The 144,179-nt window shown below is 37.7% G+C and overlaps 3 protein-coding genes across 5 annotated transcripts; all 3 read right to left on the reverse strand.

The window, feature by feature from the left end:
* Positions 1 to 8,446: 8,446 nt before the first annotated feature.
* Positions 8,447 to 90,766, reverse strand: LOC134853855 (FK506-binding protein 5-like). The gene is made up of 16 exons (XM_063869798.1): positions 90,743 to 90,766; positions 39,925 to 40,289; positions 38,380 to 38,502; positions 38,130 to 38,237; positions 34,120 to 34,257; positions 33,575 to 33,786; positions 32,393 to 32,711; positions 17,975 to 18,103; positions 17,099 to 17,322; positions 16,411 to 16,802; positions 15,878 to 16,023; positions 14,153 to 14,230; positions 13,617 to 13,749; positions 11,151 to 11,332; positions 10,613 to 10,839; positions 8,447 to 8,840 (listed from the first exon to the last, which is right to left on the reverse strand). Exons 2-16 carry the CDS (start codon positions 40,279 to 40,281, stop codon positions 8,582 to 8,584), a joined length of 3,027 nt encoding a protein of 1,008 aa, XP_063725868.1. The 5' UTR covers positions 40,282 to 40,289; positions 90,743 to 90,766; the 3' UTR covers positions 8,447 to 8,581.
* Positions 44,424 to 87,169, reverse strand: LOC134853856 (solute carrier family 41 member 3-like). 3 transcript variants are annotated; one of them, XM_063869800.1, is made up of 9 exons: positions 87,023 to 87,169; positions 86,498 to 86,689; positions 57,127 to 57,491; positions 52,811 to 53,176; positions 52,623 to 52,694; positions 48,780 to 48,927; positions 46,301 to 46,447; positions 45,313 to 45,890; positions 44,424 to 44,714 (listed from the first exon to the last, which is right to left on the reverse strand). In XM_063869800.1, the coding sequence occupies exons 2-9, from the start codon at positions 86,643 to 86,645 to the stop codon at positions 44,547 to 44,549; spliced, it is 1,992 nt and encodes a 663-aa protein (XP_063725870.1). In that variant the 5' UTR covers positions 86,646 to 86,689; positions 87,023 to 87,169; the 3' UTR covers positions 44,424 to 44,546. The 3 variants fall into 3 exon arrangements, with proteins under 3 accessions (XP_063725870.1, XP_063725871.1, XP_063725869.1); XM_063869801.1 differs by lacking the exon at positions 87,023 to 87,169 and adding an exon at positions 86,892 to 86,996 and having other exon boundaries at positions 57,127 to 57,479; XM_063869799.1 differs by lacking the exon at positions 87,023 to 87,169 and adding an exon at positions 86,892 to 86,996.
* LOC134853860 (solute carrier family 49 member A3-like) lies at positions 67,962 to 86,272 on the reverse strand. The gene is made up of 12 exons (XM_063869804.1): positions 84,381 to 86,272; positions 81,729 to 81,804; positions 73,413 to 73,520; positions 72,710 to 72,868; positions 72,102 to 72,318; positions 71,546 to 71,625; positions 71,281 to 71,418; positions 70,677 to 70,793; positions 70,012 to 70,164; positions 69,328 to 69,485; positions 68,901 to 69,016; positions 67,962 to 68,188 (listed from the first exon to the last, which is right to left on the reverse strand). Exons 1-12 carry the CDS (start codon positions 84,482 to 84,484, stop codon positions 68,061 to 68,063), a joined length of 1,554 nt encoding a protein of 517 aa, XP_063725874.1. The 5' UTR covers positions 84,485 to 86,272; the 3' UTR covers positions 67,962 to 68,060.
* Positions 90,767 to 144,179: the final 53,413 nt, after the last annotated feature.

Below are 144,179 nucleotides of genomic sequence, written 5' to 3' on the forward strand. Positions count from 1 at the left end.
TGAAGCTAAAACACAATATATTACCAGTAACAATGTTTCTGGACTATAAAATATTATGTCCCGTTTGGAAAATACAACATCAATTATTGCCAGCCTATTATAACATTGAGTATGATAACCACCAAATAGATATTATTACAAGAAACAAAAAATTATATTTCGGCGACAGATACCATGGGCAATACATAGAAAATTCCTTCTTTAAAAAGTCCGTCATAATCTGGAACAAAATAACAGATGATAAAGTCAACTTTAAAGACATAGTAACATACAGAAAAGCAAAGATAAAATTCAAAAATTATTATTTATTATTATTTAAAGAAGACCCCTCTGTGGCAACTCATGGTAAAGTTTCATGGAAAAGCTTCAAGTTTATATAATAACATTTATTTACCAACCATCTTGAAGCTCTCAGGTGAAAAGTAATCATCGATAATTGTAATCGAGTTTGTTTTGTTTATTGTTATTGTAACTATGTGTATCTAATGGTGTTATAATATTTTTATGAACTGATAAAAAAAAAACAGAAAACATTTGACATACACTTGTGTTTTGAAATTAATTTCGATGTGCAATTAAAGTGTTTTTTTTTTTTTAATAAACTTGTAAAACAAATTTCAAGAAGTTTTTTTGTTTTCTATTTTTCCTTGTTTATTTTTTGTAAAAAAACTATTGTTAAATGAACCGTTTTTATTTTATCCATCAAATTTTTAGATTTTTGTGTATTTTCTCTCGTCACACCAAACCAACTACAAAAAACTACTAGTTTAAGTTTTTTTTTAGAATATGGTCGGAATATTCTGTGCTATTTGCATAGCAACTGGCTAAGCTCGTATTTTTTTTCGCTTTCGTCTACTTTTGCTTTCATCTAAATTCACTGCAACATGCAAAAGTCAGCTGGAAAAAATTTCTGAGTCTTTCTTTTTTTGGTTGATAAATACGGATTAAATCGCTGCTTACTTTTTTGTCTGAAATTAGCCGAGTTGCCGATTTTCAAACTTCATTACTTTAGAAACAAGATTGCTCTGCTTTCAGGGCAAAAATTTGAATGTTCCGACAGCCTCTTAAATGGTATCGAATTGTCGTTATCAATGAAAACAATAAAGACCAGAAAATTAGGAAAATATCAAAAACTCAGCGTGAAAATTTGAGTAGTACAAGCATGGCTAAATTGGCAATTTTTTCGAAAGGCAAGAAATCTTCTCATATTCGATCTCATGGAGGCAAAATATTTTGTTGGTGAAAAACTATTTAGAATGTTCTTTTTCCAAAAAAACTATGATTCAATGTGGGAAAACATTTAACAATTCTGAAAAAGGAACTTGAATGCTAGTATAAACTGACTTAAAAACCAAATAAGTCAGCTTCAGACCGCCCCTTTTGAAAGTTAGTAATTGTGTGCTCATTTTAATTTGTTTCAGGCGCCATTGATATGACGTTGATTTTTTTTTATTTCATAGCAATTTATATGAGGGGGTATTCGCATGAACGAAACACCAAACATTGTTTAATCAATTAACCTCCTTTAATTTGTCTATATTCTGAATTTCAAGCGTCCGCCTTTCAAAAATTCGAATAGCAATTTCTGCTTGGCTAGCGTAGTTTTCTTGCAGTCAGTTTTTCGGGCATGAAAAATACTATGAACCATAGAGTGCTGATTTAAATTAACTGGACAAAACGCGTTAAACCTGAAATTTAAAACGCATTTTCCTCAAATTGGGTTAAGTTTAGGAGAAAATGAACACGACACTTGCTTAAAATTTTACCAGAATTAAAATTGTGCAATTTGTTTTGCGAAATTTGGGCCCAAAATTTTACCCCAAAAATGGGTCATTTTGGATTTTCTTTATTAATCAAAAATTACGCTGAAAATACCCAGTTGATTACAAACATAATTATATCGAAGTGAGCCCCTTACCTAGCCCAACAAACTTTAGGAAAGGTATATTCTCCAAAACATTGTATAAATTAATTTATTTTTGTTTGATAAAATACCAACTTTTTATTTAAAAACAATTTTTAAAGGTTGCAAATTTTTTTTTTGGAGAAAAAACCCTTCTTAAAATTTGTTGGGCTACGTAGGGGCTCACTGTGTTAATTATGTCTGCGATCGACAGGGTAGTTTTGGCGTAATTTTTGATTAACTAAGAAAAACCAACATGACCCATTTTTAGGATGAACTTTGGCCCGAATTTTGCAAAACAAATTACACCATATTAATTCTACTAAAATTTTAAGCAAGTTTTGTCACCATAAGTTTTCACCAAAGCTCAACCCAATTTGTGAAAAACAAATTTTAAATTTAAACTTTTGCTCGCTTTTTCCGGTTAACTTAAATCAGCACTGTATTATTGGCACAAGCCATTTTGTCCTCGTGCAAAACAATCTGAGTGAAAAAAGAAGGATGCCGAATAATCAATGGTGAATAAAAATAATAAAACTGTTAATGAAAAAAGAGGGATTCCAATTTATCTAGTTAGTCCCAAGTGACCAAAAAATCAAATAAAATGGGTAAACGTACTTTGTTACTGTGAAAACTCGTTCATTTAGACCTAAGATTTTCCAAAGGAAGGAAATAGTGACGGATTTGAAAAAAAAAAAAATCGAAAATATTGTTGGCGTTTCTGCAGGTCGAGCAAATTATTTGACCGAAATTTTCTGTAATAATAAAAGAAATTATGAAAAAATCAAAATAGCGTTTTGGGCACTTTTTGGAAAGTGTTGACCAACAATTGCAATTTTTTGACAGTCGCTCCCAACTCAAACTAAGTTTATACTGGGGTCAAATGAGGCTGTAGAAAAGTTTAAAGTCGGTTGACAGAAAAAATAACAAAAGTTGGGTATATTTTGGTTACTTCCGAAATAATGCAAAAAATAAAATAAGGATATCCTGTTACTGTGCAAGTAGCACAGAATGTTGTGACCACAGTCTTAGAAAAATGCGAAAAACATTTTTTTTTTGAAATTAGTGTCGATTTGTTTCCGCATGGTGTGATAAAAATGTCAGAACGAAAAAGAACTTAGGCATAGTAAAAAAGCCATTTGAAAAACAGTTTATGAAAAAAATTGACTAGTAAAACGAAAAAAAAAAATTAAAAAATTAAAAAAAATTTTTTTCCCTCAATGAATTTTTTTTGCTCAGGGTAGATATTGTTCAGCCAACATTAATTTTTTGACGGGTTTTTTTTCCTAATGAACTTTCAAAAATAAGTTTTTGAATTACTTTTGCGATCAATTATAGTATAATTCTCGGCCTGAAAATTTTCCAATTTGGCGTAAATGGTGGTTTAGTTTCTCAGCAGTTCTAACAATTCGTCTGTGGTTCGTGACGCAGAAGCGCAAATTTTATAAGCGAGGCGCAATCTTCTACCCTCAAAATCACTCCGAACAGATATTTAGAAAAAAATCTGAACTATCTGAGTCTGGGCAAAAAATTCAGCCCTCAAAATCACGCCGAACGGAATTTAGAAAAAAAAACTGAAGTATCTTTACTATGTTGTTTAAATGAATTACTAAAAAAGTGCACAGAAAAAAATTGGCACTGATTTTGTTTTGCTGGTACTAATTAATCACTGACAGATCACTCTGTGAACTCAATACTGAATTCGCACTGACCGTACTTATACTGTGGCCACTCTGTATTTAATTGACACGCGGCTTAGAGGTAGGCTGGTCGGATCAATGACAGATTAGCATATCAATGACTTGAATTTTCGTTCACACATCTCTTAAGTTCTTTCAAACCAAAAATTGGCTGTGCAGTATAAGCAAATTATATTGTTCCATTTATGTAAACATTTTTTTAACCGCTGAGGCAATGCAAATTTTTGCATCGATTTAGATACAAAAATAAATTCCAGTGGTGTTCAGCCGTATTGATTTGTAAAATTTGACTGTACAAAGTTGCAACCGTTTTTCAAGAGAAGGCAACAAATTTGGTCATTCTCTGACCATAAATTGATTCATATAAAATATAATCCGACTTTTTTTAGAAAATATTTTGCAATCAGACTAATTCATGATTTCAAATAATCTAATAAGGGCAAGTATTCCATTCTGTGTTTATTAGATGACTAAGAACAAAAAAGTACTGTGAACAGAAATTGCCGTAAACTAAAATATTATCCAAAAACATCAGCAAAACTCGTAAACTCAATTATTTACACTATCACAGGACAAAAATCAAACGAGTTTTAAATTATAGTGCAAATTGACTAAATCGCGTGAAAACACTGCTGAGGGAAATGAGTCGACAAAAAATTATAAGGTTTTTAGTTTCAGAGCCGCGGATCTGCTCAAAATGCCATTTTTGGCTTTAGTTTCAGAGCCGCGGCTTTAGTTTTGGCTTTAAGTTTCAGAGCCGCGGATCTGCTCGAAAACCATGTTTTTCCAAAATACGTCTGACCGTAGTTGCTGAGATAGTTTTCGTACTGAAACATTTATAATCCGACTGTAGTAACTTGATAGACCGTTTCCTGTCTCCTTTCTTTACATTTTTGACCAGAGTTTTTCTTCTTCTCTATTTTTTTTAATTTTCTTCCACACCTAGAAAGCCCCATGGGTCCTTAGGATAAGCTTTTTAATCACTGTACGCAGTTTGTTGGTTTACTTTCAGCGTATTGGCTATTTTTTCGATGGCACAACCTTGTTGTTGTAAGTCAACAATTTTAAAATTCATTTCTAAACTCAACGTGTTGCGTTTAGCCATATTTCTGAACTAACTGAATAAATCCCCCAAAACGCACAAAAACGTGAAAACATTTCACGTCAAAATTTACGGGCCTCCTTCTTTTGTTCAATTTCTAAATAAAATTGATATATTTTAAAAAACGGTTTTTCAACAGACACTATATGAAAAAATGACTGTACAAGTCTTTTTGGCGAGATAGTGTTTTTGTGAGTACTCATTTTATTAGAATGAATAAGCTTACTTTATTTATATATCTAATAAGACACATACCTAGGATTTTTCACAAGAAGAGGATAATGATGAATTTTAAGAAGCATTCCAATATTTTGTTGACATTTTTGCAAGTCGATAAAATTGATTGACCGAAGTTTCCGAAAAATACTATTAAGAATTGTAAACAAAGCCAAAAATGGTGTTTTGGGCACTTTTTGGAAAGTGTTGGCTGTCAAATTGCATTTTTTTGCGGTTGCCCTAAATTCAAAATGAGCATATATTGGCGTCAAATGAGGCTGTAGAAAAAATTTGAAAGTCGATCGACGGAAAAAATACCAAACAGCCCAGATATTGAATATCAGTTCGAAACCCTCCTCGGTGCTCGTTGCTTTTAAGAGAGAAACATTTTGCAGCCGGTGAAAAAATAAGCTAAGTTACAGGTAAGTTGGTCTTTTTTCAAATCGATCTATGGTTTTTACGGAAAAAAACGCAGATAATAACTGCCTAAAAAGTAAAAAATAATTGTTTTCAGGTTTGTTAGTTTTATCATTATTTCATTTCCACCCAAAATCAGTTACCACAAACAATCATCAGAATAGATCGAGTGATATATCATATTGAAGCCTTTTCAGATGTGATTCGGATTCGAAAGAAATTTAAAATCTTTCAAAAATTTGTTTTGAGCTTTTGAGTTTTAGTCTGAATTCGCGCAAGTAAAGCGATCGAGCAACCTTCGTGATACAAAAACTGGCCGTTTAGGCTTAGGAAAACTTTTATGTTTCAAAGAAAAATTTGTTTGGAAAGCTTCATTTAGCGCCTTATTGGCAATTTACGTTTTCTAAAAAAACGTTAATTTATTGTGCAAAATTTGTTTATAACATTTTTTTTCAATTTTTTGTTTTTATCTATTTTATATAAAAAATTGTGACCATATTTAAGTCACCAAATTTTTATCTGTTTAGTTTTTCATTGCAACATATGAAAAAAAAGGAAAAACTTTTCTTGTAGTTATATATGAATGTGGTCTTAACAGAAACCAGCAATCTTTGTTTAATGTGGCTTTGCTTAAAAGAGTTATAAGTGACTTGTCTAAAAACACATAAGAGAACCAAAAAATATTAAATGCTTCTTATTTTTTGAATGAGCTCCCATAGCAAAAGTTCAATTTAAAATGCAGTAAATTTGATAGTTTTTTTCATCTCTTAGATTACTTAGAGCGTCAAATTTAATTCAATTTGTAGGGAGTTTCAGCCGTATTAACTCATCGAGTCAATCATGTACGTAACTCATGAAGCCAAAACAAGTTTACTCGCATCGTAACGAAAAAATAATGTTTCTAACTGGAATTTAAACTGAGGATAAAAAAATCTTTGATTGAAAAATAGACAAATCAGTCAAAAATCTTAAAAAAAAACTGAGAATATTTTTTCGTTTTTTCTTCCCTATAACAGTATTTAGGTACATTTAGATACATTTTTGTTAGTTTTATATTTTTTTTACGACTAAATTGTCCCCCTCAATGGTTTTGGAGAAATTTTTTTGCCGCTTACGCTCTAATAGGATAAAATCTATCTCGTTATAATTATCCCAAGTTTCAAACGCTCGGTAATTTACAAAAAATGGTTAAATTGGAAAAGAAGTTGAAAATCAGTAAATAGAATTGAAGTTCTGAACTTGCGAGTTGGTTGATATAAGGATTCAGAAATCAAAATTAGCGCAGATAGCTATTCATTATAAGGCTTAATTGATAACTGAATGAACAGTCATTCAACGCAATGCTCATTATGGTCGGTTTTTGTTGAGTTCTTCGGAATGGGTAAAAAACGAATTGAATGAATTTTGAATGCAACGTTCATTAAAGTGAAAGCTTTTGTTGAGTCTCGTTTCTGTAACAACTATGGTTTCAGCTCCTCCTTGTCAATGATCAATTATTTTTTACAAAAGTTGATTAATTAAAAAGGTGTTTTCTATGGACATTTTTTCAATTCAAGTTCCGCCCAACTTGCTTACAAGTTACTTAGTGTATCAGACCTATCAGGCATAGTTTTCAACCCAATCAAACTTTTCTTTTAGTTAGCTTTCCTTTTTTTCTTTCATAGAAAAAAGTGAAAGAATTTTTCTGCTCAGGATAGCTTTTGTTCAGCCAACATTAGTTTTTTGACGGAAATTTTTTTTTCTAATGAACTTTTTAAAATTAATTATATCCTTTATGATATAGTTGTCGGTGCTGAGAAATTGCCAATCTGGCTGAATTGGTGGACTAGTTTACGAACAGTTATAAAAATCCATCTATGGTTCGGAACGCGGAAGCGCGAATTTGTTAAGCGAGGCGAAATATTCTGCCCTCAAAATTACTCCAAACAGAATTTTTAAATTGAAAAAAAAACTGACTTTGAGAAGAAATAGTTCGGAACTATCTGAGTATAGGCGAAAGAATCAGCCTTCAAATTACTGAACGACCTTCTTTTTTATTGAATAAATATTTAGTAAACAAGTGCACTGAAAAAAAAAATTGGCACTGATTTTAATTTGCTGGTACTAATTAATCACTGACCGATCACTCTGTGAACTGAATGGGCACTGGCCGTACTAATGCTGGGGCCACACTTTAGTTACTTGACACTAAGTTTAGAGACAGTCTGGTCGGAACACTGACAGATTAGCATATCAATGAATTAAGATTTTGTTTCAGAAAACATTTTGCAATCAGCCTAAAGCATGATGTTAAATACCCTATTTATGGCAAGTGTTCCATTCGGTATTTACTTAGGTGAACAGTAGAAAAAAGAAAAATTAGTCGCGGCGGTCAAAAAATTATGTGGTCAATTGCTACGGACTCTCCTCGCTACGGAGTTCCGATGCTAGGTTGGAACTTGATCCTCTAAATATTTCCAGTTTGTTTGAGAAATCGCAATGTTTCTCGAAATTTAAAAAAATCAACATAGAAAAACTATGTAGCTTAGGAGCAAATGCTATAATACTATCCTCAGCCTTCCAATTCTAAACTGGAACTTCATCCTCCTATTTATTCTAGTTTTTGGGAGAATGAATTTTTTAAAAATTGTTATGATAATTTTTTACTGATTTCTTGTCTAGTGCAGTGACCACTTATTCAGTATTATATACCTCCATCTATTTAGCTATTCGAAATTGGAGTTTTAAGTACTTACTTGACTTTTTCGTTTCGAAAAAGTTGTATTTTTTTTGTTCTGTTTACTAAATTGATTATGTTTGATTATGTTATTTAAGCCGGATATACTCTCAGTGGGTACTCAAGGTGCCTTTTGTCTATCTACTCCAATTTATTTAATTTGATGATATTCTGTATTGCTTCTAAAAATATAACCAAAACTCTGTGGAGAAATCAATTCTTTCTTTCTTATTATAACTACAAAAAAATGTATGCCCGCTGCTTAAAAGAAAACTCAAGCTATAGTAACTGGGCCGAAATTAATATTTGCTGATTAAGTTGCATTTTACTTCTATCTTCAAGTCGGACTAGTTTTCAAATCGTTGGCAAAAAGAATGCAAATAAAACTCAAAAATAATAATTAAAACCAGTAGGTCATCAACATACGCATTCTAAAACAATCTTCACAAAACAACTCCAAAATAGTTCTAGCAAATAAAATATTGCATCGGATGTGTTCGTTATTGCATCGAAAACAAAAACCATCATCAGTGGTTTGCGATTTTGGCTCTCTTGCTCGGAGGTTCGGTAATGTCGAAAGTTTTGATACCAGGTGTGGTACTTTTATCTTCCTCCTTCTGGTTCTCTTTTCCAGTGGTAGAGTTGCAACTGGGGTTAGGCACCGGCAATTTCGATAGTCTGTACTGTCTTAGCACTTCTTTGCTGACGTACCAACAGACTTTCACGAATTCTTTTTCCCTCTTCTCTCGATCGGCCATCGACAGAATCTTGATCTCCAGCTTCTTCCTACAAAATAAATTCAAAGATTACTCAGAGCGATGAGTTTGCAACACCCTAGAAAAATTTTAGGGTCCGTCACCACAAATGGATATCTCAAAATAGTACAAAGAGGTGACCCTTTAGGTCGGCAGGGGGCCGAATTCCTGAGCCCCCCCCCCCCCTCCCCGCTAAATACACTGGCGCAAATACATCAATCTATACCACAAAAAAAAACAATTAATTACAATAAAAAATGACGGCGGTTAACGAAAATAACTACGTTCAAACGTTGTTTGAACTATGTTCAAACAACAATTTTAAAAAAAACAAGTCGAATTCTGCGAAAAAATTGATCTAGAAACACCCACATTTTGTCGACAAAACAGTCCAGTCAAATTTACTAGGAATTTGTAAAATTTTTTTGATAAATTAAAAAAACACGATGTTACAGCGAAACTTGAATTGAGTTAAAATGAAATTTATCAAACATAATTGTGGACAGGATTTTCCATTTTTTTTAAAATAAATGTTTAGACTTTTTTTCGAGCATTCTTATCTTTCTGAGCTCTTCAAAAACACCATAACCGCCCTTTTTGACAGCACTTTCTCCGCCGCAGACAAATATTTGAACACACATGTCAAAAATGCCATTTTAGTGAGCTTTTTGAAAGGCATTGACTTAAAAATCGATGTTTCGGCAAACTTTACCCTTCAAATTTATTAGATGATGGGGCCAAAGGCTCCTTTAGGAAAATTCTGAATCCGTCCATCATTATGACGCTAAATTGCTTATAATTAATAACACAAACTTTCACATCAAAAAATCAAATCAGAAACCATGCATCGATAAAACTGAAAATATGAGGCAAAAAAAATTCCAATAGATAATCTTCTAAATTGTTTTCTTTTCTAGCAGAAAAAAATTATCGTGTATAGAAATATAAGAATGAAATAAGTATTTTTAGCTCTTCGAAATGAACTGAGTGATTGTTATAAAAATTATTTGAAAGGTTACCGAAAAAAAAACACGGCAAAAAAGCCGGTAAAATTGGGACAAAATCCATGAATCTGACGAATCCATTGGGACAAAATCCATGAAAAAAAATTAAATTAAAATTTAGAAAAAACCTTCCAACTGTAGACCCAGTATCACCTCAGTAGCTCTAGAAACAGGACTACAGCTGTTCAAAGTGCAACTTGGCTTCGAACTGGAGATCCCAAAAACTGGAGATCCCATGAACAAAGCTTTTTACGGAAAAAAGTTATTATACGATTGCAATACCCTTGATAAGCTGAAAATAACTTGCAATTTTTATCTTATAACGGGCGAGAATTGATTGGCAAAGAGTGCAAAAAACGATTTTTTTAAAATAAAATAAATGAGCTATTTAAAATAAACGATTGTAGACATGTGCTGAACAGATAAGTAGTAAGGCCTGTGCCTTTATTACCACAGTTTGGAGGTTGGAGGCCTACCATGATGCTTGAAAAAATACAAGCAGAACAGTGATGATCATCTCAGTCGTTGTCAACTTCGGTTTTGCAAAAGAGATGAACAACACCTATTCTGGGTAATTGTCTAGCGAATAAGTTGATTTAACCGTGTGTGCAGAAACCGAAAGCTTAGGTCATTTGCCCTTCAATTTGCATCATTTTTCATCTGTGATATGCCAGTGTTATACAAAAATTGCATAACTTTCTCGGCATATTATACTGATACCCAAATATTTGGAATAGTCTACACTAAATCTGATCTAATTCTGAAGAACAACGTTTGAGGTGAGAACATAAAAAGAGACCTGGATAGATTGTCTCCCTGTGGGTTTTCCAGGGTCTCAGTCTCCTTGGCCCAGAATGCCCTGAACTCCTCCACCAGCAGTTTGAGTCCCTTCGTGTTCCCGTGCACCAACCGGATGAGGCTGGGCATGGCTGCCTTCGGAATCACTGTCACCACATTCTCTCCCTCCCCATTCTTCTTCTTCTGCCCTAACTTGTCCTTGTTAGCACGACACTGCTCGTCGTCAGTCTAAACCCAGCACACGGAGGGTCAGTGGTTCGATGCCCATCATGATCCGTGATAAATCGGCGAGGCTCATTTTAAATGTTTTGAAACAAAAAACATAGTTTCCCTATTTTTCGAGATAGAACATACACTCACATATTCGATATTTTAACTATTTATTGCTTAACAATCTACCAATCGTGCAAGTAAAATTGAGTTTTTGCATATATCTATGAGGGCAATTTGATCGTTTCATTAACTTTATCGATTCCCCTTTTTTCCCCTCACATTTTTCCGAGAGCAGCCTATCATATGTACAAACATGAATCACTCACCGAGAACACTTGAATGGGTTGTGAGGTGTCGCATAGGAACACGGCGGACAACTGGATCAACTCAACTGGTTTGCTGGGGTCCATGTCTGCCGAGAGGTAGTAGGGTCCGACCATCCTAGGCACCATCTTAACACACTTCTTCTTGAACCTCGCCTCCCACTCCTTCGTCTGCTTCTTCAGGTCTGAACATAAGCACATGTGGAGGATTTTATAAAAACCTCAAAGCGATTGCCGATTTTACAAAAAACCTCAATATTTCGAAATTCATCTACCTTCGGGTTAAAATTTAAAAAATGTTGAACATGCAAAAAATACGTTAAAAAAGCTTAAACATGGCGAGATAGTGAAGCCCGCATTTAAATATATAATAGATTTCAAATTGGCAATTTTTTGATAAAAAATTAACTCAATTCAAGAAAACTGGATTATTAGGTAAAGCTTTTATTCCGCTGGTGAATCTGGAAAATGATTTCCACTTCTTAAACTAGAAGTCAATAACGTTTTTCGTGACATTTACACTTTTGTAGTTCGATAATGAAGTTTGACTTCATTTTAACAAAAAAATAAACTAAACTATAAAGAAATCAAAGTCAAACCGCCAAAAAAACCAAATTGAGCGCGAACAGATTTTACGAGTTTTCCTGAAAAGTAACTATCCCGCCCTATAAAAGTATCTTGACTACGTTCATCGACTCTATAAGACAATCCCAACTTCAATCTAAATTGATAGCTTTATGATTTTTTGTGTTTTCATCCAATTTTCACACAGAGGCAAAGCGGAGTTTCCCATCACTTCGATACAAAAATGCATAACTATGATTACCAGCAAATGAAAAGACAAACAAAAACAAATACCTTCAAAAAATCGTTTGTTTTTGTCAAAAAAAAGTTATAAAAATTAAAAATTGCAAAAAAGGACGAAAAATACCTGAAACCAAAATTACCTTGAATGGGAGCATTCAAAAGGCCGAAAAATAACCCAAATGATTCTGCGGCAACTAAGCCGACAAAAACAGACAAACAGAAATGCGATAAATATTTTTTGACGCGCGGACAATTTTTCCGCTTAAAAAACAGAAAGTACCCGTATTCGAACCTTTGACTTTATAGGCATTAACGCACTACATGCGCGAATTAACAACTGACTTTTGACTTCATATGAAGCAAAGAAAAGTAAAATGATTCAAAAGATTCTGTTAAACTAGTTGTTAACCCGCAAAAAGTCTATATTCCGGTTTGATAACGCTTGCAAACCGCAAGAGTAAAATTTTTCCTTTTTTTCTCACAAGTGCGTCAGTAGGACTTTTGCGAGACGGACAAAAACTCGCATGAAAACTCCTTTTCCTCGGCACTGCCTATTTTTTTTAGATCAATTCAATTAGTTTTTGAGATTCAAAACACTCAAAGAACCATATTTTAAAAAGTAAATTATTCAACACAGGCAAAAAACGTGTCGAAAGTTTCTTTTTGGACATTTTTCAAAAATCCTTAACAAAAAACTGCTAAAACGAACTCAATACTACACAAAAAAAATAACAAACGCATACGAACTACAGTTCGGAGATAAGACTTGCTCTTCAAAAGCGCAATCGCGCTCGAAGCTCAATTAGGACAAGCAGCCAGTCGAATTATAACTTCGATTCTTCAAAACTAATTTTAAATCGAAAGTGTTGAATTAAGATTTCAATTACGAAAACCTCGATTAAGCAACAACCTTATCTACACGATTCCCGATTACCCTGCCAAGACGGCAGTGCGAGCGGTGGCAATGCATATGAAGATCAACAGAGAAGAAAGAAGAAAAAAGATGTCGCAAATCTGGGACTCTGTTAGCGTTTGGAGAAAAGTTAGGATGTAGGAAACATATTTCATAAAGACTCAATTGATATTCATAACTCCCCATTTGACGCTAAAATGAAAGGTTGTCGGAGATTTTCTTTATTGGACTAAAATTTTAAGCTGAAGACAGTGAGTTGAAAGCGCTTCATTCTTTGTCAAGACCTAAAAACCTGACGATTGTAGAAAGCCTTCAGTTATAGTAAATTTTATGTTCTTTCGAAAAAAAAAACAGATAACGCTGTAAACCAGTTGAACTAGAAAAAAACATGAGTTCAAGAAAAACTCTCAGCCCTAAATATCTTTTAGAAAAATTGGTTTATCGCAAAGGGTTGCCTTTACTAAAAAAACTGTATACATGATTGTTTCAAACTTTGTACAACCAATTTGAAAATAAATTTATTTATTATCAATGAAAAACTAATTTCATCAGCACTCAGTGAGATTATTTAACTTTGTCAATTTCTTATGTAAAAATGACACCTATCAAAAATTATCTGTGGAATTGAAAAGCTGCTTCATGAAAAAAAAACAGTCGGCCACCGAAATAACAAATCACGATGCAATTCAGTCAGTTTAAACTATATTAAATGAATTTATCAGGTTTTCAACTATAGCGAGGTGACTTACTCTCTGTGTCGGCCTGTTCGCCCTCTCCTCCTTCCTCCTCCGAGAGGTATCCGTGGGGCACCAGGAAGCCCTCGTCCTCGTAGTCGTACTCGTTCTCATCCTCCGCGCCACTCCCTCCAGCTGCTACTTCGTCCTAACACAACAAAAAAGTAGTAACTTTAATTAACCTTAATATCACTCAGTTAATTGTTTTCGATAATTGTGTAACAGCAGTTTAAGGTCTTTTACTACTACTGCAATTCAAAACCATATCACCATCTCTCCAAACATCATTTAATCACTAAAACTTTATTCCCGTTTCAAAATGTGTGCTTTCATACTTGAATAAGTACTTTATTACATGATTCAAAATGCAAACTCATATTGCCATTAGAAACCGCCCCAGAACTTCTCCAGAAGAAGTGATAAGTCTTGCCGAATCATATAATTTTGGGTGACAAGTGGAACACCGAATGCCCCTTGTTTTTTTAAATTATTTAGGCATAACAGTTACTTTACTATTAATGGATTTCTTTACTTGATTTCTCATTACTCACCCCTGATTCGTCCACACTCTCTCCCGCCTCCTCCACGTCAGAGTAGAAGTCATCCTCCTCGTTGTAGTCAAAGAACTTCTGAACAACAACAACACACACACATTTAGAAAGAGAAAAACACAACCAACAAACAGTTAGAAAAGAGTCAATGAGCGCCAGTAAACAGAAAGCAAATACAGATCCTTGTTTTTCGAACCTCAAAGAAAAAACGGATGCCCTTAAAGCTCTTTGTTTGAATTTCTAGAGTAATTGTTGATTGGCAAATTTTGACACAATTAACCAATTTGAGAACACTGATTCAATAAGTAAAATGTTTATTTAGCTGTGAAATCTGATAATAAATTCCACTTTCGAAACAAGAAGTCGATCCCTTTTTCGTGAAATTTACTTTTTTGCTGTTCGATAACGGAGTCTGCTTTCCTTTTAACAATGGAAATGTACTGAACTCAAAAAGAAATCAAAAGTCAAACCGCGAAAAATTAAATTTGAGCCTGAACAAACACAGAACTCATTTTTCGAACCTCAAAGAAAAAACGGATACCCTTAAAGCTCTTTGAATTTCCAGAATACTTGTTGATTGGCAAATTTTGACACAATTAACCTAATTTGAGAAAACTGATTCAATAAGTAAAATTTCTATTTCGCTGTGAAATCTGATAATAAATTCCACTTTCGAAACTAGAAGTCGATCCCTTTTTCGTGTCATTTACTTTTTTGCTGTTTGATAACGGAGTCTGCCTTCCTTTCAACAATGGAAATGTACTGAACTCAAAAAGAAATCAAAAGTCAAACCGTGAAAAATTAAATTTGAGCCTGAACGAAAAAAAATCATCGCGACCCGTATAAGAGTCTGATCTACGTTCATCGACTCTTAAACAATGTTCGTATATGAGTTTAATCGAACGAATGATCATCAGAACGCTTCTGATTTGGAACTGTATTGTAGGAAGTGTTTAAGTAGTAAACTACACATCTTTGATTTCATCTATGATTCACACTGACATAATGCAATGAAACTTGACAAGATGATAAAAGTAACAATTGAGAACAGATTTTGAGTTTAAGTAGTCCGATGTGGCTTTCTCATAGAGTAATTTCGGATAAGGTACACCATCTGTTCATCACGCTAACTTATTTTCGGCCGGATAGGTTCGTCCAACTTCTTAGTCTAATACCAATCATAATCTTACTCTTATATCTCCTACTCTCAATAGATCTAGTGTATACTGGTATTGTTGCGAGGTTTCGAATCAAGAACTGAATTTAGGAAGAGCAACAGTTTGCTCAGTTAAATTTATTGCTCTCTGACTGAAACTATAAATAGTTTCCGCCTTACAAATAATGGTAAGTTTTAGTCATGTATCATGATTGGTTAGTTCTAAGTATTTTACAAGGATAATTATCAAGAATATAATAAGATAAAATAAATACTTGTTTTGAACTGGTTCCGATTTGTTCTTCATGCCTTACATCATAACATTACGCGTTAAGCCATAATTTCATGTAGACCCATTATAAAAAAAAAGAAAATTTGAAAGGCGGGGGGGGGGAAGGGAGTGGAAAGAGCCTAATGTCCATGTGGATATCTGTCATGAAAATCAAAAACTGCTTGTACGTATAAACTAGCGGTAAAACGGCAGTTTTCAGTTGAGGGCTAAAATCTAGTATGTATATCACTCCCTTTGTATTAATTAGCCTTAACTGAACATAACTCAAGTGCCCCACCTCTAGCTTCATGACGGGTCTCCTGTATAAGGGGCAGTCGGGGAGGGGCAGTTTGCGCCAGCTGCCGAAATAGTCTAGCCACGACTTGTCTTCGCCATAGTGTCGGATCCGAATGTACTTGCCACGCATCAAAAACTTACGAGAACCTAAATCATAAAACATCACAATTCTTTTACTATGTTTTCTCAAAGATACCTATTTTTGTTTAAAAAAAAAGTAAAAAAAAACTGCTGTCTTGCAAGTATATGCATGAAGATCAAAATATATTTGAAGTTGGGTAATTAATGTTGATGGAAACGTTCATTGCTACTGATCATGAACAACAAATTTTGATAATAGAAACAATTGCATTAGCGATTTGACATTTTCTTACAACAGAAAAAAAAGTACAACTGTTTTTAGAACTCGATCAATTACATCGTGTTTGGACGCTGCGAAAAGCAAAAACTCGATCATTGAAGACGAGTTGTAAATAATACGGTACAAATTATGTTTTGATTTACTGATTTGAGACCTAAAAAAATTATACGTACCAGAGTTTGTGGGCTGCAGAAGGAACAAATCTAACTCTTTGATATCCTTGAAATTCAGTTTCTGCAATTCATATTTTTCTTCAACTGCATCTTGTGTTTCAGTTTCATTTTCGGAAGGTCCATCCAATACAACAATTGAATCTTCTGCTAAATTGATGACATCCGTTTTGTCTGATTTTAAACCTGCATCTTGAGTCTCGATAACTTCCGATGATGGTTGAACCACTTTCAATTCATCCTCATCGACATCAGATGAAGGTTCAGGAACAACATTGGATTCTTTCATTTCTGAAGACTTGACTTTGTCCGCACTATTTTTCAGATCATCGCTTGGATGTTTCTTCGAATCATTTGAATCGTCAGAAGATTCGCCAGAGTCAACAATTAATTCTCTGAAACAGAAGACAGTTTTGTCAATGCGTCCACACTATCAATACAACTTTCCAAAACTTCATCTTAGTTATCTCACGGCAAATTTTGAATAATTCAAAAAATCATTGGAATTGCACCAGAAAATGAACATGTTGCAACATAACTTAGCAACCGTCTTGATTTTCTCTCAATTTTCATAAACTGCAAAAAACTTCGCAAAACATAAAACCACATCTGTTTTAAAGCCTATAAAAATTAGATAGTTTTTTTTCCACTTTTTTCGGTTTTTTTGAAAATCGGTATAGCTCAGCAATACCTCAAATATCCGACAAAACTAGAATCTCTCTTCATTTTGACAGTGAGTCCAACTGTTTGTTTGGATTTGGAGGCATGCCTCTGTTTCAGATACGCAATCGGAACTCCTTCCGTCTCATTTTGACCATCTGTCAGTGTGAAGTCTTTCATAAGCGCGTGAAGGTTCCGCTTGGTCACAACTTTGCGCTCTTCATTGAAGACAGTGCTTATGGATACTTCTTGGTCCTGAAAAAAAATGTATTTATCATCTATCATCGTAACTCTAAATAGTCTTTTATAATGCAATGATTATATCGCTCCCTTTTCAACCTTTTTAACAATGCAAACCTTTTTAAATTTCCATATTTGACGCATCATTTTTTAGATCTCAGATGATTCGCATCCTTAAACCGTAAAAATACCACCAAACTTCAAAAAAATCGGTTGTGTTCAATTAAAATGACCAATTGCGTTCAGTGTTCATTGCTAAACAATACATTCTTTTCACTTAGATGAGATTCTTTTCATCAGTTTTTAATTTTTGGGCTTAAATTCGGTTATTCAAAATTTCGAAAACCGTTTTAAAACACGTAACAACCAACTTTGAGAGTGCTTCATTTTCACCTCAGCAGAAAATAAGACAATTTGAGATAAAAAATAAACAACCCTTAAAAAACGAAAAAAAAAAATGATGAAAAATCTGATGCGTAAATTTTTCGGCTTCAGCTCCACCCAAAGATAGTTTTTTCAAACCCTATAATCAACTTAAACCATACTACAATAAAATTTTTGCTCAAACAAATTGATGGGAAATTTACAAGAAACAAAACACTGAGCTCTAATCCGAAGATAAAAAGTTTGAACTCCAATCGAAGATTTTTTAAAAAAGATATCCGACCTGTTGGAGACACGCAGCGTCGAATGCCTCTGTGTCAAGCTTCGGTCTCCTCCTATGAGGCATCAGTTGCATGCCCGGGAGAGGCTCGAACGCCACAAACGGCCCAATGTATCTTCGACTATTCTTACTCTAAGAAAAAAACACATTGAAATTACCATTTACTCAAGCATTTTTTATTAAGAAACATCATTTAAATCAACGTAATTTGGAGGCGATGTACTAAATGCATGTTTTTGTAGTAGATTCAATATGTGCATATTGAATCTACTACAAAAAAGTTCAAATGTTGAAACTGGGCCTCCCCGAATTCCATCGATGGCAAAAACCACCCAAAAATTACGTAGTTTAGATTAAATGCTGCAAAATAGCTCAATTGTTACATAAATTTTGTTGGTTTCTTGTTTATATGGTTGCTTGCTTTTATGGCTGCTTGTTTATATGGTTGTATAAGATTGCTGGCTTATACTCTGGCGTGTTTATACACTATCGGACAGCAATTCTGGTGATTATACTTGACTCTGTTACTGAAGTAGTTTACGCTCAATTACATGTAATTTGAGATGTTTAGGACCATTTGTCTAGGGAAAGGACCAACATATGGGCTGTTCAGTTCTCAACTGACAACCAGTTAAGCCCCTAGTTGATAAAACAAGTATTTTTTGGCTATTTAAATGAACTGACAAATTTTGCCACATACTCAGTCAAAATCGACATGAACTCAAGTTTTACGAGGCAAAGCGTAACCTGCTGTTGTTGTTTTTAGCACCAATGAGGCGCGTCCGACATAATCAAACCGAGCCACAGAAACGTCACAAATTCGCTCGGACGAAGCCACAAGTATATTAGGTTTTAAAAACAGTGGTGTTCTGGGAACAGCTAAAAATATGGAGAGTGGTGTGAGAGGAAGAAATAAAAGGGGCATTTTGGGCAAATGTCGGGGCTCTTTTTCCCTTTTTCCTCACTGCTCCCTAATTATGCCACCGCAAAAATATCTTCTCTTCATAACTAAAATTGTACAACTACTCGTTATTCCATAAAAATGATGCTCGAGTGAGGTGGAAAAAATGAAAAAGAGCCGACGTCGAGGTCAATACAACGCAGGTACGTGCTGATGCCGGGGCTCTTCCCGGATCTAAACTGGAATATGTTTCTCTTAGTGAAAGAAGGGAGAAACTTGACAGGGAGATATCAGGTGGTCTGAGGGGGGGACTTCAAGAGGCGGCGCGTCTGATATGTCCCGTCTAGCTCTCTATGATGAATTTGCTTCTGAAGCTATTTACAGATAAAAGAACTTCGTTCATGAAAATAGTTGAAAAGAGTATGGGTATTAATTTCGGATATGATAGTCTCTATTTCGGCGGAAATTTAACTCCCTATTATCAAGCGGCGACCAGCATTTATTAATGTTTGCAGTTCGTTTAATGATGTTCCACTGGCATTATGTCACCAGTAAAATTTTATTGGACTGTTCTCAAAAAAATCAGGATAAAGCCTTCAGGACCAATAGTCTGCGCATGGCTTTTGCGGATGCTCGTTTGCAATGTTCAGCGAAATTTAGCGACGGGTCGAATATGACATCAAGTGTTTTCGGCTCAAAAATTGTGTCAGTATAGACGCAAAGGAAAATGAATATATCAAAAACCTCCACTATATTCCAGAATTTTCAACATTTTTTAAGTACTGTACAAATATCATTTGAAAAAAAAACATGCGAAGACCAAATTCCGAGAAAAAAAACGGATTCTTTTTGTATCCGTTTTTGTTACGCAGACGCGAAGCGGAGCTTCGCATTAATTGCAATACAATCATGAAAAAAAAAACAAATCGGAACTGCTGAAACAACTAGTTGCAACAAAATATATTGAGCCCGTTTTTACAAAAAAAAAGATGCCACGACAAAAAGTGAAATGAGCATCGGAAGAAAACTTACAAAGCGCGAAAAAAGCCAAAAGCATTTGAACAGTAACCGTTTCAGCCGAAACAAACTTTAAAACTAAAAAACGTTCAATTCCCCCTCCCCTTCAAATTATTTACACCAGCACACGAAAAAAATTTTCGGTCATCAAACGACGCAATATAAGGACACTACGCTAAAAAAAACAGGACGGAATCATTTAGGATAAAACATTTTTAAGCCAAAATACCAATAAAAAAACCAAATTAAGGTTTGTAAAATTAGAACAGCAGTAATAATCACAACACTTGAAGTAACTTTAATGTAAAATGCGTACAGAAAAAAAATAAACAATTCTATACGATGTGTCAACTAAGCCGTCAAAACATAAATAGACAAATAAGCGGACAATTTTTTTTTGAAAAGGAATAATTGAACCCAGGACCTTTGCCTTCCCAGGCGTATTGGTTACCTCCAGATAAGGTGTGTCAGTGACCCAAAAAAAATTGACTTCATTATGAGCTTAACCGAAGTTAACCGTTACTAATTTTGACCATTCTGTGAAAAGTTATAAACGGGAACAAAAGTCTTTTACCCGGTTGCAATACACTTGCTAAGATAGTTGAAAAAAAGTAAGATATCTGAATTACCTTAAAATATAGTAAGATTACTTGGACTACAAGAAAATTTATCCTATGATGACTAAGCCGGCAAAAATTAAGCAGACAGGCACTAGCTCTTTTTCAGAAGCATTAGTTTCCTATTTGCAAAACGCAGGTACGTGCTAAGGCCGGGGCTCTTCCCGGATCTAAACTGGAATACGTTTCTCTTAGTGGAAGAAGGGAGAAACTTGACAGGGAGATATCAGGTGGTCTGAGGGGGGGACCTCAAGAGGCGGCGCGTCTGATATGTCCCGTCTAGCTCTCTATGATGAATTTGCTTCTGAAGCTATTTACAGATAAAAGAACTTCGTTCATGAAAATAATTGAAAAGAGTATGGGTATTAATTTCGGATATGATAGTCTCTATCTCGGCGGAAATTTAACTCCCTATTATCAAGCGGCGACCAGCATTTATTAATGTTTGCAAATTGTTTAATGATGTTCCACTGGCAGCATGTCACCAGTAAAATTTTATTGGACTGTTCTCAAAAAAATCAGGATAAAGCCTTCAGGACCAATAGTCTGCGCGTGGCTTTTGCGGATGCTCGCTTGCAATGTTCAGCGAAATTTAGCGACGGGTCGAATATGACATCAAGTGTTTTCGGCTCAAAAATTGTGTCAGTATAGTCGCAAAGGAAAATGAATATATTAAAAACCTCCACTATATTCCAGAATTTTCAATATTTTTTAAGTACTGTACAAATATCATTTGAAGAAAAAAACATGCGAAGACCAAATTCCGAGAAAAAAAACGGATTCTTTTTGTATCCGTTTTTGTTACGCAGACGCGAAGCGGAGCTTCGCATTAATTGCAATACAATCATGAAAAAAAAAAACAAATCGGAACTGCTGAAACAACTAGTTGCAACAAAATATATTGAGCCCAATTTACAAAAAAAAGATGCCACGACAAAAAGTGAAATGAGCATCGGAAGAAAACTTACAAAGCGCGAAAAAAGCCAAAAGCATTTGAACAGTAACCGTTTCAGCCGAAACAAACTTTAAAACTAAAAAACGTTCAATTCCCCCTCCCCTTCAAATTATTTACACCAGCACACGAAAAAAATTTCGGTCATCAAACGACGCAATATAAGGACACTACGCTAAAAAAAACAGGACGGAATCATTTAGGATAAAACATTTTTAAGCCAAAATACCAATAAAAAAACCAAATTAAGGTTTGTAAAATTAGAACAGCAGTAATAATCACAACACTTGAAGTAACTTTAATGTAAAATGCGTACAGAAAAAAATAAACAATTCTATACGATGTGTCAACTAAGCCGTCAAAACATAAATAGACAAATAAGCGGACAATTTTTTTTTGAAAAGGAATAATTGAACCCAGGACCTTTGCCTTCCCAGGCGTATTGCTTACCGCCAGATAAGGTGTGTCAGTGACCCAAAAAAAATTGACTTCATTATGAGCTTAACCTAAGTTAACCATTACTAATTTTGACCATTCTGTGAAAAGTTATAAACGGGAACAAAAGTCTTTTACCCGGTTGCAATACACTTGCTAAGATAGTTGAAAAAAAGTAAGATATCTGAATTACCTTAAAATATAGTAAGATTACTTGGACTACAAGAAAATTTATCCTATGATGACTAAGCCGGCAAAAATTAAGCAGACAGGCACTAGCTCTTTTTCAGAAGCATTAGTTTCCTATTTGCAAAACGCAGGTACGTGCTAAGGCCGGGGCTCTTCCCGGATCTAAACTGGAATACGTTTCTCTTAGTGGAAGAAGGGAGAAACTTGACAGGGAGATATCAGGTGGTCTGAGGGGGGGACCTCAAGAGGCGGCGCGTCTGATATGTCCCGTCTAGCTTTCTATGATGAATTTGCTTCTGAAGCTATTTACAGATAAAAGAACTTCGTTCATGAAAATAATTGAAAAGAGTATGGGTATTAATTTCGGATATGATAGTCTCTATTTCGGCGGAAATTTAACTCCCTATTATCAAGCGGCGACCAGCATTTATTAATGTTTGCAAATTGTTTAATGATGTTCCACTGGCAGCATGTCACCAGTAAAATTTTATTGGACTGTTCTCAAAAAAATCAGGATAAAGCCTTCAGGACCAATAGTCTGCGCGTGGCTTTTGCGGATGCTCGCTTGCAATGTTCAGCGAAATTTAGCGACGGGTCGAATATGACATCAAGTGTTTTCGGCTCAAAAATTGTGTCAGTATAGTCGCAAAGGAAAATGAATATATTAAAAACCTCCACTATATTCCAGAATTTTCAATATTTTTGAAGTACTGTACAAATATCATTTGAAAAAAAAACATGCGAAGACCAAATTCCGAGAAAAAAAACGGATTCTTTTTGTATTCGTTTTTGTTACGCAGACGCGAAGCGGAGCTTCGCATTAATTGCAATACAATCATGAAAAAAAAACAAATCGGAACTGCTGAAACAACCAGTTGCAACAAAATATATTGAGCCCGTTTTTACAAAAAAAGAGATGCCACGACAAAAAGTGAAATGAGCATCGGAAGAAAACTTACAAAGCGCGAAAAAAGCCAAAAGCATTTGAACAGTAACCGTTTCAGCCGAAACAAACTTTAAAACTAAAAAACGTTCAATTCCCCCTCCCCTTCAAATTATTTACACCAGCACAAGAAAAAAATTTTCGGTCATCAAACGACGCAATATAAGGACACTACGCTTAAAAAAAAAACAGGACGGAATCATTTAGGATAAAACATTTTTAAGCCAAAAACCAATAAAAAAACCAAATTAAGGTTTGTAAAATTAGAACAGCAGTAATAATCACAACACTTGAAGTAACTTTAATGTAAAATGCGTACAGAAAAAAATGAACAATTCTATACGATGTGTCAACTAAGCCGTCAAAACATAAATAGACAAATAAGCGGACAATTTTTTTTTGAAAAGGAATAATTGAACCCAGGACCTTTGCCTTCCCAGGCGTATTGGTTACCTCCAGATAAGGTGTGTCAGTGACCCAAAAAAAATTGACTTCATTATGAGCTTAACCTATGTTAACCGTTACTAATTTTGACCATTCTGTGAAAAGTTATAAACGGGAACAAAAGTCTTTTACCCGGTTGCAATACACTTGCTAAGATAGTTGAAAAAAAGTAAGATATCTGAATTACCTTAAAATATAGTAAGATTACTTGGACTACAAGAAAATTTATCCTATGATGACTAAGCCGGCAAAAATTAAGCAGACAGGCACTAGCTCTTTTTCAGAAGCATTAGTTTCCTATTTGCAAAACGCAGGTACGTGCTAAGGCCGGGGCTCTTCCCGGATCTAAACTGGAATACGTTTCTCTTAGTGGAAGAAGGGAGAAACTTGACAGGGAGATATCAGGTGGTCTGAGGGGGGGACCTCAAGAGGCGGCGCGTCTGATATGTCCCGTCTAGCTTTCTATGATGAATTTGCTTCTGAAGCTATTTACAGATAAAAGAACTTCGTTCATGAAAATAATTGAAAAGAGTATGGGTATTAATTTCGGATAGATAGTCTCTATTTCGGCGGAAATTTAACTCCCTATTATCAAGCGGCGACCAGCATTTATTAATGTTTGCAAATTGTTTAATGATGTTCCACTGGCAGCATGTCACCAGTAAAATTTTATTGGACTGTTCTCAAAAAAATCAGGATAAAGCCTTCAGGACCAATAGTCTGCGCGTGGCTTTTGCGGATGCTCGCTTGCAATGTTCAGCGAAATTTAGCGACGGGTCGAATATGACATCAAGTGTTTTCGGCTCAAAAATTGTGTCAGTATAGTCGCAAAGGAAAATGAATATATTAAAAACCTCCACTATATTCCAGAATTTTCAATATTTTTTAAGTACTGTACAAATATCATTTGAAAAAAAAACATGCGAAGACCAAATTCCGAGAAAAAAAACGGATTCTTTTTGTATCCGTTTTTGTTACGCAGACGCGAAGCGGAGCTTCGCATTAATTGCAATACAATCATGAAAAAAAACAAATCGGAACTGCTGAAACAACTAGTTGCAACAAAATATATTGAGCCCGTTTTTACAAAAAATAGATGCCACGACAAAAAGTGAAATGAGCATCGGAAGAAAACTTACAAAGCGCGAAAAAAGCCAAAAGCATTTGAACAGTAACCGTTTCAGCCGAAACAAACTTTAAAACTAAAAAACGTTCAATTCCCCCTCCCCTTCAAATTATTTACACTAGCACACGAAAAAAATTTTCGGTCATCAAACGACGCAATATAAGGACACTACGCTAAAAAAACAGGACGGAATCATTTAGGATAAAACATTTTTAAGCCAAAAACCAATAAAAAAACCAAATTAAGGTTTGTAAAATTAGAACAGCAGTAATAATCACAACACTTGAAGTAACTTTAATGTAAAATGCGTACAGAAAAAAAAACAATTCTATACGATGTGTCAACTAAGCCGTCAAAACATAAATAGACAAATAAGCGGACAATTTTTTTTTGAAAAGGAATAATTGAACCCAGGACCTTTGCCTTCCCAGGCGTATTGGTTACCTCCAGATAAGGTGTGTCAGTGACCCAAAAAAAATTGACTTCATTATGAGCTTAACCTAACTTAACCGTTACTAATTTTGACCATTCTGTGAAAAGTTATAAACGGGAACAAAAGTCTTTTACCCGGTTGCAATACACTTGCTAAGATAGTTGAAAAAAAGTAAGATATCTGAATTACCTTAAAATATAGTAAGATTACTTGGACTACAAGAAAATTTATCCTATGATGACTAAGCCGGCAAAAATTAAGCAGACAGGCACTAGCTCTTTTTCAGAAGCATTAGTTTCCTATTTGCAAAACGCAGGTACGTGCTAAGGCCGGGGCTCTTCCCGGATCTAAACTGGAATACGTTTCTCTTAGTGAAAGAAGGGAGAAACTTGACAGGGAGATATCAGGTGGTCTGAGGGGGGGACCTCAAGAGGCGGCGCGTCTGATATGTCCCGTCTAGCTTTCTATGATGAATTTGCTTCTGAAGCTATTTACAGATAAAAGAACTTCGTTCATGAAAATAATTGAAAAGAGTATGGGTATTAATTTCGGATATGATAGTCTCTATTTCGGCGGAAATTTAACTCCCTATTATCAAGCGGCGACCAGCATTTATTAATGTTTGCAAATTATTTAATGATGTTCCACTGGCAGCATGTCACCAGTAAAATTTTATTGGACTGTTCAAAAAAATCAGGATAACGCCTTCAGGACCAATAGTCTGCGCGTGGCTTTGCGGATGCTCGCTTGCAATGTTCAGCGAAATTTAGCGACGGGTCGAATATGACATCAAGTGTTTTCGGCTCAAAAATTGTGTCAGTATAGTCGCAAAGGAAAATGAATATATTAAAAACCTCCACTATATTCCAGAATTTTCAATATTTTTTAAGTACTGTACAAATATCATTTGAAAAAAAAAAACATGCGAAGACCAAATTCCGAGAAAAAAAAACGGATTCTTTTTGTATTCGTTTTTGTTACGCAGACGCGAAGCGGAGCTTCGCATTAATTGCAATACAATCATGAAAAAAAAACAAATCGGAACTGCTGAAACAACCAGTTGCAACAAAATATATTGAGCCCGTTTTTACAAAAAAAAGATGCCACGACAAAAAGTGAAATGAGCATCGGAAGAAAACTTACAAAGCGCGAAAAAAGCCAAAAGCATTTGAACAGTAACCGTTTCAGCCGAAACAAACTTTAAAACTAAAAAACGTTCAATTCCCCCTCCCCTTCAAATTATTTACACCAGCACACGAAAAAAATTTTCGGTCATCAAACGACGCAATATAAGGACACTACGCTAAAAAAAAACAGGACGGAATCATTTAGGATAAAACATTTTTAAGCCAAAAAACCAATAAAAAAACCAAATTAAGGTTTGTAAAATTAGAACAGCAGTAATAATCACAACACTTGAAGTAACTTTAATGTAAAATGCGTACAGAAAAAATAAACAATTCTATACGATGTGTCAACTAAGCCGTCAAAACATAAATAGACAAATAAGCGGACAATTTTTTTTTGAAAAGGAATAATTGAACCCAGGACCTTTGCCTTCCCAGGCGTATTGGTTACCTCCAGATAAGGTGTGTCAGTGACCCAAAAAAAATTGACTTCATTATGAGCTTAACCTAAGTTAACCGTTACTAATTTTGACCATTCTGTGAAAAGTTATAAGCGGGAACAAAAGTCTTTTACCCGGTTGCAATACACTTGCTAAGATAGTTGAAAAAAAGTAAGATATCTGAATTACCTTAAAATATAGTAAGATTACTTGGACTACAAGAAAATTTATCCTATGATGACTAAGCCGGCAAAAATTAAGCAGACAGTCACTAGCTCTTTTTCAGAAGCATTAGTTTCCTATTTGCAAAACGCAGGTACGTGCTAAGGCCGGGGCTCTTCCCGGATCTAAACTGGAATACGTTTCTCTTAGTGGAAGAAGGGAGAAACTTGACAGGGAGATATCAGGTGGTCTGAGGGGGGACCTCAAGAGGCGGCGCGTCTGATATGTCCCATCTAGCTCTCTATGATGAATTTGCTTCTGAAGCTATTTACAGATAAAAGAACTTCGTTCATGAAAATAATTGAAAAGAGTATGGGTATTAATTTCGGATACGATAGTCTCTATTTCGGCGGAAATTTAACTCCCTATTATCAAGCGGCGACCAGCATTTATTAATGTTTGCAAATTGTTTAATGATGTTCCACTGGCAGCATGTCACCAGTAAAATTTTATTGGACTGTTCTCAAAAAAATCAGGATAAAGCCTTCAGGACCAATAGTCTGCGCGTGGCTTTTGCGGATGCTCGCTTGCAATGTTCAGCGAAATTTAGCGACGGGTCGAATATGACATCAAGTGTTTTCGGCTCAAAAATTGTGTCAGTATAGTCGCAAAGGAAAATGAATATATTAAAAACCTCCACTATATTCCAGAATTTTCAATATTTTTAAGTACTGTACAAATATCATTTGAAAAAAAAAAACATGCGAAGACCAAATTCCGAGAAAAAAAACGGATTCTTTTTGTATCCGTTTTTGTTACGCAGACGCGAAGCGGAGCTTCGCATTAATTGCAATACAATCATGAAAAAAAAACAAATCGGAACTGCTGAAACAACTAGTTGCAACAAAATTATTGAGCCCGTTTTTACAAAAAAAAGATGCCACGACAAAAAGTGAAATGAGCATCGGAAGAAAACTTACAAAGCGCGAAAAAAGCCAAAAGCATTTGAACAGTAACAGTTTCAGCCGAAACAAACTTTAAAACTAAAAAACGTTCAATTCCCCCTCCCCTTCAAATTATTTACACCAGCACAAGAAAAAATTTTTCGGTCATCAAACGACGCAATATAAGGACACTACGCTAAAAAAACAGGACGGAATCATTTAGGATAAAACATTTTTAAGCCAAAAAACCAATAAAAAAACCAAATTAAGGTTTGTAAAATTAGAACAGCAGTAATAATCACAACACTTGAAGTAACTTTAATGTAAAATGCGTACAGAAAAAAATAAACAATTCTATACGATGTGTCAACTAAGCCGTCAAAACATAAATAGACAAATAAGCGGACAATTTTTTTTGAAAAGGAATAATTGAACCCAAGACCTTTGCCTTCCCAGGCGTATTGGTTACCTCCAGATAAGGTGTGTCAGTGACCCAAAAAAATTGACTTCATTATGAGCTTAACCTAAGTTAACCGTTACTAATTTTGACCATTCTGTGAAAAGTTATAAGCGGGAACAAAAGTCTTTTACCCGGTTGCAATACACTTGCTAAGATAGTTGAAAAAAAGTAAGATATCTGAATTACCTTAAAATATAGTAAGATTACTTGGACTAAAAGAAAATTTATCCTATGATGACTAAGCCGGCAAAAATTAAGCACACGGGCACTAGCTCTTTTTCAGAAGCATTAGTTTCCTATTTGCAAAACGCAGGTACGTGCTAAGGCCGGGGCTCTTCCCGGATCTAAACTGGAATACGTTTCTCTTAGTGGAAGAAGGGAGAAACTTGACAGGGAGATATCAGGTGGTCTGAGGGGGGGACCTCAAGAGGCGGCGCGTCTGATATGTCCCGTCTAGCTTTCTATGATGAATTTGCTTCTGAAGCTATTTACAGATAAAAGAACTTCGTTCATGAAAATAATTGAAAAGAGTATGGGTATTAATTTCGGATATGATAGTCTCTATTTCGGCGGAAATTTAACTCCCTATTATCAAGCGGCGACCAGCATTTATTAATGTTTGCAAATTGTTTAATGATGTTCCACTGGCAGCATGTCACCAGTAAAATTTTATTGGACTGTTCTCAAAAAAATCAGGATAAAGCCTTCAGGACCAATAGTCTGCGCGTGGCTTTTGCGGATGCTCGCTTGCAATGTTCAGCGAAATTTAGCGACGGGTCGAATATGACATCAAGTGTTTTCGGCTCAAAAATTGTGTCAGTATAGTCGCAAAGGAAAATGAATATATTAAAAACCTCCACTATATTCCAGAATTTTCAATATTTTTTAAGTACTGTACAAATATCATTTGAAAAAAAAACATGCGAAGACCAAATTCCGAGAAAAAAAACGGATTCTTTTTGTATTCGTTTTTGTTACGCAGACGCGAAGCGGAGCTTCGCATTAATTGCAATACAATCATGAAAAAAAAAAACAAATCGGAACTGCTGAAACAACCAGTTGCAACAAAATATATTGAGCCCGTTTTTACAAAAAAAAAGATGCCACGACAAAAAGTGAAATGAGCATCGGAAGAAAACTTACAAAGCGCGAAAAAAGCCAAAAGCATTTGAACAGTAACCGTTTCAGCCGAAACAAACTTTAAAACTAAAAAACGTTCAATTCCCCCTCCCCTTCAAATTATTTACACCAGCACACGAAAAAAATTTTCGGTCATCAAACGACGCAATATAAGGACACTACGCTAAAAAAAACAGGACGGAATCATTAAGGATAAAACATTTTTAAGCCAAAAAACCAATAAAAAACCAAATTAAGGTTTGTAAAATTAGAACCGCAGTAATAATCACAACACTTGAAGTAACTTTAATGTAAAATGCGTACAGAAAAAAATAAACAATTCTATACGATGTGTCAACTAAGCCGTCAAAACATAAATAGACAAATAAGCGGACAATTTTTTTTTGAAAAGGAATAATTGAACCCAGGACCTTTGCCTTCCCAGTCGTATTGGTTACCTCCAGATAAGGTGTGTCAGTGACCCAAAAAAAAATTGACTTCATTATGAGCTTAACCTAAGTTAACCGTTACTAATTTTGACCATTCTGTGAAAAGTTATAAGCGGGAACAAAAGTCTTTTACCCGGTTGCAATACACTTGCTAAGATAGTTGAAAAAAAGTAAGATATCTGAATTACCTTAAAATATAGTAAGATAACTTGGACTACAAGAAAATTTATCCTATGATGACTAAGCCGGCAAAAATTAAGCAGACAGGCACTAGCTCTTTTTCAAAAGCATTAGTTTCCCATTTGCAAAACGCAGGTACGTGCTAAGGCCGGGGCTCTTCCCGGATCTAAACTGGAATACGTTTCTCTTAGTGGAAGAAGGGAGAAACTTGACAGGGAGATATCAGGTGGTCTGAGGGGGGACCTCAAGAGGCGGCGCGTCTGATATGTCCCGTCTAGCTCTCTATGATGAATTTGCTTCTGAAGCTATTTACAGATAAAAGAACTTCGTTCATAAAAATAATTGAAAAGAGTATGGGTATTAATTTCGGATATGATAGTCTCTATTTCGGCGGAAATTTAACTCCCTATTATCAAGCGGCGACCAGCATTTATTAATGTTTGCAAATTGTTTAATGATGTTCCACTGGCAGCATGTCACCAGTAAAATTTTATTGGACTGTTCTCAAAAAAATCAGGATAAAGCCTTCAGGACCAATAGTCTGCGCGTGGCTTTTGCGGATGCTCGCTTGCAATGTTCAGCGAAATTTAGCGACGGGTCGAATATGACATCAAGTGTTTTCGCCTCAAAAATTGTGTCAGTATAGTCGCAAAGGAAAATGAATATATTAAAAACCTCCACTATATTCCAGAATTTTCAATATTTTTTAAGTACTGTACAAATATCATTTGAAAAAAAAAACATGCGAAGACCAAATTCAGAGAAAAAAAACGGATTCTTTTTCTGAATTACCTTAAAATATAGTAAGATTACTTGGACTACAAGAAAATTTATCCTATGATGACTAAGCCGGCAAAAATTAAGCAGACAGGCACTAGCTCTTTCTCAGAAGCATTAGTTTCCTATTTGCAAAAAGTACAGATTCTGCCGGACTTGAAGCACTGATTTTCAATCGCCCAACTCATGGAAATTGCCGCTTGAACACACGGGGAAATAGAAGAGAAACGATAAAAAACTGTATATATTAGAAACCCAGCTATCAAATAATTAACTGCTTCTGTTAGACAGACTGTTAACCTGGAAAAAAGTTCAGGCTTCGATTTGATTACGCTTTGCCTAATCGCAAGATTTACTGATGGACAAACTACTGTCGTTAGACAAATTTTTAACCTGGAAAAAATTTAATGCTCCGATTTGATCACGCTTGCTTAATCGCAAAACTAACACAGGGCGAGAATAAAGGCTGGGTGTCGCAATCACTGGCAAGAACAACAAAAAACGGCTTTATAAAGTCAAAAAAGAAAAAATAGAAATAAGCCTCGAATTAGTAAAACTTTGATACGTATCGTATTCGAATCTGCAACCTCGAGATTTGCAGTCTCACACCCTGCCCTCTCGGCCTCAAACGAATAGCAATTGAAAAACACAAGTCACGAATTAAACAGCTACATAAGCCAATGAAATGCCAACACGATGCATCAAAAGTGGAACCAAATGACACAATTTTGCATGTGTTAAATTGGAAAGCATAGAGCCACATTATGAATAAACTATGCGCTTCAAAAAATTGCGAGATATATTGAATTAGAAATTTTCTGAAATCGAGTTTTTATTAATGTTGTTCCGACCGTTTGAAAAATGTGGATGAACTTTGTATACGGGTGTTTTTTTAGTTTTTTCTTTTTGTTTTTCACTAAAAATCAAGTACCACAAACAATCATTAATATGTATAGAGTTATATATCATAATGAAGCCCGTTCATTCGCAATTCGAACCACATTGAAAAAATGATTTGAAATTTTTTGATTTTTTTTTGTCAAATTTTGAGCTAATCAGGTGAGCGTGCAGGCTTACAGTAGCTTATTTAAGCCGTAAAAATTTAGTTTTACTCGAGTTAAGTTAGTTTTTAGCGCAATTTTAGAAATCAAAAACTTCAAAAATTCAAAAAATTTCTGCAAAAAAATATATATTTTCCGTTTTCTAGTCATTTTCTACAAAACTGTTTTCCGATTAGACTATTTGACTATGCTTGTCGAAAACATTTTTTCTATTTTTTGTTTTTATCACACCGCACAGAAAAAAGGACAATTAATTGAAGAAAAAAAATGTTTTTTTTTTCAAGACAACGATAGGAACATTCTGTGCTATTTGCACATTACCAGGCTATTCTTGTCTTGTTCTGAAACAGCAAACTTTTTTTCTGTTCAGTTGATGATTCAAAAATGCATCAGCTGTGTTAACTTTTTACTAATCAAATTTCCAAAGTTATGCTATCAAAAAGCCGTAGAGGTGCCACCGAAGGTGGCGCCAATATCTGCGACTTAGGTTTGAAAAAAGAATAGTCGTACTATTATACTACGCTCACCAAAGCTTGTTATTGTAATTAACTGAATACTGATAAAAGCATACCTCGATAATATAATACATTTTCATACAGAACATTGATTCATTATCTAATACAAACCAGATTATAAAATACACACCTCGTCTATGACTGGTTTGACTTGTCCATTCGGTAACACTTCCATTATATCCGCATCTTTAATCCCATCGCCACCATCGGCAGTCAACGCATCACCCGCTGAGCTGCGGCGACTTACACCCGACGGCACGCTAGCCCCACCGGGAGAGCGGAAGAAACTACCGAAAAACTGCTTCTGCTTCTGTCGCTTAAGATTCTCCCGCTCTTCTGCCTTCTTTTTCTCCTCCTCCGCCAGTCGTCTAGTCTCTTCCTTTTCTTGTCGCTGCTTTTCCGCCTCTTTCATCTTGTGCTGTCGTTCTTGCTCTTTTTGCTGCTTTTCCCTTTAATATAAAGAAAACTTTGTCGCGTTAATCACGCACATACCGATTTAAAAATTGACAAGTAATGAAACAATCAACACACGTGTCGTACACAAGTTGGAAACGTGAACTCGCTCTCAAATTCCGAATCACTACGTTTTTATTCTGATTTCCCACTAAAAGCTATTACGCAAGACTCAAGAAAGCGCAGACATCAAAGATACCAAGGACGCTATTCTCCGCTTCTCAACTCTTAGTCAGTCATCGATTTTTTTTCACAAGATCTCAAAACTGGCCATATCGCAAAATCATAATCATAACAACTTTAAATTGAAGTCAGAAATTTCTAACCAAACAATGTATGAAATGGTACGTTCTGGGGCGGATTTCGGGGGGGGGGGGGGGGGCGGGGCGGACGCTCCCTCCTCAGGGATTCGACCCCCTGCCGACACAAAGGGTCCCCCCTTTATACTATTTTGAGATATCCATATTTGGTGACGGACCCTTTGGCGCCAATATATATTTTTAAGGGGAGAGCGCGCGCCGAAAAAACACAATTTTGGTCAAAATTTTCTAAAAAGTGCCTAAAAACGCCTTTTTTGGCCTGTTTTTCAAAATTTTGCCTGCAGCGCAGAAAATTTGACCAAAACATGGTCTTTTTAGTGCTATGGGAGAGCTCGGAAGATCATTTCGTTCGAACTAAAAAAACTTTTACCATTTAGTTCGCCTTGGGAGAATACCAATACGACATCAGCCTGTCGGGTGGGATCTCCCATGCTACCTATTATTTGCGGTCCATATCACATAATCACAATCTTTTTGGCTTGAAAACCAGCAGTAACCCATTGTGACTCTGTAAGCTAGAATCAGTACAGTCTGCTCACCTCTCCCTCTGCATACGTTCCTGTTCCTTCTGCAGCCTCTCCTGCTCCTTCTGTAGTTTCTCCTCCTCTCTCTTCACTCGCTCCTCCTCCTTCACTTTCTTCTCCTCCTCCTTCGCCTCCTCCCGCTTCCTCCTCTCCTCCTGGCGTTTCTCCTCAATCAGCCGTCTTGCCTCGTCTCTCTCTATCTTCTGGAAGTCAATGTGCTTCTGCTTCTACAACTCAACACGACAAAACACTAACTCAGAATACATAACACTACTTAATAACAATAATAACACTACTTAATAACTTAAGACACCCTACTAAGTTCAGAAAATCAATCCACGATAATTCAGGTTATTTAACTAATGGGAGATCACATAGCATTTTTTATTAGTTAAATCTTTTTTTAAACTACACAAAAAAGGACATTTCTGTATTTTTCTCTAAAAATTCAACTCCTGTGCTCACGTTTTGGTCTAATTAAGGAGTGTTTATAGCGGTTAAGAAAGTGTCAGGCAATCAATCAAGTCGACCTGAAAATTGATTGGTGAAACGTGACTCACATTGAGTTTGTCCTCTTCTTTCTTCAGTTTGTCTCTCTCCTCTGCCTTGAGTCTCTTCTCCTCCAGTTTCTTCTCGTTCGCTATTTTCTTTGCCTCCTCCTTCTCCTTTTTAGTCCGTTCCGCCTCTTCCTGCTTCTCCTACAAGTTTAATTTTAAAAATTACTTTACGGATTTTCTACATTAATCTACTTTGATGTTTTCTAAACTTTCAAAAATCAGTATGTAGGCAATCGAGCCCTTTGAAACGGGTACCATCCAAACATCCAATATGTCCAGCATCCAAAAAAAAACAGGAAGAATGCAAGCATCCGAAAAACAAACTCATCAAGCAAACAACCGACATTTGTTCAAAAGTAGAGCGAAGATCCGAGTTCTACCGTTCGCCTAAAAGATGCTGTATTGTCCGAATTAATAGTGATCAGCGCAGTCGCGCCACTTGTTGCGAGCTTGCCAACAGAGATTAAGACTCTATGTGAGAGTCGGCTGAATTGAAATCTGCTTATTTAACTATATCTTGTTTTTGAAATTTGTCTCGGGCAAACATCCGCTGTCAAACATCCGAACTTTTATAATGATTGTGAAAACATTTGACGTTAGAATTTCAAAAGTAAGGCGTAGTTCAGTTATCCGATTCCAACAAATCTGACACACGGTTTAAGGTCGCCACGCTATACGCGCGTCACCGTTGGCTACACTCTGTTGGCAAGATCGCAACACATTGGCGCGACCGCGGCAATCCGCCTTCATTTGACCACTATACCATCTGTTTAAAGAACGGTAGAAATCTGATCTTTACCCTACTTTTTGAAAAACTTCAGATCTTCTCCAAAGTAAAGCGGGCTTCGAATGTTAGCCACAAAAGGTTAGCAATTTTTGGTTTTTGGTTGTTTGACATATCGGATGTTTACACGGTACCCCTAACGTCATAATATTAGTTAATTATTAATCAAGTTCGGAAGTTTGACACAGCGGATGTTTGCCATAGACCCCTTCGAAACCTTTTTTAGACCAAAAATGACAGACAATTGAAAAAATACGTAGCGAACACCGCATCAACAGACTCGTAGGCTAATAAAACCTTCGAGAATAGATATCTAGCTGAAAAAAAATTTCAACAAAATTTTTCTCTATTTATCCATTTTTGATAAAACGCGCTGTTGCGATGACCAATTCCAGCAATAAAAACAGAGGCGAAGTTGCACTTCGCATACACAACCAAAAATATGACCGTAAATGATACTGGTAAAAAATGAATGAGCAAAAGTTTGAGTGTACAAAATTTCTTAAATGATGCACGCCAATTATGAGTCAATACAATTGCTAAGTGACGCAATACAATTATGACACATTAGCAGTTCCAGTTAAATTGAGAAAAGAAGAAATTTACCAGCTAACATGCCTCAAATTATAGAGCTGACGCATTTATTAAAAACATCCGACCCTGCCCAGGTTCGAACCCTCTTATTTTGTTGCGGTTCTCCTTCCCTACCTCTACGCTACAGATCCATGATACCTTGAAGCTGAACGGCTATTTGTAATATAAAAGCCTGTGTTAATATCCTTAGCATTGGCTGTACTTTATAGCTGGTTACTGATCAAAATAAACACTTTCAAAATAAACACATTTTGACGCAACAATATTTGCAAATTAGATTGAAAAAAAGAGAGATAATACTATCACACAAGCTTTGCTTGCTTAAGAAAACACATAAGCAGATCCTAACTTTGAGGAAAGCTATAGAGCACGAAAAAATATGACAAATATTTTAGTAATGGAAACTTTATTGGGTAAATGTTCGGTAAAAACTTTTTCTTGTTACTGTTTTTGACCTTTACTTCATGCAACATACAAAGAGGGGTGTTAAGTAGATATACTTTGAGGAGAGGTGTTCATACAGAGGTATTTTTGCCTCTCAACAAAGATATACTTTGAGGAGAGGCAAATATACAACAATATCATTTGAAAGAAAACCAACCTTGAAAAACAAAGCTTCTGTTTACAGCGGGTATCGAACCAACGGCCGGGTTGATCTCCATATGCCAAAAATGCTTATCATACAATTCCATAAAATAAATCTTTGAAAAAATACTTCATACAAATTTCATAAATTTTTCAGAAATAGTGTCATCGAATTTTTAAAGAGTTTTTTTTATTTAGTTTTTTTATTTTGGCATAAAATTCGGTGTATCGACATAAATAAATCAGATAACCTTTTTGTTTAAAAAATGCTTAAGATACAATTTCCATATAAAAATGAAAACAAATTTGTCATTTGTATATGGAAATTTTTTAAATTCAAAATTCACCCAAAAAATTTTTTTTTCAACAGCAAAACGAACTTCGCACTCAAACATTTCCCAGAATAATTTTTTTCATGCAAAATTTAATCTTTTTATGTGCTTAGCTTAGTCCTGGATTTTGCCCGTTTCGCGAAATAACTTTTTCAAAAACTCTTAAAACGCCTGTTTTTTTTGTATGGCATATGCCTTGATCAATGCCTGATTTAATTAAATTTCAAATTTCAAAAATTTTCACCTTTGAATATTTTATTCAAAGTTGATAGTTTGATACTTTTATTAAATCATTTGTGTAAGGCAAAATTAAGACAATTGAGGTCGTTTCCAATGCATTGTTTCTAATTTCGAGTTAGCAAGGTTTCTGTCACTTGTGTTCGGTTACGAATTGGGAGAAATTAAATTTTGAAAATCATTTTTTTTTGGTTTCTGAAAAATTTCTAGTCATACATTTTCCATATATGAAAAATCACAACTCATAGACCTTTCATGCAATTTTTAATGGAATTGCATGAAAAGTATAATAAGCATTTCTCCATATATAAAAAATGTATGATTCGCCTTTTTGGTCAACCCGGGCAGTCTAGAGATTCGTCTGCACGCAATTATAATCTAGACCACAGTCAAGTATTCACTAAAACGTGAGACCCTTCTTTTTTGCGACTTAAGATAACGGTGAGTAACTTCGTTTTCGGGTGTATTTTATTGTTTTTCTTAATAATTTTTTGCTATAAAAAATCATCAAAATTTGAATAACTTGCTTTTTTGTCATATTTAGTCATCTTATACAGTGAATCTACTTTAGATAAGCGACTAAAGCTCATGATATTGTATTAAGCAGAAAAAAATTGTCACAAAATTCAAAATGATGTGCAAACTTGTTTGAAATAAAATGTACTCATACATATTGCTACACAATTTTGAGTAAATAACAAGCAATGCGAAAATTTTTCTATTGTTAACTGCTGAAAAGTTATATGCCTTGAAGTAACAGCAATGAAGTTTGCAAGAATTCGATACAAGCTATGAACAAAACTGCAGAGCCGACCAAAACATTCTGAAATCACAACATTGATATCTGCAAAACGATGGATCTCTTCAACTATCCCCCTTTTGCCAAATGAGGAGATTAGTTACTAGGTACAAAATTAATATATGCTTAGCCATTGATATATTTCTTTATAAGGGTGACAATTCGTTAATAGGTACTCTAGTGGGAAAATAGTTAAAGAGAGTCAAAAAGATTGACTATTTCACACCAAACACCGGTTTTGCCGCAAGAGACTCCGGGGAACTGCAGCGATCGATTGACAAGACGAATACCGATTATAATAGAAAATTCTCCAGTTCTCTCTATCTATTAAACATAATCAATCTCTACACTTCAACCAGAAGTTCGAAGCAGAGACCGATGTAGCTACAACAACACCAAACAAAAACCGTTAAAAAACGCAGCAACACAACAGAGGCAATGAGCCTCAAGTAATTTTCGCTGAAAACTTCTCATAAAAAAAACAAACAAAAACTGACTGCTGAAAGTCAGTTGGGCAAAATTGATTGATATTAAATGAATGGCAAATCAAAAGACGTAAGTCAACAAATATCTTTTAAGTGGTGAATCATCTCAAAGACGATTCACTGCTCAAACGGTGGTCTTACTTCGACGATGATTTTGTATTCATTACCATCCCGCTACATCCCCTGACTGAATTTACCTGATCACGTCGCTTTTTCTCCTCTTCCCTCGCGCGCTTCTCCTCAGCTCGCTTTTCTTCCGCCTGTTTCCGCAATTCAATCGCTCTCTTCTTCCGCTCTTCTGTTTCCTACATCCACAGGAAAAAACTGTAGAAATTTCGAAACCATTTGGAGTCATCAGTTTAAGCTCGTATACAACTTGTAAAAAAATACTGTACTTGACATAAAAATTGAAAGGAGCCTTGAAAATTTTGGCCAAAATTAGCTTACAGCAGCTGTGAGTTGTTCCTCCCCTGTGGTGGCGAATAGATCTTCAAGTGGCTTCGCGCCCAATTTGGATGCTTCCAATTTCAGCTTCTCCTTCTTGGCCGACTTAGCCAGCACTGCCAGAGTCTGAAACACTCTACATTTGGACATCTATTAGACAACTACTCCCTGTGGTACATAGGAATCAATACCTACCCCTACTAATTTGTCAGGCTCTTTTCAGTAACATACCCGCATCTGAATTTGCTAGTTTAGAGATACTTTACATTTACTTACAGCCTTGCTACTGTCGAGTACAGCGGAGTAGTCACGCAATTAAGTACTTTCTCAGAAAGACGAAATCTGAGCTGCTTCAAAAATTTCGAAGCAAAAAAAATCAGAAAAAAAAATAATATGGGAGGCAGTGGAGTGCGGAGAATTTTTTCTAGGGGAAAATTTTTTCAACTTCATTTTTAGGTCGACCAATGGGGTTTTATGCACTAAATGGCCCAAAATCAGTAATTCATACATGGTCCGGCTTTTAAATTTAAATTCGAAGCAGTAAATTGATTAGCCGAAATAATCAAAAGTATAGAACTTTTGTTCTGGTGAAAGCATTTTACTGAAATTTTCGTGGCTGGGCGAAGTTTCATAAGTGACTTGAAATTAGTTAAATTATTTGACCAATTTCAGCTAATAACATTCCCGCATCTATTGGAATTGTTGATTGAAATGCTTGACCGCGTTGCTAGGCTGAAATTAGCCAATCAGGTTCGACCGCATAAAATTCAGCTCAAGATATAGAAAAAATGATTTTGGGCCGTTTAGTGCATAAGACCTGACCAATTTGATTTTCCTAGCTCTCCGAAAAAACTATGAGAACCCTATTTTGCAAAAAAAAATTCTGCGCCGCAAGCCACTTTTGAAATAAAAAAACTGCTCAAAACGTCATTTTCTGCCTGTTTTTTCTGTTTCAAAATTTGCTTTTTAAAAAGTTGACCAAATATCCCGCACGCCGTTTCCCCCAAAAAAAATTGACCAAAAATTTCCCGCACGCGCTTCCCCTCAATTTTAGTTATAGTGGCGCCAAAGGCGACTTGTAGAAAACTTCTGAGGTTGGCCCTCCCTTTCTCCCCTTGGCAAGCTACTGAGGTGAGGGTACAAAGGAAAAATACCATTTGTTATGCAATTTAAGACTTTATTTATATGCGTTTATGATTTTTTTCCTCGCCAAAATTTTCAAATTTTTTATTCAATGAATTACCTCGTTTACCAGTAATTCAGTAACAGTTCGATGACCTCAGTAACTAGAGTCAAAGAGTATATTTAAAGAAATACGGCTCTGTTCCACGGAAAACGAAGCAGAAACTCTTGGACTAGAAATGTGAGCTTTTGACCTTTTTTCGAACTTTAGAAAGTGGAACGAGTGGCTCTAGAAAGTGTAACGAGTTGGCTTTCCCGGCTTTCGTAAAACCTAGAGCATGGCCTTATTTAAATTCTCAAAATATTCTCGAAATGTATTACTGCAATCTAATTTTTTTCAGCCAAATTAAATCCAATTATACTGACACAATCATTGTCGCTATCTGAGTCGTCTTCAACCGTGACTGGTTCCTGATTCTTATTATCGGTTTCTTCTGGTTGTTTACTCTTCTCATCTGTAATATCCACAACCTCTGGCTTCTCAGAACTTTTGATGCCAGTGACCTCAGCTACTTCAGTAGCTTCTGCTTTTGTATCACCCTTGTTAACAATTTCAATAACATCATCCTTCGCCTCTTCGTTCGTTGCATCTGTTTCCATTGCCTCAGTTTCCACTTCTACTTTACCTGATTCATTTTGGTCCGATTCATTTTTGACCTTCTTTGCAGAAGAAGTCTTCTTCTCTGTCTCAACCTCAATCACTTCAATGTCGCAATCAGCCATTTGATGATCTGAAGACAACAAAAAATTCTGTTCAACGGGGCAACTCAAAAAAGCATTTGCAAGGAAAATGTTTTAAAAAAACGTATTACAAAACTCTGAAATATACTGAAAAAGCGCTGAAAAACTACTTAGCATTCAGGGGTTGACACTAGTCTTACGAGCAGTACCTCATTCGCAGTACCTCAACATGTGCATGAACGTATACGTTAGTCTAAAATACCAATTTTCCGCCCAGAACTGAGAAAAATGACACAGACATATAAAAACTTCTATAGAAACTAGAGTGATGTCAAATTATGTTAGATTTTGCAGAATCAATCACAGAAACAAGTAATTTTAAATGATTTTGTTCCCTTTAAATGCGCATATTTTTTTAGCAATGCTCGTCTTTATCGCAAAATAACAAGCGAAAAAACTCAAAATGCCTTCTTCAGATACCCAAAATCTATATTCAAAGCCTGAATTCTACAGAAATGAATTTATTTGTTTTACAAAAATCAGCACATTCTCCTCGCGCAAAAAAAGCGTTAGGAAAAAAAAATTAGACAAATGGTAAAAAAATACGCTTACAAAAGAATTTAGATTAAACAGCAAGTTATTGCTTTAAAGGGGAATTGAATTTAAATTGTTAAGAGACTAAGCATGTCAGCTCTTTCTGATAAAAATGATTCAGTAAGCTAGACAAGTTGATTTCATCACAAAAACCTGAAATAGCCAGCGCAATCAAAATTCAAAAAGAAACTGCTCACAAATTGAACCAATCTACTGAACAATGTTTCTATAAATAAAACATAGCCAATCGAATAGTAGAAAAGAGTAATCAACGCAAGTAAACATTAAAAAAAACACTGACTTTGTTGAAAAATCGCACTTTTCGAATTTCAAAGAAAAAAATAGATGCCGTTTTAGCTCTTTGAATTTCTATAACGCTTTACGATTGGCAATTTTTTTGATAACATTCACCAACTTGAGAAAACTCGATCAACAGGTAAATTTTCTTATCCGCTAGAAATCTAAAAATTATATTCCACTTACGAAACGAGAAATCGTTCACGTTTTTTTTGCGCCATTTACACGTTCGTATTTGGAGTGTTATTTACGTCACTTTCAGCAGATGAATTTCAGTTGAACCCAAAAAGTGCATATATACCTAAGTGCATGCATAAAAGCAAAATATGTATGAATGCACATATGTAGTTATTAGAGCATTTTAAGACTTTTTCCTGAAAAAAAAACAGCAAGACCTATATAAGTGTCTTCACTACAAGCAGTACTCTTAATTTAGATTTTGCGCGACCAATTAAGCAGCAACAGTTCCTAATAAATTGCCTCAGGTTGAAAATATACCAACTTACCAAAAAAAGCAATTGAATGAGCACTTTTATTTTCGATGGAGGTTGAAAACAAATTACCTCGTAGTAATACGCTACGCTGCACTTGGAAATAGTAAATTATTCGATAAACAAATTAAGCGATCATAAAGTAACTGAATTTTAACAATAATTTGCGGGCAAATTGTTTGAACATTGTTTACAAATCAGGTTTTTTATGAGACTGTTAGGACATTAAATTAATTATCTGGTTGAGTTAACCGGGTTGTTAATTTATGCCTTTCAAAATGTACTACACTTTTTCGATTTTATGTTTTTAAAATTAATTTACAAAAATAACTTACTTCTGTGATAATATACTCTTTTTATTTTTATGTAACTTCATTCTAAACCAAAAATGTTGCTGGCCCAGTTCTTTTACAAAGATATACAAAGAGTTATCGTCTAAGTTCAGTTAATTTACAGTCGTCTAATTTTCTTGTCGCCTTATTTCCTGGGCCGCGCTCCGCTCGTGTACATAATTTGGGCAAACTATGAAGCCTACTTTAACAACATTCTATCGATAGTTCTTTCTCTTTGTTCGAAAAAATATTAACGTAAAAATTTTAAGAACTGAAATTAAGACGAGATAACTCCGACAAAACCAGAAAGCCGAAAGATTTAAGAAACAAGCCAACAGACAAAAAGAGAAATGTCACTGAACTCAAGAAAACCGAAACGGTTCAAAAAAAACTCACTACGTTCATTGACACTAAGAAACCACGGCTGCCAAAACCAAGCAAATAGGAAAAGCAAACAAAACAAAATTAGCTGACAATTAATTAACTGAAAAAAACTACAAAAAAAATATCATCAAAAAAGCATCTATTTAAAACACGGGCAAGATGAACCTTGAAAAATTTGCCGGCAATCTTCAATACAAAAACTTACCCTGAAATAATCTGCTCGAGGACCTTAAGAAAAGATTACAGACCCTAGTTTCAATACATACTTTAAAGAACAGACTAAATAATCAGCGATTAATAGTTTTCATTAAATCTCAAATCTTCTTTACTATATAGTTACAGTTTGACTTAAAAGAGCAGCTAATTTTCATTCAATCTCCTTGAAATACTTAAATTAATTGAACAGTTGAAAAAAAAATTGAAGCAAGGATAGCCGGTTGCAGTGAAAGCAGCACAGAACGCTCGGACCATATTCAAAAAAAAACTTGAAAAAAGTTTTTTTTTCAGAATTACGAGAACAACATATCACTCCACTCCTTCATTCATTCCCATAATTAAATTTTGTATCCAATTTTCCCTAAAAAACAAAAAATAAGCTAAAACACCCGAAAACAAAATTGCTCCCCAGTTTTGATGGTCAGAACAACTAATAACAAAATCGAGCAAAAAATTATTAGTTGGAAAGAACTAGAGCATATAGCAAAAATATGAACGTTGCAAAAAGCAACAAAGCAAATGCAGAAAACAGTCAGAGAAAAGGTGAGAGCCGAAAATAATTTTAAGTCGAAAAATAACCGTATGATTAATATTTTTGAAATCTCGCAAACATTAAAGATTTGAATATTTCCATTTGCAGGTGGCACATCTCTGGGGCAATATGTAAAAACAATCCGTGAAATTGTTAAATCAGTTGATAAAAATTTGGTTAAAAACAAATAATTACCCTAAAAGCGATATGAAAATTGAAGTATAGCCAACAGAGTTTGAAAAGAGTTAATGAACGCTAGTAAACCGTAACAAAAATACTACTGATATGATTGTTTAAAAAAAAACTACTTTTAAATTAAATAGAAAGATGGCCTTAAAGCTCTTTAAATTCTTGGAACAATCTATGATTGACCTTTTTCGATTAAAAAAATAACCCAATTTGAGAAAACCGGATCAAAAGATAAATTTTTTTTATTCCGTTGGGATAGTTGAAAATTAAATTCTACTTTCGAAACTAAAAATGGATCACGGTTTTCATGACCACTAAACTTATGCTGTTCGATAGTATAATTCCTTGTAACAAAGGAAAGGAATTGAACTTGAAAGAAATCAAAAACCAAAAAATCAAATTTGGCAGGAGCAATTTTTTTTCCTAAAAAAAAACATCACGACCTATATGAGAGTCTGAACTACGTTCACCAACTCTCAATAAAAGAAAAGCAAACTTCAACGCCAACTTCATTTTCTTCACCATTTGCCTTTTCGTTATTTGAAATTATAAATTACCTTTTTACTGTTAGAAAACGAATTTGAATTGAACTGAAACAACAATCAAAGCCAAAAGCAAAAAATCTCAAGTTCGTTCAATGACCCCTAAAAAAGATTTTCTCCAAGTTTTGTTATCTAACGATTCGCCATCAGGCTAGAGAATAACCAATACACTAATTGAGATTAATTTTTGAACAACAGCAAGCTTGCTGTTGTTCAAAAATAACCGTTGAAAATTCAACCGATTACCATACAGAAAACCCATTTTTACAAAAATTATGATTGCTACATTTTTAGCACGTTTATATAACTCAGAACTTTTATTATATACCACTACCCTGTGTATAGAATGAATATTTGAAAAAAAAAACTTGAAATGAGACGAAAACCCAACAGTTTAACTAACAATCTAGCAATCAGCTTAACTAAAATCCGCCTCTTGAATAAACAAAAATTTCAGTAAGCTCGAAAGCTTGTGAAACTGACCGTTCTATTTGAGAAAACTAACTTCCAGCCATCCTATATTCAAGATTGAGCTTCCCCAAATTGAAATGCTTGGCGCACTTTTGACACTTCTGACCGTTCGATTGAAAAACTTGCTGGTTCTAAGAGTATAATTACTTTGTTACTGACTTAAAAAGGTAAGTGAGACCAAATATAAACTCTGATTAAATCTACAAAAAACTAAAACTTAAGTCCAATTATTTAAATCTGCATAAGATTAAAGAAATATTTAAATAGCATAATTTGTGCTCAGAGTCAAATAGCCAACTACCAATAGAGATGTCCCTAATAAGTCACTGAAGGCGGTCAAGTAAGGAATACTGCAATTGTCTGGATCGTATCCCAACTTCCAGATCACGTGAACTAGCCAATCTGCACACATCAGCAGCACAAACACCTAAACATTGTTCATAATTCATAACGGGAAAAGTTTTTGTACATTTTCCGCAAATTTTGAGAAATTTGATGTCAACAAAAACTATTATTATCTCCATTCATTGAAGATGAGAAAAAAAAACACTTATTGGACGTGATTTTTTGAAAATTTTGTTTTAATAAGTGTTGGTGTTTGTGTAATTTATGATTAACGTAAAAAATTTATATTTTCGACAAACTAAAGTCCTAGTTTCTGCAAAAAAAAAGTAAAACTACGAAAGAAAAAAGCATCGAAAACTTTACACGTTTGTCAACAAAAAATGGAAAAACCAACCTAAAAAACATCGTTTACTCGGATGAAACTCGTAATTTCCCCAAAACACGCTGCTCGCGATATATTTTTAATCGAATTTCGACAAAAACAGTCATGTTTGGGGGCGAGACAACATTACCCAGCCCACAAAAACAGCCTAAAAATTACATGTAGATTCTAACCAGGGGCACAACTGCGGTTTTCCGCGAAGAGTTGAACAGCTCATATGTTCGCCCTTTACCTGGTGGATAAATCTTCTTAATCTCTCAATTTTTTTTCAAGAGTTTGCATTCAAAAATCAACTGACCTGGATAAAAGAAGCCAAACAGAACACAGGGTAGAACAGCAAAGGCAAGTCGAGAGAAGAAGCTGAAGTCTGAAGCAGTACAAATAGAACATCGCCGGGAATGACCAAACCAAGTAGCACAACTGCACTTTTCGAATGCGGGTTCGATCCACAGCTGAACGTCGATAAAAACCGACTGTTAACCGCACACCAAGAATCTTTAAATTTCTCGTCCAAATTCTCGTTACATTTTGGTACCAAGTCGTCATTTTCTTCTTGTAACGTCTGATAGCTCATTGTTGGTTTTCTTGGCGAGTTTGCGTGCAGGTGTGTGCATATTCTTGAAGCCTGAATCGCGACTAGATTTCCACCTGTTCCGCATATGACGGGACTAAAAGCTGCAAACGTCCTGAATCCCTTTTGTGCTTTGTCTAGAATAAGCCCTCCTAATGAGCTGATCATCATAGCTGATATAATTGGAGTCCAACTTTGCTTGATGACGTCACGAACAGAGGGGTTCTGGTTACAGACGTATGACCAAAATGGGATGACCATAATTATGATGAGAAGAAAAGCTATTTGGATTCCGACCAGATCGTCTATTAGCAGGCATTTTTCTATTATACCCCGCATGTTTTTTTCTTATTCTTTTATATTTGTATCGAATAATGCAGCGACAACTGAGCGAACAAAAAAATGTTTCCAACACAGAAACAACCGGTTATATTTCTCATAATGAAACCGCGCAACCTCGAAAACACAATTTTGCTATCTCTATACAGGTTATTATTTTATCATCATTTTAATTCTATTTCCCATAAATTTCTGAATACTCTGAATTTTATGCAAATATATCTGTCGCGTTGAATGCAAGAAGTTCAGAACACGATAGACATATTTGCATAATCTTATGCACTCCTTTTTGATAAAACGTGATATTTAAAACAAAAAAGAGAAGGCATTACACATGATGCGACTGTATAACTAATGAGGTACACCAGAAAAGTGCCTATGGTTTCGTAGAAGAAGGAGCTGACGCAGGCAAGAATGGAGATCGTGATGAGGTCTCCGAGACTTGCGGCAACAGGAGTTGCGATGTTGTCGGGGTTTAGATTCAACTTGCGCGACAGACACACGACCAGAATCATCAACACGCCTAGCAACACACTACACAGTTCACAAGAAGTTTTCAAAATTTATACACTATATGGTATATAGATAAAATAAATTGTCAATCGCTTCAAACGGATCCTATTCTAAGCTCAAGTTAATAAAAAATGACTTATAACATATATCTTAAATTTGGTATCATTGACACGTTGAACATAAAAAGATAAAAAGATTAAGCAAAACGGGCATTCTTAAAAAAAATTTCGCAGATATTTTTTGAAGTTTTGAACTTTTTATTGCAAAAATTGAGTTAAAAAAATTTGAAAACATATTTTCACTGTAGTTAGGTTTCATGGCTTATTCTTCTATAATAAGCCTGCTTACTAGCTTTACTCGCTCGAAATTAGGCTAAAAGTTTCAATTTTTCGGAATTCTTTATGTCGTTCGAATCACGACTGAAAGGGCTTTTATTTTGCGTAGGAAAAAACGAAAACACCCAAATACAAAGTTCCTCCCCATTTTCAATGGCCAGAACAATAAGAAGTTCTAAAAATTCGAAAAAAAACAAAGAACTCGACATCGGTAAGTGAAAATTCAAGTCCTTTGAGAGCATTGAAAACTGTTTCTACACAGCCTACATATTTTAATGGATACTTTTTTCTGAAGTTGCCCTTTAAAACATCGATTGCGCTTTTTGATGCTTTTTCGAGTGATTGCTTACTGAAAGTTTAAAAGGTTTTTTGCCCGATGAAATCGATTTGACTAAATTACAACCTTCTCAATTTCAAATTAAGAATAATAACATTTTTCGAATATAACATCAATCTTTTTAATTTTTTGTTGTTGTTTGTTCTTTTTTTGTTTGTTCATTGGTTATTGCATCGCATAGTATTATCGGTAAACATCTAAAATTTATCCACTATTAACGCTAAACATCCAAACATCATCCAAAATTATTGCTAAACATCCAAAAAATACTACTGCTCAAAACTACTTGCATCTGGTGTATTTTTTAGTTCCGACCATTGGAAATGGGCAGAAACTTTGAATTCGGGTGTGTTTTAGTTTTTCTTTTTCTTGTTTTCCGCGCAAAATCAGGTACCACAAATAATCATCGGGAAAGGTCGAGTGATATACAAAACTAAAGCCCTATCACTCGTGAATCGAACGAAACTGTAAAATATCCGAGTGTTGAGAAAAAACTCGTTCAAAATGTTTGATTTGTTGTTCAATTTCGAGCGAGTAACATTAGTTATTTGGAAATTTACTAATTTTAAAATAATTTTAGTCTGACAAAAAATGAATTTAGTATCAAAATAACTTGATTTGTTTGTTTAATTTAGCGCTTATTTAGCAATAAAAATTTTCAAAATTTCAAAATTTTCCTTTTTGTTTGTTATTCATGTTTTGCAGAAATGGTTAGTCGATCTTGCCTAATTCGCTAAACTATCACACATTTGTATAGTACTCGAATCACACTGCTCACTAAAACGACACTAATTTGAAGAAAACAAAAGAAGAAACCTTTTTCGAGTTTTTTTTTCATGAAAATGGTCGGAAGATACTGTGCTACTTGCACAGCAACCGGCTATCCTTGTTATCTAATTTAAATTTAATTGAAGTTATTTCAATAGCGAGTTGACTTTCAGTAGGCGCATTTCTTTTATCCTCTCCAATTTTATGTAAATGAATGTATTGATATCATTTGTTTGTAATTAGTTGACACAACAGAGGCAAAGTTGTAATTCGCATACACAAGCAAAAATAAGAACAATAAAGCTAATGGGGAAACTAAATGAGTAACTTTGAGTCTACAAAATTTCTTACGTGAACCACGCCAATTATGAGTCTATATAATTGCTAAGTGACGCACGCCAATTATGACGCATTAGAAGTACCAGATAATTTGAAGAAAAAAAAACAAACTAACATGCCTCAATTTATAAAGCGGACGCATTTTAACTAGTATATGAAAAAAAAACATCAAAAACATCCCCACCCTGCCCAGGTTCGAACCCTTATTTTGCTGCGGGTTTACTTCCCTACCTCTACGCTACAGATCCATGATACCTTGAAGATAAAGTATTATATGTAATATAATAGTCTGTGTTAATATTCTTAGCATTGGCTGTACTTAATAGCTGGTGATTCATCAGAATTAACTTTCAAAATGAACACTAATATTTGCGACTTAGGTTGGAAAAAAAAGAGTTATAGTTTGTTTCAACATCACTTAGGATAAATAAATAAAAAAATTTATCTTTCTTTCTTTCTTTATTTCTTTCTTGAAAAACTCGAACTCTTTCAAGTTGTTCCGATTTGATTAACAGTTTCAAATTGAAGCCTGTAAGGATAGTGAAAAAAAAAATGATTCTCACTTAGTACAATGTTGACCAGGATTGAGGTGATAACTGAGGCGGAGCAGAGCACCACTGCGTTACTCAACTGGAGCAGATGCCAGCTTTGAACTGCAGCTAGAGCATACGCAATCAGGGCTGCCAGGAGACCCACGACTGTTGACTGCAGCTGAAACATGCTAATCTGCTTCAACTAGGATAAAAACATTTCAGCCATTTTTTCGAGACAACTCAATCAAGATGCTTAGATCAAAAATGGCATTGGCAAGTAAAAGCTCTTGGTCCACTTCCCTTACATTCGAAACACGATATGAGATACATTCATGAATCAGCGTTTGCTGGTAATAAAACTTTTCTCAGAAGGTCTCTAAATATAATAAGCTGTTTTAGATTTTTCTTATATCGTCCTTGACTGAGTTGTCTCGCTTCTTTTATGGCAATTGTCCTGATTTAAATTTAGCCGAGTTGTTTAAATCTGAGTTGAATGCAGGCTACTGCGGCACACACACACACAAACACAAAAAACACGAACATTCTGACTCACAAAAAACTTAAAAAAAGTTAAAAGTTAAAAAAATTTCAAGACTAATTAGGAGTTATTAAGTCTCCCTCACCCTCAAAACACATAACAAAAAATAAGGATAGCCGGGGGCTGTGCAAATAGCACTGAATATTCCGACCATAATCTTAAAAAAACACATAAGAAGCTTTTTCATTTTTTTTTCTTCAAATTAGTGATGTTTTTGCGAGTCGCGTGATAAAAGGACGTAACAACAACCAAAAATTTGGGCATAATCAATAATCATTAACAAATAGAACAGGCAAATCGAGCAACGGTTTTAGCCTTAAAAAGGCAAAAAAAAATTCATTTTTTTTTGCAGAAATTCGTTCGAAATTTGGAAGTTTTTACTGCAAAGATGGCGCTAAAAAACTTCGGTAAATAATTTTACTGGAGTTCAACTAAAATTTCATGGCTTACTCTTCTATATTAAGTCTGCGCGTTTGTTTACTCACTCGAAATTAGACCAAAAATCAAAAATTTCAAATTGATTTCTCTGGATACTGGGAGTTATTTTTTTGAAATTTTTAAGTCGTTCGAATTACGACTGAAAGAGCTTTTATTTTTTATATCACTCAACCTATTCTGGCGAGTATTTGTGGTACCTAATTTTGCGCGGAAAACAAAAAAAAAAGAAAAACTAAAACAGACCCGAATACGAAGTTCCTCCCCATTTTCAATGGTCGGAACAAAAATTCGCATGTCGAACGGTATAATGCAATATGAGGCCACAAAATGATATAACAGGGGCCGATACGTATCAAGCCAAACAAAGAAGAAAAAAAAACAAAAAAAAAAGAAATTTTACACAGAGGCAAAATTGCACTTCGCATACACAAGCAAAAAAAATGACCGATAATGCTAGTGGGAAAAACTGAAGAGAAAAAAACTTTGAGTCTACAAAATTTTTTAAGTGACGCACGCTAATTATGATTCTAAATTATTGCTAAATGATGCAAGCCAATTATGACGCATTAGCAGTACCATTTAATTCGAAAAAAAAATTACCAACTAACATGCCTCAATTTATAGAGCGGACGCATTTTACTAGTATACAAAAAAGTTCATTAAAAACATCCCACCCTGTCCCTCTCATTTTTTTGCGGGTCTCCTTCCCTACCTCTACACTAGAGACCCATGATACCTTGAAGCTGAAAAGCTTTTTTTAATAAGAAGCTTTTTCATTTTTTTTTCTTCAAATTAGTGTTGTTTTTGCGAGTCGCGTGATAAAAGGACGTAACAACAACCAAAAATTTGGGCATAATCAATAATCATTAACAAATAGAACAGGCAAATCGAGCAACGGTTTTAGCCTTAAAAAGGCAAAAAAAAATCATTTTTTTTTGCAGAAATTCGTTCGAAATTTGGAAGTTTTTACTGCAAAGATGGCGCTAAAAAACTTCGGTAAATAATTTTACTGGAGTTCAACTAAAATTTCATGGCTTACTCTTCTATATTAAGTCTGCGCGTTTGTTAACTAACTCGAAATTAGACCAAAAATCAAAAATTTCAAATTGATTTCTCTGGATACTGGGAGTTATTTTTTTGAAATTTTTAAGTCGTTCGAATTACGACTGAAAGAGCTTTTATTTTTATATCACTCAACCTATTCTGGCGAGTATTTGTGGTACCTAATTTTGCGCGGAAAACAAAAAAAAGAAAAACTAAAACAGACCCGAATACGAAGTTCCTCCCCATTTTCAATGGTCGGAACAAAAATTCGCATGTCGAACGGTATAATGCAATATGAGGCCACAAAATGATATAACAGGGGCCGATACGTATCAAGCCAAACAAAGAAGAAAAAAAAACAAAAAAAAAAGAAATTTTACACAGAGGCAAAATTGCACTTCGCATACACAAGCAAAAAAATGACCGATAATGCTAGTGGGAAAAACTGAAGAGAAAAAAACTTTGAGTCTACAAAATTTTTTAAGTGACGCACGCCAATTATGATTCTAAATTATTGCTAAATGATGCAAGCCAATTATGACGCATTAGCAGTACCATTTAATTCGAAAAAAAATTACCAACTAACATGCCTCAATTTATAGAGCGGACGCATTTTACTAGTATACAAAAAAGTTCATTAAAAACATCCCACCCTGTCCCTCTCATTTTTTTTGCGGGTCTCCTTCCCTACCTCTACTTTAGAGACCCATGATACCTTGAAGCTGAAAAGCTTTTTTTAATATAATAGTCTGTGTTAATATCCTTAGCATTGGCTGCACTTAATAGCTGGTTATTTATCAAAATGAACACTTTCAAAATGAACACATTTTGCCGCAACAATATTTGCGTCGCAACAATATTTCCAACTTAGGTTGGAAAAAAGAGAGTTCATACTATAACACAAGCTTTGCTTGTGTAAACATATCGAGTAAAATTACAACCAACATAAAAAGATAATTTCTAATTTAAGAGTTAATTTCGAATAGGACACAAAATTTATCTGTGCCGTTAAATTTGTTGCTAACAAGCTTCCAGGAAATGAGACCAGATGAAGAGAGTCCTGTGAATAAAGTTATTTATGGGAAAAAGTCTAGTACCCAATTGCAATACCCTTGCTTATCGCAAGGGTAACAAAGAAAAAATAAGAATGGAAAAACTTATCAATCGATGCTATGTTAATAGTTTGTGCAAAATCCCCAGGATTAATCAGCAGCTTCAAAGCCTGTTTATATAGAGTCAGTTCCATAAGATTTCCCCGCTTTTTAAACTATTTTATTGATGAGCCAAGCTTTTCTTGCGTCTAAAGGTTTTTTTGTGTCTAGAACTCAAATGATTGCATGAAGTGACGTGTTTAAACATAGCCAAATGACAGTTGGAAAAGAGTAATGAACGCAAGGAAACTGAAAAAAAAACCGAATTGTTTTTTTTTTGAAAAATCTTCAACTTTTGAATTTCGAATAAAAAATTAGATGGCCTTAAAGTTCTTTGAATTTGTAGAACATTTTATGATGGATATTTTTTTGTTAAAATTAAGCCAATTTGAGAAAACTGGATCAATAAGTAAAACTTTTATTTTGCTGGGAAATCTGATAATTAATTTCCATTTTCAAAATTAGAAGTCGATCACGTTTTTCGTGATCTTTACACTTTTGTTGTTCTTTTAATAATAGAAGGGAGCTGAACTTAAAAAGAAATCACAAGTCAAACCGCGAAAAAACAAAAATGAGCGTGAACAAATTTTAAGACTTTTCCTGAGAAAAAACCAAAAAAAAAACATTAGCAAGACCTATATAAGAGTCTTCACTACGTTCATTACTCTTAATTACTCTCGCTCTCCCCTCATTTTATCCTACCTGAGTGATCAGCATGTTGTCCACTACTATGGCCCACAGTCCACTACCAGTGTCCATCATGCCCAGATTGGCCTAAGCAGAATGAAAACAAATGATAATGGAAATCAAAAGCTACGACAAACTTTCAAAAGTCGGTGAGTTCAATTGTTCATAAGTTAAATAGTTAATTCACCAAAACAATCACTAACCGCAGTTGACAACCTCGATGCCAGCGTCATTTCCAGATTTCCTTTCAGCCCAGCAAGCGCCGGCACCAGAATAAACAGCTCCGTTACCGATCGAAACACCGGCCAATACTGGACTTTATCTAGCAACGCTCCCGCAGCTACAGTTCCCAATCCAGCTACTAGGAAAGGCACCATAATTTGCACCAGAATTTTAGACATCGACTCCTGAGGACCTACACAATCCGAGGAGTGCTGATTCCAACCAGGTCCACTCTTGGAACCCACCTGCATCTGCTCTGGTCTCGAGACCCGGTGGTCTCCGATTAGAGCTGGTTTCGAACCATTATCACACCACTGCTTATTAGTGTCCGTATTGTCGAAGATAATCTGGAGAGACGACAATGTTCTAACTTAAGTAAATTTTTGTTTTGATCTTTTTAATATTAGTGTAAGCAAATGTTTATTGAAATACTATCTTAACGAGTCGCTCTTTCGATTCAATGAATGATAACATTTTGTTCAGATAAAGTTAAGTGTTTTTACATAAAAAGTATTGCATAAGCATTGCATAAAAGAAAACAAACGCGGATTTAGTTCATCGAACCATACCAAGTCATATGAAGCTTGGATGATTTGGATTGTGAACTGCAAACTAGAATAGCCGGTTAATGTGCATGTTGCACACGAAGTTCCCACCAAAGTTATATTAGCAAAAAAAAACAGAAAAATGTTTGTTAATATTAGTTAGCCATTTTTTTTGGACTGCAAGCAAAAATTATCTTCCAATTATTTTAAAAACATGACAATGACACTTAAATTCAAATGATATTGAACTTCTATCTCTCTTATGAGATAAAACTTCAGACCGTTTTTTCTTTTGACACCGAAGAGCATGTTCAGAAACTTCTATAACTATCTAAATTACTATTTCACAGGATCGTCTTTCTAAATAGTTCATAAGTCGCGTTGCACCAATTCGCTAAAAAAAAAAGTAAAACAAAAATATCACCGATAAAAAGTTGCAGTGTTTATGCGCTAAATGAACAAAAGGGCGAAAAAACTACTCCCGAAAAAAAACTACACCAATGATATGGTGATAGCTTTAATTTTTTAAACTCAAGAAAAACCTTTTAATGAGGACAATGAGAACGGCCAATACATCAGCGAGCTAGCTGAAGTCATTATTTCAAAACAAGAATTAGATGTGTTTATTTCGTCAGGTTTCACCAACAAATAATTTAGAAACCTCAAGATTTTTTTCTTTAAAACCTCTTTCAAGGGAACTAACTTAATGAAAAATTTCAGGGAAAGAACAAAAAGAGGTCAGATATGAGAACCCGCATACGAGGTACAAAAATAGTTCTAATAAATAGTATTGCCAAAGTGGTTTACAAGCCACTGAAACCAATAAAAAATCAATGGGAAGAACTTCAAAGAAAAAATATATGGCCTTAAAGCTCTTATGAATGACAACTTTTTGATAATATTAAACCAATGTGAGAAAAATGGATCAATCGGTAATCTTAGTATTCAACTGAGAAATCTGAAAAAATCCACTTTCGAAACTAATGTCGATCACGTTTTTAGTGACCTTTACACTTTTGCTGTTTGAAAGTGGAGTTTGTCTTTCTTTTGACACCGAACATGATCTTTATCTACACCGAGAAAACTATTTTTACTGAAACAAAAACTATCACGACAAAACTGAGGAACCTCATAAAAACTCCATTTATCGTGCAATGGTACTTTCAGGTTAAACCGGTCAGTCAGTGTCACTACAAAGAAAACTTCCTTATCTATTTCTTACGGTACACTCAAAAAAGCTGCCGTATAAACAAGAACAAAAATATTATGTTTTAAAGTGGTTACTTTAAGCTGACGGAGGATTCAATAGATCGAGAGGATTCAACACCAGTAATTATTCAATAAAAAAAACTGTTTAACAAAAAAGATAAGTAAGGAATATCAAATGTACTATTAAAACTGGACCACAAGATCTAGTCACTCAATAGTCTGATGAAGCTGAACAAAAAACATTATCTAGATATGCATAAAAACAAATAAGTCAATGTTACCCAGAAAAAAACGCAGTTGAACCCTTGCTGATTGTAAAATTACAGCATAAATGTCACATTAAAAGTACAATAAAAGCAGGTCCCAAATAGAAACAAAAATAGATTAGATCACGAATCTATTACCAAAAAAAAATATTGAACACATGTTAAATCTTCATTCAAATGAAATGAATGACAAAACGAGTTAAGAAGGCGATGTAGAAATATAAAACTGTGAAAAAAAAAAACAAAGCAAAAGCCTCAAAGTTAGCCGGGTATCAAAGATGAAGAATTCCTTGAACTTCAAAGAAATAAAAGTCGAAATCAAAGCCACTATTCTATGATACAACCAACCATCAATTTCACGACAAGACGCGCATAAGCACCTGGACGCTTTGGATCGGACGGCGCAAAACAGCAATTTGACAAACTAAAACGAATGCGTAAGTCGATGAATTGAAGTCATCGACAAAAATGACCGGAAATAGACTGCATCTTTGCTACACAATGTTCCTAAAACATTGCAAAACAGGAGCTTTCTGCAAAAAATCATGCAAATTGATCATAATTATGCGCGTTTTATCAGATACGGAGGACTGGGCATCAGTTAACAAAGCAAATTGAGCAACTTTTTATTGAAAAGTTTGAAAAATTTAAACAAGAAAATTTTGAAAAACTCAATAAAATCAAATTGAGGATAAAAACTAGGAATATTTTAAAATTGGTGTGTACATAACGCAACTAAAACTGACCTCTACAAACAATACTATCAAGAAACAATCAAGTCCTCAAACACTACAGTACAAAAATCGTTGGAGCTACTCCAATAAGAAGGTACACAATGTCGTTGGCTTCTAATCTCTCTCAAAAGCTCGACATGTACTTAATGAAGAATAAACTCAACGACGCCCATCACTCACGATATGATGGAAAACTGAGCGACATCTCAGCAGTGTGTGAATGCGGCGAAGTGAATTCTGTTGAACATGTAATGATTTGCTAGCTTAACAAAGTGACCATTTTATCACAAAACGTGATACGAGACATTAGTGCACAAAGGCTACAGATGACGGGCAAAGATGTGTCCAATGAACCTGCTCTAAGTACAAAATATACGCAAAATATCACGTCAGAAAAAAAACGCAACTTTTTTTTGCGACAACAAACAAATCCACAGGAACAGATTAACATTTAAGAGCGCATAAAAATGCAAAGCGAAATCATTACGGAGAAAAAAGTTTAAATATAGAGCCTGCTTTGTTCACCCCTCCTTCTCTCCTCTTCGTGCTATGGGTAAGTAAGGAGGTATAACAACATGTTCCAAGCTACTGAGCCTTCAAATTGAATCCAAAAGATCGACAAATATTTGGAGAGCTGTTGGTCAAAATGAAAACTATTACTACAGATAATTCAAAACTGGGAAAAAATTATGCAGCTTCGAACGATAAATTCCCTGCTATGCGTGTTTTTAGAAGCCATTTAAATATTTTCAAATTTTTGGCTATAGGTTTTCGGATACCCCTCATGCACAGAATTTTAAATTTTGAGCATTTTTCATTTACTAGAAACTGCAAGAGAGTTTGAACACAGAGGCGAAGCTGCGCTTCGCAAACACTTGCCAGAACACGACCAAAAAGCAGCTCTATCAAATGACATCAGAAACAGTAGAAATAAGGCTCAGTAAAAACTCGAATTAGCAAAAATCTTCGACCTAGCAAATTTGAGTCTCACGCACTACCCATTCAGCCACGAATGCTTAAAGTTATTCGAGTATTTCAAGACTTTTGCCTGAAAAAAAAACAATCGAAAAAACCATCAAGGCTTATATAAATGAAAATCACTTCGTTATTTTACACTAAACAAGAAAAAGAATAGTTGTGAAACATATATTAAATGGAAGTCAAAACTGGAAAAAAAATCACAAATAATTTGAACATAACAAAACAACGCAATTCCTAGCAGTGTGGATTTAGAGGATGGTCGGGCGGAAGCCTCCTCTCCTCTGTCCTGCCGCCCCCCTTTGATACAATTTAACAACATCCATTTTTGACTGACCGACCCCAAGACTGAAGGAGATTCTTAAATGTCAAAAGTAGTTCATAAATATAAATTTGAAAATACTCAATAAAAAAACCGCCAAGCCTAAATAATGATTAATCGGGTATTAAAAACGCAGGTATTAAAATCGGGTATTAAAAACGCGGGTATTAAAATGCGCGGATGTACATTTAATCAACCGTGCGAGGGGATTTTTCGAAATTCAAGCATACAGGCTACTTCTACCTTCTCAACTGATGGCGGCGCACAAGATTCATGCAAAAATTGATCACGTCTTCGATCCCGCTCGGCACTTGAGCTGTCTCGGTCAAATCCTGCTCCAATTCCGCTCGGCTCAGAGTGAACCTCAGTAGTTGCCGACGGATATTCACTCGATGTTTCGGTCCCGCTCATTTTTCGCCTTCTCAACTTCGAGTCGGACTGAACGCGTTGTTCTTCCGAGTAGAAATACGAAGTCAAATTGTTGAAATTTGTAGGAGATCCGAACGTATCTGTTTGTGTCTTGTCGTTCGCATCCGAAACCGATTCCCGGGAATTCAAACCATCTACCTCGAGATTGACATTTTCCTCGGGTAATTCTGCAGTATAGACTAGGAACATATAACTAGGTCAAGCTCCTTTAATGTTTAAATTTAAAATAAACTTGAGCTGCATATAAGCAGATATCAGCAAAGTGGAAAAATACAAGTAAACAACCATTATATTTATTTACATATACGTTTATGGATGTACTGAGACTATAAAAATCAAGTTGCCGCAAATGGTACTTGTATAAATACACTTCTGCAAACAAATTTAACAGATCCGGATCGGAAGAAAAATTAATTTGATATCCAAATTACCAGCGAAATCGAAAATGAAAAATCTTTTGAAAGCTGAAAGGTATTTGAGACGTCTTAAGTAAACTTTGAACCCGATCTTTGATTTGGTAATTACCTCATGCTTCGTTTAGCGTGACTCAGTATTTTTTCATATTTCAGACAAAAAATTTTCTTCGATGACCAGGAAAAAGATTTTACTCACCAGCAAATAGGATTCTGTCTTTTCCACATTGACTACGAACATAAAATAGTACCAATGAAAGCAATTGAAGCACAAATTGAATACAACAAAACTATATAACTGTGCCGCGTTCTAAAATTTGGAAGGTGTTTAAATGATATTCCCCTGCCCGTAACATCCAAAAACTATGATAATTAGGGCACATTAGCATATAAATCAAAATAATTCCCCTTGCGAGGGCAGATAAGCCCAAAAACAGGAGCGGGGATGCGAAAAAGAAGAGATTTATTGTTGCCCACTTAATCCTCAGCGGTCTTAGCCCATTAAAGCAACAATATCCGCTCGTCATATCCTGGTCTTAACAGTGATGTCCGTTGAGTAATAACCATTTGCTTAGCTATCGATTGAACAAATTGTGTTTGAAAACTTGTCAGTGAAAGTGATTTAATCAATAACGTAATGGTTTCATCAATTTTGCTTCAATGCTTGAATTGGTTGCAGTTTAAAATGGAAAAACTTCTCTTAAATTGCAACCAATTATTTCAAATTGAAAACAACTACTCTTAAAAAAGGGGTTAGAGGCATAAGTCTGAGCCCATTCAAAGAGTAGGGAAGCAACGAGGAATTTTGATCCAATTGCACATATTGTATTTCATGAGGTCAGAGATGCAAAAAACAACCGTTTCAAAGAAGTATTAGTTTTCTTCCATCAGTAAGATTCGAAAGCATGGTTTGGACATGGGTTCCAAAAACTAAGAAAATAATCTTATCAAACTACTTGGATTAAACAAAAATTTGGTTCGCCGATATTATTACCTAAGTTTCAATAATGGAAAAATGGAATATTGAGTAGCTACAATAAAAATTTGTATTTTCTATCTATTTTCTCTCTTTTAAACAGAGTTTTTTTCTGGTATGCTTATTTCTCTAATATTAATAGAAATGAATGAGGATGTCAGTTACCTTGATGGTAACTAATTGGTACGAATCAATTGGAACTTGAAAAAAAAATTTCAGCAAGACATCATTAGAAAAAAGCGGTTTTGCGGCTGCGCTTACTTGAAGAAAACCATTCAAGTAGCTATTACCCTAATTTTCACCTCACCGAACAACAAATGATAACTTTTAATTTTGATTTCCATTAAAGAAAAAATAGCTTCGGTTTCTGTCGAATATTAGGAGGTCCTTTGAAGCTCATTTTACTCAGCTAAATTGCCCAAAATCTAAGCCTATATTGAAGTATCACAAAATTGTCAAACTGGATTTTCTTACAGACTTGTTTTCAAACTTATTGTATTCAAATCAACTACCAAATGTAGAGACCGTTTTGTTCCGACTTTCGATACAAAAGTGACGGAATATTTGTGCTCGGGGTGCGTTTTTTTTCTTCAGACATATTTCGATTTTTTAACTAGCCATTTTTGACGGAATTTTTCTATATCATTCGAAAGGTATTGTTGTCCTAAGCTCAAATTTGAAAAGATATTACACCTCTGATCAATTTTCGTAAAGTTATGGGGGTTTAAAGATTGTCATTTTGCCCAATTTGGGACAATTAACGCGCGATACATTTCGCGCTATTAACGCGTAAGCGGAGATATAATCCGTCTTATAAATCGTTCCAAATTGGTTGAAGGAAGCTTACTTGCCATAATTCATTTGTTACAAGGAACGAAATCTATCCCTTTGTACTTTATATGGTGTGTGGGGGGATGATTTTCATTTAAAAAAATTTCAAATTTTAGAAAAAAAAATTTTTTTTCTTTTAATTTTATTTCATTAAATTTTTTAATGTTATTACTGCTCCACAAACCTTAAAAGGCAGTCGGAACATTCAGGGCTTCGCCCTGATACGAACATTCTTGTTAGTGTTTTAAATAGGGGATATTTGGCTTAAATAGTTTCAGACTCCCATATATTGATCCGATCGTTTTTTAACGCGTTAGTTGGAACTAAAATTGTACATCTTTTTGCGTTTTCCAAGACTGGTGGGCGTATGAACTTCGGTTTTTAAATCTTCATAGTCGATAGTGTTTCATACAACAATTTTGTTTTCAGCTCAATTGGCGTCTATCACAGTATTATCGGCTTAGTTATCGCAAAATATTTCTGAACGTTGGTTTAATACTAACTTTTGTGTTTCTCGAAATTTTTGTTTGTCTTTAGTCAGGCATTTTTCAATATCTTTGTAATTCACTCTTTATCGACGTTAAAGCTTCCTTTTTACTTGCAGTCCGCTAGTTTACAATGTTTTGTTTGTGTAGTACCGCAAGTTGTATGAAGCTCCGCTTTGCCTCTGCCTAATGGATTTTTTTAAAACAAATAATCGTCTTTGACTCTTCTGAACGCATTTTTTGGCAATATAGTAGCCTCACGAGTTCGGCGCTGTGTATATGTTTTATTTAGGGATTCTTTAGTGCACAAAATGTAGTTGATTAACGATGCTAGTGCTTCGCTCCGAGCGCGCTACTTTGATCGATGTTTCGACTTTAGTTCGAATTGGCCAATGTTTTGACCAAGATCGATTCACCCAAAAGATCGACCAAACTCATACGTCCCATTAATAGTTCGGCAATTTATAACGTGTTTTTTTAAAGTTTACTATGAAAACAATAAACAAAAAATTGTCATTTGTAAAAAACGCTGAAACGTTTAACGATTGTCTGCCGCCTAAGCCTTTAGATCTAGAAACTTTACGGTAACCTTTGGATTTCATGCGTTATTGTACAAAACTCTCCTAGAGAGACTGTTGGTAAACCCATAACTCTGATAGAATATTTCTTTTTCCAAGATTTTATAATAAAAATTTAACCGATTCATGGCTTTGATATAGTTCGACTTTATCTTTCGACCCAGTTCGACTGCATGCGTTGATTCAGTTCGTTTTTATGTTTTCACTTTCATTTCGTTTATAGACCCTGCGCGACAGTGAATTTCTGGTCAAGCTAAGATATCTGGCTCGACCTATTCGACGGAAATATAAGGTCAAAATATCGACCCTGGTAGCGCGAGGCCTTAAAACAGGCTATGAGATAAACTTTGGGCTGGTGTCTAGATTTAACTGTTCCGACTTTCGATACGAAAGTAACGGAATATTTGTGCTCGGGGTGGGTTTTTTTTTCTTCAGACAAATTTCGACTTTTTAACTAGCCATTTTTGACGGAGTTTTTTTAAATCATTCGAAAAGTATTGTTGTCTTGTGCTCAAATTTGAAAAAATATTTTACCTGTGATCATTTTTCGTAAAGTTACGGGTGTTTAAAGATTGCCATTTTGGCCAATTCGGGACAATTAACGCGCGATATATTTCGCGCTATTAACGCGTAAGCGGAGATTTAATCAGTCTTGTAAATCGTTCCAAATTGGTTGAAAGAAGCTTACTTGCCATAATTCATTTGTTACAAGGAACGAAATCTATCCCTTTGTACTTTATATGGTGTGTGGGGGGATGATTTTCATTAAAAAAAATTTCAAATTTTAGAAAAAAAAAATTTTTTTCTTTTAATTTTATTTCATTAAATTTTTTAATGTTATTACTGCTCCACAAACCTTAAAAGGCAGTCGGAACATTCAGGGCTTCGCCTGATACCAGCAGTCTTGTTTCATTTTAAAATCTGAAGTGCCAATTAATTGATGCTCATTCGGAGTTCGATCCTTCGTCATATAAAAGTGTCGACCTTCAGGGCCACGGAAAAATTTTGATTGATCATCGTTATCAAACAAATTTCTCAATCAAGCAGAAAAACTTAATCGTCAGTAAGTATACAAATACTACATGAACCAATCAGAATCGAGATTAGAAAGCAAACTTACGAAATATATAATTATTAAATAGTTTTTCCGTACTTTTTCAATCTGATCTCGATTCTGATTGGCTAATATACTATTTTTCTACATATTGATGAGTATGAATACGCGGTTGTCTAGTTTCTGCCACGTAACCGGAGATTATTTGACTAGCAAGCTTCACAGTTGATATAGTTTTGACACTTTGCCCTCATTAAAATCTTAAATTTGATCAAGAATAAAATTTTGAATTCAAAGCAGCTTGCATCTGTGCCGAAACGTTTCAGAACAAGCGACAACTGGTAGCAAAAGACTGATGGGAACAACTGAAAAAAAAGCACACGCTTACATTCGGCACTAAGGATAAATTGCGCGTGAATTAGAGCTGCACGCATGAATAACTTCTTGACACACTCCAATTAAAAGTGGCTCAAAAGCTCGTCAGTCGCTTGTCCCCAGTTAATGCTCGTTCCCACATGGCGCTAGCTCCAGGTTGACCCGACACGATTAACAAACAACTTCTACTCATAGTTTTCAATTCTCAACCTTTTATGAGCAAGTCATACACACAGAGACGAAGTTTGGAAGCACTTGAGACACACAAAAAAAATATCAACACAGAAGCGAAGCCGAATTTCGCACCACTTGCGAAACAACAATGAATGACTTAAAGTTAAACCAAATAAACTATCAAAAATTGAAAAAATAACCTAAAAAATTGTAAAAACTGCAAAAAGCACAAAATATCCAGAAGAAAAATCCCTGTACCATTAAAACCTGTACAAGCAGCTTTCAGAATGATGGAAAGAAGCCGAAAGTCCTTTCTGCGGGAACTAAGTCGACAGAAATCAGACGGACGATAGTCCGAACAAGAACAAAAACTAAGAGTTTGAAAACAACAGGTCCAGATTCGAAAGAGAAACCTTTGCCGTCTCAAGCATGTGTGTTACCTCTACACCCTAGAATTGATTCAATTTGAATTTATGATAAAGCAAGTAAAGTACATGTAAGATTTTCACGTGCGAAATTTACCGACAAAGTTGTTTACTTGCGATGCAAAAAACACATTGGGCTACAAAATAGTGAATGAAAAAAAAAAGAAGTAAAAAAAATTAAGTCAAAAATATTTGTATAAAATGAAGTTCACAAACAGCCTTAAAAAATGGAAATCATTTATAGAGCGGCAAACAAAGACGACAAACTTTCGGTCGAAACCTTTTGAGCCCAAAAACAAAATTGTTGTCATAAAAAAGTTCAAGTTTATACGAACCATCCAAACTGAAACTTATAATACCAAATGGATATATTTTGCCCTCAAAACTACGCAATATAATTTAAGTAAGTTGATATAAAATAAATTGAAACAGTTTGAATTTAAAAAAAAAAACGAAAAACAACTCAATATCAGACATGATTTTTTTTATCAATATATGATTTTTTTATCTAGCAGCCATCAACGTTTTTGAAGGCTTCCAACTCGACCAGATACAAAAATAAGGATCTCATTGCAGAATTAGACAACTTCTCGAGGCAAAAAAAAACATTTCGGGCATTATTATACCGGAATGGGTCATGAACGATAATTTGATTTCAAACATGTTACATGGCTGAAAACTGCGTTTTAAATTAAACAGAAAAAATTTCAAAATTCAAGTGAAATTAAGATTAAAAAAATTATAATGCACATTGAAATTGGCAACTTTTTCTGGGCTTTGAAATTGATTACACTTTCAATCCTCCCAAATTAAAAAGAAAAAATTTTTCAAAAAGATAAGATTGCGAACGAAAGATTGGAACAAGCTGGGCAAAGCTTTGTGCTACTGTTTTCAGTAACAAAAAAAAAACAAGTAGTTCTTTTCAAATCGGAAGGCGTTAGACAAAAAATATAAGCCTCTCTTACGTATCACTTAGACACTAAGAAACTAGTGTATTGACGTATAATGAAAAAATCGTTTAACTTATATTCGTATAACCCGGTCAGCGTATAAAGTATAATCGTAAATTTTGGCTTTCGTATAAGAAAAGGTATAATCGTACAGCCTGACATCAAAATCCCCACTCAATTACACTAACCGCTCAAGGCTCATTAGATTGTTTTTGCTGCTCGAATAAATTTTTGCCGAAAAATCTGCGGTTGCTTTCAAAAAATTTTTATGTTGGATTTCAGCCGCCTCTAATGTCAATCAATCTTGCAGTACTGAATGAAAAAATTGTCGTGCTAATTATCGGTTTCTTATAATCGTATAATTTATCCTATAAGTCTGATCTTTCGTATAATCTTATAACGTATAATTTGACGTACATCGTTTAACGTGAACAATAATACAGTAACAGAAGAAAACACAATCACCTCATCTACCTATATTTGGGCAATTAATGCCTGAGTCAAAGTACGTTGCCTGAGCCAAATCTATGAAACTTGGTACACTAAATAAAGCTAAAAAAAAGAAACAAAAATCAAGTAAAAAAATTAAACATTGTAGTTAAAAATGTTCAAGTCGAATATCTCAACACTAAAAAGCAGTTTTCTCATATAATAGCTTTGAGTTTTGACAACCAAAACAAGCTAGGTCAAAAAATCGAATAAGATGTAATAAAGAAAACTAGTGTGCAACGCACCTCCGATGCTTCGTATTTTAAACAACTCATAAAAAACCGCATATATTGGAAATAAGATCTGCAGCCTTTGAAAGTACTCTGACAGCACCCAAATAAAGGCTTGGGATTTTCAAACTTTGTAATTTTTTTTCAAGATTTTTCAATTCAAATTTTTTATATTTAAAATCTTCAAAAAATTATAAAATGAATTAAGAAATTTCACATCTGGGAAACAAATGCAAATGAGGAGTCGTTGGGAATTTCAAACTTTGAAAAACTTGAAACTTAAGTTTTCTACAATTTTTTTGAAAAAGCATAAAGAAGTCATATCTCGAAAACTACCCAAAATTGAGTAATCAAAATCGCAGGCAAGATTTGGAACCCCTGAGAGTACTCTGACAGCCCCCAACAACAGAGTTAGGATTTTCAAATTTTGAAAAAAAAAGTTATTTAAATTTTCTGAATTTTTTTTTTGAAAAATCAGAAAAAACGTCATATCTCGAAACTACAAGGACTTGAGCTGTCGTATTTGGAGGCAAAAATTGCATCTCCTGAGAGTAACCTGGCAAAGCTTCACTACAGAGATGGGAACTTCCAATTTTTTGAAATTTTCTATATCTAAATTCTATTAACAATTAAAAAAAAAGACATCAGAACCCTAACATCTTGGAAAATAAGGGCATTTGAGCAGTGCATTTGGACGCACCATTTGCAATTTGGATCTCTTGAGAGTACCCTCAAAGTACCCAACTGAAAAGTTCGGAAATTCAATTTCGATTTTTTAAAATCTAAGTTTTCTGAAAAAAAAACATGTCTTATCTTGAAAAGTACAAGGATTTGAGCAGTCATAATGGTAGATTCGCAATCCTTGAGAGTACTCTGACAGCACCCAACTACAGGGTTGGAACCTACAAGTTTTTGTTAACTATTTTGTAATTTGAGTTTTGAAAAGAACCTTGACAATATGCCACTATTGAGCTGCTTATTTGAAACTCGTTGAAATAAACTCTGAATTCAAACTGGAAAATCGAGAAAAAAATTTTTAGCCATTGCAAAATACGATATAGCTTGAACCTGAAAAATTCTTTCGTTAAACATGCAAAAAATATATGTTGAAAAAGCTTAAACACGGCGAGATAGTAAAGACCGCATTTAAATATATAATAGATTAACTGGAAGATTTATCCTATAATTGAAAAAAAGAATGATTAGCAAACAAAGAATCAGCCAAAAAAATTAATATAAAAATGTTTTCTAGAGATCTGACAACACGCGTTGAACGATTATAAAACTTAAAATAAATTATTTCGAAAATTAAATAACTATGCTATTTAGTTTTCAACAAGTAATTGTAACTAAAATTAGATTGAGTGTCATCGAGTCGATGTCAATATCACGCCTATTTAAACAACCGAAAGAAACCCTGTTTTTTTAGTACACTTATTTTTCTCAACTATGATACCAACCATTAGTGACAGGTGAATTATCAGCTAGAGTTTTTCTTTATTGACTACATTTTTGCCAACATTTTGTTGATTACAATTTTACTTGACTACATTCTTGACTACGCTTTTGACTGAATTCTTGACTACGTTTTTGCCTACAAAACTCCACTTCATAAAAATTTGGCGGAAACAGCATCCAAAATTTTGTTTCAAATGTCTTCAAAATTAATTGTCTAGTATTTAATAATATACTTATTCCATGTTTAGAGAGCTTTCATTAATCCAGTCAATTTTGGTATAGAAAGTAGGAGAAAAACGTATTAATGACAAGGAGACAGGTCTGATCTAGACAAGGAATTTAATAAAGAGCACAACAAGCAAAATGGAAGCAATTTGGCGAGTAATTGAACGAATTAGGCGCTTAACGAAATTTTGTTTCAGAAATTGCTTGCACTCAAATCGACAGAGGCAAAGCTGCGCTTCGCAAACACTAGCGAAACACGGCAAAAAAGCAGCTTAATCAAGTGAAATAAGAAAAAATAGAAACAAGCCTCGAAGTAGAAGAACTTTGCTACGCATCAGATTCCAACCGGTGACCTCGAGATTTGGAGTCTCACGCCCTGCCCACTCGGCCACGAACGCTTAACAACCGACAAAGACTAGTCTAGTCGCGAATAAAGCAGCTATATATGCTAATAAATTACCAATGCGATGCAACAAAAGTGTAACCAAATACAAATAGACACAATTTGGCATGTAATAATTTGGAATATAACAAAGTGAAAGCATCCCTGCTAACCTTGCATGTAATAAAATCGAAAGATTAAAGCTAAATTATTCATAAGTTGGGCATTTCAAAAATATTGCGAGGTTTATTGAGTTGGAAAATTTCTGAACTAGAAATTTTAATATTCTGATATTTGGGGCAAATAGCTTTTTCGGTTCATTTGAGCAATGAGAAATGCATCAACTGTGTTAACTTAGTGTTAACTAATTGAATGTCGAAGCATATGTATCATAAAGCTGTAAAGGTGCCCCAAACAAAGCACCAATATTTGCGACTTAGTTTAGGAAAACGAATAGTCGTAATATTACACTACGTAGCCAACTAACAGCTGGAAAAGATAACTGAACGTGGAGAAACAGAAAAAACTGACTTGAAACAGAAAAAACTGGCTTTCAACTTCTTTGATTTTCTAAATTAATTTATTTTTGACAATTTTTTAATGAAAGGAACCCAGTTTGAGAAAACTGGATCAAAACGTAGAGATTTTATTGCGCTGGGAAATCTGATAATTAAAGACCACATTCGAAACTAAAAGTCGATCGCGTTTTTCGTGACCTTTACACTTCTAAGTCCACCTTTAGGCAAACTCCACTGCTGTTCGATAGTGGAGTTTGCCTTCCTTTTAATAATGGAAATGCACTGGACTTAGAAAGAAATCCCAAGTCAAACCGCGAAAAATCAAAACTAAGCGTGAACAAATTTTCCTGAAAAAAAAATCACCAAAACCTATATAATAGTCTTCACTACGTTCATTACTCTTAAGCATAGAAAAAAGTGGCGAATAATCTCTGCAATATAAAGAAGTAATCGATTACATTATTAAAACCTCTTCTGCTTGATTGGGCCAACTGATCTAGAAGCAATCTAGACTTACCACATTTAATAACAAATATCATGCTCTCTTAAAAAAGCGGACAAAACAAGATATCAAATCCTCTAGCAATGAAATTGAGCGCCAAAATTGAGTACATATTTCAGTAGTAGTTAGGTTCAAAAAGGTTATCTCGTATTATAGTTAATGCCAAATTGTTGGCAATATCGGTGACCTTGAACAATTTAATCGGTCAAAAATTACAGCTTATAGGTTAATTAGTTTTTTGGAAATCGTTTTTGAAGTAAAATCAGTGAGAAGCTAAAACCCGACATCGAAATGAGCCGTTTTAGGTTAATTTACTTCGATCAGATTCGTTGACCGAAAAGGATATTTCCAACAATTTGGAATTAACTATACAACGCAAGCGTTTGCTTGTCTCAACAATTCGGAAAAAAACGCAAATCGGCCAATTTCAAACTTAGACAACTCAACCAAAAATGCCCAAGCTAATCGGCCACAGACAATTCAGCCAAACTTTCATTTTAAAACACTAGATTTTTTTTTGCTGCTATGCGGAATAATGAGTGCGATTCAATTTTCATACCAGTCCTCTGAAACTGTTCAAAATATTGATTCTAAGGTTTGAATTTAAAACACGAAACTGATAGAGAAAAATCTAAGAATGATTTGCTAAGGTGATAAAATCAAAATAATAAACTAAATTCATTTCAACAGTTATGGGCGGAGTTTGATATGACAGCAGCCTCTGTTTTGATTCGTTTATCGGGCGACTTGAAAAACACCACAGTTACCACTCCTATCAGACATATGTAGGCGGCTAGTACCAGCATCGAGACTAAAACATTCAGCTGATGTCTCACTGCAAAACATCCAACTGATCCCAAACGTCCGAAGGAAGTTAGACTATTTAAAATCTTATAACCGTTTTAAATATTTAAAAATATATATAAACACAGACAAAAACGACAACCCGACTGTCAAACTCTGAATTGAATATTCTGTTTACGGTTCACTGTATGGTTTTTCTGTCCAATCAAAGACATTTAAGAACGTGGCGCTCGTCACTTTTCATTCGAGCCAAAACACTCATTCAAAAAAACTTCAAGATTTTTTTGGAAAAGATTACCAAATGGTTAAGATGAACTGCGTATAATTGGTATTATTTAGTGATTTGACTAGAAATTTGTGTTAATTTGTTTCAGGACAAAATATACCATGCCACAAGACGATTATGTCAGGAGATATCTTTCGGGAGAGGTATTCTGGAATGGAATCTTCAGGTAAGGGATTTTAAGTCATGTAAGCAACTTTTTGCTATTTTATTCAATTGGTTTATGTACTAAACACTCCATAGATTGCTACCGAGCTATTACGGGTATTTTTATATAAAGGATCTTAATTAATCGACCAAGACTTCCTGGGATCTCAGTGGAAGGAATCTTACGTCATTCAAACACTGTTTAGTTTTATTCTTGCTTTGTTCTTATGTGTTATGTAATAATTACTCCATAGGTCGCTCTTGTTCTAATGTGTTATGTAATAATTACTCCATAAGTCGCTCTTGCCCACTCCCTCTGCACACACTTGTATATGTTCCTGCTTCTCCGTCAAGTCCTGTCCCAACAGAGGAAGGCCCACCAACATCACGATCCCAATCAGCTGACTACATCACGCAATGTTCACAATAATATCGACAACATCAATCAACCACGACATGTAATAACGTTACAAAATACACTAATGGTTACTGAAATACAAGATTCGAAACGCGAATGGCGAAGTTAACCTAGAACGGCATGAACAGCCTGTGAGTTGAAATGTCAATTTATTTGAGCTAAGTCAAAAATTTACCTTTTAGAGTATAAAAATAAATCCTATTTTACGCGATCACATCGATTGATTCAATCATGCTTATCTCGGGTCCAGTATTTTCTTTCAGCTACACGGCTGTTTTAATTTGTGTTTGTTATTTACCCGGCTAAAATGACGATTCCTGAGCTGGCCGATTCGGACACGGGGTACGTGCACTCGACTGACAACTCTAGTGCGATGGGGAAGAGGACAAGCCCGAAGAATCCGAACCAGCCCACTCCCAGCAGAATGAACACTGAGTTGTCACTCTTAGTCGCCGCCTGCAACGGCCAAAAAGTAGCACGTGTCACAGATATTGACACTTTTTGCGTATTTGACCTCGAAAACTATGTCCAGACAATTCCACTCTAAGACTAGTCAAGTTAAAAATCTGTAACTTGGTTTACATAAGAATTTTACTTGGCCATTTTTCGTGGCTGGTTAATGTTGTTTTTTCACCCGCAAGCAAGGATGACGTATTTTAGTTGACAGCAGTTCACGAATATTTCAAACGATACTCAGAGCTCACGATATCAAAGCAACATGTCAGTGGACTCTTAGAAGTCAAATCCTTTCAAACATCTAAGTCAAACTACCGCGCACAACCTTCCATGATTGGATTTTTGGAAAAATTTAAAAAAAAACTTAACAAATTACCCCTTCTTGTAAACCAATTTATTATATTCGCTTGAGCTACAGCTCTTATTTCACTCCATAATGGTGCTGTTCTTTTCAAATTAGCTGTACAGTCTAAAAATGAACTGCCTGGAAAAGGAGCAGTATAGGTCAAAATATTGTAATTATTACCCAGGCAAAGAGAATGACTCCAAAACACGCTAAGAGGTAGCAAGTTTTATAGATGAAGTCGAATTTTTTCGTGCAGTCTGCTATAGTTCCGAAGATCGCAGCGCCAACACAGCCACACCCTATCGAAACTGTTGACGCAATTCCAGAAAAGGTCTAAAAGGCGAGAAGTTTAAAAGACCCGACAAAACGAGTCACGTGGAATTCGAACTTGGTTACGGGAAAAACATGGTTACCTCTAAATTTGATCTTAAAAATTTTGAGAAAAATTGAAGTTGCTTTAAAATATTTTTGAAAGCGTGAAAAAGCTTAAGTTTAATAATTGGGTCATTAAAATATATGAAGGTCTAAAAAAGCTCTCAAAATAGGTGTAGTTGAGGTTTATAAGATAGGAAGATCTCTAAAAGCTAAAATGATTGCGTAAAAAATCGAGTGACCGACAAAATTTCATATTTGTTTTTTTTTAATGGCCCAATTTTCATACTAGTGACAATAAATACAATATCATTAGGACGCTTTGCTTGAGTGATTAGGCTAAAGCTACTATCAAAGAATATTAAACCATATTCCGTACACTTTGATACTTTCTTCTATAGTAGCAAATCACACAAGCGAAGTGGAGTAAAACTGTAAGCTGTAAACTTAAAGACGACCAAAGAGAGACGTACATCAGTGTATCCGTTGACACAGAGCACTTGTTCTAATAGGGCCACAAGGGTACTGAAGGCTGCCAGGCCAGTGCCAAACGACAACATCAGGAACCAGAACTGCTTGCTCCGAAGACACTTAAATGACGTAACACACTCAAATCTCAAGCACAGTTCAAGGAAAGAGCAACACCCTTTAAAAAATCTAAAACTGACTGATTTTCACGCTTATTTCTTTCGTATTATACTGAATTGTGATTGGCTAGCATTATTGTCGGGCATTCGGCCTTCTGGCATGACAGATTCCGCCACTGAATGACGACAAGATGAAACCAGGTCCATGTCCAAGTTTAGTTTTGATGATATTGGACAAAGGGATGGAGGGGGGGGGGGGGACATTTCAGACAACAATGACTAAATCTAAGCGCAACCACTAACGTTCACAATCATCGCAGTCTCAATTTATTATGTGGCTGTATAACGAGAAAGTGATAGCTTGACCATATAATTGAGACTCCGATACCGAACGTTATCCAAATCAAGTTCCAGAATGAACAGCATTGCTCTAGGCTTTTTCTTATCTGCATGTGAATTCACTTTTCTGCTCATTAAGAAGTCCACCTACTTGGGACATGCTGTCTTGGAAGCCCATTGAGGCTACCGCTCCGCTGGCCGAAGGCGCAATTGGAGGATAGCTTCCGGTATTGACAAATACAACACACAGTATTGCTGGAATAACACTTGGTAGGCTCCAGATTACAACCTGAAGACGAAAAAACAAATAACCAACAAAAACAACGCCGTAGACAATGATTATCATGATCATGTTGAAATATGAAAGGAACGGTGGAATACATGAAAGGAAAAAACAAAATGAACTCAAAACTGACCATATTTGTGACATTTTGAGCAACTCCATTGACAATGAAAGGCGTGGCCAAGAAAGCTATCATCAGGCCGACCTCATTGGCTGAAACAATGAACCAGTCAAAGCTGTCAACAGTAAAGTCATCCTTCTCAAATCAGCAGATTGAGCCGATATACAAACGAGCCGAAATGAGCCTCTAGCACCAACCAGTCAAACATCACGTCAGCTGTGCATCGCACTTAAGTCAAGTTTAAAATTTATGCCAATTATCTCACCTATTTATAGTTCATGCCAAATTGTTCACAATACCGATGACTTTGCGCTTCTTGATCCGCCAGAAAAGTGTAGACTTTGGATACTTTTCGGGTGGTAAAACGGATTAAAAACTGGATCAGGCGTCATATGAAAAATTTGTGTTATTCGACACTTCAGAATTGTTGACAGCTCTGTGGCTTCAATTATACAAATCTCACACAACGATTACGTAACTGTTTGTTTTTGTTTTTTTGGTTGGTTCCAGTTATCATGTTACAACTTGTTTGTATAGCGGTTGCTTTGAATTATTTATTTCTCCCTACCAATTGTTCCTGCCGCATTTGCGATTGTCCTTTCGTTGGGGGCGAACCAGTAGGCCGCTAACTTAGTCGGCTGAATGAGAATGAATGATTGGGCCACTGCTGTTATAGTCTGACCCACGAAAAGAACTACAAACTGGGTGGCGGGGTCTTCGAATAAGTAGACACCCGCTATTCTGAGACCCCCGCCTAGCAAGTTTATTAAAGCGGAAGATATCATCTAAAAACACAATACATTGCCAAGCCTCACAGAAACCAAAATTCGAATGTTTGATTCTCTATTACCCAAAAACCTTGTTGAATCTAATGGCTTGAATGCATCATAAACAAAGAGCAACAAGCGTTCGATTTCGATACCCTTGCTAGTGAATAGATTTGAACTTTCGTACATAGGATGTTTTTTTTTTCATTTCTAAGCAGTTTTGGTGTCATCTAAAATGCCTCAACTAGATTCAATTACTCTTCAATTCTAGCATTACATAGACAATGTTCTCTAGAAAGTAACTTATTCGCTCCTGGACGAAAGGATTTAGAAAAAAATTGTTTTTCCTCTTAGGTGAAATTTATTCGGCGCCATCTTTTCTTATCTACTGTTCTGTTTTTGTCCTTACGAGTGGTTTGAGGCCCCATTTCTCTGCCATGTAAGAGCCGACGAAGTTGAAAGGGATGAATACGACGAAGTAGACTACAGTGAGCATGTTGACCCATGTCAAGGACACTTCAAAGTAGGAAGCGGTGGTGTCTGCCACGGGAGCGAAACAGATCCACATCTAGAGAACAGTTTCGGTTCACATTCAGTTCACACTCCATTGCCATAATTTAGTTCACACTTTACGGCCATAATTAAGTTCACACTTGACTGCCATAATTAATTCACACTTATCTCTTTGTCATATTTAAGTTCACATTTTTCAGTCATATTTAAGTTCACACTTAACGGCCATATTTAATTTCACACTTTACGGTCAAGTTCACTCTTTCTGCTCATAATTAAAACTAAGTGTGGGAGGCGAAATTAGCAAACAGTTCGGTTGCGTTGCTTCCATTTGTCTGTTTCAATATACATTTTTTAGTCCCGATGTGTTTATTGGTTTGTAGCATACCAAGCTATCAATCAAACTAGTACGGAAGCATTTTGCAATAACGAACCGCAAAGACTTAAATACAATCTGATAATTAGCTTTTTTCTATTGGTCTTAACTTCATAGGATCACTCAACCTATAAAAACGAAATAGTCGCGGCATGCGTAAAGCTTTCATTTTATCCTCAATGGTATTTGTAATCTCATTCACAGAAGACTAACTCAATCATACCGTTGCGTTTGTGTAATTGAGGAAAAACACGATTGACAGTAAAATCCATCTTCGCCTGTAGAGCTCAAACTCGCCTCCCCTCGAAACAGCTGAGGCTGTGAGCAGGTCCTGAAATGTTACGAGGAGATTGTCCACCAATTTTCTAATAACTAACAAAAGATCCCGAAAAATTTTGACATCCAAAGGCATATTATTCCTACCACGACACGGAGTCACAATAAGGAACTATGGCATGGGGTTTTTCTCTGGCTGAATTTGAAGAAAAAAAAACTCGTAAGGGTATTATCAGCATCGGCACAGGGAATCAAGTGTTCATTATATAAATCAATTATTTAAGGTATATAATTCTTTTTTTTTTGCAAAGTCAGTGTTTTGAAGGTTATACGATATACAGTGCTGATGTAAATTAACCGGACAAAATATACAAAACTCGAATGTTCAAACGCATTTTTCTCAAATTGGGTTTAAATTAGACAAAAAATGAACAGAACTAAAGTTGCTTAGAATTTCACCAAAATTAATATGATGCAATTTTTTCTCCAAAATTCTCAACCAAAACTTTACCCCAAAAATGGGTCATTTTCGCTTTTTTCAATTAATCAAAAATTACGCTGAAACTACTTTAGTAACTGATGAGAAATATATATCAAAAGAAGCCTCTTACACAGCCCAACAAAGTTCTAGAAGGGTTAAATCTCCAGAAAACCTGTATTAGAGAAAAAAAATTTGCGTGATAGTCAAGAAACGTGATTTTTACTAAATAAAACCCAAAATTTTTGCTCAAAAACATATTTTAAACAATTTACTACTCAAAATTTTGGAGATTCACCCTTTCTAGGACTTACTTGGGCTATGATACATATTTATCATCAGTTACTAAAGTAGTTTCAGCGTAATTTTTGAATAATTGAAAAAGCCAAAATGACCCATTTTTGGGGTAAAATTTTGGTTGAGAATTTTGGAGAAAAAATTTCAGCATATTAATTCTGGTGAAACTCTAAGCAACTTTAGTTCTCTTGGCTTTTTGTCTAATCTTAACCCAATTTAAGAAAAACGCGTTTAAAATTTCGAGATCTATTCGTTTTGTCCGATTAATTGAAATCAGCACTGTACAACAAATTATCCGAAAAAAACCCTTAATGAAATAAATATATACGATTATACCAGAGATCAGATTCATACGATAAAATCATATACGAAACGGATAATGGCACGATTCTTTTCTGGTATGATTTTTTCATTGAGTACTGCAAGATTGATTGATATTAGGGGCGGCTCAACTCCAACGTCAAAATTTTTTAGAGTGATCAGAGATATCTATTAATGATTAAAGCAGCTACATATGCTAATAAAAAGCCAATGCCATTCAGCAAAAGTGGCACTAAATACTAATAGACTCAATTTGCAAGTAATAAATTGTAATATAACAAACTGAAGGCATCCACACAAATTTTGCATGTAGCAAATTGCAAAAAACAAAGCCACATTATGTATGCATTTCCAAAAAAATGCGAGATATACTGATGCGAGCGGGGCTTGGCAGCACTTGGGTTACAAGGCAAGCATAGCAATGCAAACTGGCGAACAGAAAACGATACTGGAATAATTAAGTTTAAAAAAAACATTCCTTAGTGTACCATCATCTGAGCTTGTGAGGCGCATTTATGGAACCAAATACAGATCAGAAAGTCCCCGTCTTCTCTGTTTCAACTGCGAGCGTTACACGTGTGTTTCCCATCGTGACTACACAACTACACCCCAGTTTCATTACGCGTGGCCTTCAGTCAATTGGCACTGGCTAAGTACCAGCGAAAACGAAGCTGAGAAAATATGGAACATATTACCCTGGCGCCTCCGGTATAGTTGGTTTCATTACGCCGCCTAACAGAAGTTGTTGTTTCTTTTTGAAAAACAAAAACAAAAACTCAGTTTCAGAAAACAGTCGATAAATACAAGTAATATAAAAAAATAAGCTTCTAGTAGTTACTGAGAGACTATTACGCCAATAAAAACGTAGATGAAAACTCATCGAGCCAAAACAATACTAAATGAGCCAAAAACGATCAGAAATTGTTGTCATAAAAAAGTTAAGAGCGATTAATTTTTGAAACAATAAAATTTTGAGAAACAGTAATATAAAGACAACCGAATTAAAAAGATTTTGAACAAAAATCAAACGACACAAAATAACTTCAAACAAATCAAAATATTTTAACTAAGACAATAAAACAAAACCGGAAACCAGTTATGCCAAAAATAGCTTTCATGCGAAGTAAAACAAACAAAATCAGGCTGAATAAATTTAAAAATTACAACAGTAAAATAAAAGCACATGCTATTACAAAAAAGCTTTCATCTGAAGAAAACGTTCGTGATGTGACAGCCCAGTCAAAAACAAATAAATAGACACACGAACGTCCAAAAATTCAATTTTTCCCGAACATACTGGAATAAAACAAGGTCTGACCGGGACTCGAACCTCAGACCATAGAGCACAAAGACAACTAGGTTACCTCTACACCAAATGCGAAGGAGATTGGAAAAATAATAAGTTTCAATAATAAAGCAAAAACTATTTTTTGCAGATTTGTAAAAGTTATTTACGAGGAAAAAGTCTAGCTCCCAATTATAAGACACTTGCTCTCGCAAACTTTCAAAACAGCAATTTCGTGAGAAAAAACGCGTTTGAAATTTCTAGATCTATTCGTTTTGTCCGATTAATTGAAATCAGCACTGTACAACAAATTATCCGAAAAAAACCCTTAGTAATATAAAATTATAAGATTATACGAGCAATCAGATTCATACGATTAATTCATATACGAAACGGATAATGGCACTTTTCTTTTTTGGGATGATTTTTTCATTGAGTACTGCAAGATTGATTGATATTAGGGGTGGCTCAACTCCAAGGTCAAAATTTTTTAGAGTGATCAGAGATATCTATTAATGATTAAAGCAGCTACATATGCTAAGAAATAGCCAATGCCATTCAGCAAAAGTGGCACCAAATACTTAATGGACTCAATTTTGCAAATGATAAACTGTAATATATTAAACTGAAAGCATCCACACAAACTTTGCATGTAGCAAATTGCAAAAAATAAAGCCACATTATGTATAAATTATGCATTTCCAAAAAAATGCGAGTTATATTGATGCGAGCGGGGCTTGGCATCACTTGGGCAACAAGGCAAGCATAGCAATGCAAACTAGCGAACAGAAAATGATTCTGGAATAATTAAGTTTAAAAAAACATTCCTTAGTGTACCATCCACTGAGCTTGTGAGGCGCATTTTTGGAACTAAATACAGCTCAGAAAGTCCCCGTCTTCTCTGTTTCAACTGCGAGCCTTACACATGTGTTTCCCATCGTGACTACACCCCAGTTTCATTACGCGTGGCGTTCAGTCAATTGGCACTGGCTAAAAACCAGCGAAAACGAAGCTGAGAAAACATGGAACATTTTACCCTGGCGCCTCCGGTATAGTTGGTTTCATTACGCCGCCTACCAGAAGTTGTTTTTCCTTTTTGAAAAAAAACTCAGTTTCAGGAAACAGTCAATAAATACAAGTAATATAAAAAATAAGCTTCTAGTAGTTACTGAGAGACTATTACGCCAATAAAAACGTAGATGAAAACTCATCGAGCCAAAACAATACTAAATGAGCCAAAAACGATCAGAAATTGTTGTCATAAAAAAGTTAAGAGCGATTAATTTTTGAAACAATAAAATTTTGAGAAACAGAAATATAAAGACAACCGAATTAAAAAGATTTTGAACAAAAATCAAACGACACAAAATAACTTCAAACAAATCAAAATATTTTAACTAAGACAATAAAACAAAACCGGAAACCAGTTATGCCAAAAATAGCTTTCATGCGAAGTAAAACAAACAAAATCAGGCTGAATAAATTTAAAAATTACAACAGTAAAATAAAAGCACATGCTATTACAAAAAAGCTTTCATCTGAAGAAAACGTTCGTGATGTGACAGCCCAGTCAAAAACAAATAAATAGACACACGAACGTCCGAAAATTCAATTTTTCCCGAACATACTGGAATAAAACAAGGTCTGACCGGGACTCGAACCTCAGACCATAGAGCACAAAGACAACTAGGTTACCTCTACACCAAATGCGAAGGAGATTGGAAAAATAATAAGTTTCAATAATAAAGCAAAAACTATTTTTTGCAGATTTGTAAAAGTTATTTATGAGGAAAAAGTCTAGCTCCCAATTATAAGACACTTGCTCTCGCAAACTTTCAAAACAGCAATTTCGTGAGAAAAAACGCGTTTGAAATTTCTAGATCTATTCGTTTTGTCCGATTAATTGAAATCAGCACTGTACAACAAATTATCCGAAAAAAACCCTTAGTAATATAAAATTATAAGATTATACGAGCGATCAGATTCATAGGATTAATTCATATACGAAACGGATAATGGCACTTTTCTTTTTTGGGATGATTTTTTCATTGAGTACTGCAAGATTGATTGATATTAGGGGTGGCTCAACTCCAAGGTCAAAATTTTTTAGAGTGATCAGAGATATCTATTAATGATTAAAGCAGCTACATATGCTAAGAAATAGCCAATGCCATTCAGCAAAAGTGGCACCAAATACTTAATGGACTCAATTTTGCAAATGATAAACTGTAATATATTAAACTGAAGGCATCCACACAAACTTTGCATGTAGCAAATTGCAAAAAATAAAGCCACATTATGTATAAATTATGCATTTCCAAAAAAAATGCGAGTTATATTGATGCGAGCGGGGCTTGGCATCACTTGGGCAACAAGGCAAGCATAGCAATGCAAACTAGCGAACAGAAAATGATTCTGGAATAATTAAGTTTAAAAAAACATTCCTTAGTGTACCATCCACTGAGCTTGTGAGGCGCATTTTTGGAACTAAATACAGCTCAGAAAGTCCCCGTCTTCTCTGTTTCAACTGCGAGCCTTACACATGTGTTTCCCATCGTGACTACACCCCAGTTTCATTACGCGTGGCGTTCAGTCAATTGGCACTGGCTAAAAACCAGCGAAAACGAAGCTGAGAAAACATGGAACATTTTACCCTGGCGCCTCCGGTATAGTTGGTTTCATTACGCCGCCTACCAGAAGTTGTTTTTCCTTTTTGAAAAAAACTCAGTTTCAGGAAACAGTCAATAAATACAAGTAATATAAAAAATAAGCTTCTAGTAGTTACTGAGAGACTATTACGCCAATAAAAACGTAGATGAAAACTCATCGAGCCAAAATAATACTAAATGAGCCAAAAACAACGATCAAAAATTGTTGTCATAAAAAAGTTAAGAGCGATTAAGTTTTGAAACAGTACAAGTTTAAGAAACAGAAATATAAAGACAACCGAATTAAAAAGATTTTGAACAAAAATCAAACGACACAAAATAACTTCAAACAAATCAAAATATTTTAACAAAGACAATAAAACAAAACCGGAAACCATTTATGCCGAAAATAGCTTTCATGCGAAGTAAAACAAACAAAATCAGGCTAAATAAATTTAAAAATTACAACAGTAAAATAAAAGCACATGCTATTACAAAAAAGCTTTCATCTGAAGAAAACGTTCGTGATGTGACAGCCCAGTCAAAAACAAATAAATAGACACACGAACGTCCGAAAACTCAATTTTTCCCGGACATACTGGAATAAAACAAGGTCTGACCGGGACTCGAACCTCAGACCATAGAGCACAAAGACAACTAGGTTACCTCTACACCAAATGCGAAGGAGATTGGAAAAATAGTAAGTTTCAATAATAAAGCAAAAACTAGTTTTTGCAGATTTGTAAAATTTATTTACGAGGAAAAAGTCTAGCTCCCAATTATAAGACACTTGCTCTCGCAAACTTTCAAAACAGCAATTTCGTGAGAAAAACGCGTTTGAAATTTCGAAATCTATTCGTTTTGTCCGATTAATTGAAATCAGCACTGTACAACAAATTATCCGAAAAAAAACCCTTAGTGATATAAAATTATACGATTATACGAGAGATCAGATTCATACGATTAATTCATATACGAAACGGATAATGGCACGATTCTTTTTTGGGATGATTTTTTCATTGAGTACTGCAAAATTGATTGATATTAGGGGTGGCTCAACTCCAAGGTCAAAATTTTTTAGAGTGATCAGAGATATCTATTAATGATTAAAGCAGCTACATATGCTAATAAATAGCCAATGCCATTCAGCAAAAGTGGCACCAAATACCTAATGGACTCAATTTTGCAAGTAATAAACTGTAATATAACAAACTGAAGGCATCCACACAAACTTTGCATGTAGCAAATTGCAAAAAATAAAGCCACATTATAAATAAATTATGCATTTCCAAAAATTGCAAGTTATATTGATGCGAGTGGGCCTTGGCATCACTTGGGCTACAAGGCAAGCATAGCAATGCAAACTAGCGAACAGAAAATGATACTGGAATAATTAAGTTAAAAAAAAACATTCCTTAGTGTACCATCCACTGAGCTTGTGAGGCGCATTTTTGGAACCAAATACAGCTCAGAAAGTCCCCGTCTTCTCTATTTCAACTGCGAGCGTTACACATGTGTTTCCCATCGTGACTACACCCCAGTTTCATTACACGTGGCGTTCAGTCAATTGGCACTGGCTAAGTACCAGCGAAAACGAAGCTGAGAAAACATGGAACATTTTACCCTGGCGCCTCCGGTATAGTTGGTTTCATTACGCCGCCTACCAGAAGTAGTTTTTTCTTTTTGAAAAAAAAAACTCAGTTTCAGAAAACAGTCGATAAATACAAGTAATATAAAAAATAAGCTTCTAGTAGTTACTGAGAGACTATTACGCCAATAAAAACGTAGATGAAAACTCATCGAGCCAAAACAATACTAAATGAGCCAAAAACAACGATCAGAAATTGTTGTCATAAAAAAGTTAAGAGCGATTAAGTTTTGAAACAATAAAATTTTAAGAAACAGAAATATAAAGACAACCGAATTAAAAAGATTTTGAACAATAATCAAACGACACAAAATAACTTCAAACAAATCAAAATATTATAACTAAGACAATAAAACACAACCGGAAACCATTTATGCCGAAAACAGCTTTCATGCGAAGTAAAACAAACAAAATCAGGCTGAATAAATTTAAAAATTACAACAGTAAAATAAAAGCACATGCTATTACAAAAAAGCTTTCATCTGAAGAAAACGTTCGTGATGTGACAGCCCAGCCAAAAACACATAAATACACACGAACGTCCGAAAATTCAATTTTTCCCGGACATGCTGGAATAATACAAGGTCTGACCGGGACTCGAACCTCAGACCATAGAGCACAAAGACAACTAGGTTACCTCTACACCAAATGCGAAGGAGATTGGAAAAATAATAAGTTTCAATAATAATGCAAAAACTATTTTTGCAGATTTGTAAAAGTTATTTACGAGGAAAAAGTCTAGCTCCCAATTATAAGACACTTGCTCTCGCAAATTTTCAAAACAGCAATTTCGTGAACGTCTTAAGAAGCAATCTGAACTGCCATTTCGAAATTGATCGCTATTCGCGTGTCTGAGCCTGTTTTAGGATAGTCAAAATATTTCGATGGGTTTCCTCTTGTCAGTTACCAAGACGAAGACAATGGTCAGAGAACAAATCCAATTGGAATAGTTTACAATGGGAAAGATTTTTGCGAGATAATTAATTTACCACCGGCGCACGAAATAATTTCTGATTGCTAGAGGAGATCTAATTTAGTAAGTGTTGCGATAAAAAAAACAAATTGATGAAAATCAAAATTTAAAAAGAAATAAATAACATTAAATTTACATGTAATAACATTTAAATAACATTAAAAAAATCCAAAAACACTTCCAAAATCTTGCAAGTGTAAACAAAGAAAACACATCAAGTACGAAGTAATTTATATTTTGTTTTCAAATCGTAATATGAAACGGAAGAAAAAAAGGCTCAATATTATTGCTTTTGTTTTAATTGGGGCAAGAAGGATTAAAAAAATTGGCGAGAAAAGAGTAACTCATGCCAAATTTTGAGATAAATGACCAAGGGATAAAGATTGTACTATTCTTTAAGATTTATCCAATCACCCCGAGGAGATAATATTACTGACACCCTTCCATATAACAATAATATGACACATAGCGTCACTCTGGTTTGTCTCTTGGGGCGACAAAAAAAATAAGTTGAAATTGAGCCAGTGCTTACAAGCTAAATATTGATTTCTTCGAAAAAGAAGAACTAAGCCAACTGAATTTCTTAAAACTACGCCTAATTTTTCTGGACAACCTCCGACTCATCATGACTGATAGCAGTGTTGTTCAGAGTTCCAAGTGAAGCTGACAAATTATTCCTGTTGGGGTCACTATAACCAGGTAAAGGATACAACAGAACTGGTACATTTGTTACCGCATCTATTGAGAACGATGCTACTCATTTGGTTAAAGCTATAAATTACAAGTCTAGATTTGAAAAAGAAAGGATCTATTTGTTGGTGCCGAATAACTAATTTATTTAGCTGTTACATATTTGAAAATTTCAGAGGCCGCACTACTGCGTTTTTTTCAAACCGCCGAAAAATTTACGGTTCAGCATCGCACAAAAATTTGGTAGTGTAGCATGTCACTAAGTACACAGAATCTAAACAAGACTGCTCGTATCAGGGCGAAGCCCTGAATGTTCCGACTGCCTTTTAAGGTTTATGGAGCAGTAATAGCATTTAAAAAAATCAATGAAATAAAACAAAATGAAAAAAAAAATGTTTCTAAAATTTTAAGTTTTTTATGAAACTCATCCCCCCACACGCCATATAAAGTACGAAAGGATAGATTTCGCTCCATGTAACAAACCAATTATGGCAAATAAGCTTCTTTTAACCAATTTGGAACAATTTCTAAGACGGATTAACTCTCCGCTTACGCGTTAATAGCGCGAAATATATCGCGCGTTAATTGTCTCGAATTGGCCAAAAGGGCAATCTTTAAACCCCCGTAACTCTACGAAAAATGATCACAGGTAAAATATCTTTTCAAATTTGTGCTCAGGACACCAATACCTTTCGAATGATATAAAAAGATTCCGTCAAAAATGGCTAGTTAAAAAGTCGAAATTTGTCTGAAGAAAAAAAAACCCACCCCGAGCACAAATATTCCGTTACTTTCGTATCGAAAGTCGGAATAAAAACTAATCTGCCAGCGTAAAACGATCTATTGAAGTAATTTGTTCTCTATTGTTTTTTGTTCTTCTTTATAATTTAAATTTTGATCTTGTTAACTATATCCCACGCCTCTATTGTTTCCGACAACCAATTCTGTATAAAACATACATTTCAAAAGTATCAACAATTAGTTAGGTTTCGATTTCCTTGCGTTCTATTTTGAATTACCCTCTATTTAACTGTGGCAATCGAAGTAGAAATTCTTAACCTTGCAATAGGTAGGTGTGGAAATAGTTAACAAGATCCAACACTTTAATTAACTGATAACAAGACTGCTCGTATCAGGGCGAAACCCTGAATAAACCCTGAATGTTCCGACTGCCTTTTAAGGTTTATTGAGCAGCAGTAATACATAAAAAAAAACAAATGAAATAAAATAAAATGAATTTTTTTTTAATTTGAAAATTTTTATGAAAATCATCCCCCCACACGCCATATAAAGTACAAAAAGATAGATTTCGTTCCTTGTAACAAATCAATTGTGGCAAATAAGCTTCGTTCAACCAATTTGGAACGATTTATAAGACGGATTAAATCTCGCTTACGCGTTAATAGCGCGAATTTTATTGCACGTTAATTGTTCCAAATTGGTCAAAATGGAAATCTTTAAACCCTCATAACTTAACGAAAAAAAATCACAGGTGAAATATCTTTTCAAATTTAAGCTCAGGACAACAATACCTTTTGAATGATATAAAAAAATTCCGTCAAAAATGGCTAGTTAAAAAGTCGAAATTTGTCTGAAGAAAAATAACCACCCCGAGCACAAATATTCCGTTACTTTCGTATCGAAAGTCGGAACAAAACCTAATCTGCCAGCGTAAAACGATCTATTGAAGTAATTTGTTCTCTATTGTTTTTTGTTCTTCTTTATAATTTAAATTTTGATCTTGTTAACTATATCCCACGCCTCTATTGTTTCCGACAACCAATTCTGTATAAAACATACATTTCAAAAGTATCAACAATTAGTTAGGTTTGGATTTCCTAGCGTTCCATTTTGAATTACTCTCTATTTAACTGTGGCAATCGAAGTGGAAATTCTTAACCTTGCAATAGGTAGGTGGAAATAGTTAACAAGATCCAACGCTTTAATTTACTGATAACAAGACTGCTCGTATCAGGGCGAAACCCTGAACGTTCCGACTGCCTTTTAAGGTTTATTGAGCAGCAGTAATGCATAAAAAAAAAACAAATGAAATAAAATAAAATGAATTTTTTCTTTAATTTGAAAATTTTTATGAAAATCATCCCCCCACACGCCATATAAAGTACAAAAAGATATATTTCGTTCCTTGTAACAAATCAATTGTGGCAAATAAGCTTCGTTCAACCAATTTGGAACGATTTATAAGACGGATTAAATCTCGCTTACGCGTTAATAGCGCGAATTTTATTGCGCGTTAAGTCCCAAATTGGTCAAAATGGAGATCTTTAAACCCTCATAACTTTACGAAAAAAGATCACAGGTGAAATATCTTTTCAAATTTAAGCTCAGGACAACAATACCTTTTGAAAGATATAAAAAAAATTCCGTCAAAAATGGCTAGTTAAAAAGTCGAAATTTGTCTGAAGAAAAAAAAACCCACCCCGAGCACAAATATTCCGTTACTTTCGTATCGAAAGTCGGAACAACAAACATCAATAGAAAAATGGGAATGATAATAATTAATTCCTCTCTGATTAAAAAGAAATGAACCACCAATTCTATTGTAACATTTGACCTGTTGTAGGATAAAAGGACAGAAGTATCGGTAGAATTGGGTCCCAGAGAAGAATCCGAGGAGTTTTGAGACCCCTTGCGACCACGAGTTGCTCCAGAAAACATTCAGCTAAGGTCGCCTGTCGTCTGTTATGTAAACACTTTTTTAACAGTAAGCACTCGGCCAAGAGCTGCCTGAAATTTCCATTTAAATGATGTAATACTAATTCGTAGAATGGTTTATGTGCAATTTTAAGGCATAAAGAAAGGTCATCGGATATATTTACACAATTGGCTCATCGTATTTTGTCTAAAACATTTATGTGAGCGCTCAAAATCTCAAACTCCTGTAGCGCTTTGCATTCAGGATAAGTTCGCAAACATAGAATATTACATCGAGTGAGTTAATAAGTTGGAGTTGTACCAGCATTTACAGAACACCGTCAATATCGAATCACAAAACATGAAATTCACTAACATATGAACCTATCACAAAACATGAACCCTTATAGTTTAACTGTTACGGCAAAACTTACATGGAGTCGCATATATTTAAGGTTTTTCTTGTTATCGTCTAAACAAAAGGTAACCCGTGGTGTTTTTCAAACAGGAATCAGTTAAAGTAAATTTACTTCATATAGATATTAAACAAAATAAATTTAAAAACTTTTGGATCAGCAAATCAGGTTTGCGGAATTTATAATCAGAGGCTGCTGCAGATATCAATCGCAAACGTACAAATAAGTTATTTAAGTTGACTTTTTTGTCATTAAGGTGAACATGAGCGTTTTACTTCAGACTATTCAGTTTCAGAGAACTTGATAAAACAAAGACATACTTAGTGCAGACCGCTCAGATTATTTAGCTGTTACACATTTGAACTAAAAATTAAGTGTAAAACCAGATCCAGCCCAGTTTTTCGAGTGGCTAGTTTTTGGAAATATGTGAATAACTTGATTTGGCGAGCATTCGAAATAATTTTTAACACAGAGGCGAAGCTGCTAGGAAACAAGCGACCAAAACGCAAAAAAACAGCTGTCAAAGGAAAAATCGAACACCACAGCTACAAGCCACCAATAAAGCGGACACACGCTATAAATTGCCAATGATGAAATGTATCACAGCAAAAGTGCCACCAAAAAAGAGGAGCGCTAATTTAAGCGAGCTGTGTAGGAAAAAAATCGACTGGTAAAATAAAACCACGCTCACAAGCTCGCTTGCCCAATGAACAACTGAATTACATGCCAAGTCATTTGCAGGATCTCAAATATAGCTTCGGATAGAAAACACGCAACAAATTAAGGCGCATCCTTCATCTGTGGTTTTCAGAAGGCTGCTCTACCCCCTTTCCCAAACACGGCCTCTTTTCTGTAATCAAGTGCCCATTTTTAACTGTAACCGTTGATATTACAAAGGATAAACATGTCTGTAATTACGTAGTGCATCGACAACTCACCGACACCGATTAAAACAGATTGATTTTTTCGAATATTCCTCAATATTCGCAATGTAAAATTCAATTTCAAAGTTGCAATGAAACTTGGTATGCTGTAGAAAATAGGCCAACTGTCGAAACTTAAAGCCTTTCAAGAAAATTCGCGAAATTGGCACTTTCGTTACTATGAGCATAAGGCGCGTAATATTGGCATGAATTTGAATCGAACTTGAAAACTCAGACAGATCGCGAAAATTAAAAAATACGTAGAGTAACTTTTACGACCGAAAAAAGACCTTTAAAATTGATAAATCACATCGTTTATTAGGACCTAATAATATTTTATTTAAGGTGGTCGCTTTCACGGTATAACCCAAGTCCATAATTCCTTCCTAAATTATCGAAAAAGAATACAAATCAATCCGGTGCTAGGTTAATAAGACAAGACATTAAGACGACAAATTATGCAAATTGAAGTGTTCGAAATTAAGCGAACTCTACGTCTCAAAAATACAATTGAAGAATTTGTGTAGCGTCGTCTTAAAGTCCTACCAAAAACAGTTGTTGTCTTAACAGCTGTCGTCTTATTTGCCTGAGACCACAAAATCCGATCTGGACTTTTTTTGTACAACACTTTCGCTCAGTTTATTGCTATTTTTCTCAAACAAAAATTCCAAGAAAAAAATCCAGGAAAAATCACTTACCTTTTGATGTCCGAAGAAACTCATCGTCGTTATTGTTAAAAATCTCTGCTGCGTCCGTAAGGCACTCAATGTCTGAAATTGTCTTCGCCGTATCTGCATTTTGATCAGAACGAGTCATATCGGTAATATTTCCTCCATTCTCCGCCATTTTAATCCAGGATTTTGGAGCTGTTATATCAGCCAGAAAAGGTGCTAAACGGAATAGGATATAATAAAGACACAGCTTCATTTTGAATTTTGCTAACGGTATTTCAACTTTATGAGATTTCAAGTTACGCTGATTCGTTTATTAGCTTGAATGAAAACCGCAAAACTAACTTTTGAGCTCATTTGTGCTTACGACTGTTTCAAATCAAATAAAAGATCTCAGAAATGCTGTCACACAATAACTTACATGAAGAGGCATAAGTATATTCCGGAAACGTTCTTTTTGACAGCGCCCATGAATTGACAACACACGATTTTACATTTTTACAAAGGACAATTTTTACATATAACTCTGAAATACACAACTACATCTCTTACCTTTAGTAGATTGATATCTATGATCGTTTCAAAGTTTCGCACCCTCAGAAAAGGGCAGATTATTTCGAATAGATAAATCTTCTGATTTTCAAACTCAAAACCATAAATGTTTGCATAAGTAAGTAACTCCAAATGAGTCCGGATGCTCCAGAGATAAACTTGTTTTAATTCACAAAAGAAACAAGCGTAGTAACAAAACCAAGGTACGGCAACATGAACCGAAATCATAAGACAAGACATTAAGACGACAAATTATGCAAATTGAAGTGTTCGAAATTAAGCGAACTCTACGTCTCAAAAATACAATTGAAGAATTTGTGTAGCGTCGTCTTAAAGTCCCACCAAAAACAGTACGGCAACATAAAAAACTCGGAGCTTTGAGCAGGTGGACAAAATTAACGCAAATGTTTTTCAGTTAAAAATGCTCGTTTTGCATGTTCTTTTTGGACAAAAATTACTTTGAATTTAAACAAAAGTTGAAATAGACTGCGTAACAGTCGCCTACTTAAGTCACATATAAGGTTAAAGAAAAATAGGCCCTATAACCATTGGCTCAACAGTCAGGGGCACTATCTCTTGTGTTTTGCTACCTCAAACAGTCGGATCCAATTCGGTTCACTTGCGACATGAGACTAAAAGCATCGTCGTAACCATCATTTAAAAACACCGGCTCAAAATCCATATTACAAGTACAAATTTATAACCACATCAAATGGAATTAACGTGGAGAAAACTCCCGGGGCCAGCGGGGCAGATGGGAAGGTATCCAATCATCGGTGGTGGATCAGTTCATTGACAAGAAGCGGGTCCGGGTCGCTTTTGAACGTCTCAATAATAGCTGCAGCATTTCCCATTTGCACTGCTACTCCCAAACGTTGTCTTAGATATTCAGTTGCTCTCTTCTCTCCTGTGGCAAGAAATATCCGTCTACCCAAATCATTAACAAAATCGAGGGTGCTAGGGCCGAGTCCACCTAATGTCTCTACTGCAACTGGCTGGAAGAAGTGTGTCTGTGCAGTGGCCGAGTATTTACTGACTTTTCGAGACTCGGCAAGTTCAGCGACACATGGATCAGGAGTAGCTGCTTGGGTGGAACATGAGGCGGCTAGGCCATGCACGCAGGTGAAATCCCACGCCATGGAGCGACCTAAGCGCCAGGGCATCAGGGTAACGCCGTCTAGCCTTTTGTTGTCGTCTCGGAACATACCTGCTGGTTCCAATTCTGCTGGAATATGAGCACTCTGCAGGGTTTTGTGGATAATCTCGTTGCCAAGTTGGTGCCTAGCATGGCGACTCCGACTGCGAAGACAGACGAACGCGAGTGACTCGTCCGCTTCAACCTTGGCGCCACACCAACAGGTGTGTGAGGAGCAAATTGGTGCACCTAGTCTGAAGCTAACGGCGAATCTCAGCTGCTCGTCTGACATATGCAAACCTAGAGATCTCGAGGGCATAGCGTTGAGCCAGTCGCTCGCTCCTTTACAAGCAGCTCCATGTAATCTGGCGGCATCGCTGGCTGTGGCTTCCTGGAGAAACTGGCTAACTTGTTTTTCCGTGATTTTGTCGTATATTTCGCGCTGTTTAAGAGATCGCGGGGGAGCTCCATCTGCTGTGAAAGCATCGAAGTTAGTAAGGGCGTCCGTTATTACGTCAGTTTGAGAAATGGCATAGACCTGCTGTGCTAGATCTTTGACTGAAAGGAAAGACGAGAGGTACGAAACGACAGCCAGTTTAGTAGGAGGTAAGATACCAAGGCCTCCAGAACGGGCTGGTAGTCAGGCTTGCTGCCACGCAGCAACATCTATCTTGATGTTTATGATGTTTTCCAGAACACTTATAACTGTGTTCTCAAGCGTGAGAAGGAGGTCAGTTCTTCGATAGACTTCTGATGTTCGAAAGAAGTACATCAGCTTAGGAATGAGAAAACAATTCTTCAGCAGGAATAGAGCACAGTGTGAGGATACGTGTTTCAGCCCTCTTTCATCAGGAGGATGGCTTTCAGCTTCTGGTTGAAAATAGTTTCAATCGAGATCGGTCCCAAGGCAGAGCCAAGAAGCTCAACTTCAGAGTCCTGAACAGTCTTGATCCTGGGGCACAGAAGCTTGAACTCGTTGGTAACCTTGGTGCGAAACTCATGATTAGAACTGAAGAAAACAATTTCTCATCGTTCAAGGACAAGCCGACTTTTTCGATCTCAGCCATGACAAGGCGAAGATCTCCAATGACAATCTTCCAGTCGTCGCCTTTAGTGATGTCGTCAATATAGGCAATTTTCAATCTGGCCTTCAATCTGACGATAAATCTGTGGATGGACAGACAGAAAAGGAAAACCGCTAGAGGGTCTCTTTGTTGGAACCCTTCCTCAGAGACAATGAACCCTTCGCCGAAAGACAAGAAGCTTCCCTGTTCGTAGCAAAGTCTGTAGAACGGAAGAAGTTCCGGCATTTCTTCTGCAAGGAGTTCAGCGACATAGTCTCTTCTAACGGTGTTGAACGCATTGCTGAAGTCCAGCTTTAGCAGAACATCGTTTTCGTTAGCGCTTTTGATGAACGCCCGAACAGCATGGACCGCAGCTTCCGCTCCTCCCCGGGTGCCGAACCCAACTTGAAGGGGAGCGAAGTAGGATTTGAACTTCGAACTGGCAATACTGGCTGCACATTTGCGAGCAACTCGGCGCAGTGTGTCTCCCACAGCAATAGGGCGCAGGCCTCCGTTGGGCTTGTTGAAAGCACTCAAATTGGCGCCAGCAATTAAAGGTTTTATTCTGTCTGGAACCTTTCCGGATAGGAGAAGGTTAACAAACTCAGTAAGCGCTGACTTCAGGTTCGAGGCGTCTTGACCAAGTTTATCACTTAGACAGTCCTTCACATGTTGAGGACGCAAACAAGTGGTACCTCCTGCAGATCCTGGCGCGAAGCTCATGACAGCCCTATAGACATCGTCTTTATTAACAATTAGAGTAGTGTTAACGTTTTGCGGATGAACTCTTCTGTCCAGTGGTGTTTCCGGATGCTTACTCTCAAGTTTCTTCAGAGTAGTTGAATCAAACGGGGCAATCGTGGCATCAGAGGAAGCAAGTCTGACAGCGCCACGAACATCACCTTCATCAAATTTTTCGGAGATTTTACGGTTGTCGGCAGGATCCGATTTCCGTTTCATTGTTTTCTCGGAAATCCGGTTGCCAGCGACGAGCAAGCGATCGTTATCCGCGTTCTCGAACTCCTGGATTTGCTGATTGAGGATAGTAGCAAGTGACTTACGTTTTCTGGTTCCGCCCCGATCTGGTTGACGAAAGCAACTAGTTACTGCTCTAAACAGTTTGACCCAGTTGAACTCGTCTTCGGGGCTAGCAACGACTTGGCACAAGCAGTCCTTCAGCAGTTTAGCAAAGTGACGCCTACTAGCTTTCGGAATAAGCTTTACCACATTTGCGCGTGTTTTCTTGAGGAGATCCAGGATGTTGTTGGGACTCCGCATGGTGTTTGTCTCACCTCGGGAGCTGCACGAAGGGCAGGAAAATACGTCGTTCGATCTGCCCAGGCGTGTTGCTTCCTTCGCATTGATACCCGCGCATGAGAAGTGATACCACATCTCGCAGTAGTCAAATTGGATTCCTCTGCTGACAACGCGTTTCCCGAATCTGCGTTCTGCTCGTCCACAAGGGGCAGGTCGACTGGGCATCTTGTCGTGATTCCGGGATCAGTCACCATTAACCGGAAACTATTTAATAAGTTTATCACAACAATTAGACTAAAACCTTTGTTACAGCTTAAAGGCCACTACCAAAATACCCCCCACTCTAGAAAAAAAGAACGTCCCCATACTTAGGTCTCAAAATACCTAAAACACGCGAACGCCGTTAAAAACAGGGTCAGAACAATCCGTAAAGCTACTTTTTATTAGACAGTGGAACTTTGATCCATTTCAGATGGATCAACCTAAAACTCTCCTTATCTCAACATAACATTATAAAACACACTCAAGAAATTTAAATTGGGTACTCACATAGCGACACGACCTCTAGAATCGAAAAACTAAACTATAGAGCAACTCTAGAATTGACGGGTAATTAAGTTTAACTCGAGAAGTTTGCAATGAATTAGTTTTAGCTCAAGAAATAAGTTTTGGGTCTGGACCATTGGGAGACTTCGATTGTCCACCTTTCCACTCTGGTCTACTTGAATTTTACTCTCCTTTCACTCGCGATAATTTTCTGTCTCCTGCCACGAATAAGACAGCTCTACCGTCGTTCGAATTATGTATCGGAAATTGCGAATAGCAGTTTCCCGCTGCTACTTTTGTCCACTTTGCCGCGATTGTATTCGAATCTTCTAATCTTATTTTTCTGATATTTTCAGTAGTCGCGAGAAAATTGAGCATGACATGCTCAACTCGAATGTTTGAAAATTTGCTTTTCACCCCAAAATCAAGACTAAAAGTTTTCTCAAGGTCAAACTTCCAAATTTGACCGACTTGCACATACTTCCCGGACTCAAGATCGATGTCCTCATGTAACAGTCGCCTACTTAAGTCACATATGGGGTTGAAGAAAAATAGGCACTATAAACATTGGCTTAAGAGTCAGGGTTACTATCTCTTGTGCTTTTCTTTATCGAACGGTGGGAGCCAATTCGGTTCACTTGAGACATGAGACTAAAACCCTCGTTACAGCTTAAAGGCCACTACCAAAATACCTCCCAATCTAGAAAATAAGAACGTCCCCATACTTAGGTCTCAAAATACCCAAAATAGGCGAACACCGTTAAAAACAGTGTCGGAACAGTCCGTACAGTTACTTTTTATTAGACAGTGGAATTTTGATCCATTTCAGATGGATCAACCTAAAACTCTCTTTACCTCAACATAACAATTATAAAACACACTCAAGAAAACTAAATTGGGTACTCAAATACCAGCACGCTCGAGAATTGGAGTAACTAATTTAACTAGCGACTCTAGCATAAATGTAATAACTTAAGAAGTTTGCTATTAATAAATTCCAACAAAGGAAATGATTTTTCACTCGAGAATTAAAGTTTTGGTTTGGACCATTGGGAGGTTTCGGTTGTCCACCTTTCCACCAAAGGTTCACTCTGGTCCACTTCGAATAAATGTATTCTTCTTTCGCAATCGTTTTGTCTCCTATTTCAGGATAGGACAGCTCTACTCTCGTGTGATTTTTATGTCTGGAAATTGCGAACAGCAATTTCCCGCTGTTTTTTTAAAAATATTTTTCCGCGATTGTAATTCGGTTGTTCTAATCTTGCATTTCTGAGATTTTCAGTCGCGAGAAAGTTGAGCATGACAGGCTCAATTCGAAATTTTGAAAAATTACATTTCACCCCAAAATTACTTCGTTCGTATTTCCCAAGGTCAAACTTCCAAATATGACCGACTGGCACATACTCCCCGGACTCAAGATCGATGTCCTCATCGCGTGTTGCCGTCTGCCAGTGAATCCCCAGAATGCTGAGTGTTGCTCAAGATACAGTGTCAGTGGTCATTTACAGAAGTTTGCAGCAGATTTTTAACTTTATCTACACCCCAAAATTCACAACCATATAAAATTGTCACACTATCGCTGAGCAGAAATCAAAATTTGCATATACCTGCACCTTTAATCTCCGTTTTTGAAGCTAATGATTAAAATTATTTTTGTCTTATCCAATCGGAAAAGCCTCATATGTGACCATCTGAAAGAGTCTCGAGATATGGCCGACTGGCACAGAGAAAGTTGATTGGAACTTTCTCTGTGCCAGTCGGTCATTTTTGGAAGTTTGACCTTGAGGAATACGAAATACGTAGTTTTGGGATGAAGTTTAATTTTTCAAAAATTCGAATTGAGCCTGTCAAGCTCAGTTTTCTCGCGACAACTGAAAACAGCAGAAATAAAATCAGAACGACCGAATCGCAATTGCGGGAAAGTGACAGAAAAAACTGCGGGAAATTCCTATTCGCAATTTCCGAGATTCTAGTAAACAACACGAGAGTAGAGCTGTCCTATCTTGATATAGGAGACAGAGTGATTACGAAAGAAAATCGAAATTCAGCTGAACCAGAGTGAAACTTCAGTGGAAAGGTAGACAACTGAAGTCTCCCAATGGTTCAGACCCAAAACTGTATTCTCAAGTTAAAACTCATTTCCTTTGATTGGAACTTATTGATAGCAAACTTCTCTAGTTATACTCAATCTTATTTATTCTAGAGTTACTAATTAGCTTAATTACTCTGATTCTCAAGTGTGCTGCTATGTAAGTACCTAATTTATTTTTCCCGAGTGTATTTTGTGATAAGTATTTTGAAATAAGGCGAGTTTTAGGTTGATCCATCTGAAATGGATCAAAGTTCCACTGTCCAATAAAAAGTAACTTAACGGATTGTTCCGATCCTGTTTTTAACGGCGTTCGTGTATTTTGGGTTTTTTGAGACCTAAGTATGGGGACGTTCTTATTTTCTAGAGTGGGGGGGGGGGTGTTTTGGTAGTGGCCTTTAAGCTGTAACGGATTCTAGTCTCATGTCGATAGTGAACCGAATTGGCTCCGACCGTTTTGAGTAGAAAAACACAAGAGATAGTGTCCCTGACTCCTGAGCCAATGGTTATAGGGCCTATTTTTCTTAAGCCTCATATGTGACCGGAGTAGGCGACTGTTACATAGTGTTTTTATGGCGCTCCTGGGTGTTTTTAACGTGGTTCACAAGGATCTAGCTGAACCGCTAGGAGACTTGACTGGAAGAGGTGACAGCTAAGTGGGAAGGTGGTGCTGGTGTCAAGTGCAGTGCACGTCAAGGGGAAAACCAGCACGGGACCGGTACAACAAGAAGAAGACGCGCAGGGGTGTTCTCAAGTTGGACAAAAGGGTAACGTTAAAATCCACATTACATTATAGGAAATGAGTGTAAAATTGGATAAGCGGAAACCCCATTGTTTTGAGGAAGTTTTTACTCAAGCAGGCCTGGAAACAGGTCTACGGTTTTCACTCGAGAGGTTTAGCACCCGGCGCTTAAGGGAATTTTCGGCTTAAGAGGGGGGCTAAAGGGGGGGATGTTAGAGGGGGGGCTGGTTAAGTTAAAGGTTGGTGGTTGTAAAGTGTAAAAAGGGGGGACACATTAGAGTAACTAATTGCTCGGCATCGTCGATTTAGTTACATTAGATTCTTACACGCGTCGGTTATAAGAAGCGGATATCCAAATTTAACATCGAAATAAGGTAGGTACCCTGGTCGGATTAGTAGGGGGGAACGGACATAGACAGTTTTTGTGATACCCCATAACATCGCTAGCAGGGGGGAGGAAAACGCGTGGCAATCGGGTACCAGACGTTTTTTTTCGGACAAAGGTTGACATCTGTCAGTTTTGAATTTTAGGTGGCCTCATCTCTCTGTTTTTAAACTGTTTCCTGTTTAAGTTTTTACGTTTTGGTGAGATTTTGTTATTGGTATTTGAACGAACAGGTGATCACAAAATACCTGCGAAGAAGTTGGGTTTCGAATTGCCTGAGACAACGAAAGGGAGATAAATACAGGGGGGTCAGTATTTGAAGCTTTTGTCCATTAAGATAGGGTTTTTGGGAATTTTTTTTACTAGAGCTGAAGTGGTGGTACACGGTACAGTGGTTCAAGAGTCCCGACAACGAAGAGGAAGAAATCCTACTGTCCAGACACTTGGTGACAAGTCTTGGGACAGTACCGAAGAAATCTTGGGACAGTGCAGTCTGGGAACGGTCTTGGAGCAGTGCAGTCTTGGGACAGTCTTGGGAGAGTGTAGTCTTGGGACAGTCTTGGGACAGTGCAGTCTCAGGACAGTCTTGGGCCAGAGCAGTCTTGGTACGGTCTTGGGAAGTACAGTCTTAGGACGGTACGGTCTTGGGACAGTGTAGTGTTGAGACGGTGCAGTCTTGGGACGGTGCGGTCTTGGGACACTGGTCTTGGGACAGTAGTCTTGGGACAGTAGTCTTGGGACAGTAGTCTTGGGACACTAGTCTTGGGACAGTAGTCTTGGGACATCAGTCTTGGGACAGTAGTCTTGGGACGGTGCAGTCTTGGGACGGTGCGGTCTTGGGACACTGGTCTTGGGACAGTGGTCTTGGGACAGTAGTCTTGGAACGGTAGTCTTGGGACAGTAGTCTTGGGACACTAGTCTTGGGACAGGAGTCTTGGGACATCAGTCTTGGGACAGTAGTCTTGGGACAGTAGTCTTGGGACAGTACTCTTGGGACACTAGTCTTGGGACAGTAGTCTTGGGACAGTAGTTTTGGGACAGTACTCTTGGGACACTAGTCTTGGGACAGTAGTCTTGGGACAGTAGTAGTGGGACACTAGTCTTGGGACAGGAGTCTTGGGACAGTAGTCTTGGGACAGTAGTCTTGGGACACTAGTCTTGGGACAGTAGTCTTGGGACAGTAGTATTGGGACACTATTCTTGGGACAGTAGTCTTGGGACAGTAGTCTTGGGATACTAGTCTTGGGACATCAGTCTTGGGACAGTAGTCTTGGGACAGTAGTCTTGGGACAGTACTCTTGGGACCCTAGTCATGGGACAGTAGTCTTGGGACAGTAGTCTTGGGACATCAGTCTTGGGACAGTAGTCTTGGGTCAGTAGTCTTGGGACAGAACTCTTGGGACACTAGTCTTGGGACAAAAGTCTTGGGACAGTAGTATTGGGACACTAGTCTTGGGACAGTAGTCTTGGGACAGTAGTCTTGGGACGGTAGTCTTGGGACACTAGTCTTGGGACAGTAGTCTTCGGACACTAACAATAAGTACTGGGACAGCACCGAATAGTCTTGGGACAGTAGAGAGAAAGCTTGGGACAGCACGAAGAAGTGGTGTGACGGTACTAAAGGATCTTAAGACAGGTCAAATTAACTGAATCAAAAGCAATAGGACTAGTCGAAACGTTAAATCGCGATAGATCGGATGCTGTTGGGATCACGAATTAGTAAAATTTCAATAAATCTTATAAGTAATAGGAAAGTAGTTTTTCTTTTTATTATCAAAAAAAAAATTTATTCTTAGAATAGGATTTTGTGAATAGCGTTATTGTAAATAGAATTAATTGTAAATAAAAATCATGAGACGGAGCAGGATACCGGTAGCTGAAAAAAGAGCTACAGAATCAAAGACAAAATATAACTCGTCGCTACGTAAAATGACATCGGTTGGCCCAAGAATAACAAAGAAGAACTTTTCAGTTAGCATGGTCAACACAAGGAGTAATACAGAGAACAAGACAAAAGAGGGCGCGGAAGGGAAACACGCGGAACCCGCCAACGAGATTGACCTAGAAACACCAGACCAGAGTGTGGACGAGGTGGAGAAGAAGACGACGGAGTCGACACCGATGCTGAATGCAGAGGAACCAAATCAAAAGTGGATGGAGTTCTCGCCGATAGACACTGTGGAGGACACAACAGGCAACACGCCAGAAACAGTAAAGGACGAGTCTCGAGTAAAAACGTCATTTACTGAAAGGTTGGCAATGATGGTCGGGATGAAATCAAGAGACATAGTGACGGAGGAACCGAAAACCGAGAAAGGTAAAACATTTGGAACAGTTTCCACGAAAACGACAGAGACCAACAAGGACGAAGAACAAGTTAAACAGGGAGCAGCAGCCAACAGCAGGGCAACAGCTGACCATGAAACAACAACTTCTCTTGAGCTGAGCGATCTGATGGCGAAGCTAGATCAGATCGACAAGAGACTAAAGCACAGCGAGGAGGATAGAGAGGTGATAAAGAAAGAATTAGGATACAACAAACACGAGTACCTGGACGACTATTTCAATCTGGCAAAAGCGCGACAGAAGTGCCACTGATGGAGCGCGAGGCAAGAACATCAAAAAAGTCATGCAAGAGATGAAGCAACGGTATGACGCAATGAACAGCCAGTTGGGGAGTCCGGAAACGAGAATGGACACAATGAGTAGGGACCAGGCTGAGAGTTCATGTGCAATACAGGCAAAACTAGACGCCATCTTGAGAAACTCTACGTCACAGGACAGGCCGGCAGCGGATTAAACGCAAGGCCAGATAGTTGACTTCGTGGAACCACAACGGAACAAACGGCAATCAAGACCGTTACCATTACCCCGGGATGCGGCGAGCACAGCACCGGGGGGGGGGCAAAGCAATTATGAAAAGTGGAACAGCAAATACGACGAGTGGTCCAGGGGATTCCACGACTCACAATAACGTGGGACCGGATGCTATGACGTGGGCAAGCACCTGGGAGATGATGAACAGGACACTAGAAGCCTTCGCCACGAGGAACACCGACTCGAGTGACAGAGGAGGTAGCAAATCCAGGAAAACTTTCAAAAAACCGAAAGAATTCAAGGATGATTCAGACGGATGCATTGATACTTGGGTAGAAGTCATGAGATTATACTTCGAACAAGACAACGAGACAAGCATGCACAGCGATACTCAGCAACTTAGAAGGCACGGCGTTGAAATGCGTGGTTGCGAAGAAGGAAGAGGAACGCAACACTGCGGATAAACTCTTCGAGATATTGTTGAATCGATTCGGGTCAGGCATGAAGGGTCATCAAGCGATGATGCGATTTGAAAAGAGAAGGCAAAGGGACGATGAATCGATTGATCGGTTCCTAGATGATCTCGAGAGCTTGAGACGAAGAAGTGATCCGGAAGAGTCAACGAACAGAAGAAACTTTAGCATCGCCTCAAAGTTCATTGATGGGGTAAAAAGTGATGACTTGAGAACAATGTTAGCAACGTACTACACATTGTCGAAAGACAATGCACCGACTTCAGATGAGACAGAAGTCAAGAGAGTACATGTTAATGAAGCCCAAGAAATACACATATTCGGATAACAGGAACATGCAAAGGGGAGCCAACCACAAAGGTCGTCATGGTACAAGCCTAGAGATGACATGGACAAACGTAGATCATGCGCGAGCTGCGGGTCAGCTGATCATGACGTGGCGGATTGCACAACATACAAGCAGGGCATCAAGAGTCTGAGATATGCACCAGATGAGGAATATATGAGTCAGATGGAGGAACACGAGTACTATAGTGGCTTAATCATCAAGATAGGTGCAAGATGCTTCTTCTGCAATCAGTAGGGGCACTTCAGGATGGACTGTCCTTTGTTTTGGGAGGCAGTCAAGAACCAAAGTCACCCCAAGCATAAATTGGCATTAGCGGCGGTGCAGAATCAGAGAAATAGACAAACTGAGTTTGAGACAAAAAACTTGGAAGCACCGAATACGGAACTGCCAACGAAGACAGTGAAGGCTATAACGCAAGTTAATAGTGCGATAGAGGCCACGGCCAGGAGTGCCCTAGAGATAAATTATGAGAAAGTGGCGTCAGGGGCGATCAACAAGGTGAAACAGGACCTAGCGACGAAGGAAATAGAGCAACGGTTGAAGCAAGAGATCGACAGAAGATCTAGTGGGGCAGGTCTATGTGGGCAAAGAAGAATTAAAGGTGAGATCGATTGGACACTGTGCCATGCTGGAGGAAGATGCAATGCACATCGGGACAGAGGCAGACGTATCAGCACATGTGCTTGACATAAGTGGCAAGGAGACTCAGTTGCGTGGGTTACTCGATACTGGAGCGGTCTTGAGTGTAATACCAATCGAAACTTGGGAACGAATGGGCTTCAACAAAGATGACTTGATAGACTCGAGAATACGGTTGTCAGCTGCTAACAAAGGGGCGCTGCTGGTGCTAGGCAGAACACCAATAATAGCCCTAAATCTGGGGGAACGCAATCTGTGGATGAGCTTTCTTGTCGTAGAAAACCTAGATGAGTCTGACCAGTTCATTTTAGTCAGAGACTTCATCAGGACTTCGACGTAACAATTGATTTAAACAATGCAATGTTCAGGATACGGAACCCGGATAGGAGGTACGCAATTAAACCGGTAAATTTAATAATAGCGAATGAAAATAAAGCACCGGTATTCTTGAGTAGGACGGTGAGGCTGAAGGCGAACGAAGCGGCAATCTTAAGCTTGCGAATGAAAAATTACAATGAACTAAGTGACAACAAGCAAGTATGCTTAGTCCCGAATCCTAATAGTCAAAGTGCTGCTGTTTTAGGAAGATCCTTCTCGATAACCAAGAGCGGTCTCTGCGTCAGTGTCTTGTTGAATACTCTTGATATACCCATCACGATACAGAGGGGGAGGAAGCTGGGATATGCTTTACCCGTTAAAACTCGATATGAAATGACTGAAAATTCAAAACAAAATGAATTTTCCGGAACGGCCCACACTAGATGAAATGCAGAGTGATAAACAGGTCCTACCGGAGATCGAACATTTAAGGGGCAAGATGACAGACGAACAGCTCGAAGCCATCAAGGACGTACTAGAGCGGAACGAGGAAGTTTTTTCGAGACATAAGGCAGACATCGGGTGTTGTAATTTTGTTGAGCTTGAAATAGAACTTGAGGAGAATGCGGTACCACACAGGGAGGGGGCGAGGCGCACGACCCCACACAAATCAGAGGCATGTAGGAAACAAATAGAGACATTACTAGAGTATGACATGATAGAACCATCCAAGTCACCGTGGGCGTGTGGAGTAGTGATGACCAAACAGAAAGGCGACCAATTGAGGTTTTGCTGTGACTTTCGGTATCTGAACTCCGTGACGGTGAAGAATGCCCTATCCCATACCTAGGATTGACGAGAGCCTCTCGAAGTTAGGTGACGCAAAATTTTTTACGACTCTTGATTTAGGTTCGGCCTTCTGGCAGGTCCCGCTGAGGAAGCAAGACAGGGACAAAACAGGGTTCGCTTGCGAGTTGGGGCTGTTTCAATGGAAACGGATGCCGTTTGGTCTTTGCAATGCCACAGCTACATTTCAACGGTTGATGGCACATGCGCTGATAGGTGTGACAACGAAGTACGGCAATCTGGTAATGTGCTATGTGGATGACGTGGTAATAGCGACGCCCACACTAGAAGACCACATCGAGCGACTGGACGAGGTGTTTGCATGTATGAAGAGGTCGCGGCTAAAGTGTAAGCCATCAAAGTGCGAGATACTCAAGGATTCGATAAAATACTTGGGCAGGATGGTGGACAGGCACGGCATCAGACCGGATGCAGTAGAAGCAGTTCTAACTTGGAAATCGCCAAAAACGGAACACCAGTTGATGAGCTTCCTGTGTTTTGCGAACTACTACAGGGAATTCATTAAGGGCTATGCGGACAAGGTATACCCGATGCAACAATTAATGAGACACAAAGGCAAAGAGTTCACATGGAACAACGCAGCAGAATAATCATTCCAAAGAATGAAGAAAGAGTTGTGCGAGGCACCGGTGTTAGGGATGCCAACGGAAAAAGGGATGTCCGTGTTGGATACGGATGCGTCGGTAGTAGAGCAACGGTTTCCTAGCGACGAAGGAAATAGAGCAACGGTTGAAGCAAGAGATCGACAGACAGAGATTGAATGAGACGTTAAGTTGCTCGGTGCCAGTGACAGAAGCTGTGGCAGGGTCAACAAAGAGTGGAAATTGCAAGACTCTGAAAATGGTGACGGGAAAGCCATTCGCTATAACGAAAATCGGAGCCAGGATAATGTCAATAATCACTGTAGGTGGCCATGAGGTGACAAGGAAAGGAACTTAAGCAAACCCAGCGACCAGACAATAATGCACATCGACGTATAAGCAGATTACTTGAGTGCGATAAACCCACAGACGACTTCTAGAGCCTTGAGGGCGCTACTCACGAGAGGTGGCAGCAAGTCGGTCCGTGTGGACAACAGATATACAGAAGTTTATGGTCCGCATGAGGTGATGTTGAATATAGATGGGATAAACATCTACACGAAAACAATGATAACGATGTGATGAAGATCTAGTGGGGCAGGCCTATGTGGGCAAAGAAGAATTAAAGGTGAGATCGATTGGACACTGTGCCATGCTGGAGGAAGATGCAATGCACATCGGGACAGAGGCAGACGTATCAGCACATGTGCTTGACATAAGTGGCAAGGAGACTCAGTTGCGTGGGTTACTCGATACTGGAGCGGTCTTGAGTGTAATACCAATCGAAACTTGGGAACGAATGGGCTTCAACAAAGATGACTTGATAGACTCGAGAATACGGTTGTCAGCTGCTAACAAAGGGGCGCTGCTGGTGCTAGGCAGAACACCAATAATAGCCCTAAATCTGGGGGAACGCAATCTGTGGATGAGCTTTCTTGTCGTAGAAAACCTAGATGAGTCTGACCAGTTCATTTTAGTCAGAGACTTCATCAGGACTTCGACGTAACAATTGATTTAAACAATGCAATGTTCAGGATACGGAACCCGGATAGGAGGTACGCAATTAAACCGGTAAATTTAATAATAGCGAATGAAAATAAAGCACCGGTATTCTTGAGTAGGACGGTGAGGCTGAAGGCGAACGAAGCGGCAATCTTAAGCTTGCGAATGAAAAATTACAATGAACTAAGTGACAACAAGCAAGTATGCTTAGTCCCGAATCCTAATAGTCAAAGTGCTGCTGTTTTAGGAAGATCCTTCTCGATAACCAAGAGCGGTCTCTGCGTCAGTGTCTTGTTGAATACTCTTGATATACCCATCACGATACAGAGGGGGAGGAAGCTGGGATATGCTTTACCCGTTAAAACTCGATATGAAATGACTGAAAATTCAAAACAAAATGAATTTTCCGGAACGGCCCACACTAGATGAAATGCAGAGTGATAAACAGGTCCTACCGGAGATCGAACATTTAAGGGGCAAGATGACAGACGAACAGCTCGAAGCCATCAAGGACGTACTAGAGCGGAACGAGGAAGTTTTTTCGAGACATAAGGCAGACATCGGGTGTTGTAATTTTGTTGAGCTTGAAATAGAACTTGAGGAGAATGCGGTACCACACAGGGAGGGGGCGAGGCGCACGACCCCACACAAATCAGAGGCATGTAGGAAACAAATAGAGACATTACTAGAGTATGACATGATAGAACCATCCAAGTCACCGTGGGCGTGTGGAGTAGTGATGACCAAAAAGAAAGGCGACCAAATTGAGGTTTTGCTGTGACTTTCGGTATCTGAACTCCGTCACGGTGAAGGATGCCCTATCCCATACCTAGGATTGACGAGAGCCTCTCGAAGTTAGGTGACGCAAAATTTTTTTACGACTCTTGATTTAGGTTCGGCCTTCTGGCAGGTCCCGCTGAGGAAGCAAGACAGGGACAAAACAGGGTTCGCTTGCGAGTTGGGGCTGTTTCAATGGAAACGGAAGCCGTTTGGTCTTTGCAATGCCACAGCTACATTCCAACGGTTGATGGCACATGCGCTGATAGGTGTGACAAAGAAGTACGGCAATCTGGTAATGTGCTATGTGGATGACGTGGTAATAGCGACGCCCACACTAGAAGACCACATCGAGCGACTGTACGAGGTGTTTGCATGTATGAAGAGGTCGCGGCTAAAGTGTAAGCCATCAAAGTGCGAGATACTCAAGGATTCGATAAAATACTTGGGCAGGATGGTGGACAGGCACGGCATCAGACCGGATGCAGTAGAAGCAGTTCTAACTTGGAATTCGCCAAAAACGGAACACCAGTTGATGAGCTTCCTGCATTTTGCGAACTACTACAGGGAATTCATTAAGGGCTATGCGGACAAGGTATACCCGATGCAACAATTAATGAGACACAAAGGCAAAAAATTCACATGGAACAACGCAGCAGAATAATCATTCAAGAGAATGAAGAAAGAGTTGTGCGAGGCACCGGTGTTAGGGATGCCAACGGAAAAAAGGATGTCCGTGTTGGATACGGATGCGTCGGTAGTCGCGATTTCTGGAATTCTCCATCAAGAACAAGAATGGAACGGGAAGTCAGTCTTAAGACCAATAGCATACGGGAGCAAAGTCTTGAGTGATACGGAAATGAAGTACGGGGCACCGAAAGCAGAGATGTTCGCGGTGGTTACTTTTGTCGACTCATAGTTGAGCCCCCCAAGCACCGAACGAGCATTGCCAGAATCAAGTTGGCAACTCCCGCGCAGTTGAGGGTGGTGGACAAACTACTGGACCCAAGAGAAATGGAACTGCCAGATGCCCCTTATGAGGGTACGAGATTGGCGGACGACCCTAGATATGGGAAACCCTGCGAGAATGCCCAATTGGCCAAGACTTCAGCAGTTTACGACAGAGCAGATCCAGCTGCCGCGAGGGTGATCATCGTGGCGGGATCGGACTTCGAGGGAACGTCTCCCAAGTTGTTCTGGCCGGAGACTTTGATATACTCGCTGCCAGGGGCTGTGTTGAACCAAATGTTAACCCTGGTGGTCGCGATTAAATCGGAGATGCCTTGCGAGCCCGAGCTACTACTGTTTGCAGGAATGAATGACCACCTGCATGCGACTGGGTTTCTTGAGCAACTCAAGGGTGACGAGCCTGCGCCAAAGAAGATCTGGGAAGCTATCCAGACGTTGTTTGCGGCGATGAATGAGGTGCAGGAGAACGTCACTTCACGATTTGGATCTAAGACGAGAGTGGTATTCACGACGTCCCCGGGGTACGCGAGCATGCCTCCCGCTCTGCAGTTTGTATATGCGGTTTTGATCTTGATAGCCGAGGGGAATGCATGGCGGATCCTGATGGCAGCTCCCAATCGAGAGTGGTATTCACGAGCTTCTATATCTGCTAACTCATAGAAGCCCCTCAACTCATGTCCCACGCGTTGAGGGGCTTCTATGAGTTAGCAGATATCCTCATGGTATTGGATGAAGTCCTCTTGCTAGAGATATCGAATTTCGCCAGACAATTCAAGTTCAGTCCGGCGATAGGGGATGACCACCCAATAATAGGTCCTTTGACGGCCACCTTGTGGTTTCGAAGTATGGATTTGACCATCACGAGCTCCACCAGTAAGTCAAGGGGACCAAGTAATGAGAGAAAAAATGTGGCTGCAACTGAGAAGCAACTGGAGTCGATGGTGTACCGACTGACGCAAGAAAGAGGCAGGTGGCCGTTCCTAACACCAAGGTTAGAAAACGCCACAGAGAAGACAAAGGAGAATGCCCCACCTCTTGTGAAGCAGATCTGGAGTTTTCTTGAGGAGCAGTTGGAAGTGGCCGAGGGCAGGGAGATGACGGTGACCAGGTTCGTCACGGCTGCAAACGAGGTCACAATCGGGGGATTCTGGAGGGAGCACTCAAAGGGCGAGCTGAGGAGAGGAAAGATCACGAGATTCTCAAGTTCTTGAGTCCTTGTTGGGAGAAGGAATTCATGGTTGGAGTGTTTGGTGCAAAGGAGACCATTTTTGGAGCCTTTGTACAAGAAATACTGAGCATCCCCATCAGCCTGTTGTTGGCCCTGCACCTAGTATACCCGAGGTACCTATTCAACATGGGTCCAGCGTATATGTTCAGTCGGGGTGTGGAAACACTAAGGATTGACGGATATCAGGCACTGGTGCTCCTGACCCATGGTGAGCTGGTGTCATTTCATCGACTGACGAAATATGGGGAGCCCTTGTCGATGGAGAAAACCCACTCGAGCATAGACACCTACTCATATAAATGTGCTGCGGGACTGAAGACGCTGCTGGTGGAGTATCTCCTGATGCAGAGTCGACATATGACTGGCGAGGAAAAGAATCCGAAAACGAAAGATGAATGGAGACAAGTGAATGGTGGCATGCCTCTGTTGACAGACCTGTGCCTGGCGATGAGATCGGACCCAATGGGAATAATCCGGGGGCTGGAGGAGGTCGTAACCTGCATTTACGGACCAGCTGTAACATACGCGTTTCCAGATCCTCTAGTGACGGCTTACCGCAACTCCGTGGCACACTTGAGCCTGATAAGTGTGTTGGATGGGAGGTACTCAACTGGTGTCAGCAAGAGATGCTGAGGGCGCAAATGAGCAATACGGTACTCTTTGGAAAAATGAAATATCCCGAGTTGATGTTATACAACTTCCGAGGGCAACTGCAGTGCAGGATGGGAGGAAAACGTGAAGGCCCCATCGAAACTTATCCCAAGTTCTGGAACTTGAATCCCCTGACGGCGAGTGGACAAGAGATCTTGAGAATTCCCGCATGGAAGAAAAGCTTCGAGTTGGTGAAAAGGGAGCTAGAGGCAATACTAGAGAAGGAAATCTTGCCAGCAACCATTCCCGAGTTCCCAACGGTCTGGAGAATGACACTGGGAATGAACAATTCCCTGGTGGACCCATCCTTGTTCGCGAGAGCAGCGGCGGAGAGGCAGCAAACGGAATTCACAGATGGCTGGGATCCCCTATTCATCGGCTATACCGCAGCGGTCTATTTTCACACCTGTGATATAAAAATAAACTCATGGACGACTCAAGCGAAGAAGATGAGAGGCTCAATGCCCCCAAAATTCGAGGTGCGAGAGATCTTGAGAACGCTTGATCGGGCGGGTTTGGAGAATATGTTTGGAGGACGATGGCAGGATGATTGTAGAAGAAGGACACATTGCGCTAAAAGACGAAATGAAGTTTGCCACAAGAAAATACCGGAAGCCTTACGGACTGGAACAGGTGGAGATGAGACAGGAAGGGGAGGAGCTGGATTCAGCAGGCCCGTTGTATGTGGCTCTGACGGAAGAAAAGAAATCGGATCCAACGACACCATCACCCCTGTCGGTGGGCACCCCTGGAGACAAAAGAAGCGGCCCCGTAGAAGATAGGTTCAGGAGGATACTTGAGAGAAGGAGAGTCGAGTCAGGAGAAGAAAGCATGGATGAGACTCTCAGTGAGGCAGGAGAGGAGATGGAAGTGGGGAACACGCCTGAACCAAAACCAGCAGAGGAGGATTTCACCACTCAAGAACTGTTGAAAGATCTGAGCGGAGAGGACTAGGGAGACACTGCCACGCCACCTCTGACCTCATCTCCCCGCAAGAATCTAGAGTTGCCACTGACGAGCGAGACTTCCAATATGGGAATGATACTCTTGAGTGCAGAGGAAAGCGAAAAGAATACCTTCGAGGGAAACAAGGCCATGTTCCTAGGGACTCTGGATGAGAACGCTTGGCGAGAATTCTTGAGAGTGTTTAATCGAGAGGTGAATAGCGAGATCACACTAGACAAATTCAAAGAAGAACTGTGGAGCACGGTGGTGAAGTTCGGTGAACCTGTCCTGATGGGAACAGGTCTGGATGAAAAAGCAAGAAGAGAGCTGCTGAGCAAGATGGTCGAATTGAGAAAGGCGCCACTGAAGACCAAAGAAGACGAGTGTAAAGACAGCTCTACTCTGAAACAAAAAACTGTCGATAAAATAATTGAAGATGTAAGGGGGGATAAGGTTGAGACTAGTAATATAATTAAAAGTACTAATATCCTTAAGGCTCCAGCAGGGGGGAGGCAAGAAATGGAAGGGTTGAATGGAGACAAAGAGGTCGAATCAGTGATGATAACGGCAACGCCCCCAAGTAAAGACGTGAAGTCTCGCAAGAGAAAGGGAGAAGAAGAAGGGTTGGGTAGTCCTTCGGCGGACGCAGTCTCAGAGAAAAACCTGAGAGAGACGGCACGGTGGAAGACAGCAGCCTACAAGAGTAGCTACGAACCAAGGAAATTGCTCGAGGTAGAAAGAGAGATGGAGGTTTCCACCAACTCGACAACGGAAGAAGACTTCAAGCCCCAGAGGACGAAGATGAAACGAGGTTCGACGAGCGCGCAGACGTGGGAAGTGGATGTTGGCAAAGAGTGGGTCTCAAATGAAAACCAGGCCACGGGGAAGCAAGTAACTAGTGATCCTCTTGAGAAGAATAAAACGAGGAACACCTCCCGGCCGTGGTGGGTGGCCCTGGAGACATTGAAGGAACTGGAAGACTGCCTAAAAAAACTCGACAGTGGAGTGTGACGCAAGCGATGCAACTGGGCTACCCAGCAGAAGGCTGAGATTAACAAATTAGAATTGGGGAGCCAACTGAAGAGAACTTGGCAGAACTTTTTAAGGGATCATTTTGAAGAAGCGATGAGGACATCCTCATCGGCGTCGCCGTTGATGGCGAATCCCTTCGTTAGAACAGCGGGACAACTGATGTTCGCGTGGAGCCTGGTGGGAATAGAATTAGAAACGGTGACCTCGCATGACAAGTTGAAATTGGGTGGAAAAAATCTAGAAATATATCAGACATTGATGCAACACATTGCTAGGGATAATTGAGGCTTGAGCCTGGCAAGGAGGAAAGACGCTACTTGTTTCTTGAGGTGGATAATGTCGGTGATGACCGACAGTACCATCCTAGCATGTCAACAAAGAGCAATCGGAAGTAAGACAGTGGAAAGGAGAATCTCAGCAGTCATCTTGAATGTATACCAGAGTACTGGGATAGAAAAGGAGGATGGTTCCAGGCAGTCTCTAGAGAGCCACAGAAAGTTAGACGAGATACGGAGATTCTACAACAAGAAGTTTGAGGAGGGACACGACGTACACCGTAACTTGGCCTCGTCAGGAGAGTACTTGAAATCCAATAAGAAGGGAGAATATCAGTACGTGTCTGGAGTAATGGGGATGGCGTACAACCCCTTCTTGGACTCGGAAGCCGGAGGCGCTCACAGGAACTACGAGGTAGCGGAGCTACTAAAGTTTTAGACAGAGAAGATAGTGGAAATAGACACAGTAGAGAGAGAGAGACCGAGCTTGGGTTTGATTCTCGAGAAAACACCAGAGGTGATAAGCGTACCGCGCTCAAGTAAAAGAGTCGAGCTGAAGATGGGTAACGGGAATGGCATGTTGGTCACGAATCTGGGAGTGGTGTGGAAATTGCTGAGGCCCTCCTGGTGTCCACATCCCCATGCGAGCCTGATCGAGGAAGTCACGGAACGAGTGAGGTTAGCACCGGCGGAGGACGAGGATCTGGCAACATTGAGTATGGTACACAAGCTGGTCTTGCCTCAGGTGAAGGAATCAGGCGAAGCGACGAGTAAACTAGGGTCGGTGACGAAAATGGAGCCGGGTAGTTGTCTTGACTCGACGTGTGGGAATGGCGAGCACACCTGTGATGGACGGTCATGTGTTAGGATACAGTCCTTCCAAAAAGAAGATCTAGTCACTTGGTTGGAAGATATCATAGAGAGGGAGAAGAGTGAAGTACAGATAGTGGCTGAGTGTTACGCGAGTACCACGGTGAACATAGCAACAGCTCTGGGATTCTTCTCGAGAATGTGCAGTCTGCAGTCACTGGAGAGGCTAGAGTCTGAACACCATTTGGTGACCGCGTTGAGCGTGGAGTCATGGCCCGGGGTGTTGCAGGTAAACCAGAAACACATCAAAAGCTGGAAGGTTGGACTTGAAGCGGAAATGGGATTTCCTATGAGCGAAGCCTATGGTCTGCCTCTAAATGCGAAGTCCCTAGTGGGGTCAGTGATGGCCAACTTATGCGGCAGCCACTACCCATTGCACATGGCGATGATGGAGGTATCCAGCCAAAGGGTATTAATAGACAAGGCCTTCTCAGTGCCCAAGTGTATAAGATTGGCTCGGATGTCGCATCACTCACACCGGTTGTTGAGAAAAATCCGAGAAACAGTGCCGAGAGAGCAGAGGGATGACTTGAATGAAATCTGGGGGGAAGAACTTTTGAGTTTGGAAAGTGAAAACACAAGTGACCACGAGAGACAAAACGTGATCGGGAAACCGAAGGGTGGTGCTCCAAACATGGAGGGGAACGATACGATACACGAGAAGATGATGGAACTTGAACCTCTCCTAGAAGCCTCGGGAGAGCGCAACCTTAGGAGTATTGACCTCACACATGGGGAATGTCCATGCCACTGTCTGGCTTAAACGGTGTGGTATCCGGATCAAGCAAACCTCTGCCTGGTATGGGTTGTGGAAGAAATTCGGTCGATAGGATTGCCCGATCATCAGCAGAAGGTGACCATCTTGGTGGTGAGCACGATGTTGGCATTACGATGGATCGAAGAAAATGTAGCGAAGTACAGGGAGTCGAAGGCACCTACGGCAGAATCGATACACGCTATAGACTACAACAGGAGACTCGAGTTGTTTGAGACTGCATGCAAAGTATTCGCCATACCTATGGAGGTCAGGCACGTATGGAGCCGCATAAGGTTCTTTCCTTGGTTTCGAGCGACGTTGACATCTTGGTTGTACATGGTAACGAAGGATCACATGAAGAAATATCAAAAGGAATATCGACAGTTCCTGGCAGAGATAGGACCGGAAGCTTTCAAGAGACCTCTGCTGACCCATCGAAATGCGATCACGACGGGGTGGAAAAGAGTCGGTAGGGTGTCAAGAAACAAAACTAAGGCGAGAGTTGATACTGGAGGAAGAATTGGCGAAGAATGTGAGCCTGAGTCTGCACAATTCCTTCTGTTTGAACCGAGAGTCGAGGGTGAGGAGTTTGCCCAACCAAGCAAAGAGATTGCAGGAGCAAAGGGAATGGATGCGGTCCTATGAACAGTTGAAAACCTGGGAAGAGATCGTGATTAGCTCCGATGATGAAGAGGCACTGTTGAAACAGATTGCGATGTCAAATACGTCTGGGTCTGGTACCTCGAAGGCGAAGAACACGAGATGAGCAGGTGGCTCAATGGGAAATTCTAGAGTCTTGAGTCTTGAGAGGGAAGGAAAGGGGCTCGAGGGTGAACTTGGATGAAATCTGTGTTCACGAAAAAGAAATTTTAACAAATGGGATACTGTTATTAATATGTTATATCTATTATATAAACCAAAAGGCTGCATGACAATTTCCTGATTGAATAGGACAAAAGAAATTTTAAATTACTAGCTTAAAAAGCAAAAATTCCATGGTGCAGGTGTGTGCAGATTTTGATTGCTGTTTAGCGATAGTGTGAAAATTTTACGTGGTTGTGAATTTTGGGGTGTAGATAAACTTAAGTCTGCTGCAAACTTCTGTAAATGACCACTGGCACTGTACCTTGAGCAACACTCGGTTTTCTGGGGATTCTTAGACAGACAACAGCACGCGATGAGGACATCGATCTTGAGTCCGGGGAGTATGTGCCAGTCGGTCATATCTGGAAGTTTGACCTTGAGGATTACGAAATACGTTGTTTTGGGATGAAAACAGCAGAAATAAAATCAGAATGACCGAATCGCAATTGCGGGAAAGTGACAGAAAAAACTGCGGGAAATTGCTATTCGCAATTTCCGAGATTCTAGTAAACAACACGAGAGTAGAGCTGTCCTATCTTGATATAGGAGACAGAGTGATTACGAAAGAACATCGAAATTCAGCTGAACCAGAGTGAAACTTCAGTGGAAAGGTAGACAACTGAAGTCTCCCAATGGTTCAGACCCAAAACTGTATTCTCAAGTTAAAACTCATTTCCTTTGATTGGAACTTATTGATAGCAAACTTCTCTAGTTATACTCAATCTTATTTATGCTAGAGTTACTAATTAGCTTAATTACTCTGATTCTCAAGTGTGCTGCTATGTAAGTACCTAATTTAATTTTCCTGAGTGTATTTTGTGATAAGTATTTTGAAATAAGGCGAGTTTTAGGTTGATCCATCTGAAATGGATCAAAGTTCCACTGTCCAAAAAAAAGTAACTTAACGGATTGTTCCGATCCTGTTTTTAACGGCGTTCGTGTATTTTGGGTTTTTTGAGACCTAAGTATGGGGACGTTCTTATTTTCTAGAGTGGGGGGGGGGGTGTTTTGGTAGTGGCCTTTAAGCTGTAACGGATTCTAGTCTCATGTCGATAGTGAACCGAATTGGCTCCGACCGTTTTGAGTAGAAAAACACAAGAGATAGTGTCCCTGACTCCTGAGCCAATGGTTATAGGGCCTATTTTTCTTAAGCCTCATATGTGACCGAAGTAGGCGACTGTTACAACACCCCAAAATTCACAACCATATAAAACTGTCAACTATCACTGAACAGAAATCAAAATTTGTATATACCTGCACTTTTAATCTCCGCTTTTGAAGCTAATGACTAAAATTATTTTTGTCTTATCCAATCGGAAAATTGTCATGCAGCTTTTTGATTTAAATAATAATTATAGCATATTAATAACAATACTTTGTTTCGTTAAAATTTCTTTTTTGTGACCTCAGATTTCATCCGAGTTCACGCTCGAGCCCCTTTCCTCCCCTCTCAAGACCCAAGAAACCCTCATTGAGCCCCCTGCTCATTTCGTATTCCTAGCCTTCGAGGTGCTAGGCCTGATGAGTTTGACAACGTGATCTGCCTTAGCAGCGCTTCCTCATTATCGGAGCTGATTACTATCTCTTCCCACGCTTTTAGTTGTTCGAAGGATCGCATCCACTCCCTCTGCTCTTGCAACCTCCTCGCCTGACTTGGTAAACCTTTCGCTTTCGATTCCCTGTTCAAGCAAAAGGAATTGTGCAGGATCAAGCTCACGTTCTTCGCCAAGTCCTCCTCCAGTATCGATTCTCTCGCTTTGGTTTTGTCTCTAGATAGCCTACCGACTCTTTTCCAACCTGCCGTGATCGCATTTCGATGGGTCAGCAAAGGTCTTTTGAAGGCTTCCGGTCCTATCTCTGCCAGGAACTGTCGATATTCTTCACTATGTTTTTTCATGTGGTCTTTCGTCACCATATACAACCAAGATGTCAATGTCGCTCGAAACCACGGGAAGAATCTTATGCGGCACCATAAGTACCTGACCTCCATAGGTATGGCAAATACCTTGAACGCCGTCTCAAACAGCTCAAGCCTCCTGCTATAATCAATAGCGTGTATCGATTCCGCCGTTGGTGTCGTCGATTCCCGATATTTCATCACATTCTCCTCGATCCATCGCAATGCCAACATCGTACTCACTACCAAGATGGTCACCTTCTGCCGATAATCGGGTAATCCGATTGACCGAATTTCTTCCACATCCCACACTAAACAGAGGTTTGAGTATCCGGGTACCACACCGTCTGTGCCAAGCAATGACATGGGCATTCCCCATGTGTAATATCGATGCTCCGGAGATTGCGTTCTCCCGAAGCTTCCAGCAGAGGTTCCAATTCCATCATCTTCTCATGTGTTGTCAGGATCTTCTTCAACAGCCTATGTGAATGATGCGACATTCGAACCAGTCATACACACTTGGGTACCGAGAAGGCCTTGTCCACTAGTATCCTTTGGCTGGATACCTCCACCATTGCCATGTGTAATAGATAGTGGCTCCCACATAGGCTGGCCATTACTGATCGCACCAAGGATTTTGCATTTACAGGCAGACCATAAACCTCGCTCACGGGAAATCCCATTTCCACCTCAATACCAATTTTCCACCCTCTGATATGTTTCTGGATGGTTTGAAACTCTCCCTGGCCACGACTCCACGCTCAACTCAGTCACCAAGTCACCAAATGGTGCTCAGACTCCAGCATCTCCAGTGATTGCAAACTACACATTCTTGAGAAGAACCCCAGTGCCATTGCTATATTCACTGTAGTGTTCGTAGAGCACTCAGCCACTATCTGCACCTCGCACTTCTCTCTTTCTGTTATGCCGCCAAACCAAGCGACTAGGTCTTCTCTCTGGAAAGACTGTATTCTGACACATGATTGTCCATCACAAGTGTGCTCGCCGCCTCCCCACATCAAGTCAAGACAGCTACCAGGTTCCAACTTCTTTACTGATCCTAGCTTACTCATTGCCTCGCCCGACTCTTTACTCTGTGGTAGGATCAGTTTGCGTATCACATCCAAAGTTCCCAAGTCTTCATCTTTTGTTGGTGTTAGCCTCACTTGTTCCGTGACTTCCCCTATCAAGCTTGCGTGGGGATGTGGGCACCAGGAGGGTCTCAGCAATTTCCAAACCGTTCCCAAATTCGTAGTCATCATGCCATTTCCATTCCCCATTTTCACTTCCACTCTCTTGCTCGAGCGCGGTACGCTTATTACCTTGGGCGTCGTCTCAAGTAGCAGGCCTAGGCTCGGTTTCTCCCTTTCCATTGAATCAATTTCGATTATCTTCTCTGTCCAAAACTTCAATAGATCCGTCACCTCGTGATTCCTGTGAGCGCTCCCGGCCTCTGAATTCAAGAAAGGGTTGTATGCTATCCCCATTACTCCAGACACATATTGGTATTCTCCCCGTTTGTTGGGTCTCGAATAATCCTCAGCCGAGGCCAAGTTACGATGCACATCATGCCCCTCTTTGAATTTCTTGTTGTAGAATCTCCGTATTTCATCAAGTTTCCCATGATTCTCTAGAGAATGCCTCGAGTCATCTTCTTTTTCGATCCCCGTGCTCTGGTACACGTTCAGTATGATGGTGGAGACTCTACTCTCCATAGTTTGCTCCCCATGGCCTTCTGATGACACGCTTGGACAGTACTATTGGTCATTACGGACATTATCCACCTCAAGAAACAAGTGGCATCTTTTCTTCTCGCCAGACTCAAACCGGAATTATCTCTGGCGATATGATGTAACAGCATCTGGTAAATTTCTAGACTTTTGTTGCCCAATTTTAATTTATCGTGTGAGGTCAATACCTCCAATTCTATTCCCACTAGGCTCCACGCGAACGTCAGCTGCCCCGCTGTTCTAACGAAACGATTTGCCATCAATGGCACTGCGGACGAAGGTGTTCTCATCGCCTCCTCGAAGTTATCCCGCAACAAGCTCTGCCAAGTTCGCTTGAGCTGATTTCCCAATTCTAATTTGTTAACCTCGGCTTTTTGTTGGGTAGCCCAATTGCGACGCTTGCGGGACACTCCACAATCGAGATTTTTCAGACAATCCTCTAATTCCTTCATTGTCTCCAGGGCCACCCACCAAGGTCCAGCCGTATTCCTCGTCGCATTCTTCTCAAGAGGGTCGCTGGTCACTTGTTTGCCGATAGCCTGATGCTCGCTCGAGATCCATTCTTTGCCAACATCCACTTCCCATGGTTGTCCATTCGTCGAACCCTTTTTCGAGCTTGCCTTCTCTGAAATCTTCTTCCGTTGCCAGACTTATCGAGACCTCTATCTCTTTCACCACTTCGGCTAGCCTCCTTGGTTCGGAGCTACTCTTGTAGGCCGCAGTCTTCCGTCGCGCTAGAATCATGGGAGCAGTCTGCCTCAAGTTCTTCTCAGAGACAGCATCCGCCGACGGGCTACTCAACTCCTCTACTTCCCTTTTCCTCTTTCGAGACTTCACACCTTTACTTGGGGGCGTTGTCACTATCATCACTGATTCGACCTCTTTGTCCCGGTCCAACGCTTCCGACTCTTGCCTCCCCTCTTCTCGAGCCTTAAGGATATTAATATCTTTAATCATATTACTAGTCTTAAGCTTATCCTCCCCTTTAACTTGAGTCATTTTATTGTCAATTTTTGTTTCAGAGTAGAGCTGTCTTTACACTCATCATCTTTAGTTTTCTGCTCTGTTTCTCGCAGCTTGATCATTTTGTCCAACAACTCCATTCTCGTCTTTTCATCCAGTCCAGTGCCCATCAGAATTGGTTCCCCGAATTTCACCACTGTGTCCCATAGTTCTTCTTTGAAACTCTCCAGTGTAGCTTCGGTCCCTGTTTTCTGGTTGTATTCACTCAAGAATTCTAGCCACATCTTCTCATCCAACGTACTGAAGAACATCTTTTATTGCCCTCGAAGGCATTCTTCTTACTCTCTTTGGCACTCAAGAGAATCATCCACATATTGGAGGTCTCGCTGCTCAAGGGTAGCTCCAGGTTTTTGCGAGGGAATGACGTCAGGGGTGGAGTGGCCGTGTTCGCCCAATCGTCTTCACTCAAGTCTTGCAGCACTTCCTGAGTGGTAAAATCCTTCTCCGCTGGTTTTGGCTCAGGTGTATTCCCCACCTCCATCTCTTCTCCTGCTTCACTGAGAGTCTCATCCATGCTCTCCCCTTCTGACTCAGCTCGCCTTCTCTCAAGCACGTCTCTAAGCCTCGTCTCCTCGGGACCGCTTCTCTTATCTCCAGGGGTGCCCACTGACAGGGGTGAGGGTGTAGCTGGGTCCTGCTTTTTGTATTCCGTCAGAGCTACATACAAGGAGCCCGCTGCGTCCAGCTCTTTCTCTGCTTGCTTCATTTCCACTGGCTCTAGTCCGTAGGGCGCCCGTTACTTTCTCGTGGCGAACTTCATTTCATCTTTCAAGGCTATGTGTCCTTCCTCCACAATCATTCTTCCATCGTCCCAAACCGGCAGCATGTTCTCCAGATCCGCGTTCTCAAGATTTCCCGAACCTCAAGCTTTGGAGGCATTGAGCCCCTCATCTTTTTTTCTTGTGTTGTCCACGAGTTTATTTTGATGTCGCACGTGTGGAAATAAACTGCTGCTGTATATCCGACAAACACGGGATCCCAGCCATCGGTGAACTCCCTCTGCTGCTTTACCACTGCAGCCCTGGCGTCTAAGGATGGGACTACCAGTGAGCTATTCATCCCCAGGGTCATTCTTCTGACTGTCGGGAACTCGGGGACGACGGTGGGCAACATCTCCTTCTCCAGAGTCGTTTTTAACTCCTTTTTCACCTACTCAAAGCTCCCCTTCCACACCGGGATTCTCAAAATTTCTCTTTTATCTAACGTTAAGGGATTCAAATTCCAAAACTTGGGGTAAGGATCAATGGGACCTTCACGCCCCCCCCCCCATTCTGCATTGTAGCTGCCCCCGGAAATTAAACACCATTAATTCGGGATCTTTTATCTTCCCGAAGAGCACTGTGTCACTCATCAGTGCCCTCAACACCTCTGGTTGGCACCAATTCAACGCCGTCCCATCTAATACGCTTATGAAGCTCACGTGCACCGCTGAATTGCGATATGCCGCCACTAGAGGATCCGGGAAGGCATACAACACCGCTGGCCCGTAGATACAAGTCACGACTTCCTCTAGTCCCCTTATCACTCCCAATGGATCAGATCTCATGGCCAAGCACAGGTCAGTCAGCAGAGGGATACCACCATTCGCCTCTTTCCATTACCTCTTGTCTTGGGGTTCCGTTCTTCGCCAGTCAAGTGTCGGTTCTGCATCAGAAGATACTCCACCAGCAACGTCTTCAGTCCGGCAGCGCACTTGTAGGAGTAGGTGTCGACACTTGGGTGGGTTTTCCCCATCGAGAGGGGCTCCCCATATTTCATCAACCGATGAAATGCCATCACTTCACCATGAGTCAAGAGCACCAGCCTCAGGTACCCGTCAATCCGAAGCGTCTCTACTCCTCTGCTGAACATGTATGCTGGACCCATGTTAAACAGGTACCTGGGATAAACCAAGTACAAAACCAACAGAAGATTTATAGGCATATTCAATAGCTCTTGCACAAAGGATTCGAAGATGGTTTCCTTTGCGTAGAACACTTTAGCCATGTATTTCTTCTCCCAACAAGGACTCAAGAATCTCAGGATTTCATGATCTTTCCTCGTTCTCAGCTCGTCTTTGGCATGCTCTCTCCAGAACCCTCCGATGGTGACCTCGTTCGCCGCTGTGACGAATCTCACCGCCGTCATCTCCTTGCTCTCTGCCATCTCCAGCTGCCCCTCAAGAAATTCCCATATCTGTTTCACGAGAGGTGGAGCATTCTCCCGCGTTTTGTCTGTAGCATTCTCGAGCCTTGGTGTCAGGAACGGCCACCTGCCTCTCTCTTGTGTCAGACGGTATGCCATCGCTTTTAATTGCTTCTCGGCTGCAGCCACGTTTCTCCTTTCATTGCTTGGTCCCCTCGCCATGCTGGTGGAGCTTGTGATTGTCAGATCCATACCACGGAACCACAGGCCAGCTGTCAGGTGGCTTATTATCGGGTGATCATCCCTTATGTCTGGACTAAACTTCAAATGTCGAGCAAATTTCGAAATCCCAAGTAACAGGACCTCGTCCAACACAATGAAGATGTCTGTCAACTCGTAGAATCCCCTCAAGGCATGAGATACGTCCGCCCATGCTGCTGCCAATTCCGACTTCAGAAGTCTCAAGTTCGTGGTTTCCAGCTCTCGAATAGGGGCTGCCATCAACACCCGCCACTCGTTCCCCTCCGCTATGAGGATCAAGATAGCATATACAAATTGCAGAGCCGGCGACATGCTTGCGTAGCCCGGGGACGTTGTAAACGCCACTTTTGTCTTGGCTCTGAATCGAGTAGTCACATTCTCTTGCACCTCATTCATTGAGGCAAACAATGTCTGGATAGCCTCCCAGAATTTCATGGGTGTCGGTGCATCTTTTATCAGATGTTCCAGAAGCCCTGCCGCATGCAAGTGATCGTTCATGCCAGCAAACAGCAGCAGCTCCGGTTCACAAGGCATTTCTGATTTGATTGCCACCACCAGAGTCAGCATCTGGTTCAATTCCGCACCAGGCAGCATGTACACTAGAGTCTCTGGCCAAAACAGCTTCGGAGACGTCCCCTCGAAATCAGAGCCCGCCACAATGACCACTCCTGCGGCTCCTGGATCCGACCAATCGTACACCGCCAAGGTCTTGGCCAACTGCGCTTTCCCACTGGGTCTTCCGTATCTTGAGTCGTTTGCTAGCTTTCCGCCTTTGTAGGCAGCATCTGGGAGTCCCATGTCTTTCGGCTCCAGCAACTTGTCTACTACTCTCAGCTGCGCAGGAGTAGCCAATCTGATTCTCGCTACGCTCTTTCGGTGTTTGGGAGGCTCTACGATGAGCCCTGGACCTAACCAACAGCTTGAGTGGCCTATAGTTAATCGGTCCCATTATTGATTCAGAGGAACCCCGGTCAGAGCCGCCGTCTCCATCATCCTCGCTCTCGAGAAGTGTGCTTCGTGGGCCTTCAACCAATCCACGCAATGGTGTCGACTCAAGTCCTCATGTGACACGTGCTCGAGCCCCAGGGTCTCTGCCAACTCCTGTCTGCATTCCAGATCTTCTAGGTTCAATTCCTTTATTCTCTGCAGTTATCGTGTCTCGTTCGTCTCCGTCGGTTTTTCCAACCTCTTGTGATCCACCACCACCACTGAGGATGCCACTGATCTTTGAGGCGTGGACGATTCTACTTCTTCGGCCTCCATCGGTGTGGACCCCGGTAGCCTGGTCCGGGAAGGCGTACGTCACGGCTGGCCCATAAACACAGGTCACCACCTCTCCCAATCCCCTGATCATCCCCACGGGATCAGATCTCATGGCCAAGCACAGATCTTCAGCCCAGCAGCACACTTGTAGGAATACGTATCCCGACTCGGGTGGGCCTTCCTCACCGACAAGGATTCCCCATACTTCATCAGTCGATGAAATGTAGTCAGCTCCCCATGTGCCAGGAGTATTAGAGTCAAGTATCCATCAATTCGGAGCGTCTCCACACCTCTGCTGAACATATATGCTGGACCCATATTGAACAGGTACCTGGGGTATACCAAGTACAAGGTCAGTAGGAGGTTGATCGGCATGCTCAAGAATTCCTGCACGAAAGCCTCGAAGATTGCGTTCCCCGCGTAGAACACCTTGCCAGGTATTCCTTCTCCCAACAAGGACTCAAAAATCAGTTCGCCCGGGTCCTCAGTTCGCCCTTCGTGTGCTCTCTCCAGAAGCCTCCAATAGTCACTTCGTTTGCAGCCGTGACAAATCTCCCCACTGCCATCTCTCTCTCTCTCTCTTCTGCTACTTCCAGCTGTTCCTCCAGAAACTCCCATATCTGCTTCACTAGTGGTGGAGCACTCTCTCCCGTCTTGTTCGTCACATTCTCAAGTGTCGGAGTCAGGAACGGCCATCTTCCTCGTTCTTGTGTTAGACGGTATACCATCGATTCCGCTAGTTTTTCGTCTGCCGCCACATTCTTTTTTTTCTTTGTTTGCCCCCCTCGTCTGGCTAGTGGAACTCGTGATCGTCGGCTCCATACTCCGGAACCACAGGCTGGCTGTCAGATGAGTTATCAGTGGATGGTCATCCCCAATTCCGGGTTGAACTTCAGTTGTCGGGCACCTCAAGACAAAGGACCTCGTCCAAGACGATCAGGATGTCCGCGAGCTCGTAAAAGCCCCTTAGAGCGTGGGACACATCCGCCCACGCCGCCACCACTTCCGACTTCAAGAGTTTCAAGTTCACCGGTTCTAGCTCAAGATTTGGGGCCGCCATCAGCATCCGCCATCCGTTCCCCTCTGCAATCAGAACTAACATGGCGTAAACGAATTGTAAAGCAGGTGGCGTAACCCGGCGATGACGAGAATACCACTCTTGTCTTGGATCTCAACCAGAACGCCACCAGTTCCTGCACTTCATTCATTACTGGAAACAGCGTCTGAATCGCCTCCCAGATCCTCTTTGTTGTAGAATCCCCGTTTTTCAGAGGCTCAAGCAGCAAGCAGTCCCCCCGCATGCAGGTGATCATTCATTCCCGCAAACATTAAAAGCTCCGGTTCACACGGTGTCTCTGACTTTATCGCTACGATCAGGGTCAACATTTGATATAACTCCGCCCCTGGTAGAAGGTACACCAAAGTTTCTGGTCAAAACAACTTCGGTGACGTCCCCTCAAAGTCCGACCCCGCTACGATGATCGCTCTCACCGCTACAGGATCAGACCGATCATAACTTGCTAACATCTTGGCCAGCCGTGAAGTTCCACAGGATCTCCCGTACCTTGGGTCTTCCGCAAGTTTCGCACCCATGTAGGCTGTATCAGGAAGTCCCATACTCTTTGGCTCAAGACGCTTGTCCACCACCCTAAGCTGCGCGGTTATCGCCACTCTGATCCTGGCCACGCTAGTCCGATGCTTGGGTGGCTCCACTATGAGGTCTGGACTTTCCAGCTCTTTGAGAGGTCTGTAATTGATTGGCCTCATTATTGATCTCTCGGGAATTCCCGTCAAATCCGCCGTATCCAGTGTCTTGGCTCGGGAGAAGTGCGCCTGATGGGCCTTTAGCCAGTCCACACAATAGTGATTGCTCAAGTCCTCATGTGACAACCTACTGATCCCCAAGGTCTCCTCCGTGAACTCTAGTGTCGGTAGGCTAGATCCTCAAGATCCAAATCCTTCACTCAGTCCAGGCGGACCTTCCACCTTCTTTTTGCTGTCTACCACCACCACTGACGACACAACAGAGCTCTGGGGCGAAGAAGATTCCTCCTCGTCTCCTTCCATGTGTGTCGACCTCAACTGTCTGCTTCTGCTACTAGTTGAGCTTCCTCTCGAGTCGATCCTTCTCCCCCAAGCGACTAGTTACCGACCGGGCTGGGAAGATGGGAGGTATCGGGGGTGGACCAAAGGTGAATTGCCCCCTCTCCAGTAGAGTAGATCCGACTCAAGGAAATTTATATGCCTCTGGAAGACGCCATTCAGCCACTCTGTGCCCCTTGGCCTGTCGAAGTGGATACCATCCGAGAATGCTTCCTCCGGCAGGTATTCTTCCATCATTCTCGCTACATCAAGCACTCTCATGGGCAGCACACTTCTCTGCTGGATTTTTCTGATTATCTCGTTGATGTTTCGCACCCTCTCGTTCATCTCCCTCGCATTCTGGTCCGCCATAATGTTATAGGAAACGGTGCAGATGGTGAGGATTGTTGGCTCCAGGTAAATTCTTAGCTCCTCAAGAATGCAGCTCACTTTGTCTTGTAGCCTCATCTTTTTTCTTGCCTCGTCCCTGGACACGTCGTTGGTTCCCATCATCAACTTAACTGTGTATATCTTTCCCATCTCTAGCATCTGCAGGGACGCCAACATCTGGGGCATCGCTGCGCCCGAGAAACTCAAGATTCCCACTAGCCAATGGGCCTGGATCCTGGTCAGGACTCTGACGAGACTGTCCCCTATCAACAAGTGTATCGTGCCTTCGGGTATTCTCGGTTGTACGAGGTACTCTTCCCACGTAGCGTCATGGAAGGCATCTCTTCTCTCTCGCTTAGCAGCCGTCCAGTCTTATCGATAATGTCGGTGGTACCTGCCGTCAACGTTCTTCTTGTAACTCGAGATCACTGCGCTCCTCACTAGGTGCTCCCTCCAGGTGGTTGGTCGCTGCTCACGTGCAGCGTTCTCAAGAGTTTTTGCCTGCAACCTTTCTTGCAATTCCCTGAGGCGTGACGTTCCCGTCCCGGACTGACTGCCGCTAGTCGAGCTGGACGTCAGTCCTGGCAGCGCAATGTCCATTAGTGGTCTAACTCGATTCGCCTCCAGATTCCTGACGGAAGGAACGTGCTCAGGTGGCGTCCACGCCTCCAAACCTTCGCTCCTGTGTTCTTGAGCCACGCGGTCCAGGTTGAAGCGGCCGCTCGATCTGGGTGCTTTATCCACTTCCATTCTCGAATCTGGTCTGGATCTCAATACAACTGGCTCAGTCAACGTATTCTTTTTCTCTTTACCACTCGCGAACATTTGCTGCCTCCTTTGTAGCCGCTCTAATTCCGACTTTATTTGATCACAATTGGCTACGCTTTCTTGTAGCGTCTGCTCTTGCACTCGCTCAGCCATCAGGAGATCCCGATCAAGAATCGCCTTATCTCGCTCAAGTACTGCCTGCTCGCCATCAAGCTTGGCTTAATCCCTTTCAAGAGTCGCCTGGTCCCTGTCCAGATTGGTTTTGTCCCGTTCCCTTTGGACCCTTTCCAACTCTCTCTTCATGCTGCCGAGATCCGGATACGATTCCTCTGTTTGTTGCGACCGGAACATTGAAGCTGGTTTACTTGTGGACTGAGTCCCCGCTCCTGCTGGTGGTCTGGTTGGAAGGGGAAACTCTCCCGCACCATATTCCGTATCGTTGCTCAAGCCAGGGTTTCTCGCAAGGTCATGTCCTCTCAGGTCTCCATCCACATTCCAGGATAGCCATCTGTTCTGCTCCTGATTTGATATTCCGCCTTAAGTGTATCCCACCATCAGCACAGATTCAGTCCCTGACTCTCTGCATTCGCCTTGTGCTTCCAGTTGCAGGATGGCATTCAACATAACCGCCAATCTTTTGTCCACTTGTGTATAATCGAGGTCCCTCAAGCGCTTGTATATCTCATCGATGGTGGGTCTTTTGAGCGCCGCTGGTATAGACTTCCAGAAACGATCCGCCATCGTTGCTTCTTTTCAAGCGATCTCACGTGTCAACAAGCTCTAGACATATTTTCACCAAACCAACTCAAGGAATACCTTCCTAGTTAAACTCAAGAAATACCTTCCCAGTTAAACTCAAGAAATACCTTCCCAAGTTTAACTCAAGAAATGTCCTCCTCTAGTACTGCTAGTGAAGAACCGTTCAAAATCTCTGCTGTTTCGTTCGAGCAAGTGTAGCTTGATTATCAATTCAATTTGCAAATCAATCTAAAAATAGAATTCGTTTTTAGACTAAGATGCTCGTGCCTAGCCTAAACCTCCCCCTTAATACCTTCAAAACATTATTCTAATCAACTCCATTAAAAAGATTCAATTATTAGGTTAAAAACATGCAGATTCATTTTATGTATTAGCACCAATAGTTTTTCAAATTTGAATTGTCATGCCAATTACATTAAAATCCATCTACCTGACTCGTGCCCCTTTTACCTAGCTCGAAAACCCTGTGCCTCCCAACTCAAGACTTGCATGTCAAGTCAAGCTCAGGTGATACTCAAGTAGTACTTCTTGTGCAGGTGCACCATTATCTACGTTTCTGCAAAGACCACGTGCATGATGGCGGCGTATAGTTCACTAGGATTCAACCTGCCCCTGTTTGGATTGTAGACCATCATTGAGACCTCTCGTTTTGTTCTTTCTACCATGAAGTCCCTCAACCTCGTTAGTGCCAGCATCACATGCTCAGGTTCTATCGTGTTCCCCTCGTTGATCCTCGTCACCAAGAAGCACAGATATTTACCAGGAACTTATGAAACTGAAGGAGGAAGCGCAGCCATTCCTCTCAACCCTGGCCTCTGCCTGAATAGAAGCTCCACGTTCTGATATTCTCTTTTAAAGTCTGCTTACAGTCTCGTGTTGAAGCTCATGTTCGCTGTTATGCAGATTGCACTCGTCCTATCTGACAACGTGAAGTCGCTGTGATCAGGATGTTCTCTGAATACTCGTTCGTTATCTCAAATTTTGTCTTGAAATTTCTTCCTATGGTAGGCTCAGTTTCTTCCTGATCCAGTTCCAACCCGTTAGTCCCTCTCACTTCCCTGAGCTTCTTTATCATCAAATTTTCGATGTATGTAAGTCCTACTCCCACTCCCCGGACAAAAATATTTATCGACATCCGCGTTGATGGTGCTGGGCTCAAGTTATCCGGTGTTACTTCTAGTGGCCGATCGGTGGCTGTCCAACCAAATAGTGGTTTTTCTGTCTTCACATGTTTCATTGCTGACACGTCGACCCGTTGGATGTTCTGCGCCTCCCTTTTGTCAGTCTCAAGATTATGCATCCACTCCAGTACCCTCAGATTTGTATTTTCCCTTCTTTCTATCACGCTCTGTTCCAGATCTATTTCTCGTTCCGGTACGGAGTAGTCTTCTTGCAAGGAGTGCACGTTGCCGTTGATGATCTGCCTTACTTTATCGGCTACCAGGTTGCCTACGTTCACCAACTCCTCTCCTATCTCATCGGGTTGTATCTTGTCAATCAAGAAGTCGTCACCATACCTGTTGTATCTCATGCCTGTCAGTTTGTGATCGCCTTTCCTTGTCCATGTGGTCATCGGTTGGTCTGTTTCTGTCCACTCTGGTACTTCGTTCTGCTCTGCATCGTTCCAATCTTCCTCCGCGAAAGACCCTTTGTCTGAATCCACCTCTATCTTCTCGTTATCATCCATACTCACGTCCTCGTTGCCGTCATTCTTTTCTCTGGTGCCTTTCTCGTTCACCTCACATGCTGGTTCTACCAGTAGGTACCCTAGTCCTTCCATATTCTGTGGTACACACCAATCTTCCGGAGATGGGACGTGAGGTTTTCAGATTTTCGTAGTGCGCCGCACGCACTGTACTCAAGCGATAGAACCGGCCCTGTTGGTGTACCTCTGTTATCATAAACGGTCCTCTCCATTTCTTCAGCAACTTCCTAGTCCCTTTTGGGGTATAATATTCTGGAACACCCAGACGTATTGTCCTACAGCATACGGTTTTGCCTGAAGTATTTTTTCATCGTACTTTTTCCGCTGTCTCATTTGTGCCTGCGCCGTGTTCCTTCTACAGAGCTCTTTCAATTCTTGTTGTCTCCTGACCGTTTCCTTCACGTACGCCTGCGGCGACGTCTTTTTCCCTTCGCATTCCGGATAGAAGAATGTCAGGGGCATTGCTCTCTCCCTGCCAGTCAACATCATGAAAGGACTGCCCTGTCGTTGAGTGCTGCGTGCTGTTGTACGCCCCTACCACTTGTGGCAGATATTTGTCCCAATCTGTCATGTATCTCGAGCAATATAACTTGAGTATGTTCACCAGAGTTCTGTGTTGCCTCTCCACTAATCCGTTTATTTGAGGAGGGTAGGTTGTTGAATGTGCTTGGGCAATATGCGATCTCCTCATCGGTTCTTCGTCAGGTCCCCCTCGGAGGCTTTCCCATTGTCCGACTGGAATGTCATCGGACAACCATGTCGTGATATTCAGTGCGTTATCAATTGATCACAAGTCTCTTCCGCTGAGGCCGTCTGACATGGTACCGCTTCTGCCAGTTTCGTGAAGTGGTCTAGAAATACCAGTATTTGATTGTATCCCGTTTCGGTCATGCAGATCTTCTGATGGTTATCTGCACGACCTCGTTAAAATCCGAGCTTTCCACGGACTTCAGTGGGAATTTCGTTTTTCTGGGTTCCTTCACTTGCAAACACGACAAGCATGCGTTCACCCACCTTTCGCAAGCCTTTCTCAGCCCTGGCCAATCAAACTTGTGTAGTATTCTTTGCTGTACCTTGTCTCTCCCCTGATGTCCCATTTGGTCGTGCGATCTGAGCAACACTTCTTTCCTTGTAGAACTGGCTCAAGATCTTGTAACTATCTTCCTCCAGGTCACCTTTCTCCTTGTGGGTGGGTGACGACTCCCATGTATTAACATAGGCTATAGACTATCCGGTCGTCACCCTATGTATTAACATAGGCTATAGATTTCCCAATGTATTAAAATAGGGAATAGGTTTCCCAATGATTTAAGATGGTAAGGTTTCAGATGGTAAGTTTCAGAAAAATTTTTGGCGCCCGATCTTACCATTTTTTAAGATTCTCTACACCAATACGATAGGTTATATTTTTTTTTCATTGTATTAAGATAAAATTTTTATTTTGTCTTAAGCCATTAGAGTTTAACTTGAAAGTGTCTGAAACTATGCTGAAACCTAACTGAAGCTTCAAAGAAGAAATAAAGTTTTTCAGAAAAAAAATTAAATTACTGTAAATTGTTATATTACAGTTGAAAAGTTAAATAAACTATAAATCATTGTATGGTATGAAATTTTACTACAGTTTATAGGTTAAACTTACAAATTCAATGGTTTAGTATGTATTCCATCATCAAGTACCTCCCTTTTCGGGTAAAAGTAACTGAGTTCTTTTTAGTTTGTTCATATGTTCCAACTAAATGGTTGGAGGTTTTGAATCCGCGATTAGTCGACTTCAAATTTACAGCTTTGTCAAGAACTTGTCTGTATTTAGACATTGGTCCATCCCCAGTGTCTTCTAGCGTTCTTTTGTTGAGACCTTTGCTGCTAAATTTGAATTTGTCGCTCTTACTATCATAGCAGCAATACGTCTTGCTGCACAGGCACAACATTTCAGTGCAGCGAAATTCTTCTTTGAATAATCCAGGTTCTCGTTTGTCATGCTTTTTGTGAACAGCGCAGCATGTACGTGGAAAAAATTTCTTATCTGCATCAGCTATAAAGTCATCTCTACAATCATTTCGACGAATTAGTGTCCACTGAGCTTTCTTCTCTGGTAATATACAATCATCCAGGTTATCTTCTGCTAATGCTAGATACAAAGAGTCAGTATCCATTTCCAACTCCTCGAATTTATTCTCATCGCAAAACTTGTGGAAGAAGTTGTAGTATAACTCCAACATTCTAAGTTTGGCGTTTTGAAGTATGAAAAAACCTACAATAATTGGTTCTCTATGTTCAATTGTTGACTTCAAAAGTTCTACTTCATATAAGTCTTTTTTCACAACATTCAATCGCTTAAAAAACGTTTCATTTATTGCTTTTTGTGTCTTCTCATCGCCGAGATATTTGGTTATCGTGTGTCTGGATCTGTCCATAAATTGATAAACGTACGAGCTGTTACCGAGAAGCTTCATCGTCTCAGCAACAACTCCAGCATGTGGATTCTCGTCTCCTTCTCGCCGAGCATCATCAACAGATTGAACAAACTGTTTGAAACATTTCCTAGGTGTGTACTCAATAAAACGATACATTTTGTACATTGAAGTCCAAGACTTAGATAGAAGTTAAGAAGAGGTGTGATGATTGTACCATTTTCTAATTTAAAACTGGAAATCATCATTCGTTGTGGGTTTTTCAGCAAATCGTTCTCTTCGGCATAGTTTTTCCTGTTTTCTCCAATATAGTTTCGGGAGACGTCAATATTTTTGAATATTGGAGGAAAATTTGAAAATGTAGGCTTCAACTCGTCGGGAACTATTAAATCGCATTGCACATAACCAAAAAGAGATCTGTTCTTTATTTTTTTTAGGTAAAGAATCAGTAGACAGAGGTCTTTATTAGGGAAAATTTGTCTTGGCATGATTCTTGACTGAAGAATCTGTTTTGAAATGCTCCCACCACTCACACTCCCACATTTCCTGAATTTTGTAACCTCTTTCTTTTATGTACTCTCGTCTCAACTCATCCATTCCTCGCTTCTTATTTCCCCTTTCAACATTTTGTTCTGACAACGATGGACGAGTTTCTTGGCATGAGCAGAAATGATAGTAGCTACCAATAGCTTCAAATACTGTTTTACAGTGATCGCAGTAACCATAAACATTAAAACAGTCACTCTTTTCTTCTGCTTTCCGGTTGTGTAAAAACTCTGAATTTTACACTCTGGTCTCAATTCTTGATAAAAGGACATAACCATGTTCTCGAAATTTCTTGTTCTGTTATTTCTAGCTTTAAAACGATCAGTTTTAGAGTCATACTCCCATCTTGTGTAAAGTCCGTTTGGCATCTCTTGACACATTGAGAATGGATATAATTGGCTAGCATCAATTCCAACTATTGTCTTACAATTATTTGACGACTTACGAATATTAGTTCAATCGACAACAGCTTTTCGCGTAAAAACTATCGATGGACCACCAGTCTAGTCTTCTCTAATTTTCTCACATAAATCGCTATCTCCTTCAAAGAACGGGTAAAATTTGTGATTTGTCGACTTGTGTAAGCAGATATTTGCAAGATTTGGAAGCGTACATCCCAGTTTCAGCATGTCAATTCCCTTATCATGGTCAAATTCTATCATTTTTTTTCTAAAGCTTCAAGAGTAGGAACAACATCTTTGTTGTTGTACCATTGTAAGAAGTCTTTGAAAGTAATCATACTGTGTTGTTCCCAGATGTTTTTCAAATAAGAGTAATTTTCAAAACCTGTTGGTGGAACTGATTGAATACGCAACTTTTTCAGCCTACTTTGTTGATCAAGTCCTTCATTAACCAGTTTTTGGTAATCGTTGAAATCTTTCTTGAGAGGGTTGTGATTTCTCAGTTTGCTGAAAAAGGCTTCATATGGAGGCATTTCCGTACAGTCAAGCTTGTCTGGACTGTCAAACCATTCGTAAGGGAAAAAACCTTTGGTCTCACTTGCTTTATAGGCTTTCAGAAACGAATCCAATGTTGTTGCCCCTCCAAAAACTTTCATTATCTCCAAAAACTGAACATCTCCAAATTTGAATGATATGAAATCATTTGCTTTTTTAATGACTGTTGGTTCGATATCTTTATCACATATGAGGTATGGAATCAAATAAGAAATGATAAGGTTCAGATCGTATCTGCCGCTACTGAAACCGAACACCGGTAAAGTATTAACATAGCGCTCTAAATGCTGTTTCAAGTCGATCAACTGATTTTTTTGAATTCTCAAGAATTGTGTCGAAATGTCATCTTCGTCGCCATCCTCAACACATTCATCTTCATAATCGAAGACTTCTAGTCTTTTAGTTAAAGTTCTATCCTTAAGCTTATCAAAGATCTTTTTGACTCGATAATTGACAGTGTTTTCGATTTCTTGAAATTTGGGTTTCATTTGTCGTTTAATTTTTTCAGCCAGAAGTTCCAAGCTAGTTCCAAGCTAGAAAGAAGCAATTATTAGAAGTTCTGGATCTTTTTCACACAAGAAAATTGGAACATCTTGCAGATTCGAAGATATTGAGTTGGAAATAGGGACATGTTTTCCAATCCATGAGTTGTTTCAGTTGCTTTCAATTCTTCTGTGGGAACACAAATCGATTCGAAGTCAAAAACTGCAACATTACTAAACAACTTCTGATCTTCAGTGTAGGGAATTTTGAAGCCATCCAATTTCACAATTTTTGTTTCCCGTAGTGTTTACGCGTTGTTGGGATAAATATGTCGCACTCGATCTTTACAAGTTAGAAGATGTCTGTTGAAGTTGTTTGATCTGTTGAAGAAACAGTCACAGCTAGGACTTCGAAAACACTTGAAGAAGGAATCAATATCATTCGTGTGAATGATATGGTTGTTGAATCTTAGCATTTTCACGATTTTTTGCAAATTTTCCAATACTTCGCCTCGCTAATTCTCCAACATAATCTCCTTCTTGAATGTCAAAATCGTAAATGAATATGTTTCGTTCAACTATTCCCTCTACAAGAGGTAAATCATTGATTGACACTCCGCGAAAATTCTTTAGATCGTATCCAGATTTTGATATAAACTCTGTAAACAGCAGAGATGTATGAGCATCGAGGTTACTATGACCATGCAAATACATTGTTAACGCATGGAAAAGACAAAGATGATATTTGTATGGTTGTTTATCTTTATCCGATAAAAGACAGTTTACTAAATGGTTTTTCAGTAAAAGTTCAGGCAAGACAGAGTCCGGACATCCCATTGGGATGTTTTTTAATAATGCAGCAAAAATAGTAACATTTGTGATCAATTTGAACCTCCACTTTGTGTTCTGAAGTATTTGAGTGCATTGTTCCACGATATCAAACTTTTCAACTTTTCCTTGGATTGAAATCAAATCTGCTTTTGTACACAGTAAATGCGATTTTTCGAACAAATTATTGTTTTTGTGTGCATAATAATAACGATATTCTCCCGGTTCGACATTACGGAGAAAAAATCCAAGAGCAATATTGATTTTTGCAGCGCAATCCAGCTTGTTGAAGACTTCTTCAAGCTTCTCGTTGATAATTTTTGTATCTAACTTTGACATTTGAAAGTTAAATACCTTATGCTTCCCATTATCCATCTCAGTGTCAACCAGGAAGTGTTGACAAGCACTCAACTCCTCTTTGAGTTTCTCTCCATCATCCCCTTCCTCCTCTACAATCTTGTTTAAGTCTGAGACCGAATCACTTGGCTTCCGTTGTTTCGCCCCATGTTCTTTTCTTCGATGCTGTTGGAGAGAGTAGTAACTCGGAAACTCCTGCTCGCAAGACGAGCAAACCGTTGATTGCTTGGAAGTTGATGGGGCATGCTTCTTGGCCGCATGATAATTCATTTCTTGCTGGTTCTAAGTACAATAATTACATTCCGGACAAGAAATAACTCTTGCGATGTCGAGAAGCATTGTCTCTTCTGTACTCTTTACCACAGTCCTCGCATTTCACTTTCTCATTCCTGTTGAGTGCTGGCATCTGAAAAAAAATTGGGAGAATTAGCTTGTATAAAATTAAATAAAAGTACATGATACCTTTAAAATTGGGAGATTTAAAAAGTCCCAAAAAATATTCGACTATATACACTTACTTTGATTATTTCAAATTTATTGAAAATATTTTCAGGTAGTTAAACAAAGTATAGAGCGATTGCTTTTAACGTAAAGGAAATCAGAATGAAATGAGTTTTATTTACTTTTACTTAGAGAAAATCAATCAATCGGAATTGATTTTTCTTTTATTTATCACTGTTTGTTGGAAGTCAACTAATCAGAATCCAGCATTTTCTAAAAGTGAACTATTTATTTTTTTTTAAAAACCTTAATTATTATTTGAAAAATGTCTATCAAGAACATTTGAGCTTCCTTGAGTTACTTTACAAGAAAAAGGAAAAAATTCCAATTGATTTTCTTATTGATGAAATAGATGTTGACTCCACAACAACCACCAGCAATGGAACCTCGTCCAGCTCTGCGTTCTATAGAGAACCTCCAGATCTCTTCTGCTGCTCGACAGCTCTTTGATTAAATGTTTATGTAAATAAATGTTGTTTGTTATTGACTTCTTCTTCTTTAATTAAGAATTTTCTTCAATTTCTTTTTAATTATGAGAATAGGGTAAACCATTGAAAAACAATTAGACTTTAATTTAGTGCTCCAAACTCGCACATATGTTGAGAAACTTGAATAATTTTTGCACACATATTCGGAAAAACACTAGAAAAATTGTACACAAGTAAAAAGTTACCTAATAGTTTTTGCATCTTGTCAAAAAACTCACACACTCGTAGCATTTGTAGGGAAAAAGTGAAACACTTTTCGCATCTTGTTTAAAAAAGTGAGACACGTTTCGCGTCTTGTCAAAAAAGTTGAAACACTTTTCGCATTTTATCGAAAAAATTAAAACACTTTTCGCATTTTGTCGAAAAAAAATGAAACAGTTTTCGCATTTGTAGGAAAAAAGTAAAACACTTTTCGCATTTTTTCGAAAAAAAATTTGATACACTTTTCGCATTTTGTCAAAAAAATTGATACACTTTTTGCATTTTGTCAAAACGGAAAAACTTTTTACAATTTGTTAAAAAAAATTGAAACTTTTTTTGCAATTTCCTAAATATCAAAAGAAATGTTACATCTTTCTTACATGTTTGAAAAATTTTTTGCAAATTTTTCGACAACGGTGATTTTTTTTCTCGGTAATTTTTGATAATTTCGTGAACATATGAGAGAAAATAAATGGATTATCAAAAATTTTTTATTGAAAAATTGACATGATCACTATTTACAAATCCATAACCATCAAAAAAACAGTCAATTATTTTTAACAAATCATGTTCATATTTTGAGTTTTGTACTTTACGAACTCTTTCTAGAAAAGCTGAACCAATAGTTTGGGTGGAAGCTAGTTTCTGGTTAGAACATAAATAGTGAAGTTTGAACTTTTTGCGTAGCAGTCTTTTCTCTGCAACACTTGGCAATTTTTATTCCGTTTTTGGACGTTTTTATTGTACAAAATAGAGTAATCCGACTAAATAAAGGTCTCTTCAAAGAAATTTACTTAATCAAAGAGTTTACTTTTAATCCACAAATTGCGTATCAAAATTTTAAACTTTCAAAAATTTTAAAAAGGCTCAATTACACCTCACAAGGAAAGAAATTTTGTTCATTCTCGAGAATTTGAAATTAATCAAAAAGTCGTACGATAATATGTCAAAAACTGTTTTTATCCCCTATCCAAAACCCAAATTTGTAATAACTCCCCAGCAAAGTTCTTTATTCTTTCATTTCTTAAAGGATTTTCAAAGTTGAAAATCCTGCTTTATTCGGTTCGGAATCAGATTTCCAGAGGTTTGCTTTGAAAAATTCGTCAATTTTGAGTTATCCTCCCAAATTTACATAAAAATTAAAGAATTTGACTATCTACTCAAAAATCAGCAATTTCTCATTGATTACATACCAAAAATTCAACTAACTTGATGAAAAAAACTGCAGAGATGTTACTTTTATTAATTTTCTTCCTTTTGTTACTTATATCAGCAATCTTTCTTATTTTTACATCAAACAATTTTTGGTCATTTATTTTTGCAATTTCTTTTTTGTATATTTTTACTTATTTGGAAGATTTAAGTCCTTGAAAATTTCTCTGATTGGATACGACAACAAGAACAAAAATGAACATTTTTGTGATTGGAAACGAAAATACCCAAAACGGAGCTTTGTTTCCGATTGGACACAAATTTCATCCAAGAATCCCATAAAAGGAAGCTGAAATCTGATTGGACACGACTACAATCCAAATAAAGAAAATCAATTCTGATTGGTCAAACCCACACATTCGAGTTGAAGGTACACCTCACTCCTAACCAAAAATCATTTAATTTCCAACTTAACTACCGTCAACTACCTCCTTTCTCTGCTCTAAATAACTTAATTTCAACTTATCTTCCGTCAGCTTCCCCTCTTTCAGCTTTATCTTGTTTTTACTCTTTTACTCAGTTTATTGCTCAAAATGATCTTCTCAGTACAAAACAGCAATCTCATGTACTCTGTAGAATTTTTGCCTGATCTAGTACAAATTCAAGTGCGAGAAACAGTCTCTGGAGTTTTTCTGGCACGAATGGAAATCCCAATCCAAGTCTGGCACATGGTGGAAGTGATGCAAAGGGACTTCAACGAACATCATATGATGCAAGTTCCCATCACAGAGAACCAACTTGGAACAATGCAAATGATAGAGGAAGTTTCTGATCATGTGGGAATGAACTACCCCGAGATTCCTGACTCAAGATTTGTAGCTCAACCAGTCGACGACTTCCTCTTTCCTTGGGAGGAAGCAGGATCAGCCGAAAACCCCATCACAATAGATGAAGATGTGGGTTTCTCAGAAACAATGACACCTCCAGCTCCACAACAACCACCAGCAATGGAACCTCGTCCAGCTCTGCGTTCTATAGAGAACCTCCAGAACTCGTCTGCTGCTCTACAGCTCTTTGATTAAATGTTTTTGTAAATAAATGTTGCTTGGTATTGACTTCGTTTTCTGTAATTAATAATTTTCTTCAATTTCTTTTTAATTATGAAAATAGGGTAAGCCATTGAAAAATAATTAGAACTTAATTTAGTGCTCCGAACTCGCACATATGTTAAAGAACTCGAATAATTTTTGCACACATATTCGGAAAATTACTAGAAAAATTGTACACAAGTAAAAAGTTACCTAATATTTTTTGCATCTTGTCAAACAACTCAAACATCTTGTCAAAAGTTTTGTCGAAAAAAGTGAAACACTTTTTGCATTTGTAGGGAAAAAGTGAAACACTTTTCGCATCTTAATAAAAAAGTGAAACTTTTTTCGCATCTTGTCAAAAAAATTGAAACACTTTTCGCATTTTATCGAAAAAAGTAAAACATTTTTGCATTTTGTCGAAAAAAGTGAAACAGTTTTCGCATTTGTAGGAAAAAATTGAAACACTTCTTTATTTTGTTTGACAAGAGAACCTTAGAACTTAAAATAATTAGAAAAAATAATTAGAACTTAATTTAGTGCTCCGAACTCGCACATATGTTAAAGAACTCGAATAATTTTTGCACACATATTCGGAAAATTACTAGAAAAATTGTACACAAGTAAAAAGTTACCTAATATTTTTTGCATCTTGTCAAACAACTCAAACATCTTGTCAAAAGTTTTGTCAAAAAAAGTGAAACACTTTTTGCATTTGTAGGGAAAAAGTGAAACACTTTTCGCATCTTAATAAAAAAGTGAAACTTTTTTCGCATCTTGTCAAAAAAAATTGAAACACTTTTCGCATTTTATCGAAAAAAGTAAAACATTTTTGCATTTTGTCGAAAAAAGTGAAACAGTTTTCGCATTTGTAGGAAAAAATTGAAACACTTTTTTATTTTGTTTGACAAGAGAACCTTAGAACTTAAAATAATTAGAAAAAATAATTAGAACTTAATTTAGTGCTCCGAACTCGCACATATGTTAAAGAACTCGAATAATTTTTGCACACATATTCGGAAAATTACTAGAAAAATTGTACACAAATAAAAAGTTACCTAATATTTTTTGCATCTTGTCAAACTCAAACATCTTGTCAAAAGTTTTGTCAAAAAAAGTGAAACACTTTTTGCATTTGTAGGGAAAAGTTGAAACACTTTTCGCATCTTAATAAAAAGTGAAACTTTTTTCGCATCTTGTCAAAAAAAATTGAAACACTTTTCGCATTTTATCGAAAAAAGTAAAATATTTTTGCATTTTGTCGAAAAAAGTGAAACAGTTTTCGCATTTGTAGGAAAAAATTGAAACACTTTTTTATTTTGTTTGACAAGAGAACCTTAGAACTTAAAATAATTAGAAAAAATAATTAGAACTTAATTTAGTGCTCCGAACTCGCACATATGTTAAAGAACTCGAATAATTTTTGCACACATATTCGGAAAATTACTAGAAAAATTGTACACAAGTAAAAAGTTACCTAATATTTTTTGCATCTTGTCAAACAACTCAAACATCTTGTCAAAAGTTTTGTCGAAAAAAGTGAAACACTTTTTGCATTTGTAGGGAAAAAGTGAAACACTTTTCGCATCTTAATAAAAAGTGAAACTTTTTTCGCATCTTGTCAAAAAAAATTGAAACACTTTTCGCATTTTATCGAAAAAAGTAAAATATTTTTGCATTTTGTCGAAAAAAGTGAAACAGTTTTCGCATTTGTAGGAAAAAATTGAAACACTTTTTTATTTTGTTTGACAAGAGAACCTTAGAACTTAAAATAATTAGAAAAAATAATTAGAACTTAATTTAGTGCTCCGAACTCGCACATATGTTAAAGAACTCGAATAGTTTTTGCACACATATTCGGAAAATTACTAGAAAAATTGTACACAAGTAAAAAGTTACCTAATATTTGTTGCATCTTGTCAAACAACTCAAACATCTTGTCAAAAGTTTTGTCGAAAAAAGTGAAACACTTTTTGCATTTGTAGGGAAAAAGTGAAACACTTTTCGCATCTTAATAAAAAAGTGAAACTTTTTTCGCATCTTGTCAAAAAAAATTGAAACACTTTTCGCATTTTATCGAAAAAAGTAAAACATTTTTGCATTTTGTCGAAAAAAGTGAAACAGTTTTCGCATTTGTAGGAAAAAATTGAAACACTTTTTCATTTTGTTTGACAAGAGAACCTTAGAACTTAAAATAATTAGAAAAAATAATTAGAACTTATTTTAGTGCTCCGAACTCGCACATATGTTAAAGAACTCGAATAATTTTTGCACACATATTCGGAAAATTACTAGAAAAATTGTACACAAGTAAAAAGTTACCTAATATTTTTTGCATCTTGTCAAACAACTCAAACATCTTGTCAAAACTTTTGTCGAAAAAAGTGAAACACTTTTTGCATTTGTAGGGAAAAAGTGAAACACTTTTCGCATCTTAATAAAAAAGTGAAACTTTTTTCGCATCTTGTCAAAAAAAATTGAAACACTTTTCGCATTTTATCGAAAAAAGTAAAACATTTTTGCATTTTGTCGAAAAAAGTGAAACAGTTTTCGCATTTGTAGGAAAAAATTGAAACACTTTTTTATTTTGTTTGACAAGAGAACCTTCGAACTTAAAATAATTAGAAAAAATAATTAGAACTTAATTTAGTGCTCCGAACTCGCACATATGTTAAAGAACTCGAATAATTTTTGCACACATATTCGGAAAATTACTAGAAAAATTGTACACAAGTAAAAAGTTACCTAATATTTTTTGCATCTTGTCAAACAACTCAAACATCTTGTCAAAAGTTTTGTCGAAAAAAGTGAAACACTTTTTGCATTTGTAGGGAAAAAGTGAAACACTTTTCGCATCTTAATAAAAAAGTGAAACTTTTTTCGCATCTTGTCAAAAAAAATTGAAACACTTTTCGCATTTTATCGAAAAAAGTAAAACATTTTTGCATTTTGTCGAAAAAAGTGAAACAGTTTTCGCATTTGTAGGAAAAAATTGAAACACTTTTTTATTTTGTTTGACAAGAGAACCTTAGAACTTAAAATAATTAGAAAAAATAATTAGAACTTAATTTAGTGCTCCGAACTTGCACATATGTTAAAGAACTCGAATAATTTTTGCACACATATTCGGAAAATTACTAGAAAAATTGTACACAAGGAAAAATTACCTAATATTTTTCGCATCTTGTCAAACAACTCAAACATCTTGTCAAAAGTTTTGTCGAAAAAAGTGAAACTTTTTTTGCATTTGTAGGGAAAAAGTGAAACACTTTTCGCATCTTAATAAAAAAAGTGAAACTTTTTTCGCATCTTGTCAAAAAAAATTGAAACTTTTCGCATTTCATCGAAAAAAGTAAAACACTTTTGCATTTTGTCGAAAAAAGTGAAACAGTTTTCGCATTTGTAGGAAAAAATTAAAACACTTTTTTATTTTGTTGAAAAAAAATTGAAACAATTTTTGCATTTTGTCAAAAAAAATTGATACACTTTTCGCATTTTGTCAAAACTGAAAGACTTTCTACAACTTGTTAAAAAAAATTGAAACATTTTTTGCAACTTCCTGAATATCAAAAAAAAATATTACATCTTTCCTACATGTTTGAAAAAAATTTTGCAAATTTTTCGACAACGGTGAGTTTTTTTTGGTAATTTTTGATAATTTCGTGAACATATGAGAGAAAATAGATGGATTATCAAAAGTTTTTTATTAAAAAATTGATATGATCACTATTTACAAATCCATAACCATCAATAAAACAGTCAATTATTTTTAACAAATCATGTTCATATTTTGAGTTTTGTACTTTACGAACTCTTTCTAGAAAAGCTGAACCAATAGTTTGGGTGGAAGCTAGTTTCTGGTTAGAACATAAATAGTGACGTTTATACTTTTTGCGTAGCAGTCTTTTCTTTGCAACACTTGGCACTTTTCTGCTCTTTTCCATTTCAAATTGTGATGAACAGCGCGGTCAAGTTGATTGAAAACTTCGCCAGTTGATGAAATAACATTCGAATAAAATCTGTATTTGTACAGAGTGTAAAGACAATCAATAATTTGGTATGTAAAATGAAAATTACCCAATCGTTGAAAAGTTTTATCGAAAGATGAACCAAACAGAAGTATGTGGAACTTACAATTTATCAAAGAACAGTAAGAATTATGTGTAAAGACACAAAAATTATTATTTACTAAATATTTTTCGTAAAAATCCCTGGAAATGGAAATATATAGCGATTTTTGACAGTACTCTGAATAAAAGCTGGGAAGAGCTTGACACATAGCAGCAGCCATCTGGAACAATGAATTTTGCTGAGAATTTTGGATTTATATAGGAACACTAACACCTACACAATTCCATATTTGGAAATTTCACTCAAAAATAATAATTATAGTTCTATTTCCTTTTATGGTTAAGTGAATGACTCATATTGTTTATTTCCAATTTCATTTAATCTCAAAATCATTTTTCTCTTTTCTCTTCATCTGATCAGTCTGTTCTTCAAAATGTCCTCAAGAAAAGACACTAGTCCCAATTACATTGAGTTCTCAAAAAATCAAACAAGAATTGGGAGATTTGCTTGGTCCCAAAAATCCTACAAGGGGAAAATTTATTTTGGACCCTGCTTTCAACTATTCAAGAAAAATGACTTGGGACAACTCGAAAAAAGACAGCAAGTCTATCTTGGTGAAAAACAAGGAGAAGCAATCTCGGCAATTAGAAATACTGTTATTCACGATGCTGAAAACCTTGGACTCGTTCCTATATTGGAACTCACTTCTGACAAGGAGTCAACTATGGATCAGGAGCTTGCCAACTGCAACAAAGTGTATGTCATAGCAACTTAAAATAGAAGACAAGTTTGTGTCACGATCAAGAAGTACAATGTTAACAAACCTGCCTCTATTCAGATTCGACTGTTCACCGCAAAAGAGAATGAAGCAATGAAACAAGTTGCCTATGTCAACGATACTTTGAACGAATTCAAAGAACTGTCCCAAATTTTGGGAGACTTTATGTTTGTTGAGAACTGTAATGTACAATAAATTGTGTTATTTATGTTTTTTGTCTTGTAATTTAACTATTTATCCTCATAATCATTTTTCATTTAGTATTGGTGTTGACCAGTATGAGTTGGAATATTGGTTTTTCAAGAAATTTAATCTTAAAACTTCACAATAAATTGGGAGCTTTTCATATTGTTTTTGAAGAAAAGTCCCAAAAAATTTCACTAACAATTATAGAGTCACAAAATTAGCCAAACTTGAAGAATTTAGACGTAGACTCACAAAAATCTCATTTTGAGTGGATTCTGCATAAGTGTAGAAGAAAAATTCACATAGGATACAGATCCGATACCAAAAAAAATTGAACTTGTAGAATATCATAGAAATGGAAATCAATGGAAAAATAATCAATCTTTACAACTACAAAGAGAATAATATGATAAATTACTCGATATGTTTCCTTCATTACTAGGTTATGTAGAGATCTTCAAAAAATCTTGCATCATTATTGACGAATGCACTGAAGAAAATGAACGTACAGAAATTGAATGAAATTCTAAGAATTTTAAAGATTATTAAGCAAGATCTCTCATCAAATACAAAAAGAAAAAATTTATTTCTTTGTACCTGTATTGTTTTGGACCCGGACATAAATTTAAAAGAAATGCACCAAACGTTTCCTTTTGGGGGACTAATTGGATACGGAAATTCCTGTATGGATTACTTTTTTGCAAAGCCAAAATTTTTAGACTACATGCAATTCTACATGACTCTGCTGGATCTGTGAAATCTACTACGACAAAAGGACCTGGGTATTTTTATGTTGCACCTAGTCTCCCCAGTTCATGCTTTCTTGATCACGTGACTCGATTATTTTTCTGTTTATATGTTAAAATATTTGCTTCATCAGTAAATGCATTGTTTGATTGTTAATCATTTTAACAAACTCCAGAGAAAACAGTTAACAGAATGAGACTAGTTGTTTTGGATATTGAATGTATTGAAAACAATATAGTGAAAGAATTAGGAGTTTATAAGGATGGACAAACTGTAGGATATTCCTTTCTTCCTCCCAAAAAATTCAAAAACACATCCCAATCTTTTTAGTGTAAACAGCATCTTAATGGAATCAACTGGAGCAGTGGTTACGAAAAATATACTGAACTTGAAAAAATATTGAAAAATCTAGAAGCCACAGAAACGGAATTTTCTGCAAAAGTTTATGGAAAATGTAAGATTCTGTCAGAATTTTTGGAAACAAAGATTATTAATTTGGATAACTACGCTTGCCCTAAAGTTCAGTTTTTGGTCATCAAAGATGAAGAATATGATTGGAGGTGTAGCAACTACCCATTTCGTCATGCAAAAACTCTTCACTGTGCAGAAAAAAAAGCATTTGCAAACGGAATATGGACTCGATGTTTTTTTAACAAATTGTAAATTATATTAATCTTAATCTATTACCATTTTCAAACTTTAATTAAATTTCATTGTCAATTTTTTCTCTTTAGAGTTAAGATGGTCGATCAATGTGACAAGCCTGTAAATTTAGGAAACATCATGAACAAAAATCATGGAAATTGTTTGGAAGTACATGTAATAGATCTCGTTTAGTTTTTTTGTGCCAACTTTTTGTTATAGTTTTGATGCTAATATGTGCAATCGTTCGAATGATGTTATCCACAACATGTGAAGAAACAACAGTTTGGGTAGCTATCTTATCAAGTACAGTCGGTTATATTCTACCCTCTCCAAAGCTATGAATAAACTAATATCTACCAAAGAACGAATTTTTATTTCGCTAGTTGGACCAAGTGGATCTGGAAAATCTCATCTTGTTTTTGATTGGTTGAAAATTGGTACCTTTCAACCAGCATTTGACAAAAATTTTTATTTTGATCAACATTATCAACCTCTTTATAGTCAAATGCAAAGAAAAAACCTTAAATTTATCCAAGGAGTAGATTTTGACTTGATTGAAAACCTCTCCAATAATGGAACTAAGTATTTGCTTATATTTCATGATTCTTGTGAAGAAATTTCAAATTCCAAACAATTTGTAAGAATTGCTACTGCTGGGAGACACGTGGACTGAATACAATATACATCAAACACAATTTATTTCATCAAAGCAAATTAGCAAGAGATGTAGAGTTACAAAATACACACATAGTCTTGTTCTAGTCGCCGAGGGATGTTTTACAAATCATTACATTAAGTCAACAACTAGGTCTAGGATCTCAATTGAAAGAGTGGTATCAAGGTGCAACATCCGTTCCTTATTGTCATTTACTTATTGATTTAACCCCAAAAACAGTTGATTCACTTAGGTATTGCAGTAATAGTGGCTCAGTTCCAACAAAATTTTACTTACCAGCTGGAATAGAGACAAAGTTTTTGGACGATGAGTACACAATACGTCTCTATTCTCCCAATAGTTCAAAAATTTTCCCTAAGGCTTCGAAAACAATTCATTCTCAATTGCCCAAAAGATTTCATTCAGTTTCTGAGCGAGTGTTTAGTAAACCTACTAAGAGGAGAGCTTCGAGATCTTCGGAAAGAAGACGTAGGAAAATATTGAAAAGAAATTTCAGAACTAACGCAAAAAAGAACTCCTCTACACAAAAGAAGAATTATTTTAAGTTCAACTAAAGGGTTACAATTGATACCTCTCATCACCCCTTTTGTCATTAAACGATTGACATAGTATAAAACAGTTTGTTTTAATTCCGTACTCAGTTTATCAATCACAAAGTACACTTCCAAGAAAACAAAAATTGGAACAAAAGCAAGAAAAAGAGGAGATTGTACCAAAAAACTTTGATTTTGTTTGCAGTGCTGTAAATGCGAGGTTGAAAACGAGCAACAATAAGCATATTATTGATTTAATTTTGAATTCTCCCAGAATTAAACTCAGCCAGTCAGACAATATCAATTAGATAATCGAGATACAAAAGAATCTATTGTAGACTTTGTGTGTGCACTAAAGCAAAAAGATACCGATTTTCCAGATATTTATTTTACTATTTTGGAAGCAACTCCACTTCCTCCTAAACTTGTTAATAACAAGAATGCCACAGCAAAAGATAGAGGAACTTGGATCCCTTTCAAAATCTGAAAAGGTAAGACTAAACAGATTGTAATCTAGGGGCAGAGCTGCGTACGGTTCTATTCAAAACTTGAGTAAAGCGAGTGGTTTATCAAAAAAGAAAGTAGAAAAATTTTTACAAACCAAGACATCGTATACAAAATTTGGTCCACCAATTAGGTCTTTCCGAAGACTTCAAGCGTTTTCTAAAAATATCAATGAAATCTGGTGTACAGAATTGGCTTTTGTAGACAAGTTAGCTAGTCAAAACAATAGAGTCAAGTATTTATTAGTTGCTGTAGATATTTTTTCGAGATTTGTCAGAGTTCAAACAATGAAAACAAAGTATGCCAAAGACACTTTACAAGCTTTCAGAAAAATGATTTCTCGAAAAAACACTCCTGAAAAACTTTGGGTTGATAAAGGAACAGAATATGGGGAACTTTTAAAAAATTTTGCAAGGAGAAAGACATTGAAATTTACTCAACAATGAGTGAAACAAAAGCTGCATTTGCAGAGAGAGCAATTCAGTCTTTAAAACATATAATATATTGTTACATTGAAGATCATGGTGAACAATTTGTCCCCAAATTGCAGCAATTTGTTTCTACATTGAACTGTCGCAAAAATCGATCAATTGGAAAATCTCCCAGAGATGTGAAAAACAGTGATTTTTTATCAATATTGTATAACAAGTCGTTCAAGAAATATACTAAACCGAAATTCAAAATTGGTGATAAAGTTAGAATTTCGAAAAGTGATATTCCGTTCCGAAAAGGATACAAGCCACAGTTTACAGATGAAATTTTTGAAATTTCGGCAATATCTACAAAAAAAACTTCCTACATACATCATCAAAGATCTCGAAAAAGAAGAAATTCTGGGAAAATTTTATGAGAAAGAGCTGAGAAAATGTTCAGATTAAAGGTAAGTCAATTTTTAATTTGAATTTCTATCGATCAGTTGTCATGGATCCTTATACTATTGAGCTAGTTTCTAATGCTTCTTTTAATTGTTCTCCGAATAATAGTCTTAGTTCCTTTACAAATTTTCTACCGGAACAAATTCATCTAAAAGGAGAATGGGAGGTCGTTATTTCAGAAATATCGTACCCTTCATTGTACCAAAACGTTACAGAGAGAAAGTTTATTTTCATAGATGGACGAGAAAGTCCTGAGGAAAAAAGAAAGATTCAACCGATGCATATTAAACCTGGATTGTATCCAAGTATTGTTGATATAGTTGTAGCCATGAACGACAAAGTTCGAAAACGTATAGGAGCACAACAATATGTATATAACGGAATTTATGTATCAGTGGATAAGATTACACAAAAAAATGCCATTCATTTACCTGAGGATCAATCAGTGTTTATAAATCAAAATGCTGATTTGAGTCACATTTTCGGTTGTGATTTCGAACAAAATCAGACAGGAGTTATAATGAAAGGAAAAAACCCACATTATCTTCATTATTTTTACGACATTATAAGAATACATTCCCTAATGATCTATAGTGATATTATAGAATATAATATAGTAGGCGATACAAAAACTCCTTTACTGCGTTGTATTTCTTTCATTTCCAAAGTAAAAATGGAGACATAATATCTACAGGACAGTACATGAATTATCAATCCTTTACAAATCTACAATTTAAAAAATTATTAAAAAACACTTTCCACAGCACAAAAATAGAACTAAGGGGTACTACAGGTGAAAAAATTCCTTTTGTGTCCGTAGGAATTACACGAGTTGTTCTCTTGTTTCGCAAGATTTCGGATAATCATTTTTGATTTATACTTCATACGAAATGGTTGCTCAAAGTTCAGCTAATTTTCCTATTTTTCGTGGACATGCAAGACAGCGTGGAAGAGGTTTCGGTGCTCTTGCACAAACTCTTGGGAGAACTGCAATTCCCTTTATTAAAACATATATAGTCCCAGCTAAAAAAAGAATCGGATCAGATTTATTTGAAATTGCTGCTCCAGAGATTGGAGAAGTTGTCAGTGGACAAAAAAAATTCAAAACATTTGCAAAAGATGTTGAAACAAAAACAGTTCGAAAACAATTGGGAGGTGGAAAAAAGAAATCCAAGCGTAGAACAAGAAGAGTCATTTCTCGAAAAGTCATTTTTGACAAGATAAAATGAGTGTAAATCAAAGTAGTCATTTTCGGTACGGAGTTTTTACAAATTCTCTTTGGAGATTTTTGATAAAGTCCCAGTTTTGGAAGCAATAATTTCATCATACATACAAGAAGTATTTCCCAGTACTTCTCTAGCTGAAAGCAGTATTGAGTTTGAATTTGAGACGGACTGTAATCTTTATTTGGATATGCGTGATACCCACCTCAGTTTAAAGCTTCAATTATTCAAAGGAAGATTGTTTGAAGCTTTTAAAAAAAAAAAGCAGAACATAAAGCAAAATCGGAGGAAGATTCAGATGAGGAATCACAAACTTACTTCACTTATTAAACAATTTACTACATTCTCTATTCTCCAATTGTGAAGTTTTTTCTAATAAAGCACAAATATCGAACGAATTCAACTCGTCGGCAGTGAGTAATAAAGGAAAACTTGCTTGTCACGGGTATAGGTTTGAAGAATATCCGAAAGCATTTGATATGTATCCGTTCACTGATAGAGCAAATTCTTTAGGATCAGGGATAACTTTTTCACTTTATGGCAGGCTAGACAATGACTTGTTTACTTGTGAAAAATTATTACTACCAAAAACCAAAGTTCGAATTAAACTAATTCGAGCTAGACCTAATTTTTACATGCTTTCTGATAATCCAAAGGTTAGAATGAAAATTATTGATTGTTCACTGTTTACAAGAAGAACTTTAGTAGCTGAACCTAGTCATCAATATTTGCAATGGAATCTGGAAAGAGAACCTGCGCATTACAATCACATGGAAACTATAGCAAGAACCTTTATCATTCCATCTCGTCAAAACCAGTTTATTCAGGAAATTCCCCAATCAGAAGGATAGCTGTTGCAATGAATACAAATTCGGCTGTTGCGGAATCTTTTCATGAAAATCCTTTCAATTATCAACAATTTCATTTGAGAGAGCTAGAATTATTCGGGGCGGAAAAGCAATTATTTCGTTAGATACAACTTCTCCTTGTCGTCCCTATGTTGAAAGCAATGCAGTTTAAAGAAGATTTTCCAGCTCTTCCTATGGAAGATTTTCAAAATCACTATATTCTAGATTTCGACTTGACTTCACTACAGGATGCAGCTGAAAACTTGCATTATCCAGAACTTAGTGGAGAAAGCTTGTGATTAGAAATGTTTTTCCAATTTCCCTTGGAGCAAGTAACGGAAGTGATAGTGTTGGGAGAAAGACTATCAAACATTCAAATTGACAAATTCGGAACAGTCGCTAAAAATGTTTAATTTTTTTTGAGTTT

This window comes from Symsagittifera roscoffensis, chromosome 9 (assembly GCF_963678635.1).
Source record: "Symsagittifera roscoffensis chromosome 9, txSymRosc1.1, whole genome shotgun sequence".
Classification (NCBI taxonomy): Eukaryota; Metazoa; Xenacoelomorpha; order Acoela; family Convolutidae; genus Symsagittifera; species Symsagittifera roscoffensis.

What these genes read in the sequence shown, in the direction of transcription:
- LOC134853855 (XM_063869798.1), bottom strand. Translation starts at nt 40,281, where the DNA reads ATGGCTGATTGCGACATTGAAGTGATTGAGGTTGAGACAGAGAAGAAG. An exon ending in AGGAACAACTCACAGCTGCT is followed by an intron (nt 38,238 to 38,379) that starts GTAAGCTAATTT and finishes CTGTGGATGTAG; the next exon opens with GAAACAGAAGAGCGGAAGAA. An exon ending in TCTGCAGCCCACAAACTCTG is followed by an intron (nt 16,024 to 16,410) that starts GTACGTATAATT and finishes TTTATGATTTAG; the next exon opens with GTTCTCGTAAGTTTTTGATG.
- LOC134853860 (XM_063869804.1), bottom strand. Translation starts at nt 84,484, where the DNA reads ATGTTTTCTGGAGCAACTCGTGGTCGCAAGGGGTCTCAAAACTCCTCG. An exon ending in CTCAAAATGTCACAAATATG is followed by an intron (nt 71,419 to 71,545) that starts GTCAGTTTTGAG and finishes TTTCGTCTTCAG; the next exon opens with GTTGTAATCTGGAGCCTACC. An exon ending in TCCAAGACAGCATGTCCCAA is followed by an intron (nt 70,794 to 71,280) that starts GTAGGTGGACTT and finishes ACGTCATTTAAG; the next exon opens with TGTCTTCGGAGCAAGCAGTT.
- LOC134853856 (XM_063869800.1), bottom strand. Translation starts at nt 86,645, where the DNA reads ATGGCGGAGAATGGAGGAAATATTACCGATATGACTCGTTCTGATCAA. An exon ending in GTTTCTTCGGACATCAAAAG is followed by an intron (nt 57,492 to 86,497) that starts GTAAGTGATTTT and finishes ATATGTTCCTAG; the next exon opens with TCTATACTGCAGAATTACCC. An exon ending in ACAACATGCTGATCACTCAG is followed by an intron (nt 48,928 to 52,622) that starts GTAGGATAAAAT and finishes AGCATGTTTCAG; the next exon opens with CTGCAGTCAACAGTCGTGGG.